General features: G+C 40.6%; 6 protein-coding genes across 11 annotated transcripts; 2 read left to right on the forward strand and 4 right to left on the reverse strand.

The window, feature by feature from the left end:
* Window positions 1-16053: 16053 nt before the first annotated feature.
* Window positions 16054-29977, reverse strand: nae1 (nedd8 activating enzyme E1 subunit 1). 2 transcript variants are annotated; one of them, XM_061814990.1, is made up of 21 exons: window positions 29845-29977; window positions 29281-29344; window positions 27892-27995; window positions 27756-27816; window positions 27640-27670; window positions 27438-27509; window positions 24404-24483; window positions 23994-24103; window positions 23428-23537; window positions 23292-23354; window positions 23146-23209; window positions 22966-23057; window positions 22767-22826; window positions 22539-22672; window positions 21460-21535; window positions 19754-19793; window positions 18792-18878; window positions 17653-17745; window positions 17190-17304; window positions 17038-17087; window positions 16054-16956 (listed from the first exon to the last, which is right to left on the reverse strand). In XM_061814990.1, exons 1-21 carry the CDS (start codon window positions 29963-29965, stop codon window positions 16847-16849), a joined length of 1737 nt encoding a protein of 578 aa, XP_061670974.1. In that variant the 5' UTR covers window positions 29966-29977; the 3' UTR covers window positions 16054-16846. The 2 variants fall into 2 exon arrangements, with proteins under 2 accessions (XP_061670974.1, XP_061670975.1); XM_061814991.1 differs by lacking the exon at window positions 29845-29977 and adding an exon at window positions 29646-29689.
* On the forward strand, window positions 29355-37511 carry ca7 (carbonic anhydrase VII). Of its 2 annotated transcripts, XM_061814993.1 has the most exons (9): window positions 29355-29509; window positions 30071-30252; window positions 31123-31190; window positions 31276-31473; window positions 33829-33947; window positions 34207-34302; window positions 34928-34990; window positions 35068-35223; window positions 37298-37511. In XM_061814993.1, exons 4-9 carry the CDS (start codon window positions 31410-31412, stop codon window positions 37415-37417), a joined length of 618 nt encoding a protein of 205 aa, XP_061670977.1. In that variant the 5' UTR covers window positions 29355-29509; window positions 30071-30252; window positions 31123-31190; window positions 31276-31409; the 3' UTR covers window positions 37418-37511. The 2 variants fall into 2 exon arrangements, with proteins under 2 accessions (XP_061670977.1, XP_061670976.1); XM_061814992.1 differs by lacking the exon at window positions 31123-31190.
* Window positions 37512-52307: 14796 nt separating this feature from the next.
* cdh16 (cadherin 16, KSP-cadherin) lies at window positions 52308-77444 on the reverse strand. 2 transcript variants are annotated; one of them, XM_061814243.1, is made up of 16 exons: window positions 77342-77444; window positions 77050-77184; window positions 74912-75041; window positions 74260-74418; window positions 73889-74085; window positions 68627-68752; window positions 66744-66894; window positions 65828-66040; window positions 64061-64137; window positions 61349-61540; window positions 58304-58545; window positions 58098-58228; window positions 57594-57833; window positions 53357-53473; window positions 52794-52910; window positions 52308-52590 (listed from the first exon to the last, which is right to left on the reverse strand). In XM_061814243.1, exons 3-16 carry the CDS (start codon window positions 75027-75029, stop codon window positions 52490-52492), a joined length of 2181 nt encoding a protein of 726 aa, XP_061670227.1. In that variant the 5' UTR covers window positions 75030-75041; window positions 77050-77184; window positions 77342-77444; the 3' UTR covers window positions 52308-52489. The 2 variants fall into 2 exon arrangements, with proteins under 2 accessions (XP_061670227.1, XP_061670228.1); XM_061814244.1 differs by having other exon boundaries at window positions 52460-52590; window positions 52794-52885.
* Window positions 77445-79140: 1696 nt separating this feature from the next.
* Window positions 79141-82087, reverse strand: rrad (Ras-related associated with diabetes). Its single transcript, XM_061813946.1, has 5 exons — window positions 81946-82087; window positions 81461-81838; window positions 80462-80535; window positions 80165-80369; window positions 79141-80005 (listed from the first exon to the last, which is right to left on the reverse strand). Exons 2-5 carry the CDS (start codon window positions 81834-81836, stop codon window positions 79728-79730), a joined length of 933 nt encoding a protein of 310 aa, XP_061669930.1. The 5' UTR covers window positions 81837-81838; window positions 81946-82087; the 3' UTR covers window positions 79141-79727.
* A 6480-nt stretch (window positions 82088-88567) lies between these two features.
* LOC133498414 (ATP synthase F(0) complex subunit C2, mitochondrial-like) lies at window positions 88568-91595 on the reverse strand. Of its 2 annotated transcripts, none has more exons than XM_061815187.1 (5): window positions 91478-91595; window positions 91095-91188; window positions 89743-89814; window positions 89109-89308; window positions 88568-88922 (listed from the first exon to the last, which is right to left on the reverse strand). In XM_061815187.1, the coding sequence occupies exons 1-5, from the start codon at window positions 91522-91524 to the stop codon at window positions 88808-88810; spliced, it is 528 nt and encodes a 175-aa protein (XP_061671171.1). In that variant the 5' UTR covers window positions 91525-91595; the 3' UTR covers window positions 88568-88807. The 2 variants fall into 2 exon arrangements, with proteins under 2 accessions (XP_061671171.1, XP_061671172.1); XM_061815188.1 differs by having other exon boundaries at window positions 91422-91492.
* Window positions 91596-92161: 566 nt separating this feature from the next.
* Window positions 92162-98471, forward strand: nsun3 (NOP2/Sun RNA methyltransferase 3). Of its 2 annotated transcripts, XM_061814997.1 has the most exons (7): window positions 92162-92536; window positions 93779-93882; window positions 93962-93998; window positions 94080-94446; window positions 95269-95423; window positions 96223-96344; window positions 96828-98471. In XM_061814997.1, the coding sequence occupies exons 1-7, from the start codon at window positions 92333-92335 to the stop codon at window positions 97162-97164; spliced, it is 1326 nt and encodes a 441-aa protein (XP_061670981.1). In that variant the 5' UTR covers window positions 92162-92332; the 3' UTR covers window positions 97165-98471. The 2 variants fall into 2 exon arrangements, with proteins under 2 accessions (XP_061670981.1, XP_061670980.1); XM_061814996.1 differs by having other exon boundaries at window positions 92166-92536; window positions 93962-94446.
* The last annotated feature ends 14941 nt before the right edge of the window (window positions 98472-113412 follow it).

Genomic DNA, 113412 nt, shown 5'->3' on the forward strand with positions numbered 1-113412 from the left:
GTTTATTGTTCCTGCACGTTCAAAGCGTGTCAGAACGCAAGTTATATTTAAAATCCAAATGACAACTTGTAAATGTTCCCTTTCTAAGTAATCCCGCTAGAGTCTGAAGCACTTTAACAGCCTTCTCTGGCCATTCCGTCGTGAACCCCGGGAAAAGTTCTACCTGCATCCTCAGCAGGTGAGTTGTTGGAGCCGTCTTGATTTTCCCATATGGGTCCCCTTGATCGAGGTTGGGTGGGTGAGTAGAGAGGTTACTCCAGCACGGCCATGTTCTTCTTCGCTAGGAACGTTTGGATGCTCCTGGCATTGTGAGCAGGGCCATTGTCGCAGTGGAACAGCCCAAAGTTCTCTCACAACAAGTCTCGCCTCCTCTTGTGCACTGACCAAACCAAACGCTGCAGGATGTGTTTGTTGACGTGCTGTTTGATCTTTGTTTATCGTCACTTTGTAGTTTGGGTTCAACATACAGCATTTTTTGTGTGCAAGTCCTGGAAATTTTCTGACACACGTTGTATGTCAGCATGCCCATAGTTCGTTAGTGCTCCATTTTAGTGAAGGCGGCTCACAGCTCCATACTGGCAAGGATATAACGGCGACAGAGCAAGAATGCTTGAATTGGGGCATGTTTCAATGATGAAAGGGAGTGCTCTTATGATTCTAAAGAGCCAGAAAAGAAAGTCTGGCTCTGCTTTAGCTACACTTACACGATATCACATATTTAAATAAGGCATTAAATTACTACAATGTGCATTTTGGGTTTGAGGATGTTGTCCAATCTGCTCTTCACACTATTGTCAGAAGTCCAATTGTCACATAGATGCTAACGTACAAAACTTAGCCTCGTGCGTGTGTGCGGACGCTGGTGTGTGGACAGTTGGGAGGTCTATGTGTGTGTGAACTGGAGGAGAGGTGGAAGGAAGGGGTGGTCCCCCAACCTTGAACAAACTACTGAACCGTGGGGTTAGAGCATATCGGACGAGGTCTGATAGGGATCATGAAAACCTCCAATGGGTTCTTTCTGCACCCATCAATATAGCAGCTCTCTGCAGTTTCTAGTAGAAAAAAAAAAAGGGGGGGGGGGCGACCCTCTGGTGCTGCATATTTATGAAAGGAATGTTGTTGGGAGGGCTTTCATGAGGCCTGGGGAAGGCAAACATGCTGACATGTCCTTTTCTCTTTCTCAAAAATGTTGCTTTTATTCGTTTTACATAATATGCCACACTAATTGGGGAATGATCTGGTTAATGCTTGAAAAACATAATTAAATCGTTTTAGCATTCATGAAAGTGTAATATCTTGTTTGATGCATAAATATCACTTGTGCATTCATAAGTCTAGTCAATAGAATACATTTAGTCTGAAACAACTAATCCCACCATTTCTGTCTATCTTTTCTCTTGTCTTTAAATGGGTGAACAGGGCTGTTGTCCTTTGGCTCTCGATTTAAAGTTGCTTCTGTGAAAGGCTAAAAGGCCAGCTGCACTGCCTGGTTTCCCCAACACTATGCGCTCTATATGCAAAGGCCTGCACAAAGTAAAGACTGTGTTTGAGCTTTCTCAGGCCGCGGGCATTAGCCAATTCTGGCTGATGCTCTGAGAAGCAAAAAGAACCTTGAACTAAATCCAAAAGGAGCTAAGGAACTGTACGAGGCACCAATTCACTCAGGCTTCTTTGAATTTTTTATTTTTTCTTGTTGGAAGAGAAGTGAAATTTGACCTATGAAGACCAAATTGTTGTCATGCAGAATATAACCAAAAATCCGCCATGTTTCACAGAAGGTAATCTAAAGTGTATTTTTTTTTGTATCCTATATTTTTGCTGTAAGGATAAGGCTGATGAGACTTGTCAAACGTTTTGGTTCTAACCATATGAAGAGTGTTGTGGCTTGTAAATATACATCTTGGCAATTAAAGTACAATTTTGTGAGTTCCAATACATTTCAATAAGTTTGTCTTTCTTTAATTTCAGGCAGGGGTTTCAAACTCATTTTTGTCACGAGCCATATTGTAGTCACGGTTTCGCTGAGAGGGCCATTATTACTGTGAAACCATAAAAATCTTCAACTGCTATATCATATTGACATGAAATACATGAGCTAGTTCTGGAATCAGAAATCGAGGGTAAGGGGTTTTTCAACTTATGTTGATGTTTAGTCAAACAAAAAATGCTTGCAATGTCTCATTTATGATATGATCCTTTGAAATTTTGGTACAGATTTGAACAAAAATCATGGAAGTTGATACACATCATTTGGCTACGTAAGCCATATAAAATCATGTGGTGCGCCGGATCTGGCCCCCGGACCTAGAATTTGACACCTGTGACTTTAGGGTACCGATCATGGAGAGACGGTGGAGGTTTGTTATGGTCTGGAGCTGCTCGCTGCATCTGGCACAAGGTGTCTTAAATCTGTGGTCGGGTGGGTACAATGAAATCTCAACACAATCACGGCATTCTGGAGTGAAATGTTCTGCCCGGTGTTAGAAAGACAAGTCTCAGCCACACGTCATTGGTCCACCATCAAGATAAAGGCGAAGGCAGGGGTGGGGGGGAGAGCTAAAAACAACCCAAAATAGCGAACCAAAACGGACTCTTAAGTGGAAAGAGCTTGAAACATGCAGTGTGGGAAAGGCACCCTTAACAACCCGAGACAGCTGGAACGGTTTTCTCTTGAAGATCGTCAAGTGTTTTGTTGAGGTGATTGCAACAAAATTACAGGCCAGATTCATGACCTCTGCCATCTGTCCGTCCGTCCATCCATCCATCAATCCATTATATTCTAAGCTGCTTATCCTCACAGGAGTCTCTTAAAAAAGTTTGTTATTGCACAAAAAACAAAAACCAATACCCAATTTTCACAAGTAAAATTTCAACCACTTTATACCAGTTTGCATACAACGAGTGGCATGCATACTCCCTCTAGTGGTTTGTCAAAGAATCACTTCCCAAGTATAATTCGGTTGTATTTAACTTTTTAGTTATATTTGCATTTAATCGTCAAGAACTGTTAATTTTTTCATGAAGTTACAGTAATTTTCAAATTTGATGTACATTTTAATTTAATCACTATTTTGGTACAGAATTTTTTTTTTCATTTCCTCACATCTATGCATAGTGATATAAATACACATACCTTTTAGGAATAAAACCGTAAAAAAACACTATACCACAGGATTTTAAACAGTGGTATAGTTTTTTTTCAGTGGTATAGTTGTTATAGTTTTTTTTGTTTAGGTTGTACTTTGTTTAAAAAGTGTGAGCTCTATACCGTTGGTCCTTATTAGGGTTGTGGTTAAATCGGTGCCTATTTCATCTGACTTTGGGTGAGAGTCAAGGTCAAATTGGGATTGGCCACTAGTTGAGCACAACTCGCAGAGCACATGTAGGTAAACAACATTCACAATCACACTGACACTTCAGCACAGTTTAGTCTTCAAACATGCACCGTTTTCCAAAGTGGGAGGAAACCAGAATGCCTGGACAAAGCCACAGAAGAATTTGGAGCACTATGTCACCGTGCTGCTAGTTCATATTCAGTAAATGTGTATTTATTCTTACTTTATCACTTTCAAGTAAAGCCAGTGACCAGTGTGGGGTACCAAAAAGCTCGTCTACTCACAATATGTATCTTTCTGCACCAAGGTCCTTTTTAACCAACTCATTGTTAGAATTCTGTAATGATTGATTCCCCGACAATGTATAATCGAGTTACAATGGGAAATTGATGCCCAACGGGTGGAAACCAACATTAATGAACAATAATTTTAACCTAACACCCCGTGGTAAATTCCTGACATTGTGAAGTAACAACGGCATCAGTGTATTGGAAGACACACGAGTGACACCACAGTCATGGAGAAATTCACCATTCATGTGGGAATGGCTGACAAACAGTTAACAACAAGACTGTGAATGTGCGGCTCTGACTAGAAATAGTATTGCACAGTCAGGGTCACAAAATTTCCCCAATGAATGCGCCAAGGAGGAGGTTACAGATTTAACTATTCAAAGCGGAATCAATATCGGGTCATCACAATGGATTAAGTGTGGACACGTTTTGGAGTATACTGTTGGGGGATACGTATTGAGACATTTTTTAATGAATCAGTGTTGGATGTCCAGACGCCAAGGTTCCCTGAGTCTTGGTTGTTTGCTTCACCAACAATCTACTGGTATTATTTTAACTATGAACATTTTGAGGAGGGCCCAGAGTCGTATTCCAGCATGACTGTGCCCTTGTGCACAATGCATGTCCATAAAGCCATGCTTGGATGTCTTTGCTTAAGATGAACATATGCTGTTGCAATTGACTCCATATGTTCTTCCATTTTACTTCCTTCAGGTTTAATGACCAAGTGTTCCAAATACATCTTTCTGAAAATGTGAAGGCTTCAGAGCATAAATTGCATGTGAAAACATCAAAACAATTTACTGAAGCTCATGACAGACTTCTGTAAGGCAATATTGAGTTTACACACCTTCCCCGTATCCAGATGATGGCTGAAAAACAACTTTTCATGGAAGGAATGTTATGGTGTCTGGAGGATGTGAACATGTGGAGGAAGAAGTATTAGACTCAAAATGTCTCCCTCTTCCGTGGTACTTGAGATTCAGATGGCCAATTTACAGTCACAGCATATCATTGTTTGTTTTTCAAGCAAGAGGCTGTCCAAGGACTACAGACAAATTAGAGAGAGAGCGAGACCAAAACCAAATAACAGACACGGCACACGCTCACTCATTCTAAGCTTTACTTATGACGGCTTTGCAGCAAATTTCTCCCTTTCCTTTTCAATTTGCGAAAAGAGTGAGTCATGGGAAGATGCGCTGAGTCATTGACGAGAAGACCTCAGCTCTTCCAATCAATGCTGTGAGAAACACTTTTTAGGCCATGCCTCATACACATTGTGAATCTTGTTGTCCTCCCCACACTTTTTGTGCCAGGAATTCTTATAAACAGCTTTATGTCTAGCTTTCAGCTTTTTTTGGACTGTGCTTCACACTCACATCCTTCCGTCCATTTGGACTTGTGCACTAATGCTCTGTCATTGAACCGGGGCAGGCGGGAGGCTATTAGACTGAGCTCGCGGTAGTAAGGATCAATATTGATCCACAGGGTTGGTCTAATGGCTGCTGAGTGGAGCTGTGATTCCCCCCCTTTGTCTCCTCCAAGATCCCCACCACACTTAACTCCTCATATGTGCCACCCACAGGCGCGTGCACACACACACACACACACACACACACACACACAAGCAAGCAAAAACACTGCTTTCTATTCCGTCTTACTCTGCTGATGCAGCTGCTGCGCTGACTGAGCACTTCATAGCGGCTCATTTTCTGTGCGCTGTGTGTCTCTTCATAAACACCGTGTTGGTTACGAAACATTCTAAGGTTAATTCTTATTGAAAGAAAATTCTTTGGTAGTTGCAAGTGAAGCCATCATAACCAGCACGTATACTGTTGCATTGCTATTTTTTTTGAAAAGCAGCTTGATGGCATTGCAGTTTTCCTTTTGACTAGTTGGTCTATGGAGAGAGAGCTGAGCACTGTCAAGGTTCCCTGAACAAGCCTTACTTAAGTTATCATTAATATATTATTAGGTGGTATGGTGTATAACTAACTGTTTAGCACATCTCTTTCACTTCTGAGGACTTGGGTTCAAATCTCGGCTTCGCCTGTGTGGGGTCTGCATGTTCTCCCCGTGCCTGTGTAAGTCGTTTCTGGGCACTCCAGTTTCCTCCCACATCCCAATAACATGCATTAATTGAAGACTCTAAATTGCTCATAGGTGTGAATAGGAGTGCCAGTGGTTGTTTATATTTTCCCTGAGATTGGCTAGCAACAAGTTAATGGTGTACCCTGCCTCTTGCCCAAGATAGCTGGGAGAGACTCTGGCACTCCCACAACCCTTGTGAGGATAAGCAGTTCAGGAAATGAATGAATGAATAATGCATGCTTTTAGTAGCACAGTGGGTGTGCGGCTAGCACAGCCGCCTCACAGGACAAAATGTTCTGAGTTCAAAAGAGTCTCATCTCAGCTCTTTCTGTGTAGCCCCATTTTCCCTAAAATTTGTCATCACATGACTTTTTGTACAGTATATCCAGCCAAAAGTTACATCAGATATTTTACCCTGAAAAGGCATGCAATCTAGAGTTTCTCCCTAACAGCATTCCTGTGGTACAATGTTTCAGCTGCAGTCACCATGACGATTTGCAGAGGAGTCCACAGTGAAGTGATGACCTTCCCTGTTCCTCTAGTGACAAAGCTGATGCGTGCTTTGAAGACAAGCCGTTGCACTGGCAGCACAACCGCTCCGCTGAATTATTTATACCTGAAATTATATAACCTTTGATACATGCTGAGAAGGGCAGGGAAAATAACAATTAATGAGATGAAAACATGCACTACGGAAAAGGGAAGTGTGTGTGGTACTGCATGGAGACAAATATAAAATTATAACAAAGCTGAGTACTAAATGGGATCTGGCAAGAATACGTTTTGAAGATAACAAATCTATTAAGGTTGAATATCTTACTTGATTCCTGTGTTTAAGTGTACCAGGGACATCACGTTTTGATTATGTGTACACATCACATATATTTGTTATACTTCTTTATTAAAAAAAACAACAACAAGTAAATTCATTTCAAATTCTTTAATTTCCACTTATCAGCACGGTGTAATATTTGTTAGTGTGTCTGCCTCACAAGTTCGGGGTTGGAATCTCAGCTCTCGCTGTATATGAGTTTTTTGCTGGTGCTTCAGCTTTCACCCACATTATATGAAAACAAGCCTGTCAGGCTCCACTCACACAGAACCCCCCACAATACTTAACGGGCCAGCATGCATTCTTTCAATATGTACATACTACCGCTAAGTTTTAATTTGTATTGAAATGGAAAGTGACATTTTCAAGAGTAGGTCAACCAGGTTGTGTGACAGGTTGGTGGGAAAGTGGCTCTCTCAGCAGTCCACTAGAAATAGCAGCTTCAAGCATTTCACATACGGGACAAATGAAAACAAGTCAGCATAAGAATTGCGGGCAACCTGAAAGCTAACATGCCATAGGCATCCCTTTTTTAAAATAAACATTCTGTTTTATGTTTTTTTTAACAACTTATGATCAAGTGTTGGTGCAAAGCTGCAACTCGGTGTAAATATTGCATAAGTGTGCTTGTCGCTGCACGGACTGACACGTCAGTGCGGCATTAAGCTCAGGAGAATGACTCAGTAGATGCATTCCATAAAAGTTAATGCCAAACTGGCAAAAAATTGGCCAGGCCAATACCGCCCCAACAGATTATTTCCATTACCTAATGAACCAGAATATTGTTTCAAAGCTGATGGAGAGTATTCTTTGAGTTCTTATTTTATGTCATGTCAACTGTGGAGGTCTCTGACAGATCAGCATCATGTACGTAGCTGTGTTGATATTGTTGAGGAGAAAGAACCAGAAAAGAGTCCTTTCGTTAATAATAAAAGAGGACATGTCATGATCAACATCCGACTACTTCAGTGAAGAGCTGTTTTAATTTAACATCATGATTAGTATTGCATTTGTATCAGCTATCTATCTGTGTGCTATGTCAGAATTGAGCCTTATTCTTATTGTAAAGACAATGCAACTCTTGCATCAATGAAAATAGTCAAATGATTACTGATTATGATTTCATTTATATTCATAATAACTCATTTGAAACTCGAATTTAAAGTGGTATTTATGTACCCACACCATTAGTCAACGTTATTTTGTGACCATCGCATTCATGTGCCACATGTACCATTGTACAAAGATTGTTTGTGTAAATCTGGGAATGGCTCATTTTGACGCACAAAAAACACATCTCACCATAAAATATTCATATTAAACTCCTGCTTCTTACAATATCCATACCATGAATAGTTTCTTTTTCTTTTAAAAGTGTGATGAGATTTTTTTGTGGTGCCAGTCTCTTCAAGAAAGAGGAATTGATGTGCAGGCAGTAAACAAAAGAACTGATGGAAAGTGGGGATCAGAGAAACGTAGGGAGGGGGCTCATTGTGTCAGAGCAGCTCGGCCTTCAAACCGACTCCTCCCTCCAACGCAGAGAGGATCCACGGGCGAGTGCCGGGACCTCCCTCTGTTGCTCACCCCCTGCATGCCTCATTAAACCCCTTAACTCTGTCACAGATTCATCGCAAAACACACACGCAAACACACAAAATGAAACGCATAAGGCCCTGGTGCATACGATCCCCCTCCCCAAATGACGCCCCAGGCCACGGCATTGCCATATGTCCACCTAAAAGCGACAGGGAGCCTCTTGCTGCCTTGTACTATCTGCTTATAGTTCAGATCAACACGCAAGATCCCCCCCCCTTGGACTTTTGAAGGAGCAATGGCAATTGCTTCGGAAAATGCAGATCAGCGTGTTCTCTGATGCAACACGGCGTCTATGCGAAATCTGCTGGGTCTTTCATTCATTTTCCATTCAAGTTAATGGATTATGTATTACATTTTGGTATCCATGGGGCATTTTTTTGCAGGCAAACAAATAGGATTGCTTTTATGTTGGACACTATTATTCATCGCTTCACTTGACTTTATTAGGGGTAAGACTTTGTGCTTCTCATTAGCAGAGTTGTTCCCCTCCCTTGTAAAATGTTACACACTTTTGCACTGCAAAAAAGGGCCTCTAAGGAAAAGAGGCAATGATTTGACAAAGCAGTTTTCCATCAACAAGGTCATGACAACCATTGACAAGGCAATGTACTGGACAATATGTTCTTGTCGCTATGGACCCTTTTCTATCTGGAAATATAACACCTGCGGTGTAAATAAAGACAAAGACCGGAGTATTTTGGAAGGGAAGAGCTAAAAACAAAGATAATACCCAAAAGATGTGACCCTATCCCTCATTTACTGCACCCTCGCCACCCAAAAACAGGCTGCCAGGAGCAAAATGACTCAGCACTGGGAGTTGACTGAGACCCAACCCTCTGAATTTGTGATGCTGTACTGTCAGGCAAAGCAGGTCAAAGCTCCATCACTGCAAACTCTCAGCGACATGACAGAGGCAAAGGAGGAGAAACCGCTTTCCTCTGCACTACTTAACAAAAAAAAAAAAAAAAAACAACTGCAAACTCAGCTGATGCTCAGTGGAAATTGGAAAGGAAGCAAGAGAAGGCTGGAGAGCTGCCCTGATGATGTGCCTAGGCATGTGTGGATCTACTCAAACTCCCACAAATATTCCCAATAAATGCAGTTCCAAAAACTAACTAAGCGTCATCCTTCATAAATCGGCTGGGGCAGTTGCCTGCTGACTTTGCAGTGATCCCACATAAGAAGATTGCGCACATGCAAAGGATGCATGAAAGCGTTGAGCCAACACGTGCTGTAAAAATTCTAATCCGACATTGAGTCTGTACTATTCAGTTCAAAGGACCTTACAGTAAAAATGCCGATGTGCTTTTGTTGAACTTAACTGGACATGGTAAACTTGTGGAAATGTGCAATTTAGCACAGTATTTTGAGATTTATACACAACAGTGGTAGAGACAGAGAAATGGTAATTTGTTGGCACCTTGAAAATGGAAATACAGTGCTAGGAGTGACTGAGTCCTGCCATGAAGAGCAAATATCTGCCAGCAATTTCGGTGCTCTGAAAAAGGTTATAATTGTCTATACATGTCCCACTATGCTGTTGAAGCTCCTCAACATATTTTAACAGAGTTCCTTGGCACAAACATGTTACAAGATGCGCCTAAGAAATATGACAGGTTTAACGGCAAATGAGTGATTTCTTAATTTCAGCCCTGGGCTCGAGATACTTTTTTGTGTATTCTGTCATGATTGACGTCCACTGAAATTTGTGTCATTTAGTGGATTGAGGGCAGATGCTTTCAAACTTTCCAGAGGGGGTTACTGAGCGGGTTTTGGGGGGGGGAGGGTTATATTTGGGAGCATTAAAACCCATTTTGATCAGGGTACATGCTTTCAAAAAAAATTATATATATATATATATATATATATATATATATATATATAAATAAATAGGCGGCACAGTGGATCAGCTGGTAAAGCGTTGGCCTCACACCTCAGACCTGCCTGTGTGGAGTTTGTATGTTCTCCTTGTGCCTGCGTGGGTTTTCTCCGGGCACTCCGGTTTCCTCCCACATCCCAAAAACATGAAACATTAATTGGACACTCTAAATTACCCCTAGGTGTGATCGTGAGTGTGACTGTCTGTCTCTAAGTGCCCTGCGATTGGCTGGCAATTCAGGGTGCACCCTGCCTCCTGCCCGTTGATAGCTGGGATAGGCTCCAGCACTCCCCACAACCCTTGTGAGGATAAGCAGCAATGAAAATGGATGGAGGGATATAAATAAATAAATACATAAGTCAGTTTTCAGGCATTTTCAGGCCTACAAAACCATGGTTCACTCTGACAATAGCTCAGCCTTAATTATTCAGTATATGTGAATCAGTGAAGTACAAAAACTTTGCATGCTACTTGAATCAGGTTTTCTGGTGTTATAATCGTGAAATGTGTTTATAGAGCATGAGTGAGGTGACGCAAATGTACTGGTATGTTTGTCTGCATGAATCTTTTTGTCCCAGTCATCTCCCGTTGCTCCCTGCCAGACCTCGGGTGCATACAGGAATCCTTGCTTGAAATCTCTTTTCAGCAAAACCTCCGCTGCTTTACAATAGCACAAGATTTGACATATTTGTAACAAGCCCTTACTGAGGTTTTCACTTTCACATCGCTCTCACCTGCTCTTTCCCCACTCTACTGGTTTTATAGCTCTTAACATGTTTCGTCTGCTCACACACATTGCGCAAACACCCCACCCCCTTTGGCCAAGAGGACACATAACACTGAAACAGTATTTCTGGTCCAAGTGCTCAGCTTTTTAGGATTCCTTCCTCTTCCTCAGGCATGTTGATTACACTATGTAGGGGTGGTTTGTGGTGGAAAAAGTGAGATCAGATGATTGACAATCACTACATTCAGTTTGTGGATTTAAAAGAAAAATCTTAGTTGAATGATAGGTGCAAGTGTACTTAAAAAGCAGGAATCTGAAGAAGGCGACAGGCATTGACATTAGGGGTGACATTTGCTGACTGAACTTTTTTGACATCCAACATTGTGTAATCCAAACAGTGGAATCTGTTTCTGGAGCTCAAACCTCTGTACTCATGTTTAGTCCTTGAGCCTGTGAGCTCTTGTTCGTGTGTTGATGTATGTTTCAGAGGTTCTCCATATAGGGATGTTCTGTGCTCCTCTGCAACCACAAAGGAGACAGCGTGTCACTTATCTGAGGAATTCACCCTGAGCATCTCCTCTCCATAAACACTCCCATGTGGAGCTCATCACTCTTTGTGTCTAACACACTTGCACACACAAACACTCTGGATGAACAACCAACAGAATAAGAAAATAAACAGAGATAACCCATCATGCACAGTTCCTAAATGACACCTGGAACTTCCTTAAGATGAGCTCATATTGTTTACATAGTTCTCTGTCTTGACGTTTTCAATGCCACGGCTCCGCCCGGCAGACAGGTGGTCTTCATTATTGCTCCACTTGAAAAATGAGACGAGATAAAGAAAAGACACGCAAGCGTCACTGAAGTGAGCGTCGGTCATTTTAATGTGCCACAGTCTCCGTGAAAATGAGATTTCATGTGCAAGATTGTCATTATGCACAGACACAGCTTTACTTGTATTTCATTTCACCAAATCTGATTGGTTGAAGTACACAAATGACAATGCTTCATAGAGTGTGCTTCAAACAGACAGACTGAATTTCCAGAACCTGCATCCTAGCGATCTAAGTGACGGGACAAATGTCAGAGATAAGAATGGCACCTGGAGAATGCAAGTAAATCATTCTGTGCCAGAGCGAACATACTCTCTCATTCAGCAGTACTTCAGGAATGTTGGCATAGCAATGCGAATGAAAGAAGATATCACTCAAAATTCGCCAACATTCGGCAGGAAAGGGTACAAAGAATACTGTAAACTACAGAAGAATGTGTGTGCAACTATAACCTGTACCACCTGCTAACAAAACAAATATGATTGGTCATGAAAAGAAATGAAGGAAGATACAATAAAAGAATGTTTAAAAGACATTGCAGCTGTCAGAAATGTTTTTGAAATAATTTCATTATTTACCAGTCTGTGGCTGTCTTTGAGTATGTTTGTGTCCCCTGAGCTCATCCATGCTTTTATCTCAAGTAGACTTGACTATCGTAATGGTCTTCTAACTGGGCTCCCCAAAAAGAGCATTAAACAGCTGGAGCTTGTTCAGAACGTTGCAGTTGTGACCAGAACAAAGCGGTCAGAGCATATAACTCCAATTCTCAAGTCTTTACACTGCCTTCCAGTAAGCTTTAGAATAGATTTTAAAGATCTGCTACTGGTCTATAAATCACAAAATGTTTTCGGCCCTGAATACATGAAAAAAATGCTAATGGAATACAAAACCAGGAGGGCTCTGAGAATGACTGACTCAGGTCTAATACTGGAGTGCAGAGTCCAAAGCAAATATGGTGAAGGAGCATTTAGCTATTATGCTCCAAAAAAATGGAATAAGTTGCCAACAGAGGTGACGTCAGCACCGAGTGTGAATGTTTTTAAATCCAAGTTGAATTTTTTTTCCTCATGCTTTTTTAGAGCATGTCAACTTTTCAATGGAATTTCTTGCTCTAATGGCTGTTTTAATTGTACTTTTTTAAAATGTTTTTATTTATGTATTTGAATGCTTTTAAATCATGCCAAGCGCATTGTGTTACCTTGTGTATGAAATGGAATAAATTTGCTATGCTCTGAGAGTGCACAGTGTGAGTGTACGTGTGTAAGAAGGAGGGGGTTGGGGAGTGTAATGCAACACCATTGTTTCCATGGGGGGAGGTGTGTGTGTGTGTGGTGTGTGTGTGTGTGTGTGTGTCAGTTTCTGACCCAATCTGGACCGACTTCTTGAGTGTGCAAGGCTAGCTGCTAGTAGAATATGCATCCAGATGACTAGTCGTAGGTTACGTTGATATTGCCCTTTGTGTGTCTGTCTGGTCTCCACAAACACTATCAGACATCTTTTCATGGATCTTAGTGGAGGGATGATCACAAGGGAAAAGACGTTACTCTTGCCATCCTAAATGTTCACCTTTTTGTCTCTCAACTAATCTTACAGTCAGGTATAACCATTTTTTTTTCCTACAAACATCTCTGGGTTTTCTTCTCCCTTGCCTATGAAGCACAATTTGCTGGTGACACTGACATATTGACTGATTCTCTGTACCCAGATAAAATTCCCCATTTGAAGAGTTACTTAAGAGGTATTTCTTTGAGCTACATATTGTAAATCTGGGAAATAAACCGGTGAAGTTTGAAAGAAAAATGATTGTGAATTACTTTCCTTGCTTGAGCAAATGGGATACATTTACAGGTTTTTAAAATATTTAATTAAAAAACAAGATGGGAAGTTGTGTAAACCATGAAAACGTTTCCTTATCAATTAAATACACTCCAAATATTTAAAGTTCACACATTTTGTGTGTGTGCAAATATTCACTCATTTTGAATTTGATGGTGCAGCAGGGTCCCCCCAAAAATGACGGGACAGGGGCATGTCTACCCCTGTGTCACATCCCTATATACTTTTAACAACATTCAATAAGCGTTTGGGAACTAAGGACATGAATCGTTTTAGCGTTGTACATACCCTCTAAAAGTATTGGAACGGCCAGGTCAATTACTTTAGTATATACTGAAGACATTTGGGTTTCAGATCAAAAGATGAATATGAGACAAAAGTTTGGAATTCCAGCTTCCATTTCATGGTACTTGCTTCTAAATATGCGAAACAACACAAGACAGAGCACCTTTTGTTTGAAAAGCACCCACATTTTAAGTGAGCAAAAGAGTTGGAACCAAAGTTTTTGCAGTCACCCCCCTTTTTTCAGAGATTACATTTTCTTTAGTGGCATTAATGTAACTTAAATTGAATAACATTTAATATTTGGTGGCATAACCTTTACTTGCAATAAGTGCATAAAGCCTGTGACCCTATTGACTTCACTTCTGCAGGAGGTAAAATGCGTGCTCTATTGGGTTAAGGTCCAGTGATTAACTTGGCTTGTGTAATTTTTTTCCCCCCTCTGATGAAGTCCTTTGTTATGTTGGCAGTATGTTTTGAGTCATTGTTGCAAGATGAAGCTCCTCCCCATGAGTTTGGATGCATTTTTCTGTAAATTGCTTTGCAACAGTCATCGAATGCAACAACCTGAAGTCAATGGGTCGTAGGATTGATGCAAATATTGCAAGTTGTCATATTTTGCACATCATATTGCCCCACATATTTTTAACCTCACTTAACCTCACATGCATCAAAACACATTGTGAGACGATTTTTTTCCCCACATTATACTGTGACTGCTTTTGGACTTTTTTGAATTGATTCTATGACAGACAATTTGCATGGAGTGATCAAATATCTTTTCTGTTTTCTCTTGAGGAAAAGTCATTTTTTTCAGCCATGTAAAGGATTGGCTAGTGAGAGAGGTCTGTGTATTGCATAAGATGATTAATAATGCATCTGTAAAGCATTTAACTTTGAAAGTCGACAAGGCAGGTCTACCCTGAGAGACTTGTCTAGGTTGCATTGTTGAACCGTCACACAGAGAGCAGCTGCTTACATACTTCTCCAAAATTGGGCTCATTCGTTATTGTTAGGGTACACAATTTGCTACAAGGCACAAATTAAGGAATTTATACAGACATTGGGCAAAACGTGGAGCCTTCATTTTCACATGATATGTATGTATTGCACTTTCACATTCCAATGTCGCAGCTCCATTTGTTTGTAGAAAGAATGGAGAGGGCCTTGGCGCGACCCCAGAGAGGTTTAAAGTATGCCGGCCTCCTGCAGTCTCCCAGCAAACACTCAACACTTTTGCTCTGCTTTGGCAGGCTGCTTTCCATTCAGCCTGGGCCTCATGACGAGGTGAGGGCTGAACTAGTTGAATCACAGCCAGTGAAATGGCTTAAAGTAGCAGAGATGAGCCTTCAGAAAACACGTTTTTAAATCATTGGCCCTCGCTGCCTTTGGTCCTCATCAGCTAGAGAAAGCGGAGTACCTTTATGGTACAATTACCCTTTAAGTTTGCAGCTGACTCATCTTGTTTCAGCCCACGTTTCCTCCCCTTTTATTGCTTGAAGCTTCCAGCGAGACTCATCGCCAGCCATGTTGCTCCTTTGCAAGCGGTACCGCTGATTTAGATTGATTTTAGCATTAACGGCTCCTACCCCCCAAAACAAACAGGGATGCACTTCTCCGGTATTCAGCCCATGCACTCAAATTGTGAATAATATACAGAGGCAAAAAAGCAGACTGTGTTCAGAAAATAACAAGCTATTTAGGTCAAAATATATTTGAAAATACAATAAGTTACAAAATGTCTTGATTTGGTTATATTCATCTGACCGTATGCATTCAAGATATAAGGGCAACCGAGTTATTGCTTTAATTCTAGAGATTAACTTAAAATAAAAATAACAGGACATGCCAATGTTTCTTGTGTGTTGAGCAATTAGGATTCAGAGTGTATTTTTTTTGTAATTCACATTTTGTTCTAGACAATTTGCAAACTTATAAAAATGAAACATGTGTATATATAAGGGCAGCATGGTGGTTTAGCTGGTAAAGCGTTGGCCTCACAGTTCTGAGGTCCTGGGTTCAATCCCAGATCCGCCTGTGTGGAGTTTGCATACTCTCCCCGTGCCTGCGTGGGTTTTCTCTGGGCACTCCGGTTTCCTCTCACGTCCCAAAAATATGTAACATTAATTGGACACTCTAAATTGCCCCTAGGTGTGATTATGAGTGTGGTTGTCTTGATGTGCCCTGTGATTGCCTGGCAACCAGTTCAGGGTGCACACCTGCCCGTTGACAGCTGGGATTGGCTCCAGCACTCCCCGCGACCCTTGTGAGGATAAGCGGCTATGAAAATGGATGAATGGCTGTATATGTATATTACTTTTGGTGAAATAATTTTGTACACAATACAATTACACAAATCTTTTATTATCCTAAACATAATTGATCCAGATAAGGTAACCAATATCTTACAATAAGACATCCAAAACTGAAAATGAGAGAAACCATGTAGGTATTTAAAAAAACAAAACATGAACTCGGCTATGTATCGATGACATAAAAGAAACGAATGGAGCGTTATAGAAATAACTTCTGTAAATAAAGTTCTGTAAAACTAGAACCTTCCTGTCTGCCTCTGGGAAACAATGGTAACTTCTTCATGACCTTTACAAAAAAAAAAAACAATCTTCTACAGCAATGCTGTTAGGATCTTTGTGTAAGTGTAGCTAATGAAATGGCATTTGAGTTTGAACAGAATGCTCAACAGTGACTGGACGTGCGCCATCTACTGTTAAAAAGCAAGACATCTCTCAAATGGCTTGACTTATGAGTAACTTAGCGCCGATTACTGCAGCCACACAGTAAAGCAAATAATAACTGAGCATACTTTGAAAGAACAGGTCACAAAAAAGTCAAGACAAATATCAGCTAAAAAAATAAAAGCTTGACAGCTATTATTTCTTCTCTCTCTGATAGAGGAAGAAACAAATATGGTGGTGACAATACGATGACACTGCTGTGTAACCATGTGTGCTCCAAGATTTACTCATCATCTTCAACAACTACAAATACTCGTTTGGCCAAATTGACATTTAAGTGCACATATTCAATCAGAAAAAGCTTCCCGAAGCCCAACAACCCCAAATCCCTAGATATCCATCCTGTGTTTTTGTGAACGAGTTCAGAATGAGTACCTGTCTCACAGCTGTAAAGTGGCAGAGGTTTGTGACATTGCGTTGTAGATGAAAGTGTTGTTGAATGGTACAAACTGGTGGCTGATGATCTTGATGGCTTCTTGAGCACCTGAACCTTAAACAATACCAGAATAATGGAAAACAATTGGCAGTGGGATACACTGGACACAATTCACATGTCAGCTTTTAAAATTACCTCCCATAAATGCAGAAACAGTGTGGGGCTCGGCTGCACCGTATCGACAGCTGCAAGTAAAAATAGAATTCTTGAAAACATGTTAAGTAATGCCACTCACCCAAAAGAAAAACATCCAATTTAAAAAAACAAAAACAGTAACCAGGACTTACAACTCGTGCACATAATCATCCTTGATGTTGACGTTGAGGTTGTACTCTTGCAGCATGCTGGTGACACACAGCTTCAACTTGCTGATGTCTTCTTCAACTTGATAGTTATAAACTCCTGTAAAACATGATGGGATTTTTTTCAAACCTATTTTTTCACTACCACCAAGAAAAATCACTTAAAAGGCAAGATAACGTGGCAAAAAAGTATTTAGTCAGCGTCCAATTGTGGAAGTTCTTCTTAAAAAGATGCAATTTTCCTCATAGGTACTCTTTACCCATGTGTGACAAAATGGGGGGGGGGGGGGGGGGGGAATCCAGATTGAGCTGATTTTGATTAAACGAATTTGGTCACCTAAAAACAACCAAGATTTCTGTTACACAATTGGCGGCTGTCAAATACTTTTTTACCCCACTGTGTGCGTGCGTGTGCATTTTTTTTAATGGCCCTGATAATGCAAACTACCAGGGTAGCGGGAGTGCTGCTGATAGAAGCGGTCGACGGCTCGAAGCATGAGGTAGAAGACCATCTCGCTATCGGGATTGTCCATGCATGAGCCTGCAGCGAAACATTAGTAGTAAAAATGTGAGCATGGTTTACAGTATATTGAACAACAATACACTACAGTTACTTAAAATGAGATATGACACGATGCCAGTGGTTCTTAACCTGCTAGGGGGTACTGAGCCCCACAGGTTTCATTCCTGGATTCAGGGAACCTGTCATAATTGCAAAAATGAAATAAAGTTTATTTTGACTCCAAAATGGGTACTACATGTTTTATTGGTGCACAAAATTATCCACACGTCATTTGCACATTAAATCATTGTTTTCAAAAACAAAACTGACATAACGTGAATTTCACTTACAAAAACACAAAATCATTTTCACAACAAAGTCTGATCCTTTTATTTGTTTTTAGGTCTTCCATCATTGAAAAAGATTGCAAAGTGGTTGCCTTAGCAGGCTACCAGGAAGAAACATGGATGTTTTTCCTGCTTGTTGGTCTATGATTAAGATATAAACAATATGTTGATATGACACACGCCATATGGAGCTGCATGCCTAAGGCAATGCTAAGCTAGTGCGGGGAAAATGTCAGCTAAGTTCATGTTTGTCGATGGTATGAAAAGCAAAATAACGATGTCTCTGCCCTGTGCTGTATATGGTTGCACACAATGCTATATACAATTACAACAAGGGAACTGGAGAGTAACTTTTCATAGGTAAGAATATTGTCTCTTTTTCAGATGTTCTTTCATGACAGCACATGCTTTGACGACAAAAAAAACATGACCCTCTTATTTATTTTCAATGTGCATGAGACCCATAGAAGCCTTTGCTGGGGATGTGGCACGGACCCACGTGGCAGCCACATTAGCACATCACTTAGCTGGCCTCAAGTAAGTCTTCTATTCATGTCTGCGTATTCCTGATAGCGCTCTGAAATCATTCCACCAATCCCTCTCCTCCTTGTTATTCCATCTGTCGCCAACATGATGCCGCTACTGACGGCGTAAATGCCCGGCATCGTTACACAACATTTGTCGACAGCATCCTGTATAGTGGAGTGTGTAAATGTTGTGTGACAGTCTCCCACTTACTGATTTCATCTCTGTTGACTGAATCCACACCATACTCTGCTGCTAGAGATCTGCAGCGCACCACCCGTAGGAAGGAGGCATTCTTGCCTAGAGAACAACACACATGGCAACAATCAGAAACATTGAATATGCTGTGATCAGTAACACAAATCCAAATTAAAATACTGTGGATAAATTATTGGCTCCATTCTCAAATTCTTATATTTTTGCAAACTTTCCCCATTTAAGATCATCAAACAAAAACAGGAAAGTTTTTGAGTGACTTAGTCCTAGTCCAGCTTTGAATCCGATTGAAATACAGTGGCATGACCTTATAAAGTCGTTAATGAACAAAAACGCTTGATTTCAGGTGAAGCTGAGGATAGCCCAATCAGTTATGATAAGGTTAGGGGTGCATTACTTTTCCACACAAGGCCAGGTAACATTCAGGATTTTTTAAATAAACTAAATGCACAATTTAAAACAGAATTTTAAATGAACCTGGATTATATTTGTCTGATATTGATATTGCTTTGATAATCTTAAACAATAAAATAGGGAAACCCTGTAAAAATTTAAAAAATTTGATAAGGAGACCAATACTTTTTCCAGCATTGTATATACAACAAGTTTGTTGTTAAGCAGACTTCTCAGGACACAAGACAATAAAATGCACTTCATCATTTGACAACGTGCACTGCTTGGACAGAATATATAGTTTAACGTAGTAAACAGCAAAAGAGTAAGTATAGGGTGCTGAGGATGGATCTGCCAGGCAAAAGAGCGAGAGCAAGACCAAAGAAAAGGTTGATGGATGTTGTGAGGGACGACATGAGGACAGTGGGTGTTAGAGGAAGATGCACGAGATAGGCTTAGATGGAAAAAGATGACACGCTAACGGGACAATCCGAAAGGAAAAGAAGAAGAAACAGCAACAGTAAAACCAATACACTTTTTGGATCTCAAATGTGTATAGTGCTTACAGAAGAGTCTGATGTCTTTTTCAGAGATACTTTCAGGTACCTGTTGGGGAGAATGAAAATACAAGGCATTAAATGAAGTTTCAATAAAACACATTATATAATTAAAGCTGTTAATGTTCTACAGGCCCATCCAATCATTCATTCATTTTTTGCTCCTTATGCCAATCCTGTGGGAGGAAACAACAGGCCCCTACGTACTCACGGTATGGCACCCACCGATTCACTTATCTGCAGATTATCTCAATTTTTATTGATCCAAAACACACGAGTTTATCTATTGATAATGTGTGCTACTGTGTAATGATTTGGAAAGTTAACTTTCCCGTGATTGTTTGTGTTTTGTGGGGCACACACAGAACTCAAAGTGCTAACTTCATAACGATGTCACTGTGGTCAAGTGAGCATTTTAGCGCTAGCCACTATCTCGCTAGGCAGTTAGCTGACAGTCCAGCAAAAGCAATAAACAGTTCACATTCCATATGTCCTAGTAGTGTGTATCTATGGCGCAAACGCCATTCTGCCAGCAGCTTACCGTGTGTTGTGAGTGGTGCGGGAGATGTTAGCAGGATAATGAAAACTTATTGAGTCCAGAAAAAAATAAATCTTGTCCATCATTTGGAATGATAACTGGCCCTACTCTGCCTCTGATAGTCTAGCACTAAGACAGGATTCATACTTTTGATTTGCCATGTGTGGAAGTACCTCACCAACAGACACACATATTGTACAGTACTGAGATGCACAGGTTTTAACCCATGTGTCTATGGACGCAGAATCATTATGCTTTATGTTTCCCTGCTAATTTTAATTTTTTAATGTCAGACATGGGACACACATCAATTGAGATCCCTGTCGACTTATAATGGGGGTCAATTAGCAGCCTATTTTTGCTATTTGCGGTTAGGTCCAGGGTTCCAGAATGTACAGGCATAACACGCACAACTAATCAACCACTGTGTTTATTCAGTCTCAAATATATACAGCATGTTGTAATTGGGTGTGAATAGAAGCATGGAAACCTTTACTTGAAGCATTCAAAGGCAAAAAACAGTGAACCAAAGTTTTTTCATAATCAGGATTAACTACATGCTCTGATCAATATTATACTATGCTCCAAATTATTATCCATCCATGATCAGATGGGTAAACATTTGAACTTTACTTTTTTTCTGGGATAATTTTCAAATGATGTTCCCCTGTCAATTAAAGTCACTGATTCAGGCTCCGAAAGGTCTTATGATTAATTTTCCTGCTAGACCTGAATTTCTGTGATGCATAATAAATTGAAACATCATTTAGACCCTCCCATCTCTCATCAAAGTAAGGTTCAATCAAATCCTCATTATTATAGAAAGTAATAATTGTTAATGTTTTATAAAAACATTTAAATGTAACTGTTAAGGATAATGAACAAAAACATCCTGTGCCTAATAGTCCAAACACGGTGCATCACCTTCAGCAGTTGGTATTTATAGTTGACATGGCAGCAAAGACAACCAAGGGGAATTCATTTAATGTGATGTATTATACCAAAGCTGTTTCAGAATTGGAATGTTACTCCAATGCAAACAGCAGAGATGAAAGTGAATGGAATCCCAGAAATGTTACTTTTATTCCTTGCAGTTTGAATGGTTTGTTGAGAATAATGCTGACTATTATTGTTGAACTCTTTTACTGTTGTCTTTTCCCAAAAGATGACAGCATACCTTTCCAACAGACTGTAACAGACTTTCAACATATCCGCCAACAGATGCTGCATCCTGTAGGGCCTTTTCCCTGTAACTGTCAAGAAATATTAACTGCAACTCTTGCACAGAGTTCCATATAATAATAATAATATTAATAAGAAGAAGAAGAAAAAGAAGAAAAAAAACATAAATTGTTTCACACCTTAAAATGCTCTCAACTTTATTTATTAGGATAAGCAGCTAGTAGGGGGTTCTTTTTTAGAGGTTGAGGAATTCTGTATCCTGTATTCTGAATCTCGGCCCCGCCTGTGTGGAGTTTGCATGTTCTCCCTTGCCTGTGTGGGTTTTCTTCAGGCACTCCAGCTTCCTTCCAATGATAGTTGGGATTGGCTCCACCACTCCCGTGAACCTTGAGAGGATAAGCGGCTCAGAAAATGGATGGGGATATATATCATCCATCCATCCAGCCATCCATCCATTTTCTGAGCTGCTTATCCTCACAAGGGTCGCGGGAGTGCTGGAGCCTATCCCAGCAGTCAACGGACAGGAGGAAGGGTACATTCTCAACTGGTTGCCAGCTAATCGCAGGGCACATGGAGACATACAAAAGACAACAGTCACACACACAATCACACCTAGGAGCAATTTAGAGTGTCCAATGAATGCATGTTTTGGGGATTTGGGAGGAAAACCTGAAGAAAACCCATGCAGGTACAGGGAAAACATACAAACTCCACACAGGCGGGCAAACTGCTCCATATATGCTGTACTATAGCAGAGTTCATTTATTTCAGCACTGCAATTCCAAAGGTGAAATTAAAATGATACAAAGTCATTTAGACAAGAGAAGATACTTTTCATAAGGCCACTTCCAATTATACTTCCCTATTAAAAATATTTTACATGACATTCAAATTTTTCAGAGTGGGTAAATTGAGAGTTTTTGTTAGTTATCAGCAAAAATCCTCAAAATAATAATCACTAAATGGCTTACTCTGACTTTTGAATCTATATATGAGCTTTTTAATTGAACGGCAGAACTACAACATTTTTTAAATCTAACTTATTGAGATGCACCTGTATATTCCTTTTCTTACACATTCTGAAGGTTGATAAACTTCTGGGAGTCTGCGATCATATCTGGGATAGTCCCCCGCAAAGGTAGGCTGCCACAGCCTTCATTGTGTACAAACTCCTTGACAGCACGCAGCATCACCCAGAACGGCGTCGTCTGTTAACAAATGCCAGCATATTGGATTCCACCTTACATTTATACACTCAAATATCTGTATAATTTAATGAAGACCAAGAGAAATATACAAAACCTGTGATGTTATGTTGTTACATTGATTATCATTGAAGAGGTCTTTGATAACACTGGGGATCTGTAAGAACAAGCAGTTTCTGTTAGTTCCGTAGTTTACTGTTTGTACAGAAAACTGGCATGATTAGGATTTATTTTTTTAGGGTAATTTGCTATTTTAAAAAGTATGACTTGATATATTGTGTGGTCTACGTTGGCACCTTTGTTGGATTTAAAGCAGTATTGACATTCTTAATCGCTTCCTCAAAGTTTTCTTCATCCTCGAGGACACCATTCTCATTCTTCAGAATCCCTGAAGGAAAACACACAATGACAAGAAACTTTGCACATGTGTAGGGCCACCACATCTTAAAAAAAAGTAAAAGACTCCACAAAGATACCTTCCCGAATAATCTGTCTGAAGGCCTCTTTCTCTTTGTAATTCTTGGGTAGCTGGGAGTCTTGCTAAAAAAAAGTACAATGTGTGTATTTGCACATCATTAAAAATTAATACAAATATCTGTGTTGTTGATGATTTGTACTATACCTCACTGAGCCATTTTTCCAGATATTTAGCAATGATGACAATCCAAGGTGTGTGACTGTGATCCTACAAAGTAAATATAAACAAGACAATTATCTGAGCAAAACACAAAGTAAGTGCGGTCATACAAATTAGGCACCTTTTTGTCCATGCTCTCCAGGTCGTAGGAATGAATATGCTTCTCGAATTCAGCAAATGGCTGGTCTAACCTCAGGTCCTCCAAAGCATTGTCTGGGTGTGACTCTATCACTGGAAAGACATGCCAAATATAACTACAGAGGCGTTATGAAGTACAATGCTGACAGTGGATGATGTCACTCATGTCAATTATGTACTCAAATCAGGTTACTGAACTAAAATGTCACTCTTGTTTAGAAGTTGTCCAGGTCCATGTGATCAATTGGTCAAAATCAAGCAACCGTTCAATTAAAATTATTTGTAAAAGCTTTTCCCATAAATAAAAAAAGAAATTTCCCCCCAAATTATGTTATATCATATCAGTTTATTTATTTCCATAATTCCATTTAAAAAGCTAAACTTTCATAGATAAAAGATTCGGGGTCCACAATTCAAACAATTTGTATGTAAATAAAATAAAGACAAATAAATATTCTATAAAAGCTAAATTAAAGAGGTGGGTCTTGATCCTGCTTTTTTTGGGGACAGGCTCAAGACCCTAATGCATGTAAATCAAATGCTACTAACCTGTGTGCTCTTGCACAACAAGCCTCATGTAGCCAATGAGTCCATAGGTTTTACAAAGCAGGAATGGTACTGAGGCACTCCACAGAACTGAGCCAAGCCTCAGACTTGTACTGTTTAATTTCAGAAGAGGAATAAGGAAATAAAAAAACATTTGGTCAAAAAAATAATCTGATCAACCACCCGAGCCCTACCAACAATAAAATAAAGGACAATGACACTTTTTTAACAACAGTCGCCTGCAGAATGATTCAAAGAGATTCATTCATAAAAGGGGCGACAGCTAATATTACAGTGGACCAAAACTTTTGATTCATGGTCATAAATTAAATTTTTTGATCTTGTATTATTTTTAATTAGCTTTACTGTGAGTAAGTATGACCGTGATGGGAAATAGTTAATATACTTCATACCTTTCAGGCAACTGGACACCAATAACAATGGTAAATCGATGGAAAAATTCTGGATTGTTGTCCAATAAGATGTCAGGACTCTGAACAAAAAGGACAACACAAGAGAGAACACATTACTTTTATAGTATTTAATAAACAAACCTTAACATTTGGGATGTAACAATATTCATAATATCACAAAATCACCCTCTCATATGCCTCCCTGGTGAGGCGTACGGGAAGGATCGAGCCACCACGTTTGGCTCTTCTCGATAAGGAGGAGCAGCGGTGTAACTCTGATTACCTCCCAGATGACCGAGCTTCTCACCCTATATCGAAAGGAGAGCCCGGACACACTGCTGAGGATACTCCTTTCGGATGCTCGTAGAACGATCTCTCCGTCACGACCCACAGCTTGTGACTGTAGGTGGAGGTAGGAACATAGATCGAATTCTGTCGTGGGAGTTGAAGTTCCTTCTGAAGAGGGATTGTCAGACATTCGCAAAAAGACTTGGACAATACCTCTGGGTCTGTCAGGTTGGACTGGCATCTTTTCCTACCATCTGGGCCGACTTACAACCAGGTGACGATCAGTTGAAAGCTCCTCCTTTCTCTACACCAGTGTCCAAGACACGTGGCCTTAAGTCTATTGATAATACCACATGGTCAATAATCAAACGGGCCTTCTGGTCCCAGGTGGACATTTGGACCCCCTTATGTCTCCCCATGGTGTACGTTGTGGGCAAACCATAACAAGTGCAGATGTGCAATAACAGAACCTCACTCGGGTTCTGGTCGAGGGGGGCGTTCCTCATAATCACTCTCTTCAAAGTCTCACTGTCAATGCCCATGTGAGCGGTGAATTCTGACAGCCGAAAGATGGAGTTCCCAGCGCAAGCTCTATCCAGCACCACCTCCAAGGACTCCAAAAGGGTGGGTATTCTGAATTGCTGTTTGGTGCGGAGGCAAAAACAACAGTCAGGACCCATCCCCCCAACCAAGGGTAGGGGGAGGCTATCCTCTCATCCACTGGGGTAAACCGTAACATACAGGCACTGAGTCGGGGGGCAATAAGTATGCCCACACCTGCTCAGCACATCTCACAGCGGGCAACTTCAGAGTGGAAAGAATCCAACCCTCTCAAGTCAACTAGTACCTGAGGCCAAGGGTTTTGTGTGTGTGTGTGTGTGTGTGTTGTGTGTGTGTGTGTGTGTGGAGGTGAGCCCAATTATATCTAGTCGTAACTTCTCAACCTTTGCACACCATCTTAGGTTTTCTATGCCAGAGATGTCTCGTTCCACCTCCATCGAGCCAGCCTCCGGTAATCGGGCATCGGATTGACACCCAGCTCACAATGCAACCATCCTTGTTAGCCCCACTCACATGTGGCTCACGGGAAGGGAGACCCACTTTGTGAGCTGTGCCCGCCCCATCCCTGTGGGTATTGGCCCAGCCACGAGGTACCCACCTTCGATCCTAAACTCAGGACACTGGGTGCTCAGAAAAAAAGAAAATCATCCTATGATATCACTAAGCAGAGGAAAAGAAACTTTAGATACCCGTGCCTTTAAAAAAGTTCCAGTGCTGAATATTTAGACCCAAGCAAAGAAATCCTTGTTAAAGGGCAGTACCCAATTTCTAATGTTATAATTAAAAAAACATGCAAAAGTGAATACTCTTGATAAATATTATGAACAGACAATTTCTGTGGACATGGGCGGTTGGACAGTTTTGTTACTGTCAGCATAGCATAATTACCACAGCAACTATAGTGTTTCAGAGGCACACAATATGAATGCAAATGTTGGATGGACAGGGATAAAAGTGCAAGGTATTGTATTATTTTAAGATTTCTTTTTCACAAAAACCAGTGGGAAAGCGCCCAGAAAGTACTGAAGTCTATTGAGAAGGATTCAACCAGCAACAAAAAGAGGTCTTTTGGTTGCCTCTTCATCCCACATGAACTCTCAACCTTACTACATAATTGAGAGGTTTGCCAAAATACCCCAATAATTGTTGTGAGAATAAAACTGAACAGTAAAATACAGATATCATACATCCATACCTAAAGTCCCACTGACACAAAAAGCATGATTTTTTTCATTATGTTTTTAATTAAAAAGAAAAAAAAAAGGCAGCCGGAATGGACCCATCTGTTTTTTCACCACAACATGATTTTGACATATATGGCTTTTTGTAACTGGCCATGAAAATCTTCACGAGGGATTTGTTGTGGAGAAGAAGCAGGAAGTCACGTTATTAGCAGAGGCCGACTCAGGCAGGTTTGTGTGTTTATACGTGTTTTACCTGCGGGAAGGTAGTTCTTTGTTCCTTCGTGTTAGCCAAAATACCGTCTCGTTGTATTGCTGGATATTGCTCGAACACTCGGGAGGATTGATTTATTGTTTATATGTTTCCAAAAGACCTGGTTCGTCATGAAAAATGGATTGCACATGTGGAAAGGACGAGAGCTCTGTGTGTTCCAAATGACAGGGAGGTGTGTATAGAGCTAATAAAAAGAATAATAGTTTGGGGTGGGGTGGGGGGGGGGACATAATCCTTCTTTCAGCGAGCGACGACAATGCTCGCAGCCGGGCTGCGGTGGCTCGTCGCAGTGCCGGTCCAGGCCGCTTTACGGTTTAGTCGTCACTCGCGGCCGACTACGCTACATACTGTCATACATACTGTCGGCGAGTCTGTTGTTAGTTAGAAGTGATCCGCATATCATCTAAATATGGCTCGAAACGATAGGGTAAAGGGCGCAACTTTGCATATGGATGACACGCTCTCTGCTCATATTTATTTTTTCATGTAGACATTGACGTGAATAATGTTATATGTATTTTTCATTACAATATCTATTTTAGAATGTTCATAGGCATGTCAGTGGGACTTTAGCATAGTGAACATGAACAGACAAAAAAGGTTTTTGCAGTACTAACATCCGATAATATACTCTCCTATCGAATACTTCAGGTTTGTACTATAATGTGCTGTCCATGTTAATCTCGGTAGGTGTTTTTCACATTGGAAACAAATAATAACAAATACGAACCTCCTCAACAAAGTTACCCGAAACATCAGTGTTCAGTTCTTGGAGCAGCTCAGTGGCAGCCTGTGCTCTGTTCTGCAACATAAACACTCAGGTCACAGTCGACTGACATATAGTGAGCATTAAAGAAAATAAAGTAGTGTAAATCAAAAGATTCATCATAGGGCAATTTGTGTATACACTTAATAGAGATAAATGAATGTACCTTTCCAATGCTGTTGTGGCTAAGGAAAAAGCTGTGCAGCAAGAAAAAAAAAATCCCAAAAATGAACAGGCCTAAAGAAATACGTCATAACACCAAAAAACTAAAATGTGCCTTACTTGTGTCCTACATCTTCCCCCGAAACTGTGTGCCCATCTACTATAGTGAATGCTCCAATACCTGATGAAGACATTTGGGTTATTCTGTTCATGGAGAAAAAAAAATCCTACTGCAATAATGTTGAAAACATTTTACCAGGGAGCACAAGGTTTTTCAGGATCTCTGTTCCAGTTGCTGTAGCATTGATCAGGCAAACATGGGCATTCTCAAGGGCTTCTTGACCATGGTCCCCCCACAACCTGAAAGCACACAGTACGTGTTCATCCGTCAATTTGGCTTGCAATGGACAGTTAGGACTCCTGAAAGGATGATCAGTCGCCTACTGCCCTACACACTCTTGAGAACTTTGTGAACTGAAAGGACTTAACTAGAAAGGCTTTTTCTAAAATTTCTAAAATTCTCTTGGACTCAAACACCACGTTTTTCAGCTCCTTCTGCCTGGTATGCACAACAAACAATGTTTAGGAATCAATACGTGGTGCCATTACTGCTGAACTCATTGTCATTGCTCTGTGACTTTAGATCATTTGTACAGCTTTGTCATTGATCAGTATTACTGCACACAAGTTCTTTTTTTTTTACATTTTTTTTTTTTTATATAGCAAGAGTTCTCAAGGTTTTTGTGTCCAGGGACCCCTCACAGTTTATAGATTTTTAGCCCCCAGTGAGCCCATCATAATCCTAATGACAATTAAACATACTTGAAGTAAAATGAATGGATGCAACCTTGAAAAAAAATCTGTATTCTAGAGAAGGATGTACCCAACCTTGTGACCAAAGTTATCTGGGATTTGCTCCTGCACGCTATTATCACAACACTGTCGTGTAAGTGTGTAATATTCATTGCAGATTGACGCTGGCACGCTACGGATCCATTTTTAAAATACGAGCCATTAACTCTGGTGAACCAAATGTTTCCCTAAGTGACGTTAAAATTTTGTCTCGGGGGGCTGTACATATAGCCATATGAAGATACTGTTTGTCCACAGTTAAAAAGCTCCACTACCTTGAAAGAAGATTGGAAAGGGAAATAAAAAAAATCATTAAAATAACGTGTAACAATTGCAGTAATGATGATTTAAACACACACATGATTTTGTGACAGTCTTACGTAACTTAACCCCCTAAAAAAAATAAAAAAAATTGAAAACCACTATATGTATACTAATACTGACTAATAAGACTGCCATGTTAGTTGGTAGATCATTGAGATGAGGAATCCAGAACCAAATAACGTCTGAGTAGGCAGGTGAAAGGAAAATTATATAACTAGTTGATGAATACGTATCATGCCAACAAGAACCAAAAGTGGGAACGCAAACAAGAGGCATTGGACTCATCCCATATCGCTCGTGTACTATCCTACTCTTCTTAGTCGAGAGGCACGTAGCAAAGAGGCTAATGCTAGCGCCTTCTTGTTCACGCTGCTGTCTCGCCGTTGCCTTTTGTGGACATTCAACTACAAATTGCCATAACTGCAGAATATTGTTACGACCATTCCAACTGGATTCAAAGATTAATTACCTGAGCTGCCTGTCGTATTTCTGTTCTTTGGCTGCTTTAGTGGCTGCCATGGCATCTGTCAGTACTAGGTAAAAGCGTATCAGCGTTTAGAACATCGGATTCGACACAAATTTCTCTGCAAGGCGATTCGCGATCACATTTTCAGCACGGAAAACGTCTGGGCAAGCTGCTTGATTTTAAAATATATGATTAATATAAAAAAAAAATGACAAAATTGTAAAAGAATAAGGTAAGGCATGTTGATAGCAAATATAGAGAACGACTAGATTGTAGGAGGAGCTGGGGAATGTAATCCAAAACCAAAACAAGCAGTCTAAGATTTAATACATTTTATTTTTGAGATTTAAATCGCGCCACACACTCACCATAACAGGTTTTTTACAGGCCTCAAATCTGTCAGATACGTACACGCACACGCGCACACACACACAATATATATATAAACTAGAGTGTCCCTTGTCAACGATATCGGAAGTGCACGGGTGACTCTTTAATGCGGGGCCGTTGTTTCATCTCTTCAATGTAGTATTCGTTTACAATATATTTGTCAAACCTGCATCTTACCAGTGACTGGAAACACCTCGAGATTCAGTTTTATCAATGCAAAAGTCCAATCAAATACATCTTTTATGTTGTTGATGACGATACAATGACAATGATGTGTTTCATGTATATTGATCATCATCCTATTGAGTCCAAAAGATGATGAGAATAATTAATATTACTATACTCATTTATTGCTAAACTATTTGGATGGATGGATTGCATTGTAATAATAAGGATTTCATAGGAGGTGGTTGGAGAATCTATTAGTGGGCGTGAAAGGGGCGTCTACAGAAGGAAAGCCTTCCCTCGTGCCTGCCTCTTACAAAGTCTTCTTCATCATTAGCTGCAACAGCCTATGACGTTTTAATCTTGCAGCCCACAAGCAGAGGATGCCCGTCAATAGCTGGGGGTACGGTAAAGAAAACGGTAAGACGTCAAAGCATCTCCTCCCTCTGCTCTCATCAAGCAGCTGATCGAGTTCATTGATGACAGTGATGGAATTTGCTGGGACCACGTTGAGGTTGCTGAGGCTGATTGGTTTAGCAATGCGAGTTTTGCCACACTTTAACGGATAAACCGTTTTATATTTTCACTACATCTCTCTTGCACGGTAATGTTTTGATTTATTTTTTTATTTTTACTTACTATGATGATGGGGTATCATCTTGGCGGGGGAAAAAATTGTTTGGAATTCAAATGAACTAAAAAGTGTGAGCTTAAATGTTTATTGACCCAATAAAAAGTAACATATGAGTTGGGTACATTAGTTGGCATGAGGTGTTTCCAATCCTGTATTTTTGCCCTTTACCAGAGCAACCCTCAAAAGTAAAACACCTTTCACAATTCTCTTAATTTAACAACTCTCTGAGTGCTGCTCGAAAATGAACTTCACCTTTGTAAATGTAGAATTTATGATTGGTCTCATATTTGATTGCATCAGGGTGTGTATATTTGTGCACAATTGGCATTCTTTTTTTAAAGAGACCATTTGTGGATAAGTACAGAAAGTTAAAATGTGGAGGTCTATGTAAAATATATGCAGTGTAATAAAAGGTGTATATATATATATATATATATATATAATGTTAATACAAATAAGAATGCATTCTCATTTTTAAATTCTGATATTTATTTCTGATTAATGATCCATTAATGAATAAAATCAATGGAAAATTGCAAAATGTATATGTACTTTTTTTATTTTACATTTTGCACTTACATCAAACAAACTAATTATTGAAGGGAATACATTAATGGAATAAGATTTACAGGATTCGTGTTAATGTAAATCCTCAGCAGGAGAAATTAAAGAATCAAGCCGGCCGTATGTGAGTCCTGGACCAGGTTTCGCTCAACCCAGCAAGGTGCACATAATGCAGTGCTGTGTAACAAAATCAAAAGCTAAAGTGTATTGATTTATCCACTTGTATGTGCTCTGTTTCTGAACAGGTCCATCGGTATGGCACAAACATTTCCCTGTTGCTCAGGGGAACAGGCAATCTCCCATCAATATCCTACCAAGCCAGGCCTCATATGACCCCAGCCTGCAACCCATTCTCCTCAACTATGACCAGTGTTCCTCTATGAACATCTCCAACAATGGGCATTCGGTTGTGGTCGACTTTGATGACACAGATGACCGTTCTGGTGAGAAAACTGACTTGATTCAGTTAGTTCATTTGTAATAGGTTCAAACAGACTTGATTTCTTGAGTTAATCTGTAATAGGTGCATGCTTTGCTGCCTTAACAGCCTTCATTTTCTAAATAGCTAACTCAAAGATTACATAATTTCCATTTTGGACTTTTACTCTGCCTTATGTATTAGCAATGTTCATTCATCATCATTTACTGTAACCTTGACAAATGTAGTAAAGAAATTTATTGAGTCTGATAATTTAACTTGCCCATAATTCAAGGCTCAGACAATAAATACCCTTCTGTGTCAGAATTTTAAAAAGAATGTTGCAACTGACCATAAATAAGGATTTCATGTGTACTGTATAGTTTGTTGTTCAAGGTAAGTGCTGCAAAGTGATTAAGTGAAGGTATAATAAACGGCGTTGATTTTGTCATGATCCTGCCGCTCCAGCACGAGCTGTGCGGGTGTCCGCGCAGGTGCGCTGATTGGAAGGTGCACACCTGCGCCTCATGCAGCCTGATTATGCTGTGGATTTATATGACCGCGATGACAACTGGTTGGGGCCAGTTCGTTTGATCTTCATGTCCCGTTCGTGTGCTCCGGTATCCCTGATCAAACCTGTGTGTACCGACCTTCGTCCGTTCTCCGACGAACCTTGTAAGCCTCACTCCTTCGATACTTCTGCCTGCTTAGATTGTTCTCCTGTGTACCGACTCCTGCCTGCCCGCTCACCTGCTCTCTTCGCCCGACCTCCCAACTACCGCTGCTGCACCGGACTGCCTGCTCGATCCCCTACCTCTGCATTTAATAAACGTGTCTCCTTGAACTACCTTGCATCTTCCAAGTCCTGCATTTGGGTCCTACTCTCGTTCCGATGGGACGTGACAGATTTCAGTGATTATGATCCTATCCTATACTGGTGTTAATGGGTCGTACCATGTATACCACACTATCATTACCATCAAAGACTGCAGAAATATGGTGCTCTATGTCATTGGCGGTTTCCACAGAAAAAAACAACAGATTTTTATCAGCTGTAGTATCAACGAGTGGCACAAATCCCTTCATGCGGCTGGTTTTTTTTTTTCTTCGGTGGGGCTGACTATGTTAACATGATGCTTCAACGCATTGTATACAGTATTGTTAAAAACATTCTTCACACAAGAGTTTCTAATGGGCTTTGAGCTGTTCATTAAGTCATCTCCTGTATTGGTTCTATAAGATCGGGTTTAAGTTGTTATGCGTCATAATATCAGATCTAAATGCAGTCAAGAACCTCTTAACCAACAATAGAGCTCGTGCACCCACGTCATAAAATCCCGTGACTTTTGTTTACCTCGCCATATTGGCGGCAAAGCTAACCATTGCTTAATGCTAAATCGGTTGGAGACGACACAGAAATATGTCTTGTAGCACGACGCCCAGAGTCTTGTCCGATACCGTCAGACATTTAGAAGGTGAAAATAAACAACAGTATGTAGAAAAATTTGATAAACTCGGTGTCGAGGACCTGTATTTAATGCTGAAATTGATGTTTTCCCCAATAAGAAATTGGACTGTTAATTCGCTTCCGCTTGTCTTGGACAACTGGATATACACATGTATTTGGTGAGTAAGTCATTGAGATTTACACGAAAAAGATTGAAAGCGTAGAAAAGTCTGGACGCATACAAATACTTCGTTGCTGGATGTGTTCTCAATCAAGAATAAATGCCACATAGTGATGGAGCCACTCAGATTTTTTCAATGCAAATACCAATATTTAAATAAATGACCCGTGGTTTTACACAAACTCGCATTCATTAACTATGATTGAAAAAAGAGGACAGAGTCGTCTCCATGGAATGTACATGGAAGCGATTGCGGTCACACCTCCGTAAACCTCTGCGACAGACAGTTTTTTTTTTTGTTGTTTTTTTTTTTACCACGTATTGTTCTCAAATGAGGCAACTTGGCATTATAAATACTTTTTGGTAATTTCAGATTGAGAAGAATAATTCCTACCTGAAATGAAGCGATCGCTACATAGGCGTGTGTGTATTTTGGTTGGTCACCATCCATCATGTTTAATTGCCGAAATCCATCGATATTTTCTGGTCTTTTCAGATGGTATTCCATGATCTCATGAATGATCTCTTTGAATATCTGTCTCGTCTGTTGTGACAACCAACAGCACAACAGGTCTCCGGTATTGTAAATACTCACCCCCGGTTTAATTTCTCCCACAATGTCGAGCAGCTCTGTTTGACCAGCAATATGGCTGTGAAAATGGTGACGTCATGTGCACGAGCTCTATACCATCATTGATACCGGCACCATGCACTGATACACTGACAAAGTGTTGACTCCTGTCTCCCTGCAGTGATCCAAGGAGGTCCTCTAGACAACCCATATAGACTGAAACAGTTTCATTTCCACTGGGGTGGAAAAGGGTGCCATGGCTCTGAGCACACTGTTGCAGGCCACTGTTATGCATCAGAGGTCAGTGTCTGAGAATTGAATTTCACAGTCTCGTATGGCAAAATGCTGTCAAGTATTATTGCTCTCAAGTCGGATGAAAGTATCCTGCATAGATCACAAACAATTACCTATGAGCAATTGGCATCAAAAGGATGGGAAACCAATTCTTGAACATGCCGTGCAATTTGATTGAGCAACTGTCTTCTTTATTTGCACTACGCAAGAATATGGAAAGGTACCGTCTTAATCACTTCCCATTCTGTCTGTCTTCACCTTTCAGCTTCATTTGGTTCACTGGAATGCAGTCAAGTACAAGACATTTGGAGAGGCAGCAGCAGCTCCTGATGGACTTACTGTCCTTGGTCTCTTTTTAGAAGTAAGACACTTAGTTTTAGCTATCAAGAGATGCATTTATAAGATTCACATTAAATAAAAATGTTGTTGCTTGAATAATTGAATGGATTATTTATATTCATAGGAGCTGTTTTAAATAAGATGGCTTTGGAAGCCAAATTAGAAGACAAAATGTAGCCCTCACTTTAGGCTTTGTGACCCAAGCATGTTGTCACCTTCAAATATTTAAATTGCAAAAGAGTTTACAATTTCACATAAAGTAAGTATACATTTAGACGTACTTGTAAAATGGTTAACAGTTTGGGGGATTTTGGGCCTGATACATCACCACAATGGGTTTTAAATAAAACGATTCAAGATGCAAATGAAATGTAGACTTTCAGCTTTCAGGTGTTTTCACAAAAATATGACCTTTTAGAAGTTAATCATTTTAATACCTGCGCCTCAACGGCTTCAGTTATAAATATTAACACATTTTTCTAATACTCTATGTATTTTTTTTTACATTTCTGTGTTGCATAAGTCTGGTGAGGAGCACATATGGCTGGCTCCATTTGCCTCAGTTGTAAATATCAACATATTTTTCTAATACTCGGATAAAAAATGTTCGTTTTTTTTTTTTTTTTTACATTTCTGTGTTGCATAAGATTGGTGAGGAACACGGATGGCTCCATATGATAACAGATGCGCTGTACATGGTAAAGTTCAAGGTGAGTTTAAATTTGTGACAGGCTTGTTCTGCTTCAGAGAAGTAATCCAAAAATATTGTTTGTTCTGTTGGTCATAGGGTAGTGTCACAGATTTCAAAAGTTTCAACCCCAAGTGCCTCTTACCAAGTAGCCTCCAATACTGGACCTACTTGGGATCACTGACTACCCCGCCACTATTCGAAAGTGTCATCTGGATCATCCTGAAGGAGCCAATCACTGTATCAGAAAGGCAGGTCTGTAATCCTTTCAACACAATATTAATTCTCTGTATTTTGACAGGACCTGATGACCGAAGCCTCTTAGTTCTCTTACAAATACATTACAGCACTTTTTGTATTTATTTATATACATGCATTTTAATAAATGATTCATTACTGACGCTTGAAATTTCTGTTTGAGACTATGCTCAGGAGGCTTTCAATCTTAAATTGAGGTTGCAGAAATCAGTTAAAAAGTAAAATAATAATCTTACTACAGTCGAGCTTCCCCTTTGCTCTTAGGTCGGTATTTCTTACTTCTTTTTTTTTTTTTAACCCTGTCCCGTTCACCTGGATGGCCTTGCAGAATGGTGGATCTTTATGCCTTTGTGCCGGTACAGCTTTATTGTGCAACACGGGAATTTAATTGCTTTTTTGGACCGAAAAGAGTTTCAAGGGACAGACAGGAGATCAGAGGGGGACAAGGAGACTAGAGGTGAGAACCACACCAGAACAATAGTGAGACTGTCTACATATTTAAACACAAGTTACACCAGTTATTTGTAGATTGGGGGCGGGGGGTGGGAGACAGACCCGGGGAGGACTTGTAATAACTAACCAAGAGAACCAGATAAGAAAGGCCAGAATGTGGTAAAATGAGGAAGGCAGTGCAACTGCAGTGGGGGTGTGGTGAGATTCTTTATTAGAGTCTAAACACATGTAAGAACCTGTGAGTTGATATGTTAGTTTTACATGTGTTGGTAGAAGTGATCCCAGCACAAGAAATCAAAAGTATATCGGGGTTCTATCAAACTTATTAGTGAATGAAAACCATATCACATGCATGTTAGTCAACTGGTGTAGGGAGTTGCTAAGATGGCATATCATGGAAGGGTGACAACCTGCTCCACCCCCCCCCAATTCACCACGACCGATTCCGTCTGCCAAGATTTAGCAAATTTTGTGAGAAATTTACAGTTTTCTTACAGTTTTGAACTTTTGCTGTGACACTATTTTTAAACAGAAAAACATACTTTGTTGGGTAGCTATGTCATACTGCTGACATTCTGCCATTTTCAAACTGAAAATAATCACAAGGTACAGGTGTGGTAAACCCAAGCGGCTGATACCCTAAGATGACTATTTGTGACTCACCTGATGAGCGGTCCTCACAAAGACGGCTACCATCATTTTTGTTGATCTCTACTTACTTAAAGGGGAAATCCAGTGCTTGCATTAACAGTCTATCCAATAGGTCATGTAATATGTACACTATTTTGACAATGTGATATTAAATCCTCTCTCATTTAATAGTGTTTTGAGAAGATTTTTATCAACAATTAAGAATTTTCAGGGACCCTGCCATTTTCGTGAGTCACATGATCTACGTGAGCATATGTGATGTTTACCGTGCCGTTCCAAACGCTGAATTACATGGGACACCATTTATGCCCAGCACTGATTTCTCGGATTTATCCCCATCTGATGAAGAAATAGTAGTATCGGTTGATCAGGAAGACGGAGGAATACTTTCATATTAATTACAGCCATAACCATATTAATTACAGCCATAAATTCAAATCTGTATGAAAGTATTCCTCTGTCTTCCCGTACAAAAATGTTGGGGCGGGGGGGGGGGGGGCAACTAATTGGCTTAGATGCTAAAACGTGAACCTAAAAACATACCCAAAAAATTTTTTTGCAGGGCCTTGAGAACAAAAAGGGGTTCAGCCCCCATAATATGAGCCGAGCAACGCCACTACAGCTACAACTACAGTTAAACACTCATCTGATCAGTTGCCTACTCGCTGCTAAAACCTAACTTTTTCTTTCTTAGAATATTCTTGAAAATATTCATTTCCCACTGGGAATAAATGTAAATAGGACTGAGAGCCCAAAACAGGAAAGACATGGATTGAGATGAGTGACTCTTTGTTGGCTTTTTTTCCCCCTTGAACAGACTTGGTAAACAAATAGTGCAGATAATTTAATGAACCTTATTGTTTAAATAGCTAGAGATGGATACTGTATTTATTCTTTGTGGAAAATTATGCTATCACATCTATTATTATTATTATATTGATATATGCTTTGTTACTTTGTAACCCAGCTGGCCAAATTCCGAATGCTTCTGTTCACTGGAGAGGATGAGGGCCAGAGAATACGTATGGAAAACAACTTCAGGACTCCTCAACCCCTGAAAGACAGGGAAGTGCATTCATCCAATTAATGGAACTGCAAAACCCAGCGATGTAGCAAACTCTTGGAGATGATTGAGTGAATGCAACAATACCAGCATATTTTTCATTTTCTTTTTTACTTTAACTCAGAACAGCCTCCCATAGGATTATAAACATCCATGACTTGTTCTGCTGGTCAACTTTAAAGCAAAAAAAAAAAAAAAAAAAAAAAGAAAAAGTCTAGTGCTTTTTAAGGACTTATTGCACAAAAGAATTACTAAATTACTTAACTTGATGAAGAATTAAAATCTCAAATTTCTAATTCACCAATGTGCCCACTGTTGTAATAACAGGGGACTCCAGAAATCTTCAAAGTCTCGTCAGGTAAATATTCTGTATTTGTTTATTTGGCATTTCCTTGCGCTGTTTGTGAGCTGGTACCTTACCATACTACGGTCTAAGCTTCTTACTGGTGTCAAATGATCCTTTGTTTCTCTGTCTTACTGCTGGTAGATATCTAGTTCCAGTGGCCATAGCTCATTTCCATTGTAACAATCCTAACTGTAGTTGGAATTGGATTACTGCTTTGTTTATCTAAGTGCTGCGTTTGACCATGACAGTCTTTGGGCTTACTACTGTTCTCAGAGTGTTGGGTTTTATTTTTAGCATGTCATCTAGACTTGATTGGAACGAGTGTCTACAATTAGTTCTTGTGTGTGGTTTTTGGAGTGCCACCTCCACCTCCAGTTTACTTACTCAATTTTTATTTTCTGTTCCACAAATGTTTTTGTGGGATTCACATGGTTATTAGTAGTTCTCCTCTTCATCTGAAATCCCTAACCGTACTCGATATGCAAAGCATGTAGTATGTATGTAATGCCCTTCAGTGGTCCTGGCGCCTAACATTTGTTAAGCTGTGACAGTTTTGTGTAAAACAGGCTTCACGTAGATGGCCTAATGCTGACCACTGGCTGCAATAGTATACCTCATATGCTATAGAATCTACTGTATATACACTCTACATTCATCATGCTTGTACGAAAAACTACATGAAAACAACGGGCCTGACAATTTAATTTAAGATTGATATGAATAAAATTTAACAAAACTTGTTTTATTTTAACTTAATGGAGAACAATATCCTGTCATAAGCTGAGGGAAATTGAGTGTAAAAGTGTACTACAGTATTAAGATTGCAACACCTGCACCCTGTACTTTGAATCGATATTCTGTATTTTTTCTGGGGTTGGAGGGATAACATTGAAGTAAATGTTTAAACTGAAAATTCCAGATTACACAAAGATCCCAAGGCAGCCTTCAAGGTAATTAATAGCCAGATTGTGGCATGTCATAGAGACAACAATTACAGCCAATTATTAACTCATTGTGTTCATTGGGGAACTATAAAGTGTTATTGAAATAAAATAATTAAAAAAAACAGTACAGTGAAGAAAACAATTATTTGAACACCCTGCTATATTGCAAGTTCTATCACTTAGAAATCGTGGAGGGGTCTGAAATTTTCATTGTAAGTGCATGTCCATTGTGATAGAGATAATCTAAACAGAAAAATCCAGAAATCATGATATATGATTTTTTAACAATTTATTTGTGTGATACAGCTGCAAATAAGTATTTGAACATCTGTCCATCAGCAAGGATTCTGACCCTCAAAGACCTGTGAGTCCACCTTTAAAAGTCCACCTCCACTCCATGTATTATCCTGAATCAGATGCACCTGTGTGAGGTCATTAGATGCATAAAGACACCTGTCCACCCCATACAATCAGTACGACCCAAATTTATAACACGGCCATGACCAAAGAGCTGTCCAAACACACCATAGACAAAATTGTACGACTTCACACGGCTGGAAAGGGAAATGGAGAAATTGCCAAGCAGCTTGGTGAAAAAAGGTTCATTTGTTGGAGCAATCATTATAAAATGGAAGAAGCTAAACATGACGGTCAATCTCTATCGGAGTGGAGCCCCATGCAAGATATCACCTCGTGGGGTCTCAATGATCCTTAGAAAGGTGAGGAATCAGCCCAAGACTACATGACAGGACTTGGTCAATGACCTGAAAAGAGCTGGGACCACCGTTTCCAAGGTAACTGTTGGTAATACACTAAGACGTCATGGTTTGAAATCATGCATGGCACGCAAGGTTCCCCTGCTTAAACCAGTACATGTCAAGGCCTGTCTAAAATTTGCCAATGAACATTTGGATGATACACAGGAGTCATGGGAGAAAGTTTTGTGGTCAGATGAGACCAAAATGGAACTTTTTGGTCATAATTCTACCAACTGTGTTTGGAGGTAGACAAATGATGAGTTCCATCCTAAGAACACCATCCCGAGTGTGAAGCATGGGGGTGGTAGCATCATGCTTTGGGGGTGTTTTCTGCACATGGAACAAGATGACTGCACTATATTAAGGAGAGGATGACCGCGGCCATGTATTGTGAGATTTGGGGGAACAACCTCTTTCTCTCAGTCAGAGCATTGAAGATGGGTCGTGGCTGGGTCTTTCAACATGACAATGACCCGAAGCACACGGCCAGGAAAACCAAGGAGTGGCTCCATAAGAAACATATCAAGGTTCTGGCTTGGCCTAACCAGTCTCCAGACGTAATCCCAATAGAAAATCTTTGAAGGGAGCTGAAACTCCGTGTTACTCAGCATCAGCCCAGACACCTGTCTGATCTAGAGAAGATCTGTGTGGAGGAGTAGGCCAAAATCCCTCCTGCAGTGTGTGCAAACCTTGTGAACAACTGCAGGAAATGTTTGACCTCTGAAACTGCAAACAAAGGCTACAGTACCAAATATTAACATTGGTTTTCTCAGGTGTTCAAATACTTATTTGCAGCTGTAACACGCAAATGAACCATTAAAAAATCATACATTGTGATTTCTGGATATTTCTTTTTAGATTATCTCTCTCACAGTGGACATGCACCTATGATGAAAATTTCAGACCCCTCCATGATTTTTAATTGGGAGAACTTACAATATAGCAGGGTGTTGAAATACTTGTTTTCGTCACAGTAACTGCAAATAAATAAATAAATAAATAAATAAATAAATAAATGGAAGCGGAAGTGTATTTTTTTATGAGGGAGGTCAATATGTGTACAATTTTCTTTGTTTTTTTTATGTTTTCATTTTCTCTAGATTTTGTTTTGAAAAATGACTCAAAAATCATTTGATTGTGATAATTGAGGCTTCAAAAAAAGGGAACATAAACATCAAAATATGATCAATAAACCATTTATATTGTATTTTATATTTGAATTCTGTGCCAATGTTGCGTCATGTACTGTGTCCCATTTGCTATGCTTTGAATGCAATTCAAGATTTATTGCTGCAGATGTGTGTTTTCCACTAGATGGCAGCATCTCTCTTCTTAATCTGGATTTAATGAGTTGTATTTTCAAATACTGTACTGTACTGTACTGTATACTACCAATCCATCCATCCATCCATACATTCTGCTTATCCTCACTATGGTCGCGTGCGTGATGGAGCCTATATCAGCGGGGTCTACCATGGAGTGGTCACCATAATCACAGTCCACATAGACACAAACAAGCATTCACACCTACGGGCAATTTAAAGTCTTCAATCAACCTACCATGCATGTTTTTGGGATGTGGGAGGAAATCGGCTTAACTGGAGGAATGGTGAGAAAATTACACACACCACACAGGTGCGGCCGAATTTGAATCTGGGTTCTTGGAACTTAAGCAGATGTGCTAACCAGTCACCCACCATGCTGTTCCAAAGATACCAATAAACTTTTATTGGTACTTACACAGTAATATGTATTCAATAATAGCCACCAACTGAAGAACCTTGTTTGTTTTTGCTTTTGTATTTGGTTTTGAACCGGCAACTTTGTAAAACATTTAGGCTTGCCATTGTCTGGCTTCTTCTTTTGTGCATTTGTATAAATTATTAGCGATTACATGCTGATGGGTGTGGAAATAAATCTGTTAGCATGCCAATATACGAGGAATGAGTGTGTGTGTGTGTTTGTGTGAGGTATATTTTTACACATATTCTCAAGTAACCGTACCAAATTAGAATCAGGAAGGTTTCCTGAGGCTGAGAATACCCGACCAAGCAGATCACCCCCAGCCAAAATCGATGTGCTATGTTATAAAATATTACAGTCAGACATCAGAAATAGAATCAGTCACACATATATTTAGCAGTCTTTATACTTGTACTTGTAGAATACACACACACACACTACGCAATGTATAAATCATTCTCGAAAGAAAGTAACTTGCAAGTCCATTACTCTTGTAAAGATATAAAATGTGAGATACTGTACTGAAAAAGCTTTGTTACATCAGAGAAGAATCATTTAAGCTTTTGGTCACCAGTTTTAGAATTTTTGGAGTAATATAACAATCACCATACATATATATACACACATATCTGTGTGTCTGTGTGTGTGTATGTTTGTATATAAAAGCGAAAGTAAAAGTAACTTTTCTAAATACAACTCAAATATCAAACATGGAACAAAAATAGCCAAGAAACGTTTCTTAAATCCTGTAATTTCTTAGTTTTGGCAAGTACAGCGACTCTATCTGGCAGCAAGGAGAAGTAGTCACAGCACGGTTGCCATGGATACAAATAACAGAGCAACAAAGCACAAACTCTCGACCCACTCATATCTCCCCTACTTGTCTTGGAGCTCGTGATCCATCTGCATCACCTTGTCAGGAAATAAAACCATCTAATAAAAATACCCAACCCGTTAAAACCCTTGCAGTGACAAGTGTTTCTGTTTCCGTTAGGACGCCTTTATTTACTCGGTTGTTTTCTATTTTGTTTAGCTGTTCAGTAAAAGGCCTTGGTTTCTGTGCAACCACTGTCCCTCACGGACGCTGACATTTGATTTGCAGCCACATTCAGGGTCAAGTTTAAGGTACCGTGATAACAACTTGCCGCATTAACGGCAGGTTGTGTATAAACAGCAAATGTTATTAAAGTTGACAGTCAAAGGCCTTGCTTCGCTCAGTGTATAAGACAAATCATGGAGGTTAACGAGATGAGTCCCCCCAATCTTTTGGTGGTCTGTTAAGCAAAATAAAGAAAATAGCAGCAGGTCTTAATCTGTTATTTTATACTGAACTTTAAATTTATCCACAAGAAATGTTTTGATTTATGGACGGTTTTCCTCAGAAGATGTGGCCTTGGGGTTTCTTTTAGTTCTCTCCGAGTTGATGACTCCAAAGATTGATGAGACACCGTTGATTGAGTTGTGACCTCACGGAGTGTTATGTATGATGGTGGCATCCTGAGCCTTGACTTCTGGTCATATGTGGGTCTGGTTACAGTGACCTGAAGCACAAGGTATTTGGAGTAGGTCTTGTACATCTATGTGCTCTTTAGGGAACGTGACAGACTTCAATGAATGACCATAAACCACTCTGAGTAGTAAGTCCAAGTTTTGATGTTTGTTCCGGGGTTGCTTTAGCAACACACTCAGAGCTGCATCAAGTCATATTCATTTCATCCATGTCTGTTTAAAATCACTGTCAAAGATATTTGGCTTACACATTTCATACATGAAACTACTGTCAAGAGACTTGACAGTCAGATGTTAATTTATTATATTTTTAACTACATTTTTGATTGTCTGCTGCAGTCGGAGTTTGTCCTTTTTTTCTTTGCGGTAGCACCAAACCAAACTGTGATAGATAAACCAAGGACTGATTAGATGCCTGCTATGTGAAACTGCCTTAACATTTCCTGTGGCCAGCCGTGCTTCCTCAGAAGCCACAGGAAGTACATCCTCTGCTGGGCCTTTTTGAGGATGGAGACAATGTTGATCTCCCGCTTCAGGTCCTGAGATGCTCCAATTCGCAGGAGCTTGATGGTCTCGAAGGTTGACACAAGACAGACAGTGGAGGGGTGAAATTTGTTTCCTGAAGTCCACTGCACTTTGAGTAACTGCTTACATGGTAGATGACCTTGTGCGATTATGAGACCCAAACGTATAAAACACTAGGAAATGTTCCATTTATTGTACAGACAGACAGAAGATTTACATTGTGGACACAATGTCTGTCTCACCTGGGCCTGACGACATTGGGCCAAAGCCGCACCTTCCCTGCACCCGTCTGCCAATCTAAAAGTTTGAACCTCCGTCTTTTTCCCTCTGAAGACTCAACTGATCCGTTTCAGGCAAAACTGCTTCCTGGAAATTTCTTCAGACAGGTCTTGGTGTGGTTTGCTCTTCTGAGCCAGTTATGTTGTTATTTCTGTTTGCTTGTTTGTGAGAGGAATTAGGGACAATTATTTGGTAGGCATCTCTGGTTAGAAGGTGCAGATCCAAAGTGTTGATGTTTTTCTTGGGGATTTACAAAATAAATAGAATTTCTGTCCAATTTTTTTTTTCAGTGAATAGAGTATACATCATTGAACTTTTAATTAATTTAAATGAATTAGAACATCATGAGAACTGAATTTTTGAAGTTATCAAGAGATAGATTGCAAATTTTAATCACAAGAAAACCTTTATTGTAGAATAATTCCCAGGCACCCCCACAATGAGACATTGAGGAGAAACCTATGTGGTCACCTCTCTTGAACGTTTTCCAAGACATCACAGGGCTCTGGCTCATCCGCTATCTGTTGTTACTCCCACAAGCCACCACACCAACACGTTCAAGTCAGGGGGGTCAGTCATGCTCGCCAAAGCGCCACAAGTTTCCAAGATCACTATCCCCCAAGCCCATTGGATAAAAATAGTCCCTGCTAGTCTTTTATAAATCAGAATGTTTCTATAAAAAGCCTCTGTCTGACCAGAAGGCTGGGGGGCTGAGGCCACAATGCCCTATCTTTAGCTTTATTTATGTCCTGGTGTTGACAGCACCACTTGCAAGGCTTTCCAGTCACTGTTCATTAGGTCACATGTGCCACAAACCCTTGGCCTCATGTTGGAAAGCACCCGCCAAGTAAAAACGGTAATCAGAGGGCCTCCATTGATGGTCAGTCTGCATTAATTTGAAAAACAAATGGCACAACAGCTGCTGAGTTCACAGCCTGATGAGTCTTCCCCTCAGATTCTTTCCATCCAATTAGTGTTTATGGAGCTTTGACGAGACAGCAGATAAGCGTGCACTTTGGTCATTATTATAACTGACCCAAACTATTAGACTGTTACACAAAGGCTCTAAATATAGAGAAACTAACAAATAGGGCTTTACTTTATTATTAGGTCAATATGCTTCCTTCACTGTCCTTTGTTATGTTTACTTTTTATTGTATGAAGCGTGGCAACGGGAAAAACAATTTATTAATTACTTGGGAAAAAAATAATTAAAAGAATTCTTTTTAATATGAAATGACACAGTTGTTGACTCTGTTACACATTTTAGTTTTTAGTCCACAGTGAGGCCTCCTCACTAACTTATAAACCAGGTGTTTCTTTTATTTGGAAAAACTTACTTTGGCTGGAATCTGATCAGGACTTTGGATGAATCAGAGGTCTGCTTCTATAACGCCAATAAAAAAGATATTTGAGAACTAATTCTCTTCTACCACATAGTAAATGTTTTGGTAAACCTTATGAAGTGGTTGAGAAAATGGATGGATATAGTCATACATTAAGTAATTTAGTTCTGTAGAGGAGAAGTTCTTTAGAAGAACTTGGAGGTATTTTAGTGTGCCCCTGCAATTCAAAGAAAAGTGCAAGATTTGGAAGCATTGTGAAAGTTTAGCACATCAGCCTCAAAGTTGAGAGGTCCAAGATTTAAATGTCATTTCACTGCCTTCTACATGGAGTTTGTATGTTTTTCCATGCTTGTGTGGATTTTCACCGGGTATGCCATCCTCGTCCTACAGTCCAAAGGAATGCATGTTAGGTTGTATGAAAATGCTAAAATCTTACATACTGTAGGTAACTTTTGAGTGTGAATGGCTTTTTGAATCTCTGTGGCCTGTCATTAGTCTGTGACCAATTGACATAACATTTTACATGAAAAGAATTATTAACTGGCTGGCGCGGTGGAGCTGCTGGTTAGACCGTTGGCCTCACGGTTCTGAGGACAGGGGTTCAAATCCCGGCCTCCCCTTATGTGGAGTTAGCACGTTCGCCCCATGCCTGCATGGACTTTCTCCAAGCACTCTGGTTTCCTCCCACATCCCAAAAGCATGCATCTGTCACGTCCCATCGGAACGGGAGTAGGACCCAAATGCAGGACTCGGACGATGCAAGGTAGTTCAAGGAGAAACGTTTATTATATGCCGAGGTCGGGGATCGAGCAGCCAGTCCGGTGCAACAGCGGTAGTTGGGACGTCGGGCGAAGAGAGCAGGTGAGCGGGCAGGCAGGAGTCGGTACACAGGAGAACAATCTAAGCAGGCAGAAGTAACGAAGGAGTCAGGCTTACGGGGTTGGTCGGAGAACAGGCGAAAGTCGGTACACACAGGTTGTCGATCAGGGATACGAGTGTGCTGGAACGGGACATAAAGCTCAACGAACTGGCGGGGACCAATCGTCATCGGGGTGATATAAATACACAGACTAATCAGCCCGCATGAGACGCAGGTGTGCGCCCCAATCAGCGCACCCGAGCAGGCACCCGCACAGCTCGTGCTGGAGCGGCAGGATCATGACAGCAACATTGATTGGAGACCCTAAATTCCCCCTAGGTGTGATTGTGAGTGTGACTGGTTGGCAACCAGTCCTGGGTGTACCCCGCCTCCTGCCCAAAGAGAGCTGGGATTGTCTCCAGCACTCCCGCCGCTGTCATGAGGAAAAGTGGCTTTTGAAATGAATGAATGAATAATTAATAACTTTAACAAACGGTATATTCTATGTATTAGTGGTTGTGAGGGAAAATGAGGTAGCTTCTAACTCAACTTTTTCAGGTCTACATTATTTCAGAGCAAAGGACAGCAGGTCTCATCCCACACAAGTATTAGTTCATGACTGATGCCATTTGTCTCATCTCGCGTTCACTCAGAAAGTGGAGGTGGACTGTATATGTTGGGTGGGTGTTGTGGAGTGGGGGGCGCTCGTGTTATTCTCATTTTAAGACAAAGCCACTCACAGTCAACTTTGGAGTTGCCGTGTTTCTTTATAGCTATTACTTTTGACGTGTGATATGCTTTTGTAGAAGAATGAGAAATTAGTCATGGGTCGCTATTTATAAGCCCTTGTTATTAAGTGTGAACATTTGCAGTCATGTCCTTACTCGTGCCAAGATGGGACTATGTCAGCACCTGTATATGAGCAACATGAGATCAGGGTGTCTGAAACGGAGGGAATGATCGGAGCCTTCCAAATACATGCTGGATCTCATCAGGAGCCCTCTAAATATTCTCCATCTTCAACTAAAGGAACTTTAATGATGAACCTGTTACTATGACACTTTTCCTTGTACGTCTGAATGTGTGTTTTCGGCTTCTCTGGGTTGTGTCGAACAAAAAAACACAGTGGAGTTGTAAATTATTTGTCCTGTTGGGGGACTATAATAAGTAACATATTAGTAACATATTCCAGTGTATGTATGATAATTTATTCCAAATTTAATTTGTACAATACACAAATGACACAGTACAGTGGGCAGCAGCTAAGGGCTTTGAAGATAATTTCAGCATGAATATTCATTAAACCTGGCTGCAAATAATTAATTTTTGTCCAAACTTACTCTGAAACATTACCTAAATTATTATCCAACCATCCATTATCTGAGCCGCTTATTCTCACAAGGGTGGCAGGAGTGCCGGAGCCTGGATCGGACAGTGATGTGGTTGATCGTATATCATCTGAATATGGCTCGAAACAATCGTGTAATATTACCCCGAGGGCTCGAAACAATAGTGTAATATTGCCCCGGTAACTTCACTCAGTTGTGTGGTGTCCTCCGTGTCCGTGTCAGAAGGGGCCTGCTTGTCTCCCATATTTAGGGTGCACCGCGTGTTTTCATTGGCGAATGTCCGGGTGACGTCACGGACGGAGGACAGAGCCAATATGGCGACCACTTGGATATCGTAGAATGACACTTCTGCAACTTTGCGCATGGATGATCCGCTCTCCGCTCACATTTATTTTTTCGTATAGACATTGAAGTGAATAATGCTATATGTATTTTTCATTACAATATCTATGGTAGAATGTTTATAGGGATGACACCCGGGGTTTAAACTAGCTTGCCAACTGTCATTCACATTAGTGATTGACGAAAAGTTGAAAACATATACGGCATGAAAACATTTTTTCTTCATCCGTCCATCCATGCATCTGTTTATCTTTCCGATGTGAGGAGACTGCTGTTACTGGTAATCATTTTTTATTATATTGTTTTAGTTTTAGCAGAAATAGTTATGAACATTTCTGACTTATTACTGCTTTTATTTTATTGTGTCGTTATGGTACTATTTTGTTCTATAGGATATTGAAAATAGAATATTATTACTATAGTTTTAATGTTCTTTTTTGTACCTTTTCACGTTGCAAATAAAACAATTCAATTCAACTAAATAGCATGTGATACACACATGAAAATATGTAATCCCCTGGTACACCTCACAGTATTTCAGTGCATTTTTGCTTTAACAGGTTGGTCGCTTTGGAATGTGAGAGGAAGTCGGAGTACTCGGAGAAAACTGACACAAATGCAACACAGCAGGGCTGGACCTCTCAACTCTTCAGCAAACGTATAAAATCATTATGCTGTCGAGCTGCCGGCACCTTTGCTCAAATAAACAACAAAAAAACGTCATTTAAATTCGCTTCTGATATGCCACTGATTGGAGGTAGGTGGCATAAAGCTTCCACAAAAAAATAGCCTACTTACCTTTTACATGGATTTATTCCTGCTGCTTGTCGATTCAAATTGTTGATTTCCAGTTACCTGTCTCGTAGTTAGAACTGCAAGAGTGATTACAGGGTCTGAAGTGCCTGAAATAGCACGAGTGACGCACGTACTGTGTCAGATTTTCTTTTGTCAACCAATTTAAAACGATTTCAGCCAAATTACACAGCTATCACATACCCAGGGCTAAGTCTGTCTATTATATTTTTTTCTGTGCTCCCCCCCCCTCCAAGTATTTACAGTATATTTTCCATATCCCCTCATTTGATTTATTTTGAGGTTTAAATGTCAGATTTTTGCCATATGCTCCTTGCAGGTTTTAATTTAGTTGCTAGAAATGTACAGTACTGTATATAGAAAGGCTGTGCAGTTTCCTTGAACTTTTATGTAACTGCACCATCACTGTGCACCGTGCAATAAATAATCACTTCCCATTTGCTTTGTTCTGTTCATTGGAAAAAAGAATGACTAACCATGTAAAAGTAAATATTGTTAGATTGAAGAAGTAACTGTAATCTAATTTTTAAAAGCAATGTGTTAAACACAAATACAAAAAAACATGTATACAACATTAATTAGATTTCATTGGATTTTTCTAATGTAAAATGAGTGACTTGGCTCAATAAAAGTTGAGAAACAACTGTGACTTATCACCAGTCATTTGCTAGGTGATTGTGATCGAGGGATAAATCCAATACCAGCCACATCGAAGCCAATCTAGTGAACTACTACTATTGCCAATGACCTCTGTATCCAAATTGAAACATTTCACCCCCCCAAAAAGAAAGATTAAAATAATCAGAGCATTGGTGGGAACAGAAGGAGGGGGTGATTATATCTGTTAATCAGAAGTGGAAAATAGACTGGTCATTTGGGAAAACTAAATGAAAGCGACTTCCGTTCTTCAAGCCGAAAGAATGAGAGAGAGACAGAGAGAGAGTGTCCATCCCTGACAGGGATTTATCTTTTTTTTTTTGTAAACTGCTTGAAGTAATTTTAACTTTCATCACTTTTCTTGCTGTGACATGGTTAATTTCCCTCTTGAACCTGATACCATGATACAACTTTCCTACTCCCTTCTGTCCTTCCATCACATTCAATGTTCTTTTCCTCTCTATTATAAATGGGTGATAGTTGTGAGGGCCATCAGCAGCTATGTCAAAATATTCAGTGAGTCATTACACATTGAAAAGGTCCAGTTCAAACATTTACTGTAAGTATATGAAAAAAGAGGGCTGGATTATTCAACAAGTACAAGACCCAGAAAAACAAAAGTGATAAGAGCTCATGTTCCATAGACTTAAACATAGACTTAAAGCAGCCGCACATGACACATGACTGATGCAGGAAATGCACAGGTGAGCAGAAGATAAGGGAAGTCAAATAACCGATTGGTCGCTGATTGTGCAGTTTTACGCACGGCTGACTTTGGTGCAGGCAGCGTGGGATCAGTTCCTGCTCAGTGATGATGTCGATATGTGCCCTGCAACTGACAGGCGACCAGTTTGGGGTGTAGTACGCCTTTTGTTTGCTGGGAAAGGCTCCACCACTCTCGCAAAACTTGTGATGTTGTTCATCTTGGAAAATGGATAGATAGAAGTAACTGAGTGATTACAATCATTAAACTAAACTAGGGTGAGCAGGACAATTGCAGACAAATTACAGTCAGCAATGGACCCTCACACACAAATCCACATCTCAAACGTGCTCCAACAAAAAATGGGATGCATGGAGTTTTTGTTACTCTGTTTCATATGTATCTAGCATTTTGAAATGCTGTAAACACCTTTGCTGTTACATTGTGCCGAAGTAATTGCAAACGGTCTACAACTGAAGGGATTTGCAAAACATCAAGCACCTGCGCGACTGGACTGAATAGTACGGTTATCTTTGGCCATATCGCTCGGTGTGCAGCTGGCTGATGACCCACAAGCACAGGGAGGGAAATGACAGATGAAAGCTAGAACTAATGACAATCTCAACATCGAGCAAAATCACAATCAGGGAAAAGGAGAAACTGATTATCCTTCAAAAACTCAGTCCCCCAGCATGCATACCAAGGTCTGCAAGACATCAACAGACAGAATCACAATAGCAGCCTGATCAGCTGCAGGAGCAGTGACTCCTTGTCATTGCAGCATTTCTTCAGCCCTTTTGGGGTGGATGTAGCAACAACTGTCACTCCAGCTTTAAACATCAACAGCCAGCTTCTCAATCTGCAACCTGCTGATGTGATATGTACCCTTCAGTGCATCAACAGCCCAAAGGTGCTGCTGAAGTATTTACTTATATCTTTAACCTCTCTCTCTTTGTCCCCATGTGTCTGAAAACATCCACCATCGTGCCAAGCGGGCTGCAAGGACTACGCTAAATGATTACAGGCTGGTGGCCTTAACACCTGCAATAATGAAGAGCCTGTGTGCTTCATCATTTTAAGGCTTGTCTTCCACCCACATTGGATCCTCACCAATATACATATGACAACAGTAGGTCAACGGATGACATCATCTGCACTGCCCTCCAAACTGTGTACTGCACCACCTGGTATAACCCAGGACCTATGCATGGCTGGTTTTTGTGGGTTAAAGCTATGCTTTCAATACCATCCTACTCATCAGGCGGTTCCTCATTGTGCACAACCTGGGCATAGGGAACATCCGTGAATGAAACAAGAACTGTCTGACTAACAGGCCTCAATGCCTCCTCCATTGTGACACTCACACAGGTACCCCACATGGCTGTGTGCTGAGTCCCTTACTTTATTCCCTGTTCATACATGACTGCACCCCATCAGGAAATCAACCATACTCTCAACATCATACGAACAAAGGAACTCATAAACGACTTCCTGAAAAAGAGGGAAATACACTCACCACTGTGCATCAATGGCCAAGAAGTGAACAGTGACAAGTTTCCACATTAATGAGGACCAAATTCACTGTAAACACCAACATTGTTAAAACAACAACAAAACACCGGTGATTATATTACCTGAGAACCCTCAGGAAGATTAACCCATCACAGCACCTTCTTGTGTCCGACTACAGCTGCACCGTTGAAAGTGTTCTGGCCAATGTGGTGTGAGAGTACCTCACCATAAGAAAAACAAATGCAGAGAATTTAAAAAAAAAAACCCTGCAAAACAGATTCTCAAATCCCAGTAATCATCTCGGAACCATATCTTCACCACCTGCTTCTATCATAAGTCACACAACATCCTCAAAGACCCGTTCTTCTCTGCCTATCACCTTTTTGATGTTTTCCTAAGTGGAAAGAGACACACGCACTACATGGTTTTTGAACAATTTGTAACCCACATCCATAACCACAATAAACTCAAACACAACATGAGAGGGGATTTTACCTGCAATCGTCGACCAAAGTCAAAATCTATGTCCTAGGGACACTTTGTTGCTGTTGCATGGTCAACGAATAAATACTGATGCGTGTGTTATGTATTTGATGTATGACATTTGTGACAATCCCATCCATCCATTTTCTGTACTGGTAATCATCACAAGGGTCATGGATGTGCTGGAGCCTATGCCAGCTATCTTTGGGTGGGACGTGAGGTACACCCTGAACTGCTTTCCACCCAATTGCAAGGCATATATAAACAATAAAGTGTTCACAGTCCCCTACTCACAATTTAGAGTCTTCATTCAACATGCAAGTTAGGTTTTTGGGATGTGGGATGAAACCAAAGTTATCCATGGGGAGAACTCTACACAGCTGAGGCCAGATTTGAACCAAGGTCCTCAGAACTGTGAGGCAGATGGGCTAACCACTCGTTCACCATGACGGTGACCTTAACTTTGCATCTAATTTTCAATAGGCAACCAAATACAATATGGAAGAAATCCAACACAAAACCAAAAGTCAAACAGGATTGTGACAGCATTCTACAGCATAGTTAACGTAGAATCTTTTGAGAGGCTATGAAAAAAATATAAATACAAAACCAGCATTTAATTTATTTTAATTTTAATCTGATCATCATTTACAACCATTTATTTTTCATTTCAGAAGACAGAAAATAAAGTAAATAAAGAAAGTTTGTGATTACAAGCTACAAACATATTTGCATGGTAGTGAAGGAACAAGTTTAAACAACTAAAGCTAAAATGGCATTAAATATAGAACAAACATTGTAATGTCCACTGGACACAGTGAAACCTAAAACCTAAACACAGTTTTACATAACGTCAGAGCTTGAAATGCAGTATCACTTTCAGAAAGCAGAATGGTTCCATCAATGCAACTGATGCTGATCACCATGTTTAGATGGACATTTTCAAAGGAACTCTCTCCTGGTTGGTGTTACCTGGCTGTTTAGGGTTCTGGTAGGACAGTCGCACAAACACCACAACGAGGATTGTTCCTAATTGAAAAAAGTACAAAAACACCCCCAAGGACGGTAGCAAAACATGAGATTGTTAACCATTTCATAATGTCACATATTGAATTAATATAGAAAGACTAGGAGGAAACCATAAAAAAAAATCAATCAACAATAGAGTATTTTTATCTGACAATAATTGTGACGTTACTTGTCACTTTCAAGGTAAATAAATAAATACCAACCTACAACTGCAAATGTGCCAAGCAGAATGCCCACTGCAGACTGGATAGTTGGCATGCCCTGCAGCTGCTTGGCTGCCATTTTGCAGTTCCCCCTGATGTTGCAAGGACACACTGTCACTGAAACAAGAGGAACCTGGCTGCAACACATGCTATATAGTACCTGCATGGAATGCTCGGGATTCAACGTTCATTCTTTAGAAGTCATGTATATCAAAAATGCAGTTTTTCTACAGAACAAAAATGTTTTTCCCTGTCATGCTTTATGTAAAATTTGCAGAAGTGTGTGAGATAACCTAGAAAACAAGAGTTGACAGGCATTCCAGTTACCTCTCTCATCTCTTTAACATATTTGAGGTAGCGGCACGTGAAAAGTTAAAATAATGATAATAATAATAAAAAAAAAAAAAGAATGGAAAGGGCCAGCGGGATGTCAATGGGAGTTCACCTGCATCACCAGAACAGAACTGCTGTATGCTGATCTGGCACACAGGGTTGATTTCTCTCTTGTCATCTATAACCTCGCTGGCTGTCGGTGGCCAACTATAGCTGTAACTATTAGCTACCTGGTAAGTTAATGAAGGTGCTCCTGGGAGGTGAGCTGCTGTCAGAGATGGTGAAGGGCACAGTGTAAACCTCGGGGGCCAGATATGGCGTGTTGAGGGATAGGTTGGTGTGAGTATCTGAGGAGAGAGAGAGAAAATAAATGACTTGCAAAGACTAATGTACTTTTGGACCATCGCTGCAAATGACAAATGTATCTATGACATGTTCTGCAGTGTGTTTTGAGCAGAAAAATTGCACAGAACTGATGGACTGTAACTGGAGACTAGATAAAAGTCCGAATATAATGCTTGCGTGGGTGTAGTGTGGAAGAACTTGAGACAGAGTACCTGACCTCAAGTTCCAGACATAATGAACCATAAGAGAGATTGTGACTTAGCCAAATTGTATCAATAACCTCAGAAATGTTCTTCTACATTAAGGGACAACACACTTTAGGTGTACAACACACAGTCACACACACAAATGCACTAAAATCTGTCCGTCTCTCCTCCAAAAACTTTTCCTATCTAGAGACGTTACACCCATACACTTCTGAAGCGTGTGCTGGAGTGGGGCTCTTTATCTTATCTGTGCAAATCAGTTGAAAATACACAGCTGGCTGTATGACGTGAGACGAGCCCTGTAAAGAGAAGCATTTATCAAGTTGTTTGAACTCTTATCAGAGGTTCTTACACTTGCACCTTACCATCAACCCCCTTCATGTTCCATTTGTCAGTCAGAACAAGAGCTGCACGGCACTTAAATCCTGTTTACATGTTTTGTTTTTGTTTTTTTTTTCTTTGTCCAGTTTTATATATGTGCCTCGACTTATTTCAGGTTTGTTTCGTAAGCTTTTACAATGACAAAGGTTGAACACATGAAAAGCAACAAATTCATAATAGATGAGTCATGACCGCTAACTGCGAGCGAAAATCAGACATAAGTGGGGCCTCATGTGCATCAATGGGCACATTGACCAAAAAAAAAAAAAAGCGGCCATTGATGACAAGGTGCAACACTTTCTGCACGATTCCTTTTTTAGCCTCAATGAGCTGGAAAGAACCAGTTGATGATGGCAAAGAAATTATGCAGTTCGGTTGCAATTTGTAATTACAGATGAGCACAATCAATACGCACAGGAACGGGGGAGGAGAAGTAGTAGATGGAATACATCAGAGGAAAATGATGTAATAATCATGTGATAAATGGTCCTCTTGTACTGCACCCGTCTGGTGCTCATAACTGTCTACAATAAAAAACATGGGGAATGGATTTTGATGCATTAACCATTAATAATTAATTACAAAAAAAAAACAATTAGTTAGAAAATCAACACATTTCAGAAGCATGTGCTCCAAAGCAAAAAAAAAAAACCTTTGTCAGTGCATGTTATCCTGGTACCACGATTACACTGATGCACACGTCAAAGCTTGGCTATCAAAATGGGATTGAATGAAACAGCGTTGCTGTGACTGATTGGAGGCAAATTTCTTAAAAAAACAAAAACAAAAACAAAAGATAAGCCGTCTGGAGGATGAATGGATGGAAAATCTCCCTTATGGGAGCTTTGATAAGCATGGTTTTATGCAAACTGTAGTAGTTTTTATACCACCAAAGCACTTAAACCTTCCAAAATAGGATCTAGCATTTGAACTGCCATGCAGAAACCATTTAAAGACAATACTGTTCTAAAATAACTCTGCACTGTTTAACTTTTCTGCTTTGTATTGAAGTGTTTACGACATTAATGTATTACAAAGCTCCCATCCATCCATCATTTTCTTTGCCGCTTATCCTCACGAGGGTCGCAGGGAGCGCTGGAGCCTATGCCAGCTGTCAACGGGCGGGAGGGGAGGTACACCATGAACTGGTTGCCAGCCAATCACAGAGCACATAGAGACAAACAGTCACACTCACAATCACACCGAGGGGCAATTTAGAGTGTTTAGAGGAAAACTGGAGTGCCTGGAGAAAACCCACGCAGGCACGGGGGAGAACATGCAAACTCCACACAGGTGGGGTCGGGATTGAACCCGGGTCCTCAGAACTGAGGCCAACGCCTTGCCAGCTGAGTCACCGTGCGACACTGACAGGAAATTGTGATTTCCTAGGAATGGGGACGTGATCATGAGAAAATCTAAAACATTTTCAGTGATTGATAGAATTACTGTTTCGTATGAGTCCTGTCTTATTAAATCACTGTTGATGATTATTGGGAGAAATAATTTACATGATCAGTGTCTTCATATAGCTGAATATCATTAATTATTAACAACATATAATTAAATTTTGATCACCTTTTTTTCCCTGAAGTGTGTGTCAAACTGGCAGCCATTCGCATTACAAACAACCAAGAAGCAGCTCTTACTTTATAAAATGTTGGTGACCCCTGCAATAACATGCAGTGTATGAAAACACTTTTTCACACTATTTTTCCACATAGAACACAATACGTCAAACACAACATGTGCGTGTGTGAGTGACCAACCGTATTTGTTTGCGATTGCCTAGTTTGGTCTCATTCAAGTGTGTTACTTGGTATACTTCAGCACCAGTAAGCGGGAGCCAAGACATGGAGTAGCAAGACGACCACCCTCTCTACCTAAGTAATTAATTTTGTGCTACTGCAGTGAAAAGAATCTGTAGAATACATCCATCCATCCATTTTCTTCACCGCTTATCCTCACGAGGGTTGCGGGGAGTGCTGGAGCCTATCCCAGCTGTCAACGGGCAGGAGGCGGGGTACACCCTGAACTGGTTGCCAGCCAATCGCAGGGTACATTGAGACAAACAGCTGCACTCACAATCACACCTTGGGGCAATTTAGAGTTGTAGAGTAGAGTAGAGTTAATGTTGCATGTTTTTAGAATGTGGGAGGAAACCGGAGTGCCTGGAGAAACCCACGCATGCACGGGGAGAACATGGAAACTCCACACAGGCAGGTCCAGGATTGAACCGGGGACCTCAGAACTGTGAGGCCAAGGCTTTACCAACTGAGCCACCATGCCACCCTGTAGAATACATGTCACATGAAAAAATGTAGTTCAATGGATGGAAGAATTGACAAATTCCATTTTTTTTATTTTTATGCATGCACTGTTGTGTACTGTATTTTTATTTAATGATTTATCGATTAGAAATTTTTTACCTTGAAAGAGACAAATTGTGCACTTTTTCAGCATTTAAAAGATTCCCCAGATATCTTAACATATCAGTGAAATGCTATTTATAAATTTGCCAAATTGTGACATCACAGTAATAGGCAACAAATACCATATTTAACTGATGAGTGGGCAGGTACTCCAGAGACCCAACATGTGTCCCCCTCAGCCTTTCAATCCAGTCAACACTTGCTATCTCACTTACACAGAAAAGGCTCTGCCAATAAGGCACAATACCGTTACCAGTGTCTTCAAAATGAAAAAAAAAAAAAAAATATTGGAACATGATAAATAAATCTAAAGCATGAGATTCCGTTTTGGTCCATGTTGAGATCACAAATACTGTTACTCTTACACTACAGACAGAAATGGATGGGCATAGTATCAGCTAGGTTTCTTCTGGTAGAATATATTCATTCATCCATCCATTTTCTGAGCCGCTTATCCTCACGAGGGTCACGGGAGCGCTGGAGCCTAACCCAGCTGTCAACGGGCAGGAGGCGGGGGACACCCTGAAGTGGTTGCCAGCCAATCGCAGGGCACATGGAGACAAACAGTCACACTCACAATCACACCTCGGGGCAATTTAGAGTGTCCAATTAATGCATATTGGGATGTGGGAGGAAACCGGAGTGCCCAGAGGAAACCCATGGACACACGGGGAGAACATACAAACTCCACACAGGTTGGCTGGGATTGAACCTGGGTCCTCAGACTTGTGAGGCCAATGCTTTCCAGCTGCGCCACTGTGCCCCCTAGTAGAATATAATTACATTAATTTGTGAGTTTTCAATTGTGACCTCCTAACTGTAGTTGGAAAAGGTAGTGATGTGTTGGGCTGTTTGCCAGTTACTCAACGTGCACATACTACAGAGAGACCTATTTACACTATTTTCACATCCGTGGGCTATTTTGAGAACAGGAAAGGTCAGGACCATAAGTCCCATTTGTCTGTTTGTGCATGTGCATCAGATTATGCTTGTACAGTGTTTATTTCTCGCCTTGGTACGTGAGACATTAAAACCAGACTTTGTACACTCCCAGAACGAGTGGTTCGGCTTTTTGTGAGGCCGTTGTCATTTCCAGTGCACCTCACCATTGATAGGAGTGAGCTTCCAGTTGCGCCGGACTGCGGCATCGCTCCTCAGCGAGAAGTTGAGTCTCCCCCCGTGCTGCGGGCCATCGCTATCCCGCGAAGCCAGCACCAGTGCTTGGTCTTCCCAGCGAGGTGTACACAGGTACTTCCAGGAATAGTCACCCACCAACACTGGACTGTTGTCATTCACATCCAGAATTTGTACCGTGACCAAGGTTGACGCAGATAAGGAGGAGTTTCCTTGATACAATTAACATATCAATAAATGCATTATTCATGACATAAGTACTGCAGATTTGAAAAAACTAACAAGTACAGGACAATGTATGTATGCAGTATATCTGTGAAGGTGTATTGCTCAGTGATCTACTGTAAATCAAGGATGTTCTGCCTTAGAAGTGCACTGCGTTCTCAGTGCTTATTTATCATTTTTATCATTCGTTATTTAGTGACTCAATCAATGCATTGCGGTATAGTAATGACTAATAATGAAATCCAACTTACGTCCATCCACAGCAATAACCTCCATTGTGTATGTGCTGTTCTCCTCTCTGTCCAATGCTTGCACGGTTTTCAGCTCACCTGAATATTTTCCTATTGAAAAGTACCTTTTGGTGTCTCCCTGAAGAGAATATCTAAAAAGAAAAACACACACCGCTGTGGAGCCACAATGATGATCATTTTGTCAGATTAGGGAGCGTGAGATTTACCTAATTGGGTGTGAATCAGGGTCGTAGCCTCTGATTGTGGCAATAACCCGCCCGGGTTCTTCACCCTCTCTGACCGTCACCTCATAATGGCTTTGAGATAGAACTGGACCTTCATTGACATCATCGACATAGATCGATACAGTTGCCGTTGATGAAGGACCGTAGCGGCCCCGGACAAGAGCTACTGGGTTCTGGGCACTTAAAACGAGGATGTACTCGCTCTCACGCTCGAAGTCAATAACCTGCGCAAACAGAGGGAAATTATGTTCCTCAAAATTATGATCACAAAATTGGATGCGTTGAACACTGCAGAGGAGGTCACATGCATGGAGCTCAATTTTCCTCCCCACATTTTTAAAAGGAAAATGACATTTCTCAAGTGGAAAAAAATGAACTCACTATGCCAACCACCTTCGCAAGTAACTTCAACCAAGTGGAGGAGTCATAGGGAAATTGTACCAGGGGCACAACAGTGGGGAAAAAGTGCAAATTTATTTCACTGTTATGACAGGAATGAATAGGGATGTGCACCAGGATATCGTGACAAGAAGCAGATGACAGATGATAGCAGTTTAAAAAAAAAGTTTTCAAATCGGAGTAAATTGCTAAATTAAAAAAAACAACAAATATTTATTTCAAACTTTTATGGGGAGTCAACAGCAGGTGTGGGGCATAAAAGTAAGAAAAGGGCAAAAATATTTCCTAGTGTCATAAGGAGGGGTGCACCAATGACACAAAAGGGAATGGGACATCAAAAACCATGGAACTCCTGGATGGAAAGGAATAGGAAAAGAGAGGCTTGGAAGGGGTGGGGGGTAGTAACGCACTACATTTTCTCAAGTAAGATTTTGGTCAAAATCCACCTGTCAGAGTTGTTTGAATACACCATATCAGTTTTTACTTTTACTCGCGTATATATGTGAAGAATTGATATTTATACGCTGTTACAACGATTGATATGTCACTCACTTCTTTTATTTATCCATTATTGCATGTGTGATCTATTTTTAGATTTCATATTTGACATCGGTATAGGCTGCTGTTTCCAAGTTACAGATGTTGGTTGTTTTGGCACTGCATCTGGCAACATTAGCCATATTTTATGCTCATAAGTCATTGCATCAAACATGCTTCTTGGTGATACGAGCCATGCTGAAATCTTCTCTCTCTTGCACGCACACACAGTTTCTGTAGGCCCGAATGAGTGTATTGTGAGTGTCTGGGCACTTAAAAGTCAAAATATTGGCAGGTTTGTGTGGACTCACATCTTTTATTGTTCTTTATTTCATTTACCGTTCATACTCTATTGTTTAAAATCAGATGTTACTCACCAGTTACTCTTGAGTAGATCCCCTCCTCCCCCCACTGAATACTTTCTTATAAATATTTGGAGGACTATGTTTTACTTTCATTTGAGTCATTTTGATGTAAGGTAACAGCGCTCTTACCTGAGTCCAATATTTGTTTTCTCTGCGCACAAACATGCGTGCATACAGTCCCGTAAGACGAGCTCTATGAAACAAGACATTATCAAAGTGCTGTCTGACATCAGGTTTCTCGTACTGAGTGTGTCTCTGTTGCCAGGGAGAGAGAGCACAGACCTTTGGCGGGGGGCCTGTGGGTAATTGCCACTGACTGGAAGTGACGCATCAAACTACTCATTGTGCATCAGCACATCAGAACATGTGCACCACTATCTTGTGAATACAGTCATCTAAGCGACTCCGGTCCACAATGGCTTATACTTGATGTCAAAAATATCTTAAAACACAGAATATATTGAATGTCAGCCAATGTTTTTTGAAAGTCACTCATCACTAACGAATAAGTGCATTTTGAGTATACTGAACAAAGTGGAAAAACAACAATAAATATATATATTTTTTGCAGCTGTTTGTTCACCTTGCCACCTGGAATGTCCTCCTGTGTAACTCCTGCATATTCCATTTCTGCATGTGTGGGTTCTCTCCAAGTACTGAATCCACCGAACAGCCAAAAACTACACACGTTTGATGGGTGAATCTCAAGGCGACTGGCTGTCTCTACAGTATATCTCATCCCAGTGCAAGTGGTATACGGCGAGACATTTACAATTGCTGCTGAACCATTTCCACAGCGGATTTTATTATTATGAGTCATCTGAAGTGACCTATTAATTTCCATGTCAACCAAATTATTTTAGATCCACCGTCCGATCACTCCTCATTCTCAAACTCCAGGCGTATTGCCTGTGTGCTTAACTGCTATTATTCTCTGCACATACAATCTAATTATTCTCCCTGGCTGTGAACAGTGTGATTTCAAATAATGAAAAGTGTCGGCCTTCCGGAAATGACCTCAGACGGTGACGCAATAAATTAAAGTTAGTTTTGAGGGCGCATCTTTTTCCGCTGGGGCTCTACTTGTGAAACATGTATTTTTAGTTAAATTTAATTAACAAATAACATGTATCCACATCATGAGTTAAAATGCTTACAGAACAACTGAATATGCAAAAATCAAATCCTTAACCTATGAAACCAAAACAAATCAGAGTTGCTTGATATCACAGTGAAAAACAACAAAAGTTGGACTTATAGACATTTATTTTTGTGCAGTTGAAACCCATTTACTGGGCTAAAAGATTCCATTGTCAACAGGGCTCACCTTAAGCGAGGTACACACATACAATAATAGTAATAATAATAATAATAATAAAAAAGTCAATTTGATTCGAGGACATTTCTGAAAGATTATCCTGAGCGACCATACTGGGGTGTGGCGATAACAAACTTAACTATTGAACAAACTTTGGATCAGACACATAGTTAGGGGTTTTCTTTCCAAAAGGAATGTTTTTCTTTTTGTTTCTTTTGTTGTGGAAATACTGCATTAGACCAGACTATGTCATCAGAGAGATCATAAATACTAAAGAAATAAATCCATTATAATCAATACAGTGTACGTATAAATGTGACTGGATAGGAATCCATGATTTATGCAAACTTTTTAATATTGATACGGCTGAACAAAGAGACAAAGGCAAAGAATATGATGAATCTTTACCTTTGAAAGGACGAGTGAAACCTCATTGGTCTGCCTGTCTGTAAACAACGTGAAGACCTCTTCCTCGTTTCCAGACTCTAAACGATAGTTCACTTGCCAGCTGTCTCCACCTCGAACATCCGCATCCCCCGCCAGCATGGCTGTCACTGTGGTGCCTACTGGAGCGTCCTCGGGAATGTGGAAAGGTCCATACTGCCGGGGAGGTGCAGAAAATTGCATCACTGTATATAAAAATCACACTTTACTGGCCATAAGTTTTATTCAGTGACATTTCCCCCAACACAAGTCAAGTGAGCTCACAATCATGATCGGTTTTGGATAATTCTATTGGTTCTAGCGTTTGTGGGAACAGTTAAGGGACCAAGCTCCTTTCAGATTAACTGAGCCAGGCCTTTCTCAGGTCCAGTATCAATGAAGTCTTCTTCTGTGCAAATGGAGAAGACAGACAGATCGGCTCCAAAATCAATTTGTAAGACTTTTCAGTTAAGAGGGATCTCCTTATTTTCTCATGTACTGTAGGTGTAATTGTAGCTTTGGCCATATACTGTACAGTACAGGGTGGGTTAAAAGCCTGTAAAATAATTTTGTTTGATTACATTTACTGTTTATTTCCTGCCATCTTTCCATATGGACTCCTCTCAGAGTTACTTTTTTTATTCTGAAATCTTTCTTTTTGCCCTTCTTCCACTAAAATCTCATTTTCTGCCTTCTTTTGTTCCTACATTCCCTTCTGGCCTCTTCTCTCCCTCCTTCCTTTTAACCTTTCATTTTTCTTTTCTTTATACCCTCAGGCCTACGTTTTATTCACGCATCCTTAAAAACTTTCCGTCTTTGCTAGTTTCCATCCCATCTGTTTCTTTTACTTTTATCAGTACCTCCTGCCTTGCATTACTTAAACATGTTTCTGCTTTCCCATCTTGTACCTCAGCCCTCCTTTTTATTGCTTTCTGTCTTGATCTTCTTCCTTCCGTCCTACCGTCCTTTGTTCTTTTCTTTTCCTCTGTTCCTTCCTTCCTATCTTTCCTCAGATCTACCTTTTATTTTCCATTCTTCGTTGACTTGAAACTACTTTTTTGGCTTTTCTTTCTTCCTTCTCTACCTCTTTAATTCTACCTTCGGAGCCACGGTCTTTGTGAATCTAAAATAAGTCAAAACCTACTTGGGCCCACCCAGTATCGCGGCCCGTTGCCCTCCTGGTGTTGGCTCACCTTTATTAACAAACCATTTTAGACAGGCTTTTAATCTGCCACTCACTAATGTCCTTTAGTGAAGCCGAATGCCTCTGATCTGGCTGCCCCAGCTGCAGGGTCACTGAACCCAGCTCTGTCACCACTCAGCTCCCACTTCAGCCTGGCGTTGCCTTCCCAAGGCTATGGAAAATGCTACACTGCTCAGGCGTGACCCACTCGAGACCATTTTCCACCTCGCTGTTTGTGTGTAGAGATTTGCAGTGGCGATCACACGAGCAAGTATGTACAGTACATACAGAAAAATTGGGACTTGATGGGTAAATACCGTGTGATACCAATTCACATTTTATCTAGCCATACATTTGAAGAAAGATTAACTGTGGTTCTTTTCACTTTCAAGCCAGCCGTCAATTTGTTGTGTCCTTTAGCCTTGCAGGTGAGCAGCATCATAACCCAGCTGGTTTTGGGGGAGAGGTTGAGTTTTACCCATTACTGATTGGCAACCTATCACAAGGCTTGGCACGTATGGGCACATCCACAATCACATTCTCAGTCACACTGCTGGGCAATTTAGAGTTTTACAAGTTTGCTACCATGCATGATTTTGGAAAGTAGGAAGAGTAAGAACCAGAAAAAAATGAACACACAAAAACATGCAAGCAGAGGGCAAACATGCAAACTCCACACGGGAAGAGCACCGCTGAGACTCGAGCCCAGAAGCCCAATTTGCTAACGAACCATTGTTATAATTTTCCATTCGGGTTCTTTTTCTTAGGTCCTAATGCCAGTATAGGCTTGAAGAGTCACTGCAGACTGAGAAAGAAAAACAGAATGACTTCACAGCATGATGGCTCTCCCACGCATCACTCAACCATCATGACTTTTTTTTCCCTCTTTCTGTTCCGTGGCACATGTGGGTGGCAGTGTGGGCGCTCTGTCTAATGGCCTTCGGACCATCCATCATCAAGAGCATCTAGCCTGTGCAGGGTCACAGCAACCTATTTTTCTGATACGACTGGATGAGAGGTGGGCTCACCCTATATAGAGCAATCAATCTGACACAAAGTACACTCACTTGTGGCCAGAAGGTTAGGCTCACCTACACAGGCAGATGAAACCTTGCAAAATCTGTTGTGATTGACACTGTCAGTTCTGAAATAATTTCTGATGTTATTTTCAACATGACGTGTTCCGCTGCAGGGATGATGGTGGGCTGCTCTAAAAATACATCAGTGGAGTGGAAACTTCTCTCCAAAGGAGGCTAATGTGATTAAATTACAAGAGCACTGTCTACTTGCAATACAAAGAAGAAAATAAAACTCAGATAACGCGTTGCCATATCCATGAGCCTCGGATTAGAGAACATGCTTTATTTAGTTCCCCGCCAGGAAAATTAGATCAGTGACCTGCAGAGTCATGCTCTACAGTCAAATACTTACTTCTAGTAGTCTGGGTTTTTGGTGTTGCCCTTATTGGCAAAAGTATTGATGAACATATTCACACATAATGTGTTTGGTCTTACCTCATGTTGGGAGAAGAGTGGTGGGTTGTTGTTCTCATCTTGCACCGTCACCACCACAGTACATGAACTGTTTAGACCTGCCGGGGACATCATTACACCTTGTATTGGTGACTCAGGGTCAGGCCAGAATACCAATAAAAGATGAGGAAGGAACAGCAAGTACCTAATCTTGCCTCCATCTCATCCTGATGAATGACTCACGCGGGAAATGCTCAGTTCCTGTTCATCGTCAAATCTTTGAATGTTAACGTGAATATTGCTAGTTTTTTTTTTCCAAGTTGCTGCATGATGATGGCAGTCATGTGATGTGTTTGTCTTTTCTGAATCACAAGAATTGTCCCCAATTGAAATTCTTACTGCATATATTTTGGTCTTTTCATTTTTTAAAATTATGACACGTGATACCATGGATGCTACACGGCTTATTATAAGGGAGCAGAGCAATGTGGTTCCCACTTGCCCAATCAGCAAACAAAGAAAAGTCATCATTATGGTGTCATCATTATTATTACTGTATTCCTGGCTTGAAAATCAATATACTGGTGCCTTGAGATACACATTCCGTTAGTTCAATGACCACTCGAAATACTCTCAAATTATCTTTTCCCTTCAAAATGAATGGAAATTATATTAATCCATTCTAAACTCCCCCAAAAAACAGTTTTGTAAAGTTTTTTTCAACATTAAAAAATAGAAGTCTCTAACATTGTAATTCATAAAAACATACGGAAATGAAAATTCAAGAGAATGTGAAGAGACGACACAACACCAACAAAAAACAAAAAAAATTGAGATATCACCACTAAGCTCAGTTAAACCACAGTAATATCAGTAGTTTGTTTTTCAGAAGATAAAGAATATATGACTGTGTCTGTTGTCATATTATGTATGCACATGTATTTCTACAACATTTGTACTCAAATATATGTTGCTTAAAAACATAAATGATATCATGACACTCTGCTTTGTGTCAGTGTGTCTTGGTTGTTATGCATTATTTGTGTGTATTAATTAACCAGACTTTGCCAAGGCAACACTATGTAGTTTGGTTAAAATATGTGTAATTATTTATGTTTTATGTTCAGCTTGACAGTAAACTTCAACAGGAAGTGGCAATAAACTTTTTGAATGTATGTGCGGATGTATGTATGTATGTCTATATGTACTGTATGTCAGTATGAAATGCACTTACAAATCAAGTTTTGATTGATAGATTCAATTGTTCGACCAAATTGCTGTTTGCCGTGAAGTGCGCTATGTCAATGCCACCACACAGCTCTTGTAAGACAAAATTTTGGACGCAAGTCAAAGCAAAAACATACATTATGTCATGCTGTTTATACAATCCATTTTATAGTGACAGTCACAGCTCTTGAATTACTGTAATTCTTTACATAGTAATATTTTAAAATTTAAATAAAGTCATCTTTTTATAGATGACACAAAACAGTAGGAAAACATTGGACTTTTACTAACTCAACACACAAAGGTTTTTGAGGTGTTGTCAACGCTCAACTTGATTTTATTTTCAAATGAGCTATTAAACTTAATCAGATAATGTTTAAATTATCTGAACGACATCCAGCACAAGGTAAAGCGGCTTCTAAGGTGAGAGGTAATACCACAGAATGTAAATCCTTTTTTTGTGTATATTATGAATGTCAAACCAAGAAATGTAATGAAGATTGTTAACAAAAGTTCATATCTGTATTTCTTTGAGGGATGAATATACCTACTCCTCTCTGGAAATAAGAACTATTCAGTCACCTTTAGCATCCTCGGCAGTGATGGTGAGTGTGTACTGCGGTGCTGTTCCCTCCATGCTGTCTGCTTGGACTGAGATGACACCCGAGTCCCGGTCCACTCTGAACAGAGCGCGAGGACTCTCTGGGATTTGGCCGACCAAGCGGTAGAAGATCCGCACATTATCCGTCTTGGGATCGTCATTATCAGCTGCCTGAATGGTTAAGATTTCCGTTCCTGGGGACAATGTAAAATATACAAAAGTCAATTTTGAGCCTGTGGTCTTTGCAAGACCTTTTGGAGATGACGGTAACTTTTGCCTTGAAATCATAAATGCCAAAGCCTAGCCAAAAAAGCTTTTATTGCAGGACCTGATGTGTCACAACCCCGTGTGCTTTTTACAAGGGAGTAACAATGTTTTTTTCAGTATCCTTCTCTTACTTTGTCTTTATCAAAGGTATGTAGACTGTATTTTTGAGCAACAATTTTGAAAGGTTAATTCTTCAGATTACTAAATTAATGCTAGAAATGTTACAGCCACAGAGTATAAACACGTTTTGTGACAAGAAAACACTTTCAGATACTGACACATTCAAATGCTGTACAAAGTTATATTATTCATATGATTCGGCACTGGGAAAGAAGAGCAACGTCACAACAGCACAATTTTGCAAACTTCACAAAAGGCGTCCTGTATGTTCTTTATAAAATATTTCAAGCAAAAGTCAAGTCATAGCCCATCATTTGTTGTTGTTTTAGAAATCCTTTAATAACTACAAAGACGTCTTAGTGTCTTGAATTCACAGTAATCGCTATATCACAGGGGATTCCCATTTCACGGTGTCATTACTGAATCACCGATATTTCTGTGACACATAAAATTTCCTGGAGCCTCTATCTTTTGTTTATTACAGAATATAGCATAGCAGCGGTTACCCACCTCGAGCTGCTAGTTCCTTGACCACTGTGTGATACTGTGCCTGTGGAAATGTGGGTCTGTTGTCGTTGGCGTCACCCACCATTACCCGTAACTCCACCGGCTTGGCAATCTCTCGGCCATCTGGACGCTCCACCAAAATGCTGATGAGGAACTGACTCAACAAAGAGAAGAATGCTCATTTGAAATTTCAATTATTTATTTCCCCGTCACACCATGACGTTCTGGCCAGTGTCCTATAGGGTTTGAGGAAACGTTGGTAGTCGCCCATGATCGCCGGGATAGCTCCAGAGTAGCGTTGTTTCCACGCCAGTGAACGTCAATGATCGCTGGGAATCGGCGGAGAACGCCGGTCCGGAAAAAATTTTTTGAACATGCACAAAAGTTGTCACCGAGACCAGCGTTCATCAACGTTTAATTTTAAACGCTGCTGAACGTTCAAGAACATCCGCGGAACGTTTTACTAAGGTTCTCCGAGCGTTGCATGCGTTTGCCTATCGTTAGTCAGTCGTAACTCTAGCTTTACTTGGTTGTTAATTAATCGCTTGCTTTGCAGTGAACGACTCACTGGCGACCTGTCAACGACCACTGAACAATCCCCTAGCGCACACAGCGTGTAACTTAAGTGAAACGAACGTCGTTTGCCGTCCATTGAGCGTCATTCGAGCGTTTCCCGAACGTCCATGCATATGGCTATATAAACCGATGCTTTGTAAGCAAGGTCCATTTAATATTAAGCTACAGTAGAGAGCACCAACTATGGAAGATCCAGAAAGCAGCAGTTCGTTTTCGCAGAAAAACTCCACCAGACTATCCTCAACAGCCCGGTCCAGGATCCTGCAATCCTTTCACTGCTTCTTTTGTCTCTTTGTCAGACCGTCCTCACTGGGGTTTACAAGGTGTTTAGTGTCCCCAGGGGGTGTCACATGGTGCGTGACTTCGCGGACGTGCTCTTCCTCCTGCTGTTATTTTTCCTCCAAACACATTGTTCGTGATGAAAGAGGCTTAGCTTTCTTACTAGCAGCGCTAGTTGCTGAAGTCTGCGCGCTAACTTTTTTTCTTCTCGGCGGCATGATGCTCACTGTTCTAACTCACGACAACAACTGAAGTGACTACTAACTTTCCAATGTTTTAGTGCCAGTTCCACTGTAAAAAATTACACGCCAGCAAAACGCTTTTCTGTTGTTATTCATCCATTGGTCACACGCTCAACACACTCGTCTTACGTTGACAAATCGCTTGTCGCGCCCCAATGACGGGTTTGCACACGCTAATGGTTTTTAGGGGTATCGTGTGTTAGACACGCTTTTAGTGTGTTAGACACACGTTAAGTCATGCGTTAGACACACGTTAATCACACGCCACATGTGTCATCCGCGTTTGAGAATGCTGAAAAATAGAACGATTGAAATGTTCAGTGGACGTTGACCAGAACGTCATGGTGTGACGGAGCCTTTAAATATACTGTGTTTAAAAAAACTCACAAATGACTTTGGAGGTGATAATTGGAATTTTGATATACCGTAACTGTCCAGTGGACAGTGCAGAGTTGAATGCCATTACATCATGTAGGGGCTATGACATGATTCCTTCTTGTGACTTGCTTCAGGTAGGCCCATAGATCATTCAAAGCTCCAAAATTACATTGCTACATCGTGACAATTTGTGTTTCAGTTTGTTTTTGGTTTTCAAAAATGTTTAAAAGTGGTTCTTAAGTGCACTTGCTTTTAAATCAAGATTCAAATGCTGCTTTGACGTGACATTACTACCGACGCGTAAACAGAGGCATCTAGCTACACTACATTGTTTACACATTTTAAACATTGATTATAAGTACAACATTCATTATAAGGTTCTGGAGATGTCTAGCTTGCAGATGTACGGACCTGGTCTTGCGTTTCTCTGTCCAGAGGCGCGTTGAGATAAATGACTCCTTCTCTACTGACGGTGAAGAGCATCTCTGGAAATTCCCCCTCTAGGCTGTATTCTGCTTGGCTTCCACTCCATTTCACCTTGATAAACATGCACATTGGCACTCAAAATCCATTGAAATCAATCAAGAATGGTGTTATTCAACTTAAAAAAAAATATATACAGCACATTAAGATAAGACCTTTCTTAGCATTAGTTCTAAAAAGTGAATATTTATTGTAAACTCTTCCAGCAAATCAAGAGGCCCCTTATGTGCAAAGCACAGCTACCAGTTGTTTACATGATAAGGAGCCAGCTGAACGCACTGACAATGATGTGGAACAGAGTGTAGCCAAAACTAACGTTACAGGCTGGAGGGGATTTTCCGTTCCGTTCTTCTTTACAGCCCTTGACAGAGTGCTGTGCAGTGGGGCTGAAAGATCCTCAGTCGCAATCCAACAGCTCCCAACAAGGAGAGGAGGCTAGTGCAGCCCATGCACACAAAGCACATGTGTATGGCCTCAACTCACTGTCACACTGTCTCTGGAGATGAGCGGCCAAATGCTATGCTTTTGTATATATACTGTATCGAAACATTACCCAGCTGGGTGCCCCTCAGTGTCAGTGTGTTTCTGAACCTCGGACAATGAAGAGTCACTGCGTTAGTCTTTGCGGAGTTCCGTCTGTCTCCCCTGGATGATTTGTGCTGGGGTTGCATCTGTTTATACAGAAATGCTGCAGGCCCCTCATAACACATATTGTAAATGCAAATAATTGATATTAGTTTTCCATTCAAATACACTTAGTCCTGATAGTTTTGCTCTCTGCTTTAACAGGCTGAACAATACCCACAATGCAGCAGAACCAAAACGTGGATGATTCACTGTTATAAGAGACGAGAAAAATAATTACTTTTTAATCAAGAAGAAAAGTTCTGAGTTCCTCTGAGTCAGGTGTGAGAACTCGAGTGTCCTGGCGAGTCACATTTTTGTCACTAATGGCAGTTCACCTCACACATATTTCCCACGGGCATAAAAATGTTCCTGTACTCCATAATGTGAAACATTGCTCCGAGCAACTTTATTCATGGCTTTAATAATTCAGAAACAAATACAGAAAGCTACTATAAATCCTGCGTGATGCAGATAGGTTGAGCCGCATGTGGTTATGAATATCATTTGGGATTTGATGAGCGTTTAAGTGGCTACGACAAATGTTGAGAGGTGCACATCAATTTTGCTTAAAAAAGATTTGCAGTGAGTGATTTAATGTAGTAAAGCGCTTTGACTTAACCATTCATAGAGATTGACGCCTCACTTCCACTTCAACGTTTCACTAGATTGCATTACTAAGTTCAAGTGCTTTTACTGATTGCTTTCCACAATCACACTTTTTGGCAGGAAATTTAAGGCTTGCATTAAATAACAGAATGAAATAAGCCGCCACAACCACAAATATAGATGCAAACACGCTGGATTTTTATGAAAAATAGTCACATATTGGTTTGATCACAACTGGCAATCATTGTGAGCAAAATTCATTTAAGCATGTATGAAAACTCGAGTTGTCACCAGTATAAAAGGCCCATTGCCGAATGGCGGACTCGGGTACTTCATATACAGAGAATAAAGCATGATGCCTGACAGACAAGTTCTTTGTTCCCAGTTAAGCCAGGGGGTTTAACTGTGTGGGTACTCTTCCAAGGTAGCATGTCATCCAGGAGTGAGGCACTTTTTTTCTTTTTGCTCAGAGGTTTTGGTGACCGGTACTGCACAGAGACATTAGAGAGCTCATCTCTGCATGCTGGGTTTGTGCGTCAAACACGTCATTTCATCACACACATGCTGCATTGCTCGCTTCCCATCCCATCCTGTCCATGGTCTCATGTGGAACTGGATTTTATTTCTGGGTTTCCTCAGTCATAATGCAATTCTTTGATCCTCAACCTGGTGGAATGCTTTGCCAAGACGGCCCATTCCATCGCAAAATTTCCCTTGGCCATGCAGAACACCGCTTCCTTGTCAAAGACGTTTACTAGATTCACGGCTTTCCTTTTGATCTTGTCTCTGACCGAGGACCCAAGTTTGGCCACATTCAAACTTTAACCTGGATATCATCCCCAGACAAAAGGCCGGAATGAGCATGCCAATAAAGACCTGGTAGCTGTCCTACATTTTGTTTGCCAATTGCCTTTGTCTTTGCCTCTTTGTGGTCAGCTCACCTCCCTTGGGTGGAATACAACCACAAGTCATGCATCTGCCTGGCCACAGAAAGGTCAAGTTCAAGTAAAGGTTTGAGTCTGCGTATGTCTTATCAACCCACTGTGTTCCAGTCCAAAGACAGGAATTTTTCCATCCAGGTCCATCTTCATCTGGCACATTGGGTGTGGTCGGATGCAAGGGTGGCGCGGAGCCATACTACGCCTCATAATCGCCTGATTGCTGACTTTCCTAAGAAACTGCCATCATAGTATCACCCTGGACAAAAACTATGGCTTTCTACACGATACCTGCAGTTGGCTTGGGGTGTGAAGAAGACTCAGTCAACCCTGCTGGTATGAAGCTCAAGCTGTGCCCGTCTTTTAAGGGTCACGCAATACTCTCAGTATCGTTGCTCAACCCTGTCTCTGTTAACCATCTGAGTACTCGAGCGGTGCCTCCGCCATCTCCATGGGTGATTAATGGTCAGTCTGCGTACACTGCAAAGGCAATATCGGATTCCAGAAGGAGGAGCAGGGGCATGTAGTACCTGCTCAACTGGGATGGTTATGGTTCCAAGGAGCGCGCCTGGATCTCTCACTCCCGGATCCTTGATAGGGTTGTTGTTCGTGATTTCTGCTCTTGCCATCCAGTGAAGCCAGATAGAACACCTGTCCCTCGAGTGTGTGTGGGGGGGCTGTTATGTTCCGACGGTGTTGCTATTCATTATCGTTTCATTGTCTTTCAGTTCCCTTGGAGATCGTTGGGGAATGAAACTCCCTAAAACATGTCTGCAAACTATTGCAATCTGGAAAGGAGTTGTGAGATTAATGCTTCTGCCTACTGCCATTGCTCCTTCGTATTTCTTGTATTCCAAGTTTCAAAGCACCTGTCTATAATTCAGTGGTCCGTCAGTAGTCCTGTGAGTACAATTTTCCTGTTGTAGTTTGACAATATCCTCGGGTGGGACTTATGATATGACGACTACATCCTGCTGTGGCTCCATCTACCAGGGTCCCCTTAGTTTAGTGTAAACCTGCCTTTTCATCATCCTTTTGGTTGTAATTTTGTATTGTATGTTTCCATGTTCATTGTGCTTTTTTTGTTTATTAAAATACTATATATACTCTTCCTCTTGTCTGTCTGCCTTAGGATCCTTTGCCATTTACACATACTCTTGACAGCGAGTAAGATGAAACTGTAAATTTTTTTTACTCTCTTTCCATTTATTGTTCATTAATCATTATCATTGTTTTTATTTCAGTTGAAAAATACAACCTACATACTGTGTATGAGGAGTTCAGATGCAAAAGCAGATATACCCATTTTAGTTGTTTGTGTCGATTCTTTGAAGAATTGACACAAACAACTAGAATGGATATATCTGTTTTTGTGTCTGAACTCTTCATATATGGTTACTTTCCTTGTACACGTATGTATAAAAAAAGAAGGAAGGTGTACAATGAACCCTGATGACTGGCAAATCTAAATGAGACGCAATTATTTGTGCCGATGAAAATCTAAAGTGCCTACATTTGTGATCCATCCACTTTCAGTGGGTGGAAGGGGCTGTAATAACAGCCGAGATGAGAGGCGGAGGGCAAGTGTGGGGGTGGAGACAGAAAGCAGGAGGAGGAGGGAGGGTTTTGTCATTTTCACTAGAATTCAAAACCTGCTGAAATATTGGAAGAACTCCATTGAATGACTGCTTTGCTTGTGTGTGTGCGCGTGTAGGAGTGCTTGTGTGTGCGTGTGTTTTGTTATCCAGTTTCTCATGAAATTCCCAAAAATAACAAAACATTACTGATAGGTATTTTAACAACACAATAAAATATCAAGGAGCTTGGATTTTTTTTCGATTGTAAATGCAGGAGTTGTGGGATCAGGTAATAGTCAGCCATCAGCTCGGAGCTGATAGGATACCAAAAAATAGGGTAAGTTTCTTTCGGCTTGTCCCATTAGGGGTCGCCACAGTGTAACATCTCAGATGAACGCATATATTTGTTTGGCACAGTTTTTATGCCGGATGTCCTTCCTGACGCAACCCTTCTTGGGAGGATAGAATACCAAAAAATAATAAGAAAAAAAATGAATTGATGGAATGACGTATGCAATTACAGCCCAGTTAATTATTTTACTCATTTAAAGAAGATCAATGAAGGAGAAATTCAATTTACATGTTGCTTTATCTTTTTCACGTCAAACAGAAAAGTAGACAAAGTACATGTATAAATGGAAGGAAATTAATTTTGAATTCAAAAAACATCCCTCAAAGTGGTATCGTACATGCACCCAGTAGTAGAAAGGGCGAGTAAGTGATAATTCTGCTTTAAAGTGACTCAGCTGAAAGGATCCATGGCATTTGAACAACATCAATAATTCAACATTTGGTTATTTAGGGAGAGCTGCGAGGACCTAAAAAGAGCAAGCGGGAATGTGATGCCACTTGACTCCATCCAGGTTATTGGCATTTGACTTCATTGTAATACAATATTATAAAGCACGGTGGATGACTGGTTAGAGCGTCCACCTCACATTTCAAATGACCCGGGTTCAAATCGGGCCTCATCTATGTGGTTTTTGCATGGTCTCCCTCTGCCTGAGTGGGTTTTCTCCAGATATTGTGGTTTCCTACCACATCCCAAAAACAATGACCCTAACAATGACAGCCTCACTGAATCGTCGATGAAGGAAGTGTGGATGAATGTGAATGTGAATTGCTGTTTGTTTCTATGTACCCTATGATAAGATGGCGACCGGTTCAGGGTGTATATTTCCTCTTGCCTAGAGTCAGCCGGGATAGGCTCCAGCACGCCCGTGACCCCAGTGAGGATAAGTGGTATGGAAGATGAATGGATGAAAGATATTATAAATGGAAATGCACAAACTCTCTGGTGTAATTTGTATAGTGTGTGGATATCGCTCATCAGGTTAGGTATCGAAAGTAGCTTGAATATTGCAGTGCTTGAGTGTTTCATTCGTTTAATATAAAAGTATATCAGCAAGCATACATGTTGACGAGGGTTGGAAGTGTTTTACCTGGGAGATGGGGATGGGATAGGGGCCCGGAAGATTCTCCTGCAATCGTACAGGGTCAGGTGATGCCCAAGTATTCCCCGTCACTTCAACAATGACAATGCCGGTGGTGAAGAACGCATTTGACTTCCCAGCCATGTCCTTCACCATCACTGATAGTTTATATCTACCGCACATCTCAGGGTCCAGTGTTGAGGCTCCTGGTTGATGGTGCAAGCAAAATTCAATGTCGGTGTTAAATGACATTCAATGTGTTTTAACCTTAATCTACAGTAAATCTTAATCTTACTTTGCCGAGTCATTGGAAATGAATAAGGTTTACGGTTAGGACATACGACATATGAAAATTTAATTTTGAACTTCTGAGGACTCACCATCCTCGGTAAGGGAAACCTCTCCGCTGATGGAATCAATGAAGAACATCTGAGAGGAGGGGATTCTGGGTGTCTGCTCCATCAGGCGGAAACGCAGCTCAGCGTGGGCAGTGTTGCGGTCATCACGATCCAGCGCCTCCACCTGCATGAAGGGGATCCCTGAGGGCCACAAGTGGTGGCTACATTGTCAAAAAAGATTTTCACCACTTGTCTCCTCAAAGTAACATAATCTGGAAATTAATCTGCACCTGAAAACCAACTAGTAACTACCTTCATTGAGAGCAAATTATTGTAAAAGGTTAGAATGTATGTACATTAAAGTACACTAAAATGCAAATGAGATCCAGTCGATTGTGGAAAAAAAAATCCTGTGTGTGGCAGTTGGGCCCAATCTGTAGTGCGCATGAACAAACACCTACAAAGATAGAATGGCGCAGCACTGGCTTGACCTTCATGATGATGAAGTCATACAGGTCAATCAAGCCTCGGCCGAGGTATGGGCTCTAACGGCTGCTGTTCTACTTGAAGTGTGTCATCAGTGAGTCATGCGCATGCATCATACAAAAAAGGAGATATTCAAATACCACATTCACGCAGAATCGGTAGGTTTCTTTGTAGCGTCATCCAGATGAGCCCCGTAAGGCTTTCTTACCTTTAAGAAGCCCCAGCTGCACGCTGCCCCTCATGCTCTCCTGAATGAAAGTTGGCACGTTGTCATTTTTGTCGATGACGCACACTTCGACCGTGAAGCTCTGTTGCTGCCCAGACATTCTGAAGGACACCTTGTAAGACCCAGAAACAGATCAAATGATGATCATACTGTATATTCTTTAAAGTCCTACTGACACGTATGACATGATTTTTAGCATGTTTTAATTTTTAAAAAAGGCAGCCGGAATGGACCCATCCAATTTTTTACCACATGTCATGATGTTGGCATATATAGATTTTTGTATCCCCCCCGATGAAAATCCTCTCGAGGCATTCGTTTTGGAGAAGAAGCAGGAAGTGACGTTTTTTCCAGAAGCCCACACTGGCGGTTTTGTGTGCTTATACCTGTTTTACTGGCGAGAAAGTAGCTGCTTTTTCCTGCTTGTTAGCCAAAATGCTGATTTATTGTATTGCTGGATATTGCTCCAACACTCTGGAGGATGGATTCACTCTCCACACGTTTCCAAAACACCCGGTTCGTCCTGAAAAATGGATTGCAGAGGTGCAAAGGACGAGAGCTTTGTGGGTTCCAAATGATAGGCAGGTGTGTATAGAGCTATTTAAAAAAATAATAGTTGGGGGGAACGACGGCGTTGTTCATTGCCAAGAGCATCAGCGTTGTTCATCTGTCTGTGTCGCGGAGGTGGATCGGGTGGGAGGTGGTTTGGCTGTGTGTGGGAAGAGAAAGGACCCCCCCACACACACACGGACCGGCCACCGGTGTCTGGGCACATACTGTTGGGGAGTCTGTTGTTAGATAGAAGTGATCCGCATATCATATAAATATGGCTGGAAACGATAGGGTAATATTGCCCCGGTCACTTCACTCGATTGTGAGATGTTCTCTTCTTCGAAAAGAGCTTCCGTGTCAGAAGGTTTGTCAGAAAAATCCAAAAATCTCTGTTGCTAGTCTCCCATAGCAGGTGGCACAGTGTTTTCTCAAGGGTGACTGTCCCATTATGACAGATGTAAATGATGTAGCAGGCAATATGGCTACCACTTGAATGTCGAGTGAGACTTCCTGAACCTTGCACATGAATGACACGCTCTCCGCTCATAGTTTTTTTTTTTTTTGTATAGACATTGAAGTCAATAAGATTAGATGTAATTTTCATTACAATATCTATTTTTCATTGCATATAGGGATGCCAGTGACACTTTAAGGACCTTCAGGTCACACATGGTTTTTCACAAATTGTTGCGAATTATTCATCCCAAAGTTGTTTTTTAATTTTCGATTTTATGTCATATCAAGACCAGACTTACTTTTGTCACTACACTGTTGCCCTTGGTTCATATTTGAATGTTCTGTATTGTTTTTCCAATGAGATAAACGGGAGAGGCAATTGTGTCATAAATGCTATTTTGGAAGATCCTGGAATAACAGTAAGCAACCAAATGTACTCTGGTGTCAAGCTGTATCCTGCTCGCAGCCTATCAGACTTTGTGCTTATACGATGTACAGTATACTGTATGTATACTTATACTATGTGCAGTATGTTACATCATAGGTGTCAAACTCAAGGCCCAGGGGCCCGATCTGGCCCACTATATTATTTAGTTGTGACCCACTAAAGAAAAAAAAATTACGTGTTTTTGCTGTATGGATTTGTTCTTTTCATTTTGGCAGAAATCTTTTTTGAATTCATCTTTTCCCCGTTGTTGATATTGCAAGCATTTTCTTCACCAAGTTTACTTTTGACATTGACTTAAGACTGAAGAATGGGAATTCAGTATATTTGCATGAGTTGTGACTTCAAATAAAATGTCATTCTAAACATATAAATATATACAACAACAGTGACATACAGAAGTGACCGTACATTGATTTGATTTTCACACATGTCCCAAGTGGCCTCTGTAGGAAACCATAACAACAGAGTAGCATGCAATGAAAATCAGCCAGACACCTGCGCTGCAGCAATCACTGTTATGTGCCCTCAATCCATTTCTTTTTTTTAGTGCATTTCCATGGGAACTGGCTGCTTTCTATTATGCAAAAATACACATTTTTTAAATTGAAGTTAATTGTGTCACATGATATTTTTTAAGGAGTACAGCTACGTTTTTTCTAGATACCTGCAGAGAGTAAGATGGCTGCTTCTCTCGGTCCAGTGGTTTGAGAGCATAAAGAAACTGAGAGTCCACTCCAAATATGCCTTCGTCATCACCTGTTACTGCCAAGTCACTGTGATTTCCCGGAAGGCTGTGGAGCTGAGGAGCACACAATGTTAGTCTGAAAAATTATTGTAAAATAAAAAGAAAACCAACAAGAAGTCAAGAAGCCAACAGTTATTTCATCCATCGATTTGACCAATAACCATCATCTCATGTTAAAACAAGCCAAATACTAAAATGTTGTGTTCCCTACCAACTGTTCAGTGCAAGGACCCGGTCAGATCAATTCAAATTTGGCTGTTATAATATTGAAAGAGTAAAAATACATCTTTTCTAGATTATCCACAAGTAGAAAGAAGATGAAAAATGTCTATTTGATGTCCATAAAGGAGAATCACCATCAGGCGCTTTTTGGGAGATGACACAAAGCAACCAATCAAAAGTGCCCTGTCACAATTCTGTTGCACACAATCCATGGGCAGCTTGAGTCCCATTTAGGAACAAAATGCCGCCTGCTGCCTTCCGATTGGACCAGCTGGACAGAATGAAAAAAGCTGGGTGATGTTTTACAAGCAATAACAAAATGGTTTTAGTTGTGGTCACCTTCTACCTTGATTGCAGATTGAGAATAAAACATATGTGCTTTTGTGTCTTCCCATACACTATTTGATTTGTTATAAGCCATAGAGTCTTATAAACACTGGAGAAAAAAAATGTTCCACCATTGCATGGATGGCTATTCATGTTTAAAGGAAGGATGCAAACTTTTTCTACTACTGTTATTGATGCTAATGTGGTCCTTATATACAGTATTCACCACGCTGACATAAATACAGCAAACCTGCTGGTCTGCAGCTGATTCAGTACAAGATTTAGATGCTTATGATGCTCAGTTTTGACTGACACTGTCAGATGCGCATACTTAGTTCATTAATGGTTGAAGAGTACAATTATATTTTGCTGCATTGTCAAACTGCACCGCAGCAGACCGACTAAATTTTAACCATGTTAAAGACAAAGGACAAAGCATGACGAACTACACTAATTAAAAATATACTGCATGTCTCGGACAGTTTTGATTGAGATTAAAAATGACTGCAAAACATTGCATTTTGGATGTAATGCCAGGTGATGCAAATTACTCTATTAACAGTTTTGAAGCGTCAGAAATTGGATTTATTTCAATTTAATCACATCTGCTTGTGTGCAAATGAAGCACATTTTTTCTTGTTAATATACGAAAAAGAAAATAGCTTTACCTTGGATAAATACCATGGGAAAATGCCATCATAGTTCTCTGGAACACCTATTTTAACATTTGCTCCTAAACAGAAAGCAAATATGTTTATCAGCACCTGCAAAACAGCAAGATGGGAAGAATTCAGTGGTAAAAAAGTTGTATTTGAAGGTTGGTCAGGGTACTGTAAGTATCTTACTGTGGCTGCAAAAATGAGTGCAGATCCAGCCCTGCTCTCAGCCATGTTGACAACCTGAAAACATTACAACATTTCAGACCCGCACAGCTTCACACAGGAATCAACAGATCTTGCTTGTTACTGGATGAAATACATGATATTATTTCATGCATTCTGAAAACATTCGAATGACGCCTCACCAGCAGTAGTACCACAAGACTCCCAAATGTCTGATTTGACCAAAAGTTCATGAACGTCTCATAAAGGTTATCCTAAAAACAATTCTACGTCTTGTTTTTTTAAGGTGTGATGATTAAATAATAATAATAATAATAATTTTTGCTGTATCCTACCTTCTTGAAATGATGTCTGTGATCCTTTGAGAGGTCCGAGCGGGGTTTAAATTTGGCTGGAAAAACTCTTGTTCTTGTACTCCTTTGGTGGATTAATGTTTAACAAATTCAAATAACCACGCTTAACTACTTCCTGTAAAGCCAAAGCCGGAGCACAGCCATTCCGCTGAAAGCCTCAAATGAATATTCAACAGGATACATATCACAGTCCTCAGTCTCGCTGAACCAAAACATTGTTTCTAATTCTTTTTTAGCTGCAAGTAAACAAGAGCTTTTATGTTTTCATTTGATCGTTTATTGAAAAAAAATGTATCGAAAACAAAGAAATCCCGAATGTCTACAAGACAAATGTACCATACTGCTTCACACAATGACTTGGGTGTTAAAGAACAACTGCAATGGTTCCTCTGAACGGTGCTGCTTCGTTTAACTTGGCTGAGGCACGAACCTGCGTACCGGCCTGCAAGTGAATGTGATGACTCCAGAACACGCGCGATGCTTTATGGCCTTGTGCGTAATGAGATGTACTGTATGTTGCATTTAGCATCATCCAAGGTAGAAATTGAACATCAGTCCCTTTCAGCAAAATAGAAGAGGCAACCTTTGCAATCTATTTGGGGGCAAAGGGAAGCCTGTTGTGGATGAAGGCAGACAAAATCAAATAAATATGCAAAGCTTCATGCATGTGAACACCATTAAGATGATATGACTTTGCTTTTGGTGTCTGAAGATCAAAAATATATTTCTGTACAGCTCTATTAGTCCATTTTAGTTAGTGTTCAAATAAAAATAATAATAATAAAAAAAACACACAGCGTTGGGTCTTCCGAGGCCAAGAAAAGAAAAAACGTCCTTGTGTCCAATGGAGTTCTCAAAGAACTGTGAGGTCATGGCAGGACTTTGACTTCTGCCTGAAAGCCATCTTCTTGTTTTTGCGCGCGACCATGCGGCCCAGAAATCTTTTCGCTTTCTTGCTGATGCTCTCTCGGCGCCTGCAGTTTGCCATGCGTCGAGCGTTCTCCTCTTTGCTGTCCTTCCTCAGACGGATTTGCCGAACGATGCCCTCAAACAGGTCCTGCACGTTGTGGTGTAGGGAGGCCGACGTCTCGATGAACTTGCAGTCAAACACCACCGCGCAAGCGCTCCCCTCTGAAATAACCACCGCAACAGAGGGAGAAATATGACTTCACTGAGTAGATAAACTATGCACAATTAGTCCCGAGAAAAGGGATTTCTTTCTCAGAGGCTGAGCTCTTAACCCCAAAATGTTACTTGAAGCATATGATAGGGTTAATAATCATGACTCACCATCAACTGACACTTCTCTGGACCTCACCAGGTCACTCTTATTGCCCACAAGGATTATGGGAATATCTTCGGACTGTCTGGCCCTGCGCAGCTGAATCCGCAACTCCGATGCCTTCTCGAAGCTGGATTTGTCCGTCACCGAGTACACGATGATGTAGGCGTCGCCCATCCTCATGCACTGCTCCTTTAGCCACTGGCTGTTATCCTTCACCCCAAGAAAAGATTCTGGTTTTCAGCTTCATATATTGATGACTGATATTCATTTGTAGGAAAGGTAATTATTATTAAGAACCTCACCTGTTCCCAGATGTCATACAGCACAATAGCTGATTCTTCCTCATCCACCACAATAGATCTGTCATAAGTGTTTCCTGAAGTAATGGAAACAAATAATATGTTACACCAGAACAGCATATTTAGGCAATCTTATTTAGTTCCTATTTATTTTGCAATGTACATTCTGGAAGGGATCACATTTTTTTATCGGGTGTCCTTTGACAGCTGATTTTGCTTAGTGTTATACAGCATTATTGGATGCATTTGTGACAGCAAGTGCAGTGCTATTGTGCCCGGCTGGAGATGGAAATAGCAATAATCAATATCTCTTGCGTGCAGAGATAAGAACCCAATCCATCACAGCGAATTTGCCATCACAGATTCACACAATTGTTCTTTGCATCCATCCATTTTCTATACTGCTGATCCTGTTAAGGACAGCAGCTTATCCCTGTTGAAATTGAGCAGAAGGCTGACTATTTCCTGGAGTAATCACACATCATATACAGTGTAAATATTTGGGGAGAAAAAAAAAATCAGGGGGACACTGGACCTCTTTTTGGATTTTGACAAATAAATAATCTTTGTGTTTGGGAGGTATGCTGTCATTAGTTTTTTTTTTTTTAGAATTTAGAGAGGAAAAACATTTTACTTAAACATACCCCATTATGGTAAATTGTAAAGTCAGACAGTTGTCCCCCCCCCCCCCCCACACCCTCCATACTTTTAGCTCAAGAAACACAACTCTCGTTAACACCTTCACTGAGTGGGAACTGTCTTCAGCTGAGTGAACTACAGTAGTATAACTGGGATACAGTATTGGGCAAGCTCCCCGAAGAACAGCAGGCTGTAACGCAATCAACTGTTTTCAAGTGGATATGAGCTTTTTCGTTGTAAATGTGCGGTCCATTTTGAATTGCTCCGAATTTGAATTGACCTTTGGTGACACAATTTAGAGCAAGACGAGCTGACCGTGCAAGGGGGCGATGACTCATTGTCTGTCTGCATGGCGTCATTTACCTGCTTCGTCACAGTCGTGTGGAGCGTCCTCGAATCCGCCAAAGACGCGCGCCAGGCTGGACTTGCCCACGCCGTGCTCCCCCAGGAGAACCACTTTGTGCACTTGCGAGTCGGCCTCGCTGCAGGTGGAAATGACCGAGTCCGAGGAGTCGGAGGCGCAGCTGCCCCGGTGCTGCTCGTTCTGGGAGTAGGAAGTGCAGCGCAGCAGCTTGGACAGCTCGTGGTTCTGTCCGCTCGGGTGCACGGCGGCGGCGCGCAGGTCCCTGTCGTCAACCGGCATGCTTCTGCGGTGCAGGTTGACCATGTTCGTGGGGAAGGGCGTGCTGCCTCTCCTCTTGTCCATGCTCCGCAATTTGTCGCTCTTGTTCAAAGTCATTGCTGGGGACACACGGACTAACACTTACTGGGGCGATCCGGTACGGCTTCGCCATCAAATGGTAAAATAGTTCATCACCTCAAACTAAAAAATGTAGGTAATCACTTACTAGGTGCTGCCAATAAATCCAACGCCGTCTGGTTGAGGAATCCCGCAGTCGTCTCTTTCGTTCAGCGGCCGCCGCGCACTTTATTTATACAGAAGCAGGTGTGACGTCACGGGGACTCGCGACCCATTCTTATTATAGTCGTGCGTAATAGCAGCCTCACTCCGCGGAGGGAGGGTGACTGGAAGAGCGGAGGAATTTCCCTTCCGTCAAGCCAAATGGAGCATCCTCCTCCTACGCCGACATTTGTGAAGGGAAAGCCCACTAAAAGCGAGAAGGATATAAATATTTCATTGGCGAGGTCAATTTAGAGACGCGTCTACGCTGCCAATCCAGAACACGAAAAGTGCACGTTATGTGGGAGTCGGGCACGTTCTCAGTCGGCACATATCAACAATGACAAACGAAAACATACATTGCATTATTACATCTTATTATTATTACAAAAACAGAACTGTAGTGCAGTAGATAGCAAAGGAAAACGACCAATTAAAACATCTCATCTACAGGCCAAATACTGGCGAATCTCATTCTATTTCTCCCACAACAAACAAGGTACAACTGCACAAAATAGAATGATATCATGTACGAGATCTGGAACAAAATGCTGGACTTTGCAAAAATGATGGGCATATAAGCACTTTTGGCCTAACACTGCAGGCTGCATTCATATATAATGCATATTTGTTTGTAATACACAATGACTTACCACGGCTCTTTGCCATTACGCTTTTAGCTGCATGAAAGGTGCAAATTAAACATCATGTCATGCAAGTCCACATTGTTGTATATTAACAATATTGGAATTTGAACGCCTTTCTGGCGGTGGCATTTAAACAAACATTCAAGCAACCTGTCTCAAAGCCATAAAATCCTTTGGTGGATCTCATTTTTCTAGCGTACCTTAACGTTTGGCCTACGTCACCCCCCCCCCCCCATACTGAATTGACCCCTCCGTGGATATTGCGCAATCCGCGTCACTGACCAATCAGAGGCCAGAGATCTGCATAAACCAAAGGCCGTTTTGGCTCCCGCCATTTTCTCAGACAACATTGCATGGTCCAGTATAGGTTTAGTTTGCGTTTTATCGCGTATTTGGGTTATTTAACAAAAAATATGGTTAAGAGGTGTAGTCACGGACTTTGTAATAGTGACAACAGGTATCCTGAAAGGCTAGTTGGTGGAGTTCGATTCGTACCCTTTCCAAAACCGAAGACCCAGTACGAAAAATGCCTTCGATGGATCAAACTTTGTGGAAGACCGCATCATCAACTAAATCCATCTAATATCAACTGGAACACATGTGTTTGCACGAAGGTATGCCCTATATTTGATTTTCAATACATGTCTCGTATAAATGAAGTTCTTCGCTAGCATAACACTGCTGCGTGTGAACGATTGACACACTTATTCTTTGTTGAGCGATATTTAGCGATGATCGGACTGCGCAAACATATTGATTTCTTGCTGGCTCGCGGCCGAAGCTTAACCAGACGGTGTTTGCACGAAGATATGCCCTAAATTTGATTTTTAATACACGTTTCGTATAAATGAATGAGACGTTCTCCGCGAGCATAACACCGCTACGTGTGAATGATTGACACACTTATTATTTGTTGAGCGATATTTAGCGATGATCAGACTGCACAAACGTATTGATTTCTTGCTGGCTTGCGGCCGAAGCTTAACCAGACTGTTTGCACGAAGATATGCCCTAAATTTGATTTTTAATACACATCTCGTATAAATGAATGAGACGTTCTCCGCTAGCATAACACCGCTACGTGTGAACGATTGACACACTTATTCTTTGTTGAGCGATATTTAGCGATGATCAGACTGCACAAACGTATTGATTTCTTGCTGGCTCGCGGCCGAAGCTTAACCAGACTGTTTGCACGAAGATATGCCCTAAATTTGATTTTTAATACACATCTCGTATAAATGAATGAGACATTCTCCGCTAGCATAACACCGCTACGTGTGAACGATTGACACACTTATTCTTTGTTGAGCGATATTTAGCGATGATCGGACTGCGCAAACGTATTGATTTCTTGCTGGCTCGCGGCCGAAGCTTAACCAGACTGTTTGCACGAAGATATGCCCTAAATTTGATTTTTAATCCACGTCTCATATAAATGAATTCGAAGTTCTTCGCTAGCATAACACTGCTACGTGTGAACGATTGACACACTTATTCTTTGTTGAGCGATATTTAGCGATGATCGGACTGCGCAAATATATGGATTTCTTGCTGGCTCGCGACCGAAGCTTAACCAGACTGTTTGCACGAAGATATGGCCTAAATTTGATTTTTAATACACATCTCGTTTAAATGAATGAGACATTCTCCGCTAGCATAACATTGCTACGTGTGAATGATTGAATGAAATCAGAAGCATGGACTCTGTCTCAGTTCAGAATGTATTGTATTATATTTGCCATTTTTACTGTTTGTCTTACGTCAGCGCATGTGGCGTGACGTCAATTCAGGAGGCGTGGTTAAGTGCCCTGTACGGAGGGGTCAATTGCACCATTGGGCAGTGCGTTGTGAATGGCTCAATAGTTTAATAAAGTGCGCGCTGTTGGTTCTCTCTTGTGGCAACATGATGCACTGCATTCTGTGCCTCCTCAGGTCCATTCCTTGCAAAGTGATGTCATGAATACTGGTGGACAGCAGACTTGCTGTCAACATCCAAGGCGTGCAGTCCAAAGACTTCAGGACATATAAATTACGCGTCACAACTCAGCAAACACACAGCATGAGTTAGTGACATGTTTTTCCGCATTAATGGAATACAACTGGTTACCACTCGCAAATATTTGTGCAGGTTATTCTCTTTACAAAATCAAATTGTGGTCTGTTCAAATAATTTGTTAAATCCAAACAATGAGCACATTTATGACTACATATTGTTTCGCCAAGACAGCCATGTATACAGTTGTCTTTTAAAACTGCCCCCTACCCCACCAAAAAAAAAACCCCTCATTCTTTAGTTGGTGAATGTTTTTTTCTTCTGCTCAAGTGATACACTTGGGCGAATCCTACAATTTCTGAGGACTAAGACTCCCACCCAATTCCTAAAACGCAGTTATTCATTTGCTAGTTTTACTTGTTCATTTTGCACACACTAAACAAACTCAGGAAACACACATATATACGTAGCCATCCATTATCTGAGCCGCTAATCTTCACAAGGGTCGCGGGAGTGCTGCAGCCTTTGCTAGCCATCATCAGGCGGGAGGCAGGGTACACCCTGAACTGGTTGCCAGCCAATTGCAATGCACACAGAGACAAATGATGGAGATAAATATATTCTTGATTGAATTCATGTATAATGAATACTGAGTGATTTAATATTTTGTAAGTCCATTGGAAATTAATTCAGACCCTTTAAAATCCATCCATCCACTTATCCTCACGAGGGTCGCACGGAGTGCTGGAGCCTATCCCAGCTGTCAACGGCCAGGGTACACCCTGAACTGGTTGCCAGCCAATCGCAAGGCACATGGAGACAAACAGACGCACTCACAATCACACCTAGGGGCAATTTAGAGTGTTCAATTAATGATGCGTGTTTTTGGGATGAGGGAGGAAACCCCAGCCCCCGGGGGAGACCCACGCAGGCACAGGGAGAACATGCAAACTGCGCACAGACGGGTGCGGGATTGAACCCAGGACTTCAGAACGGTGAGGCTAACGCTTTATCAGCTGAGCTACCGTTCCGCCCCCATTAAAATCATGAATGGGTATTAATTTTTACCTATGAACAAGATTAAATCCCAAAGTATCTTTAATCACAGAGTCCTCTCCAAAAGTATGGGAACGACAAGATCAATGTCTTTGTTTTTTTGTTAATTACTGAAGACATTTGAGTTTCAGATCAAAAGATGACATTCAGAATGACATCTTTTATGTCACGGTATTTACATTCAAATGTTAAAAAAAAACTCAGGACAGAGCACCTTTTGTTTGAAGCCACCCACTTTTTAAGTTTTAAGTTAGTAAGCGTAGTAAGATCTTAAATTAATTTAAAATAAATCACATTTAAAATTTGGTGGCATAACCTTTACTTGAAATATTGCATCAAGCTTGTGACCCAGCGACTTCACTAGACTGCTGGAGGCTTCCTTCAAAGTACTTTTCTGGGCCTTTACAGCAGCCTCTTCCAGGTCTCGTTAGTTTCTGGGGGCGTTCTCCTCTTTAGGAGATAAAATGCATGCTCTATTAGATTAGGGTCCGGTGAATGACTTGTCCACTCGTAAGACATTCTTAAAATGCATCCTTTATTGGGTTGAGGTCTGGTGATTATCTTGGCCTGAGATCCTTCACTTTTTCTCCCTGATGTAGTCCTGTATTGTGTTGGGTCTGTTTTGTCACATGACGCCTCTCACAATTAGTTTGGATGCATTTTTTCCCCGGTAAATTGACAGATAAAATGGTTTGATAGACTTCAGAATTAATTATTCCTATAACATCTCAAGTTACTGTGCATCCTCAATAAAAGGCTAGCGTGGCGGTTCCAGAAGCAGCCAAACAAGCATGACATTGTCTCCACCATGCTTCACAGATGAGCTTGGATCTTTTGGATCATAAGCAGATCCTTTCCTTCCCCATACTTTGGTATTTCCATCACTTTGGTAGATGTTAATCTTGGTCTCAACACTCCATAAAATATTTCTCCAAAACTTTTGTAGCTCATCTCTACTTCCTTGGAAAATCCATTCTGAACTTTTGTTTTCGCAAAGTGATTTGCATCTTGTGGGATGGCCTGTACATGTATCTTGCTTCTCTCAAGTCCTCTTCAAACAGTGGATTGTGACACCTTCACTCCTGCACTGTTGAGTTTAGCAGTTGACTGCCTCTGTGTTTCTTCTTTTTTTCCATCAACTACTTACCCATTTGATATCAATTGCACAGTCCACCAGTACGCTGTTTCTTTCTTTTTCAGGACATTCCAAATTGTTGTACTGGCTATGCCCCATGTTTGTGCTATAACTCTCATTGATTTTCTCTCTTCTCTCAGCTTCAAAATCGTTTCCTTTTCTCCCGTAGAATTCTCTCTTGTATTCATGTTTGCTTAACAGCAAATGGAGTTTTCACAGGTTAAACCCAAAGCACTAAGCTTTATGCAATCAATCTAAAAGGCACGTAACACCAGAGCAACCACACACACCCATCAGTCTCAAGTTCCATTACTTTTGCTAACTTAGAAAGTGTGTGGCTTCAAACAAAACATACTCTGACCTGAGTTAGCTGACATCTGGATAGTAGATACCATGAAATAAATTGTAGAACTTTTGTGTCATATTCCTCTTTTGATATGAAACACAAATGGCTTCAGTATAAAACAAAAAAGAAAAGGAATTGACTTTGGCGTTCCAATACTTTTGCAGGGGACAGTAGTATAACATGACAGTTACACAATTTTCAAGTTAACAAGATTGTCAAAAATACATTTACATTTGGGGCGGCACAGTGGCTCAGCTCGTAAAGCATTGGCCTCACAGTTCTGAGGTCCCTGGTTCAAACGCCTGTGTGGAGTTTGCATGTTCTCCCCGTGCCTGCGTGGGTTTCCTCCGGGCACTCCAGTTTCCTCCCACATTCCAAAAACATGCAACATTAATTGGACACTCTAAATTCCCCCAAAGTGTGATTGTGTGTGCAGCTGTTTGTCCCAATGTGCCCTGCGATTGGCTGGCAACCACTTCAGGGTGGCCCCTGCTTCCTGCCCGTTGACCCGTGACCTTCGTGAAGATAAGCGGTGAAGAAAATGGAGGGATGGATGGCAATTAGATGTTTTTTTGTTAATGAAATGGAATTCATTATCTTCTGGTGAGGGTTGATACAATTGTTCAAAATTATCCCATGAAACATACTTTAGTGTAAATCTTGGCCCTTGTACAATGACTAAATTTGGCAACTATTAAGATTAGTTTGATCTACTTCACCCATCCATTTTCAATACTGCTTATCCTCATTCAGATCCTCAACCAGCTGACTTCGGGTGAGAGGCTGGGTATACCCTGGAGGTGTTACCACCTAATAGACACACATTTATGCATATGGACATTTTAATTTTCAATTAACCAAACATCCTTTGTTTGGAATGTGGGAGGCAGCCAGTGTACCTGGAAAAACCCCACTCAGACATGAAAAGAACAACACAAGGAAGCTATGGCCTGGATTTGAACCATAAACCTCAACTGAGAGACAAAATCTAGAATTTAAGACCTCACCTTTGCAGAATTTCCTGTTGTAGTCTTTATGTTGCATTGCATTACACTGATGGGCGTTTCTAGTCTCTTTTTAAACCTCTATGGCCTAATTTTTTAAAGGAGAAACTGACCATCTAATCAATTTATCCAAAGGCTACTGCTGAGGCGCTTTCTTCCATAATACCAATAGATTAGTTGTACCCAGTGAAATGTGGATTACACAGGTACAAAGGACGAGAGCTTTGTGGGTTCTAAATGAGAGGTAGGTGTGTATAGAGCTATTAAAAATAGTTGTGGTAGACTAATTTGTCTCACAGTTTATAGCATATGTTATGATATGATGATTTTCATTTTCAAATTAACATTGAAATGTATCAAAATACATCAATGAAAAAGACCAGACTTTACTGATCCAATGGTTTCTTTTGTTATGAGATACTTAACAAAAAAAAACCACATTTGATTAAATATACAATAGATTAGCAAAAACCATTAAAAATGGTGGGTTTGCCAACTGTTCACAATCATTTCAGACAATGAGGACTAAGCACCATGATTGAGTTCTTGGACCATTCATGGACATGCAGACTTCATTCTTGCTCACGTTGTGACACGTCCCCAGCTGCAGAAATGTTACAATGTGTTACATAGCGAACAGAATGAGGAACGCAACCATCAGACAAAAAAGACCCATGGCCTCGGAAAGCGCAAAGCCCAGGATGGCGTAAGAGAACAACTGTTGCTTCAGAGAAGGGTTCCTGGGAAGACAAAAAAAATAAATTACAAATGAAAATGTAAAGTGTGTCAAAAACATGATACATTTTCCTTTACACATGACAAAATCTAAATAATCACTTACTCGTTCAATTTAGAAATATTATTTTGTGTTTTTTTACATTTGGTATTAACGGTTACGATTCCAACCATGTTACCCCACACTTTACCTGGCATAACCAATGATGAGGCTACCGAACACTGTCCCAATACCGGCTCCAGATCCGGCCACGCCGACAGTGGCAGCTCCAGCGCCAATGAACTTGGCAGCAGTGTCGATATCACGGCTGACCGCGCTGGTCTGGAATCCACGCAGCGACACCTGATGCTGAGAGGTGCCAAGTCCATGGAGTGGTAGAAATGCAGCGGTCTACAAAAAGAAAATGAAAATCCAGTTAAAGTAACGGTCACGGGTCTTTCAATCATCGTTGCTTTCCCATTGCAGGAACTTCCCTAGCTATCCTCACCCCCAATCCCTGCTTTCAAATTTTCAGAGCTATCACCCGTTTTTACAATTTTTAGTGGTAGCCCCTCTACCACCGGAGAAAAATTTCAAGCGGCATCAGGGGGAGTTTGAAAACCACCAGGGGACGAGCCCCATGAAATTTGTTATTGTAATCAACAACGAGGAAGCAATAGAGAGTCAAAGAAATTATCAATCATTTTTAGAAAAAGGTATTACAACTTTGCTCCCATTGTTCTTTCTTGGTAACTAATTCTATTACTCAGAATGTTGTACATTAAATCCCATTTGATAAAAATGACATCAACCCGAGAAAGTTTCAGTATTAGGTAGTGACTCACTTCTGCCCTCTTTCCATCCGAAACAGCAGCTACTGACAGCGGCCTGTACAGAGCCCGGGATCCTGCACGGACCTGCATGAAGAAGGACATAACATTGGAACAATACAGTCCTGCAGAAAAATAATTCATCTAATGGAGCTCTCAAAATAGTTAAACACTGGATGTGAGTTCTGTTGCAGGTCTGATCAAATTCTAAGCAAATGTATGCCTTACAGACATCTGTTGGGTTATAATGGTACCAACATGCTGTATGTTGAGGTCCGACGGTGCGCACTAAACCAGTGAGCACACCGGCGTCAGAATACAAAGGAACCCAGGACAAAATAGAACACAAAAGTTACCACTGTACTGACTATATATTTCTATCTGTTGTCTTAGAAATGTTTGCCACACAAACGTGTATTTTTGTACATGTTCATTATGAAAGGGTATGATGAGACAAAAGTTTGACTTTAAAGTTGATGCCCCTATATTGGATGTTATCTTTGGTGCCTCTGTGGTGACATCTAACATAGATATTTAAAATTCACATAGGTGCAAGGTCACGGTGCCCTTCACCTTTAAGCCAGAGTGAGGACAACGAGCTTTATCCATTTTGCCAAATGCGTTAGCAGGTTCCACATTTAAGTGGTTGCAATGAAATGCAACAGAAAAAGAAAACGTAAACCCTAATAACCATTACTAATAATTGTACAAGGTGAATAATCCAAGTGGCTGAAAAAGTAGCACAACATCGACAGTAGCTTGAAGTACTGTATGGTATGGGCCACAAAGTCTGCTTCAGTCTTTCATTTGGCCCACTGACTGTTTACATTCTCAAGAGTTCTGTCATTTTGTAGCACAAATGTAGCCATCATCATGGAGTTTAAATGTATTCATTATAAATGTTAGTGTACATAAAATGAAAACTATTAGTAAAATAAATAATTTCACATATACATGTAAAGTTGTGTATTTAAGTTACAAAGACATGAGGAATAATTTATTCATCACATTTACACATCCAGTATGGACATTTTCTATTTTTTGACGTCAGCTTCAAATTTGGCCCTTTTGTCGACCGCTCGAGCACAACACCTTGCCCACCCTAGATTTAAGTAGTCCAAATGTTTGTCGTTATTTTTTAATTGAAAACGTTTTCGCCCGGCAGTGGTCGGCCACTGACTTCGTCGTCCTTGCGCAGGCAGGCTAACGCTTTAGCAAAGGGTCATTGACAGGGCAACGCATCGAGCAAGCTACAGAGCAGGAAGTTTCCAAAAACAATTCCACTCATGAAGCTGCCACGAATTCCAAATGAAATTTCACATTGACCTGTACACGTTGTCATTTTCATGCAATTTGCGTCGCCTTACCAAAGAGGGCGTTGAGACGAATTTAGCACAGGCATACATGATGACAGGACGTCCTAGTCGGGTCAAGCACTGGAGCTGCAGACGATTAAGAGGTCTGCACAACGACAGACAAAATCCATGAAAACAACCACAAGGTGCACATTAATCGAAATTCTGAAGCCAACTTGCTACAGCACACGAAGCATGCTAGTAAGTGGAAGACTGGGCACAAACTAGGAAGGTCAGCGTTGAATACATGCGAAAGCGTGGCTGACAACAATCTAGCGCAACACAGCAAAACAATATCGCTTGTTTTAAATGAAAATGTAGCGCACAAGCGATACGTACTGTTTTGAAATTGTGATTGAAAAGGGCGCGGTGACAGAAGAGCTGTGAACGCTTACCGGTGACGAGTGGAGGTCGAACGCGAGAGAGAGAGAGGATTACGCATGCGCGCTGAACCCTTAGGGGTCGACTTCCGGTGTTACTGATGACCCAGCCTTGTCTGTATAATCATCTTTATTTTATTTTAAAAAAATGTTCTTTAACAAGTAATGAGATGGATGGAACATTAAATGAACGAATACATTTAAATTAACCAATTATAAGACACATTAATGAAGCATACATTTCAAGTGGACCGCATTGGTAATATAAAATCAAATTTTCAATTGTAATATTTGTTAAAATTATGATCGGTCAGAGTGATTTCACAAAATGCATTTGAGAATATTAATACAGTAATACAGTATTTAAAATTGTTTATTTTACTTGTTCTTTTTATCTTACCTTCACTAAATAAAGCAGGTTATTTAATGTGATGAATGAAAAAAAATTAAACACATTAATTTTCACAAAACAATTTATGGAGATAAAAGGAAAAATTAATGCAACAAAGGTTACAGGACTCGTGATAATAAAACTGCCAGATTTAGAAAGAAGCGAGCCACAGGCATATGCAAAGACATTTTTGAAGCAGGCACTCGAGCCCAAAAATTACACCGACCGCCAAAATGATTGGTATTATTTGGTAAAAAAAAAAAAAAAACAACCCTATATTTAATTTGTATTTATTGCTGTTAAAACAATCCACACAATCACTAAAATTGGGCTGTGACTGCGTTCAGAATTAATAAATCACATTCAAACTCATATGTGTGCTCCAGTCCACTTGATGGCGTTGTCTGCCGTCAAAGCTCATAACGACGATATCCCTCCAAACTACAGAAACTACTGTAACAGGAACATTCCGGTGGCCGATGTTCCGTTTCAACATCGCCATCGTCATACGATTTGGGTCTTTATGGAACATTCAAATGTTGATATTTCCAGTATACCTACGCAGGACACTAAACCACACAAGTGGGAAGCTGACGGCGAGACCTCTGTGCTCGTCAGCCGCTCAGCCACTTGACGATGACGTTCGAAAACACAACAAGCCCAAACAAGCTTCAATCCCACAGGTAAACAGATCAAATTGAAATTCGACTTTTCCACGTACGGGAGATGCTTTGTGTCTCAACAGGTGTCGCTGTTATTATTTTGCGAGGTTGTTACTCGTTGCTTTTTCGTTTTTTTTTTTCGTTTTGTTAATTACAAATGTTACAAACAAATAGTTTGACCTGGTATGTTGCAAGATTTTCCCAGCAGGTGCTGCCACTGCATTGGGGGAACCCGGGACATAAAAATCTGATGTGCTACAAGCTGAGTTAAAAATTCTAACGAAAAAATAAGATAATATTGCTCCGCTTTTGACACTGCGATAGACTGCCAGTTCCGTCAGGGTGTCATGCTCAACATGATTAACGTTGTGTTTTCACAATATTTTGTTGTTGTTTGGAATGCTCTTACATTTTGGAGATACTGAACGTTTTAATAACATTACTCTTTCGTTGTAAACTCCCTGAGAAGGGTTGCGTCAGGAAGGGCATCCGGCGTAAAAATTGTGCCAAACATATGTGCGTTCATCTGAGATGACACGCTGTGGCGACCCCGAAAGGGACAAGCCGAAAGAAACTTACTTACTCTTTCGTTGTAAAGCAGTAGTTCTTGAACTTTTTACACAACTATCACTTTAAAAAAATCTCCATATTCATCAAAAACGTGACAGGTATTATTCATATTTTATGATTTATTATTATTGTAACCTACTGTAACATGTTTCAACAGTAACACGTTTTACAGTAGATATTTAAAAAAAACAGAACATCAGTAATGATTCAATTTCAATTTATTGCGAATAAAATAAGAGGTAGACCTAAAAAAAAAAAGTTCCAAATTAAAAGTTCTTAACTCTCAAATGCGAACGTATTGTATTGAAAAGCTAAATACAACTGAACTGTACTTATTGCTCAGGCAATGATTCTTTCAGGTTCCACTAGAGAGAGCCAACGTACTACTTGTAGTAATAGTACCTCACCTGGCAATAGCTGAAGTTTGCTTATTTAACAAACTCCAGTCTGTTTATGTAAATGCACTATGGAGTTAGAACACAAAAATAACCTTACTGTGGGAGCATGAGAATTGTCTGAATGGCAAAACACGCTCTTGTCTCCTCCTGGTAGGGAATCAATTAAGGTTACAAGGCTGGATGACTCATCCCTGTATAAACATTCATAGTGCTATTCCTATGGAATGCTTCTAGTCAGTTACATCTTAGCTGACACCTCTAAATAAAAAACTGATGGCCTTCTCTTCATTAACAGGTCACCCAAACGAGTAAAAAAGCAAGATCTTCATGTCAGCTAATACTGGACCATTTTGATGAGCAGTATAGTGAAGAGCTCGGGGACTTGTGGACATCTGCGAGGTCAATATAGTTGTCATTATTAATGTGTTATTTTTATGGTCTACAGTGTTTGCTTACTGTTCGTGTTTGTGTTTCGCAGATCTGTGCTGCTTGACCCACCATCGTGGCAGTATGGGGTATTGCTCAATCGCTTCACTGTACTGACAGACATCAAGCGTGTCCTCTTGTCACAAGGCTTTTCCACACTACTGCCTCAGAAAGAAGCCCTGACATCGCCCGGTGTTTTGCGCACCATGTTCAGTGCTGAATGTCAAATGTCCAAGTCTCCGAGTGATAACTCCCATCTGCAGCGTGACAACAGCTCTCGAGCTCCCGTTCAGCAGGCTCAGTCAGAATCTCGCCTCGGTCCGCCCTCCTCGTCACTGCAGTGTTACATCCACCCAAATCCGCTGCGTTTTCCATCGCAGGCTCACAGGTCGGGCCAACTGAAGCAATACTACCTCCTCAACGCCGCCTCCTTGCTCCCGGTGCTCGCTTTGCAAGTCAGAGACGGAGAGAAGGTTTTGGATCTTTGCGCCGCTCCCGGGGGCAAAGCTTTGGCTATAATGCAGTGTGCCACCCCAGGTGACTGAGGTTTTTTTTTTTTTTTTTACTTAAGCAGGCTTTTAAGAATTAATCCTCAAACAACTTCAGTGGAGCACAGGTTGTTCACTTTCATCGCGATTTATAACAGCTGGACCTGGCCCATCTTAGAAAAACATCAGCAATTTGAGGATTCTGCAGTTTTCTTTTCATACGATATACAGTCCATAGGTGACCTCTATCACAGTACATTAGAATATCGTTGAAAAAAAGCACATTTATTAAAAACCCATGTATTATTCATGGCAAAATGGTAAATGGACTACACTTCTATCGTGCTTTATCTACACAATCCAGTGCCCAAAGGATTTAACAAAGCCTCACATTTACCTTTTCACATAAATACACAGCTATCGAGGTGAATTAAACGTGTAGGAAAGTACTTTTCAATTCCCATCTCATTTCTGTTGTAAAAATCCATCCATCAATTTTCTGAGTCGCTTATCTTCACAAGAGTCGTGGGATATTGTAGAAATCATTTTTAATTTTTTCCCTCAGTGTACTCATTTAAGACAGTGATTTTGGGGATTTCATTAGCTGCAAGATACAATCATCAAAATTACACAACGTTGAAATCAGCATGGTCACTCTGTGTAGCCGATCTATATAACACAAGAGTTTTACATTTTCTATTTAATTACTGGAATGAATTACATTTTAAATGTTGTTACACGTGGAGACTTGCCTGAATATAACTGAAGCGATTCAGACACCACACCACCTTTACCATGTTAGAGCTGTTTTTGTTGACCATTTCTCCATTATTTTTAACTGCTGTTATTTTGATCTTGTCCCGATATCCAGCATTCCTCTGCTGCAATGAGCCCGATAGTCACAGACTCGGCAGGCTGGCTAAAACCTTGGAGTCGTTCCTGCCGCGCTCATTGAGCAGCAGAGTGGCTGTCTCAGCCCAGGATGGACGCTCCTTTGGGGAAAGTCAGGCGGGGATTTATGACAAAGTAAGCAAAGAACTGCTGTTGCGTTTTCTTATGTGCATGGAGTGAGTCTTTGATTGTACTCATAGATTTGTTTTACAAGTGATTATAACATGCATTCAAGAAAAATAATAGCAACCAAAAAAATGTTTAATGAAAAATGTTTTACAATGAGATAATCGCAATAGATTTGATTAATAATCATGTACATTTACTGTTTTGTTTTTGGTTTCATCAAAGGGATTTATCGGTCAAGGTTATTTCAGTTTTTACTATGCCGCATATTTTTGTTGCATGCCACATTGTGGACCTGACCGTGCCTGCAAGAAGAGAGATATTAACAGTATTCTAATATTTTGATGACCTTCTTTTGGCTTCATGTTTAGTGTTTATCCCGGGCAACAATATTATAAATGCTTCTCAGCACAATGCAAATCCCTCAAACTACTACCACCGTATTAATCATTGTTGTTAATGCACCGCTCTCAAAGTGTAAATCAAAACTAAATCTCTTTAATATTTTTTTTAAGGCCTATATTGCATCATAATATATTTTGTTGGTTTATTGATTTCAGAGGTTTTTCTGGCGAAAACCATCAGAGTGTTGCTTGAGATTGCATTTACTAAGGATACAGATCAGAATTTTTCAAAAAAGGGGCAGGGGGAGGGGAAATGTGCTGCGTGGGTTAAGATTGGATCTTGGGTGTCGTATCTTTTCATGTCTGGAAGCGAAGTGCGGCTCTGAGCAAACCAATAGAAAAGCCGGATTAGCAGCAGAGCATGAACAACATCTCACTTGCATATGTCGCCGTGTGTGTGACAGGTCCTGGTTGACGCGCCATGCTCCAATGACAGGAGCTGGCTGTTCTCGTCTGCTGGCCAGCAGGTGGAACAGAGGTTAAAGGAAAGAGGCAGGCTGCCGCAGCTCCAAGTCCAACTTCTACGGCAAGTCAAAATATTTGCTGAGTCTTCCAAGATTTGATTTTGAGGACAAGAGTTGTACTTTTCTAGCAAAATACTGACGTTGCTTTGGTCAAATTGACAAATTACATCGGAGTCGTTCAATTATCATCGCCGGCCATTAGGTTCATCAAAATAATTAGAAATGTGTCACAGAGATAATAATTTAGCAATCTCTATGATCAAAGTTGAAATGCTGTGCAACTGCACTACATCATACTGAGAATTTTCAAATATTTATCTCCATGATTCAGAATATTACAAACAACTCTGCAAGTCTAAATATTAAACTACAGCCACAATAATAAACATTGGAAAATGAATACCCCTTCAGGCTTTATTATCCCTTGTGTTAGATTGCATCAGATGCACCTAATGTGGTGGCTGGTAAGCGCAGGACAAAATGACGGAAAAGGTTTGTTGTCAGACAATTTGTCTTGAAGTGCGGCGGTGGTCCTCTCCCTGCAGGTCCGCACTGTCAGCTGTGCGTCCAGGGGGAATTGTGGTCTATTCAACATGCACCATGTCCAGCTCAGAGAACTTTGCTGTGGTGGAGGCGGTGCTCAAAGACTGTCCTGAAGCCGAACCCGAGGACCTCTGGGACGAGATTGCAAATCCCTTATCGAGCTACTTCACATTTAGCCCTGCTCACTGTGTTAGTGGACTGGTACCTAACAGCCAATCTCTGCAGCCACAGCATGGCCGCGTATCCTCATACAACCGCACACTGGGCATTCTAGTAGTTCCCCAACCTTGTAAAACCTGGGGACCGATGTTTTTATCTCGCCTCAAAAAGAGGAAATAACGTGTCTTTTTCACAAAGAGATTCCGAAAAGTATATCATTACATTTTTGTTCTGCCAATTTTGGGGAAGGAGGCATTGTACACCCTCAAATGTATGCCAGACAACTGCAGGGCACATAAGAACAAACAACCATTCACAGCTCCGGACAATTTAGAGTCTTCAAACAAATAAACAATCATTTGTACTCACTTTAACATCTATGGGGAATTTAAAGTCTTCGATTAACCTACCCTGCATGGTTTGGGACTGTTGGAGGAAACCGGTGTACCCAGACAAAACCCATGCAGGCATAAGGAGAATATGCCAACTCCACACATGTGGTGCTGGGATTTGAACCCTGGTCCTCAGAACTGTGAGGCATATATGCCAACCATTCATCTTGCCATCTTTTATGTGTTCCAAAAAGCAAGTATTTACATCTGGCTTTCAATTAACCAGTTCATTTACCTTCGACAAAGTTCCAATTTTCCACTGTGCAATGTTTGATTATTTGAAGGAAAATCAGTAACTTCGAATTGCAGTTATATGAATCTCCTTTGCTCTCAATTACAAGTCAAACAAAAATGCAGACAATGGAAGATTTCTTCTTCACAGCTTCTTGTTTTGATCATTTAACTAAATTTGAAGGATGATTCTTTAGGGTCTGTGCCTCTAGTCAGAAAACCGAGGTGCAATTTTATCAAACTAATGTAGCAATTGTACTTGGAAATATGTGAAGCTGTTCGTGGGAATTCTCAAACATGTCCTCTCATGCTAATAGAAAATGTTAGAGTTGAAGTTAATGCTACCCTGTGGTGTCCTTTAAAAAAATTAGTACCATTTAAGTAGCACAACATCAAATTATACACCCTTCAACAAATCATCAAGTTCTATCATCCCCCAGAAGCTCATCACCTGAAAGCGGTCATGCCAAAGTGGTCAGTACAACTCTTACCCAACTACAAAATGGCCTTAAATACAGCATAAAAAAACCTCGTCTCAGCACTAAAATGGCAGATGGGGGAGCGGTTGAGGCCGCCCAATCCAAATTTGAATAACCACCAAATACTACACTTTTATAGATGCTCTACCTCCTTGATGTGGCTTATTTACGTCTTTAAGATCCATGCAGTAGCGCCTGAATGACTGAATATGAGTTTTAAAAAACTGGATGGGGATCTGTAATCTCACACCAAATAACCTGATGGCCATACCAGCACACCAGACAAAATGATAAGATAAATTGATTTGTTTACTAGTTGCCAAATTGGTATTGTTTTAAGTGAGCTTTTGTAATTTTGCTATGAAATAAAATTGAGTTGTCTCCGTCTCTGATAACCAGTCATGTTCCCTCCCCCCCCCCCCCCCCCCCCCGGTATGTTCCCTGCCCAAGTGGTTGGTGACCTACAAATGAAATACTTTCAGACAAAACAATTGACACTGACACTTGGTGATCAAGCAGACCCTACAGTACTGAGGAAGCATAGTGTGCTGAATACAGTTACCCTGTATCTGTTCCATCCACCTTGAAAGACACATCATTGACTACATTTCGATGGCTATTTTTATTGGCTGTTCTACTTTGGTTGACCCTCTATGAAGTGTTGCTGTCGGATATTGTCCATATGTGTCTTACGCGAAGGCAAAAGCTATGTGTGGATGGTACGGGGTGATGAAGTGAGGCTACAAGGCGGTTTGCCATTTTCCTGACCTCTGTGTGAACTCTGGTTTGTTGATGTTCCCCATGTTGCCGCCGTTCCTAGAGGGGGGACTCTCTAAGCAGCTTTCCGCCACTTCAAAGAGAGAGAATATAGGCCTGCTTTGCATAATCAGGTGGGGAACAGCTTTTTTTTTGCCAGGGAGGCAGGAATTAATTTGTGGCACCGCCAGATGCAATCATTAACACCCTAGTCATCGACAATAACGAGAGGAGGAGGGGAAATTACAGCAGGAAATAGAGTTTGGGTTAAGGAGAAAGCTACTAACGCTCAATTGCCCTGCCAATGAAGTTTCTTTGGATTGCTCTTTTCATATTGATGTAATTTGTGATGATGTCAGGACAAAGCATATTATCTACCTAATTAAAAAGGTCTTAGCTATGCTTGTACTGTATTTCTTCGAGGACAACTATTTTGTTTGTTGTACCTATAGCGACTTGAGAAGACGTAGGATGTTGGATCCACACAAAACATATTTTGAAAATATTTGTCTACCATATTATTCCATGCTTGTTAAAAGTGAAAGAAATGCACAATTTGAATTGTTTCATGATATACAGTTTTGTGTAGAAGTCATAGGCCACCACAAGTGTTTTTTTTGTTGTTGTTTTTAATGACCTTTCAGTGACCAAAACAGACATTTTGGCACGGAAAACCTTCATGGTGGGATAAAACAGGGATTAATCAGGGTTTATTTCCAAATAGATTTTAGATAGCTATGTTCCCATCACACTACATTGTGCAATTACTTTTTGCATTAATTGTGTGTGTAGGAGCAAAACCTATAGTATACGGCATATGGTGTATCAGTACAAGCATTGCTTCGCCACCATCACTTTTCTCCCATTTCGTGTAGCAGCTGTATTACAAAATAGATTATACTTTTTACAACCACAAATTACAAAGCAGCAACACTCATGGGTATTCAGTTTGACTGACTTCCGATTAGCTGTTACTACAACCTGATTTTTGAAATACTCCATCTTAATTGTACTGACAAGATACGATTTGGACAATTGTCCACAGAAGGTGTGATGTTTAATTTTTTGGGGAAGAGTCGAAACAAAATCTGCACCGATGACAGCTTCATTGAGCACAGTGGTCGTCATCATTCGTAAAAGAAAGTTTGGAACCATCGGGGCTCTTCCTAGTGTGCCAAGTTGAGTAACCAGGAGAGAAACACTCGACCATGAAGTGCATGCCTCTCCAGCCTCACTGTGGAGATGAAAATATCTATTCAGCCATTTATCAGTGAGTGAAGAAGTATTGGGAAATAATAGTTACATGTAATGAGATAATGTCATTGAATTAGAAAATATAGGTAATTGTATTTTAGATTGCTACATTACCTGGAGAGAATGTAAATTTCTTGAAGTTACAGTTGGTTTTGGAAATTTACATCATTACAATTTTATTTGCAGTTGAAAAACAGCCACAAAAGCTCCCATTTTTTTTTCATATTTCTTCCTCCTTGTAAAGCTCACACCTGTGATTGAATCTTTCTGATCATGTGGCATTCTGCTCCAAAATTAAAATGAAGACATTTGAAAGTAAATAAGAACAAATGGAGTTTCCTTCTGACCTCGAGACCTTGCCACTTCAAGGACTCATACAGTGCACAGGGGTTGGTCCCACGTGGATGCTTCAGAACAAACCTAAAAAGTACCATTAAAAAAAAAAAAAAAAATCCAAGAGCAGTTAATAAATTGTGCTTAATAATTGTGCTTAGCATCAGACATTCAAATTAGTTCTATAGTTTTTAACTTGTCTGAGAAGAACATGATATGATAAACTTTCAAAAGCTTTGTTATTTGTCTGTCAAGGTAGCATTTTCTCCAGGTAGTGACTAATGCTTGACTCAAAGTATTCGAGTCAGTGGATGTGCTGGACAGTTAACAAGTGCCTTCATAGATTTACCACATTCCAGAGCACCCATCATTCTTTTCAAATGTCGTAATTTGTCAATATTCCATCAGTGGAAGTGAGAGACAGGGCTTGCTTCTTGTGATTGATTGTTACAGGGGCGAACCTCAGAGGGAAGAAACAGCAAAGAATCAATACTGATAGGACTCAAGTCACACCACATTTGATTTCTGCATGTAAAAGCAGAGCCCAAAGTCATTTTTTAGGCCATGTTAATTGCCAAAAGTAAGAGACTGTTTTGGCATTGTCTGCCATTTCTTCGTGAAAGACCATTGGAGATTCCATCATGCTGGCACCTCAAACTGGACAGACATGATCAATTATAGCGGTATGAAACCATCATTTGTTATACATCCGAGGATGTAGATCATTTTTTATTTTGTGCTGAGAAAAAAAGACAGCGTAGTTTCAGTTAAAGGACAGCATTGAACACGGTGTTTTTGTCTTCCTGAGGAAGAAAACATTCCTGTGTTTTATTATTGAGACATCAGGTACCATCAATGTCACCACTGACAAGCAACGCCAGAGGAAAATGAATGGAGAAGGGGGAGAAAGTTACAGATGCAACTTCAAGTTGAAGAAAATGAAAAGACAAACCGCCTCAGATGGTATGTGTCACACACATACCATACACTCACACATGGTGTGTGTGTGTGTATGGTGTGTTGTTACTGGTACTGGTTAGAGCGTTGGCCTCACAGTTCTGACGACTGAGGTTCAAATCCCAGCCCTGCTTCCGTGGGGTTTGGATGTTCTCTCTGTGCCTGTGTGGGTTTTCTCCTCCCACATCCCAAAAACATGCATTCATTGGAGTCTCTAAATTGCCCCTTAGGTGTGATTATGAGGGCGATTGGTTGTTTGTCTCTATGTGCCCTGCCATTGTCTGGCAACCCGTTCAGGATGTACCCTGCCTCCAGTCCAATGATAGCTGGGATAGGCTCCAGCACTCTCAAAACCCTTGTGAGGATAAGTGGCTCGGAAAATTGATGGATGGATGGATGAAGGGAAGCATTTGCTTATTTTTACATAACTTCGGCTTCTAGCTCATAAAACCCAGAAAATCAGCAATTCAAAACATTTGAATACTCTGAAGGAATCACCATTTACTTCTCAGTCTTTGTAGGGGAAAATAAGAGAACTTGTGGTCAAAAATCAGTCAAAATATGCTTTCAAAATCTGATGTTAATCTTCAAATCTTGGTTGGGAATGGCTTTGCTTTAATCACTGCTTTGATATGCTATGGCATTGAGACTGTCAGGCTATGCCTGGTTGTTATTGAAGCCAAGATTTCCTTGATGCTAGCTGCAAGTTCTTTTTTTGGTCTGGTGCCCTTCATTTTCCTCTTGATAATACCCTACAGATAAATTGGGTATTATCAATATATTCTCAATGAGGTTTAGATGGCTGGCCAGTCAAGCACTGTGGTGGCATGGGCCTCTGACCAAGTTTTGGTGCTTATGGCAGCAGTAGTAAGGGCCAGGTCCTGCTGGAAGATTACATCTGCATCACCATACAGATCCTCAGCAGAGGATGGTAGACTGTTGTGGTGACCTCGTATTTGAGAACGCAGAGTTTACCAACACCTGCGGTGGCCGTGGAGAAAGCAAGAGACAGACGATAAATAGGAACCCATCTTGCGAGAAGACGCCTTTTTGTGCACATGTGCAGTGACACGTCAAAAGAGGCCAGGATTGGTCAAAATGATTGTCAAGCAATCTACCCGCATGATCGCCATATTGGGCACGCATGGATCAAGTGACGAGATGGATGATAGGCTCATGTCCCTTTTTTTTTTGTCACGCGGTAGATTAAAACTGCCGGTCGGTCGATCGCGATCGACGCCTTGGGCACCCCTTCACCAGACACAATCAACACTGAATGATTCGATTTGTTTCGAGTGTAAGCAAGCAAGCAATCCAAGCACATTTGATTGATTGATTTATTGATCTATTTATTGCTGCATTATGGCTTTGTATTATTGACGTCTTCATTTATTTTCACATTTTTTTTGTCTTCAAGATGGATGAAAGTTTGGGTTGATGTAATCTGTCCTGCCTTCAGTTTGCAGAGAGTGCGCTTTGTCTTCTCATGCACTTTTTATGGATATTCTCTCTCTCTCTTGCTCTCTCTCTCACCCTCTCTCTCTCTCTCTCTCTCTCTCTCCTCTCTCTCTCTCCTCTCTCTCTCTCTCTCTCTCTCTCTCTCTCTCTCTCTCTCTTAGGACAAATATTCAAGGTACTACATTGATCTCTGAGTACACTTTGTCAAGTACAACACTCAAAACATTTTCTGTTCTTGGTCGAGTTGTGAGTTCCATATTTGGAAGTAAAAAGACTGAATTTCGCAAAATAGCATTCATTTTTGAATTTCCTTCAAGTTGGGCAAGTGTTGTGCATATGTGTATGTTGACTGTGTCAGTGAATTGTCTCAACTCTTGTAAAATCTGATTTGTATTTCAGACTGTACTGTATCCCCTTCAAAAAAGCCCAGTCTTTAAAGCGGCAAGCTCCAGTTTTGTTTTGATCTACATACTTCCCAACGATTGAACAATGTTGAACAATGGCAGCTCTTGCATGACCACACACCTTGATTTGAATAATGCATGTTCGTTATCAATGTGAAAGTTGAAAGTTCACCTTGATTCCATTGTAAATATGAAGGTTTGGAGCTCGACTTTTGACTATCTCAAGCTTAATAACGGCCCTTTGCCCCCTCCAAACCCCCCTAAAAGATCTCCACAGATTGAGTTCTCTCGTCCCACTTTTTATTTCATTTACACGATGTTATACCTCCAGACTTCAAAGATTCTTAAACTGGGCCCTCCTGGTGTGAGGGGAAAGTATGAATAATAGATCCATAACTCAAAGGGAAAAGGGGGAAAGAAAGTCAGAAGGGGAACTTTTACAGAACAGAACTTTCAGTTTAAAGTAAAATGTTAGGGAGGGCTATAGTTTTACAAAATGTAGAAATAAATGGTAGTCTGTGACTATGTGTGCCCTGAAACTGACAGATGCCCAGTTCAGGGTCTGGTCTGCCTTTCACCTGAAGTCAGCTGTCATAATACCTCGAGACCTTAACCAGGATAAGCGGCGTCGAGAATGGATGGATGGATGGATGGATGGATGGATGGATGAATTGTGTTGAACCTTCATAAGAGAGCGAGGGTACTGGTAAAAATGTTTGCTCGATCAGAGCCAATCTTCAAAGGGGGCTTAGTTTATTGCCCCTTTGACCCCAATTTTTAGTTATTCATTGAACATGCTATGCTAACACTTTTTCTCACTTTATTACTAAACTGACATTAAAATGAGCTTTCACAAACAAAAATTTGTATCCAGTAGTTGCAGCAATTAGTGAGTGAGTATCTTACTGACAATTCTGTCGGAGTAATTGACTGTGAGGACAAAATATAGTTTTGCTTGGTTTATGAATACATGAGAAAATCACATTTCACTTAATGAACAACTAATTGTTTTTCCTCTTTTAGATAATCAGCTGTATTTTTCTGCAATTCACATTGCGCATAAAGCAGGAAACTGCATTTTCTTGTCTCCAAACATTTCTAGTGAGGCAATTTCCAACACAAATATGAATCGATTTCAGTTTAAAATTGGCATTTCTTGTGAATATCAAAAACATAAGGGACTAATTAAACAAAAAGTGGAACACAACTTTCCTATAAAGGTATCATTTTATCCAACTATCTAATCAGAACACTGGGAGCCACTGTCAATGTATTACGACAAAAAGAAGTGGAGAAAAGGATAAGAAGAATGTAGTTTTATGTCAAACAGGTACTAGTGTGTGCTGATTGATAAAAGTAACTAAAGTACAAAAGTACTGTGCAATATCAAAACCAAAACTTAGACAGCGGTCTGCCATTTAACTATTTGCGCAACCTTCTGCTACATTGTCTGGGTGATTCCCACAGTGCAATGTGATTTTTGTTGTTGCAATAATTAACATCTTTATTGTTACGTTAATTGTTGTTGTCATCTTTGTGTATGTTTATACTGACTCTTGGTACCTGTACCTTACGAAACTGCCACAATTATTGTTGATTTATGTTGCACAGGTTTGTCCTTTTTTGGTCTTTTTTTTTAAATTAAAACTATCTCTTTAGGCGAGTCACTGATACTGTAGTGGTACACACGCCTGCCTTTACTGCGGGCAGCGTGGGATCGATTCCCGCTCAATGATGGTGTCGATATCTGCCCTGTGACTGACTGGAAACCAGTTCAGGGTGTAGTCCGCCTTTTGCCTGAAGTTAGCTGGTATAGGCTCCAGGTTTCCTGCAACCCTTTCGAGGATAAGCGGCTTGGATAATGACATGACTATTACTTTAGATAGTGTTGGAAAGAATGAAGTCATGGATAATTACTGCGAGCGTGTTAACTGACAACATTTCATGTTAGCAATGATGGTTGGTCTAATGAACAAACATGAAAACATTGAGCTTTATGCAGTCATTTATCATTTTTTCTTGTAGTCAAACAGGAAATTGCATATACAGTGGTACCTCTACTTACGAAATTAATTCATTCCGGAAGTCATTTCGTAAAGTGAATTTTTCACAAATAGAACTATATTTTACATATAAATAGCCTAATCTGTTCCATATACACACACAACTTAATTCCACTAATGCTTCTTGGGGCCCATGGTGAAGAGAGATGAATAAACTTGCAAAAAACACAAACAAAAAAACGCAGTAAAATGTTGCACTTTTCCAATGTGTGCGAGTTTGTGACAGTATGTGAAAGCGCTAGCGTGTGATTCGGTGTCCCTCGAGTGTTCAAGGGAAACGAAAAGCATCATGAGTAAAAATTGATGTCTCTATCGCGCCACACAAACCATGATACAGGATGTCTACGTTGGGTGGAATTTGGGGGCTGCAAATCCATTGCTTAATTTTTCCTTTCATATCCTAAATTTTCCTTCACAACTAGAGACAATGTTTTTCTGAGGAGGCATTTCATAACCTGAATTTTTCGTTGCCAGGGACGTTTGTAAGTAGAGGTACCACTGTATGGCTATCGCAACAAAGTGTTGGTTTCTCAGAGTTTTCAAGTCAATGGGTTCAAGTCCAAGTGCAAGTGTTTTAACACATGGACAAGTTTAAAGTAATCAAATTCCTGACTCGTGTAAAGTGCTGAGGGAGCATGCAATTGGCATGCCGAGAGGAATGTCCACCAGAGCTGTTGTAAGTGCGTTGAATGCGCTTGGCTCAACCATAAGTTAGCTCCAAAGGTGTTGCAGAGAATTCGAGAATTCATTGGACCAGCCTCACAACTACATAACTCGAGTAACCACACCAGCCCAGGACATCCATATCCAGGATCTTCAAACACCCGCCTTGCTGCCACAACAATAGGGTTTCGTAACCAAGAAATTCCCAACAATCAAGAAACAGATTCAGTGAAGCTCATCTGCACGTCGGTCGTCCTCATCTGGATTGGTATGCAGTATATGAGGGTGTATTCCAATTCCTACCAATATCTGAAGCTTTGCATAGCGGAGCTAAGGAGGTGATCTTGGGCGACAAACATTCCACAGGCTACAATCAGCAATCTAATCAACACTAGGTGAAGGAGTTGTGCTGAACTGCGTGAGGCAAATGGCCCCTTGCAATTTACTTCCTTGAGACCAACCATGCAAAACAGATGGAAAAAAATGAAGGAGGGTGCCAGTTGAATGTGTCCTAATACAGGAAGCTTCACATTTGGAGAAGATGGGACCATTAGAGATGAAGATGTGATCTTGTACTCTTACACAAAAATGGGAATGTGAGGCAAATAAATAAACTCACCTATTTTGGGTACTGCAAAAAAAACCATATATATTATAAATCCCATTGTTTGCAGAATTATTTTTTCTCTGAAAGTGACAGATTATGTTGTTTTTTATTTTTTTTGTATTAAATGACGTCTTCCAAAAGTTAGTCAGGGACATCTTATCAAGGCACAAGTTTCCCGGTTCAATGTCAGCACCATTTATTTTCTCAGTGACTTTTTTTCTTTCACAATCTGAACTGAGTTTTTCAAGCAGTCCCAGGAAGGAGCTCTCCCTTGAGATGTGAAACATTTGCCTTAAACTCCTTTCCTTATCTCTGCTACCACCGCCAGTTATCCAGACCCCAAGGCATTCTCTTTCACTTCACAAGCCCTTAATTACCATGAGTGCCGCCTGCCAAACTCTGATCTTCATGTTAACCTTAACATAATTCTTCAAGTTGTCTACTTATTCAGGAGAATGCCTTTACATTACAGTGAAATTCTACACCTCATTAATCACGAAAAAGGGCTCTCATTACAGAGCAGAACAGTACAGAAACCATAAAGTTTATTTTCATTTTTCCAATCATGTACTTTAAAGAAAGTTTTGTCGGACTCAGTTGTCAGTGTGCTGGCCATATGTATTCAATGGCTGGCTTTTGCTGTGTTTTTCCACAAGGTATACAAGGTGACACGAGGCCAATGAAGCGCATAATCTGGAGTCAGGAAAGGCAAGTGGCAGAAGGAACATGCCTTCTATTTATCCTCCCTCCCTGTCAGTGTTTTCTTTACCGTCCTCCCTGGCCCTTTCTGTGCTTCCTCTGTCTCCTTGTCACTGGGTAACTTTTTCCCTTTTCCTTCTTCTGTCTGTATCTCTCTCCCACCCCTACCCTCCCTGTCTAGCTCAGACAAACGCTCTGATCTTGCAGGCCCTTGCACAGAGCCTGACATTGATGCTGCCTGGCTTTTCTCTCCCTATTAATGTCTTAAGTCTCACCCGGCCGGCTTTGCGGTGCATCTTTACTAAGACATCACTTCCCCAAGCGAGACCGTCTAATGACAAGCACGGACATCTCCAAACTCAAGAAATCTCATCTGTTGTACAAAAATCTTTCAATAATCAGAAATATAAAGGCAATGTTTTCACACTATCGTTTGGTTTATGTGATTCGTCATACTGAAAGTTATTCTAAATAGGTTTATTAACTTTACTCACTTGACTCAACTCATGGGCAATACTTGTTTCTGTGACATTGAGAAACTGTGTTAATTTAATTCACCAAGTTCCTCCTCGTGTTATCTAAAAATGTGTATGAATACTATAATTTGTTTCATATTAGGAATACTGGTAGAATAACAGATACATTTGTTCATAATTCACAAGATTTACCCATGACTATTGAATAAAGGATGTAGTAAAAATGTCAAGTCCAGTAAATGTGAAGTTTCCCCTTATAAAATTTATAATTGAAGTATGTCTGAACCCAAATGCACTATTCTAAAAACTAAGGCAAAGTTAAAATGAGCAGTTGTTTAATTCAAAATGCAACAGAAAATCCTTCTCAAGGTAAAAAAAAAAAAAAGACAACAAAAAACAAACACAAAATCACTACAAAAAACTACGGTGATAAACAAACAAGATGTATTGATTTGGAAACTTGGAATTGCAAGTGGAGAAAGCTGGCACATGCAAGGAATTTTTGGTTGCAAAAACCCACACCTGCAAAAACGCATATTTTTGGGATGTGGGAGGAAACCGCAGTGCTTGGAGAAAACCCATGTAGGCCTTTGGAGAACATGTAAATTGCATATTATTTACATTTATTATTTCTTTTATACAGCACGGTGGAGCAGAGGATTGGCCTCAGAGTTCTGAGGACTGGGTTTCAAATCCAGTTGCCGCCTGTGTGGAGTTTCCATGCCTTAATTGGAGACTCCAAATCGTGTAATTGTGACTGTGACTGTTGTCTGTCATGTGCCCTGCAATAGGCTGGCAACCAGTTCAGGGTGTCACCTGCCTACTGCCCAAAGACAGCTGGGATTGGCTCCAGCACTCCCGCAACCTTCGTCAGGATAAGCAGCTCAACAAATGGATGGAGGGATTTATTTTATTTTTATGCTCTCAAAGATATACTACATGTAGCCTGTATTATTTACTCTTATTATCTAGTGAACTTTGCTCATCTCAGCTGCATAGGTTCCTTCACCCCCTCAGGGGAGACCTTTTGCTGTAGAATTGGTGAGGTAATCCGCCAAGCGGGTGAAGACACTGCAACACTGTTCCAATGGTGATGGCTTCTTTTGCTTACCTGCTGTGATTGTCAGTTCTTATTGCTAATGTTATGAATGAGTCAAGGTGTGGAGCGAGATCAAGAGGCACTAACAAATCTTGTATTCAGTCAGCAAGTATTTTAAGACATAAAGATAGTCTCTAGGCTGTGAAATATGATGGCATAATGACAATCTCTCTGTATCTACCTACCTTTGTGACTTCTCATGCCTTCTCTCGTTCTGATGAAACAGCATCAAAAGCCGTCCTCAGAGGCTCTCTGAAGTTTTCAAGAGAGTTACAAATTGGTGAACCATGGGTCCACTCAGCCATGGCCCAGGCCCTTACCCTCCCAGTGAAGTATGAAACCATAAATGCCACCTTGGAAGCCTTTCTGTAATGAAGGCTGATGGCAAGGTTTTGCTCGACATTTTCATTTCACAGTTTCACATATAAACTCTCAAAACTCACTGGAAAAGCCTCACTTAATATCAAAATTCCCCATAACAAAGTCGCCCCCTATGAGCTTAGTATTTTTCTCATCAGTTGAGGAATCAGAGCTCTCATGGTTTGTCTCATGGTTTCACTCTCAGAGCTGGTTGCCAGAATTTTTCAATTTTTTTTATACTGTATTTCAGTCACTCCCATTTGAAAAATGTACAGGTTTGGTTAGTCATGCCCGCAGATATAAAGTTACGAGTGTGGTCCACCAGTCATGCCCCGCAGATATAAAGTTGCGGGTGTGATTAGGAAAGGAATCTCAAGACCTTAAAAGAACTTACTGAGTTGTTATACATGAGTATGTAGTTGTCACCTAAAACCATAATCATAATTTATTGACGATGCACAAATTGAGACAGACATTTTTAAAGAGATCAATAGACATTACATTTCAAAACAAAATAATAATTTAATTTTATCATTTTATTTCATCATGATGTATTGTTATAATCTCACCTAATTTACGGGGCTATCTATTGTCAATCCATTGATGTGCATGCGCTCGACGTATTGGCCACACCTGAATCCAGCGACAAGGTGGATGATAGTCTAACGTCTTTTTTTTTTTTTTTTTTTTTTTTGAGCACGCTGTCACACAATCAACCGAAACTGCCTCGCGATCAACTCATTGAGCACCCCCGGTGTAACTGAATTTCCTTTGACATGGCTCATTATGTTGATGACTTTCGCCGCAGCGCAGTACGTGAAGAACATATGCTTTTGGCATCACTTCCGAACATGCTCAGTACGGTTAACTTGCATTTCCCCTTTCTGGGTGAATACTGATTTTTTAGGAACAGGCTTGTTTTGTTCCCGACGTTTATTAAATTAACACGTAAATTATTGTTAAGACTACACAAAATAAGCAACATCTTTCAATATCTATTTTTTCTACTCGTAACAAATTTTACACGTGATTTTTTTTGTGCTCGACTGTGCAGATTTGCGAGCGCGATGGTGCGCGGGCGCAAATGGGCTCATCAAATGTGAGTGACTGTTGTATTTTCTAGATTAGTCATACCGTAATTGCCTGACGACCAGTTGAAGGTGTATTCCCCCGGTCACCCTTATTTACCAGAGATAGGCACCAGCACACCCATGACCCTAGTGAGGATAAACAGTATGGAAAACGGATGTCCGGCCAAATGTTCAGGGGCCAGCATTTAGTTCACATTGCAGCAACAGGAGTGACTGTGATTCACGCAGGAATATGAAAGATTATACATGGTGTTTGTAGCTCTTGCATGTACTGTATATACCAATACAGGGAGTTCCATGTACTTACGGAACTGTGACCGTACACTCTTTTGACTGAAGTCATAGTAAATAGTCTTCACTGGTCCTTAGTCTCTTCTCCTCTGGGTACATGGCCTGAAAATATATGTTATGGGTTTGAGTGCTGAGTGCACTTGTGAGTTTCACAAGAACATCAAAACACAATCAACTTCTGTGGATCCCTGAGGATCGCAGCCGGGAGGCAGCACTTAGGGAAAGAGGGGATTGAGGGTGGAGGGAAAGGAGTTGAAGGTATTAAGGCAAAAAAGAAAAAAAAGTGCTTTTTGAAAAGAGATGAATGAATAATTCTGTGTATAATGGATGGTTTTGTTGAAATCAGGGGTGCAATTTAAAAAATACATTAGCTAAGTAACTTTGCTGATATTTCGTCTCAATATTCACTCAGGAAAAGCTTTACTTTTGACCCCTATATGTATTATTACTATGGAATAACAAGCTCTAGCCAGTGCACTGAGTGAGTGGGTCTGGTTTGGTGGCCTCAGTATTGCATCTCTGCTTTTTGCAGATGATGTGATTTTGTTGCCTTCATCAAGCCGGGATCTCCAACTTTTACAGGAGCGGTTCACACCTTAGTGTGAAGCGATTGCCGTGAAAATCAGCACCTCGGAATCTGAAACTTCAGTCAGAAAAGTGTAGAGTGGCCTATCCAGGTCAGGGATTTAGGTCCTGCTCCAAGTGAAGAAGTTCACGTATCTTGGGGTCTTGTTCACAAGTGAGGGAAGAATGGAGCGGGAGATCCACAGATGGCTCAGTGCAGCGTCTGCAGTGATATGGACTTTGTATCAGTCCGTTGTGGCAAGGAAGGACCTAAGTCAAAAGGCAAATGTGTCAATTTACCAGTTGGACTACGTTCCTACCCTCACCCATGGTCATGAGCTGTGGGTTGTGACCAAAAGAACAAGATCCCAGACAGAAGCAGCCGAAATGAGTTTGGCCTGCAGGGTATCCGGGCTCACCTTTAGAGATAGGGTGAGAAGTTCGATCATCCGAGAGGTTCTCAGAGTAGAGCCACTGCTCCTCCGCATTGAGAGGAGCCAGATGAGGTGGCTCAGGAATCTCGTAAGGATGCTTCCTGTATGCCTAAGTTGAGGTGTTCCGGCCATGTCCCACTGGGAGGAGACAAAGGGACAACCCTGGAAACGCCAGAGAGACTTTGTTTCCCGGCTGGCTTGGGAACGCCTCAGGATCCCCCCTCGAAGAGTTTCATGAAGTGGCTGGGGAGAGAGAAATCTGGGTTTCCATGTGAAATATGTTGCCTCTTCAAGCCTATGTTGGATCAATGGAAGATGTATGCATTGATGGATAGAGGTAGCCACCCCCCCCCAAAAAAAAAGTACCTGAAAATTGAAAAGTAGCACAACCTACCTCAGTCTTCCTGAATGTCACAGCACTAGACATAGCAAATCTTCATCATTGGATTAGCTTTGTCAATCTCATTCTTATTCTGTATGGAAAAAAATGGCAACTGCATGTTCTGCCGTTTTTTCATTGGGCATACATAACTATGTGTGCCTGATATCTGTTTTCAAAGATGATGTTTTTCCAAGTTTGGAGCTTGTCCATAAACATTTCCTATATCAATATTAAAGCTGTGTGATTTTTTCAAGTAGACAAAACAACATTTTTTTTCAGTTTTAATAACAACAACAAAATAAAAATCTGGTTAAAGCAGTCAGTATTTACAGAAATCATAACATAACACCAAGCCGTTTTTTTTTTTTTTTTAACTTGTGGCAGGAAACTATCATGGCCAGTCTGGCAACGAGGGATAGCACGCGTGTAATCAAAAGAATGGGTGTGAAAACATAAACAGACACTTCTTTAGAGTCGTTGCTGATTTGCCACATTCATTATGTGCAGCTCGTTTATATGAATAATGCATATGAATAAATGGTTCTACACAAGTACTTCAGTTATCATCATGAATAATAAATTCATAATCAAAAGGTGCTTGGAGATTTTACTGACACACTTAGACAGTGTATAATTATTCTCACCTAGACAATTTGTGTCAGCTTTACAAAACATTCCACCTGTTGCAAGGAGAAACAATGTCTGGGGATTCTAAAAAAAATGGACGTTGACATGATAATAAAATGTATCTAGCTGCTTTGATCATTACTCATCAGGGGTCACCACAGCGAGTCGCTTATGTCTGTCCCTTTCTGATATAACCTATCCTAATTATTATTTTTTTTTAATCCAGGCAAGAGTATTGAGGCACTGTCTGGGAATCGAACCCTCACCATCGACATCAAAGGCTGCATGTACCACTGCACCACTAGTGCAAAGTAAGTTTTTAGCTAAGGTTTAGCTAAGGCATGGATTGAAATGCAAAACAACAAGCATTAATGTCTCATTCCATGACTGTTTAAAGAAAAACATTTGGCATTATTGCAATAACATAGATGTGCAAAACTATTGATGTATATCAGCCATCCAACAATCCATTCAGTTTCTTAATAATCACTTGTCCTGTTCAGGGCAGCAAAGCACACACTGGACTGGTTTCTGGTCCACATACAAGGCACATACTAATCACACATGAAAACTGGCAACAATCCACAGTCAGAGTCGCACCATCAGTGAGTGACAACTGAACTCACGCTCCCTGTGGTGAAAACAGGTGATTGAAACAAATTCATATATGGCTGTTTTTACTCACATCAAGGAGATATAGTCAGAGGATGGGGCTGCAGTCCGTTTGGAGCATTGCTCAAGTGCCCCTTGACAGTGCTCAGGAAATATAGTGGCATTCTGCCGATGCCCTGTAAAACTGTTAAGCCTG

The sequence above is a fragment of the Syngnathoides biaculeatus genome, chromosome 3, assembly GCF_019802595.1.
Source record: "Syngnathoides biaculeatus isolate LvHL_M chromosome 3, ASM1980259v1, whole genome shotgun sequence".
In the NCBI taxonomy this organism is placed as follows: Eukaryota; Metazoa; Chordata; class Actinopteri; order Syngnathiformes; family Syngnathidae; genus Syngnathoides; species Syngnathoides biaculeatus.

What these genes read in the sequence shown, in the direction of transcription:
- nae1 (XM_061814990.1), bottom strand. Translation starts at nt 29,965, where the DNA reads ATGATGATCAATATACATGAAACACATCATTGTCATTGTATCGTCATC. An exon ending in GGTGTCCAGTTGCCTGAAAG is followed by an intron (nt 24,104 to 24,403) that starts GTATGAAGTATA and finishes GAAATTAAACAG; the next exon opens with TACAAGTCTGAGGCTTGGCT. An exon ending in GATGATTATGTGCACGAGTT is followed by an intron (nt 17,088 to 17,189) that starts GTAAGTCCTGGT and finishes TTTTACTTGCAG; the next exon opens with CTGTCGATACGGTGCAGCCG.
- ca7 (XM_061814992.1), top strand. Translation starts at nt 30,216, where the DNA reads ATGCCCGTCAATAGCTGGGGGTACGGTAAAGAAAACG. An exon ending in TGTACATGGTAAAGTTCAAG is followed by an intron (nt 34,991 to 35,067) that starts GTGAGTTTAAAT and finishes TGTTGGTCATAG; the next exon opens with GGTAGTGTCACAGATTTCAA. An exon ending in TCACTGTATCAGAAAGGCAG is followed by an intron (nt 35,224 to 37,297) that starts GTCTGTAATCCT and finishes TTTGTAACCCAG; the next exon opens with CTGGCCAAATTCCGAATGCT.
- cdh16 (XM_061814243.1), bottom strand. Translation starts at nt 75,029, where the DNA reads ATGTCTGGGCAGCAACAGAGCTTCACGGTCGAAGTGTGCGTCATCGAC. An exon ending in TTTCACTCGTCCTTTCAAAG is followed by an intron (nt 58,546 to 61,348) that starts GTAAAGATTCAT and finishes CTGTTTGCGCAG; the next exon opens with GTTATTGACTTCGAGCGTGA. An exon ending in TGGCACATTTGCAGTTGTAG is followed by an intron (nt 52,591 to 52,793) that starts GTTGGTATTTAT and finishes TTTTTCAATTAG; the next exon opens with GAACAATCCTCGTTGTGGTG.
- rrad (XM_061813946.1), bottom strand. Translation starts at nt 81,836, where the DNA reads ATGACTTTGAACAAGAGCGACAAATTGCGGAGCATGGACAAGAGGAGA. An exon ending in ACACGACTGTGACGAAGCAG is followed by an intron (nt 80,536 to 81,460) that starts GTAAATGACGCC and finishes CCATTACTTCAG; the next exon opens with GAAACACTTATGACAGATCT. An exon ending in TGTATGACATCTGGGAACAG is followed by an intron (nt 80,370 to 80,461) that starts GTGAGGTTCTTA and finishes CTTGGGGTGAAG; the next exon opens with GATAACAGCCAGTGGCTAAA.
- LOC133498414 (XM_061815187.1), bottom strand. Translation starts at nt 91,524, where the DNA reads ATGCGTAATCCTCTCTCTCTCTCGCGTTCGACCTCCACTCGTCACCG. An exon ending in CGGATGGAAAGAGGGCAGAA is followed by an intron (nt 89,309 to 89,742) that starts GTGAGTCACTAC and finishes TTCTTTTTGTAG; the next exon opens with ACCGCTGCATTTCTACCACT. An exon ending in CTCATCATTGGTTATGCCAG is followed by an intron (nt 88,923 to 89,108) that starts GTAAAGTGTGGG and finishes TTGTCTTCCCAG; the next exon opens with GAACCCTTCTCTGAAGCAAC.
- nsun3 (XM_061814996.1), top strand. Translation starts at nt 92,333, where the DNA reads ATGTTCCGTTTCAACATCGCCATCGTCATACGATTTGGGTCTTTATGG. An exon ending in AGGCGGGGATTTATGACAAA is followed by an intron (nt 95,424 to 96,222) that starts GTAAGCAAAGAA and finishes TGTGTGTGACAG; the next exon opens with GTCCTGGTTGACGCGCCATG. An exon ending in CTCCAAGTCCAACTTCTACG is followed by an intron (nt 96,345 to 96,827) that starts GCAAGTCAAAAT and finishes CTCTCCCTGCAG; the next exon opens with GTCCGCACTGTCAGCTGTGC.